This window comes from Cyclopterus lumpus, chromosome 22 (genome assembly GCF_009769545.1).
Source record: "Cyclopterus lumpus isolate fCycLum1 chromosome 22, fCycLum1.pri, whole genome shotgun sequence".
In the NCBI taxonomy this organism is placed as follows: Eukaryota; Metazoa; Chordata; class Actinopteri; order Perciformes; family Cyclopteridae; genus Cyclopterus; species Cyclopterus lumpus.
The window spans coordinates 9,565,225-9,674,657 of record NC_046987.1 but is presented as its reverse complement, the minus strand read 5'-3'; the positions used below and the strand labels follow the sequence as shown (position 1 = coordinate 9,674,657).

General features: G+C 41.8%; 1 protein-coding gene across 1 annotated transcript; it reads right to left on the bottom strand.

Moving 5' to 3' along the window:
* Window positions 1–9,362: 9,362 nt before the first annotated feature.
* Window positions 9,363–104,940, bottom strand: LOC117751452 (ryanodine receptor 3-like). The gene is given in 102 exon segments (XM_034563314.1): window positions 9,363–10,357; window positions 11,352–11,403; window positions 12,622–12,722; window positions 13,579–13,643; window positions 13,828–13,984; window positions 14,075–14,209; window positions 15,428–15,574; window positions 15,682–15,742; window positions 15,850–15,977; window positions 16,080–16,122; window positions 16,219–16,349; window positions 16,670–16,864; window positions 16,976–17,062; window positions 17,192–17,363; window positions 17,687–17,745; window positions 17,859–19,171; window positions 19,395–19,476; window positions 20,661–20,765; window positions 20,889–21,017; window positions 21,112–21,200; window positions 21,309–21,389; window positions 22,016–22,033; window positions 22,857–22,930; window positions 23,409–23,485; window positions 23,688–23,767; window positions 23,856–23,955; window positions 24,048–24,101; window positions 24,182–24,233; window positions 25,389–25,498; window positions 26,519–26,615; window positions 28,004–28,116; window positions 28,597–28,731; window positions 28,818–28,877; window positions 29,006–29,176; window positions 30,664–30,756; window positions 30,856–30,943; window positions 31,041–31,281; window positions 31,600–31,923; window positions 32,226–32,356; window positions 32,457–32,538; window positions 32,749–32,987; window positions 33,826–33,886; window positions 34,589–34,638; window positions 34,844–34,965; window positions 35,048–35,115; window positions 35,209–35,324; window positions 35,441–35,564; window positions 35,844–35,919; window positions 36,069–36,131; window positions 36,953–37,099; window positions 37,202–37,291; window positions 37,744–37,822; window positions 37,972–38,135; window positions 38,718–38,858; window positions 39,636–39,726; window positions 39,975–40,195; window positions 40,887–41,056; window positions 41,542–41,662; window positions 41,737–41,845; window positions 41,974–42,160; window positions 42,425–42,560; window positions 42,693–42,796; window positions 43,631–43,763; window positions 44,278–44,392; window positions 44,496–44,769; window positions 50,140–50,271; window positions 50,851–50,953; window positions 52,542–52,742; window positions 53,103–53,919; window positions 54,239–54,465; window positions 54,791–54,877; window positions 55,479–55,644; window positions 55,763–55,960; window positions 56,363–56,562; window positions 56,651–56,859; window positions 57,209–57,383; window positions 57,669–57,894; window positions 58,121–58,272; window positions 59,619–59,778; window positions 60,035–60,118; window positions 60,779–60,882; window positions 62,985–63,089; window positions 63,184–63,400; window positions 64,965–65,157; window positions 65,474–65,715; window positions 66,816–66,949; window positions 68,326–68,444; window positions 68,720–68,815; window positions 70,105–70,240; window positions 71,172–71,352; window positions 72,230–72,351; window positions 72,727–72,891; window positions 73,501–73,657; window positions 74,283–74,357; window positions 75,196–75,289; window positions 75,794–75,893; window positions 77,123–77,235; window positions 77,726–77,804; window positions 77,979–78,049; window positions 81,922–82,030; window positions 87,321–87,440; window positions 104,845–104,940. Coding segments are annotated over 102 exon segments (14,796 nt in total). The 5' UTR covers window positions 104,893–104,940; the 3' UTR covers window positions 9,363–10,111.
* Between the last annotated feature and the right edge of the window lie 4,493 nt (window positions 104,941–109,433).

Sequence of the window (109,433 nt, the reverse complement as noted above, 5' to 3'; positions counted from 1 at the left end):
AGAACACGCCTTAGTCACCCTGTTTGTTCTTGAAGAAAATTACACTACATTAAAATAGTCTGTTGCCCAAAGCTGTAGGCAAGGTGCCGAATGCTAATTGGATGAGATGTCTGTCAGGAGTCCACAGCGGGCTGATGCCTGCGGGCCGTTTTCCCAGCAACACACCAACTCCAAGGTGTTTATTTTGGGCGTATAGCCAGTGCCCATCATGTGGTCCCTCGATCCTACACACAGACAATTTAGCATCCCACCATCCACCAGCAAATGACTTGCACAGCCTATTCCAGGAATTTGGAATTGGATCACACAAACCCCGCTGAAGTCCCCATTTGGGTAAAGCATGCTGTGTTTTGCCTGTAGTTAGACTTTCTATACAGTTTCCAAGATGCCACAAGCCCTGCTGCTTGACCTTGTTGTGTGTTTGACACGCTAGCAAATTTAAATCAGTAAGTACAGTGTATGTGGTTCCTTGTTGTTCATCAGTGAGATCAGACCATTTCAATATCCTTAAATAATTAATTGATACATATAATGTAAAGTGTATCCTTGATGAGGAGAAGGATGAGAGAGGGGAGATGAGAGCCACTCTTAATGGAAAATAAACACAGATGGCCTCCCCCAACTGCTGAGAACTCCTGGTGCACTGGCTGTCACAAGTGTGGCCTCATACAGCCGTTGAGTAAAAATTAAAAGTGACATCTATTAAAAACTTTGAGGATGAACCCAGGCTAATTCACAAAGTGCTGTTTGATGGTTTGAAGGGTCAAACTTGTCTTTTTAGGAGACTCTCTTAAGCATGAATCTTTCATTTCCATCCTAAATAATGTGGCATGGTTTATTGATGAGATTCACTTTCCTGTGATGCTGTGTGCTAATTGGTCGAAGTTGCACTAAGCTCCCGGGTGGAGCGAGAAGAGAAAAAAGCCAAGGTAGCTACTTTGGATAACTTACGCTGGTTGTGCTTCTGAAGGTCTTGCGTGGTGTATTATTCTTTTTTTTGTCGTTCAAGCAAACTGCCGCTAACTCATTGTGCATAAATGTTAGTGGCACGTGCTACATTTGTGGTCCATAGTGTGGTCCAGCACACTTTAAATAATGAAAGCTTGAGCTCTTATTTGGAAGGCATGATGCTGGTAAAAGCATAGATAAATGGTAAAAGGGTTTCCTAAATAAAATAACATCATTTTGTTTAGCACCTGGCTGATGAAGGCACAATGTTTCAGTATTCTGTTTCATATTGTGTTTAATACAGATATGTTCATAGTTTTATCAAGTTGTTTTAGGCATTGTCATTTTGGAAAATGTAATTGTAACCTTATAGTGAGTGGTTGCAGCTGCAGCAAAGGAGCACTGTAAAACCACTTTTCAACCAGGCTCCCTGAAGTCTAGTAGTACTTTCATTTAGTTCAGTTATTGTTTCTACTGAGTCTGAACTCAGTGTACCTAAGGAGAGCATCGAGGTATCGTAATCATTTGTCCTGTAACAAGACATGGTCCAGCCCTCTTCGCGACATTTCACCTGTGGGACATGTAGCAGCTACATCTGGGCGTGTTAGCAGAAAATGGGCAACCTTACATGAGTAATGGAGGTCCGAAGGGGCCATTGTGGATGGAAGGACACTCGTGGTGGCCTTTGTCTCCCTGTATGCGCGGGTCGAGCAGAGGAGAGGTCAAAATCCAAAGCAGCAGCAGCAGCAGCAGACCCATAATAGTTATTACAAACTAAATAACAGCTGGTCATTTATCCACTGCAGCGATGTAGTGGTTACCCATCACATTTCTAACATGATTGCAGATTGATAGTTGCTGTCGTATTACAATTCAGTGTACAATACAGTTTCATCAGCAGTCAGAAATAACAGAATTAAAAGATTCACAATGTGTAGCCGAGGTTGTACCTTTAATCAATAACTTATTGTTACATTTATCTCTGCGCAACATAACTGTGGCAACATAAAACCCATTTCAGATAACGACAAACTTTATTACTGGATTTGGACTCTGGTGACAACTGCCTGCCTTGTTTTTATGTGCACAATAACCTAAAGCTGTCTAAGCTAACAGCCAAGTCCTGGGGCACAAAATGTAATAAAGCTGAGTGAAAAACAACAGTAAATTGCCTTTATAAGCTGGTGTCATGTGGAAATGATCTGTGGAACGCACCTGATGCCTCCACACAGGATCAAATAACATTACTGTATCTGTTTCCCTTTTTCAGGGCTGTCTAGAGCTAAATTATATAACCACACACCACTTTATTAACCTCAGGGCGGCCAAGAGATATCGAGGTACAACAGCCCCTCTTCAGACATCACTCACCGGGTGGCCTCAGGGGGTCAAGCGAATGCAAAAAGCGAACGCAAAAAGAAAAAGGGGGTTAAAGAGTTGACACTAAGGAGCAAAATTCACACTTTGTGTTTTGAATCGTAGCAATTCAGCTTCCCTCAGATAAGCAGCCTGTCCGTCAACAGCTGCCCTCCCTCACATTGAGATCCGGCGCACACATTCGTGGGCCCTTCAAGATGAATTGAATTACCGGTGAATTGCGGTACTTTGTTTTGACCTAACCTCTGTGAAGCTAATGACATTTCCATCATCCTCATATACTCGTGTTGACTGACAATTGGCACGTGTTACCACGCTAACAGGCTAAACTAAGACGGACACAGTAAACATCACACCTGCTAAACAGCAGCACGGCGCATTGATGTTAGCATTTAGCTCAAGCACAGCCTCACAGCATGACTGTTGCTATGACTGTGCATGGATTACTCATAAGGCTGAGCCTGCAATTTCCAAACTTCCTCTGCTCTCTGCGTGACCTGCACGGCCATTATTAGAACAAGCGACCAAAGGACAGGCCTCCAGCTAATGACAGCAGGTCCCCCGGGATTCCCGTTTCCCTTCTTCACCAAAACCACCGCCCTGACACTCCAAACGACACAAGCTGACTCTGACTAACTTCCAAGGAAGCGGTATTGGACCATGAAGTGTATGGAGCTAAATCCATGCCAATAGTTTTGTTCGTTTGAAAAAAAGATTTGAACCTGAAAATTCAAGTTTTGGTCTTGAACATTGAAAAATTCAACAATGTATTCGAAATAAAAATAAGTGTATGAAAAGTTTTGTTGGTTTAAATATAATTTAGATTCAGTTATGTTTTTTTTTCGAATAAAATATATATTTCATTTTTCAGTAGCATATTTTATATTTTCAACTTTCAATCTTTTTTTCACTTTCAGATCGCTTTTTTTCAGGTTCAGACTTTTGGCCGGGATGTGGCGTGGGGGGCGTGGTTTCAACTACAGGGGCGTGGTATCATGAGTGACAGCTTAACAAAGTAGGCTGACGACCTGCCTCAACTACGTTGCCTTCAAGAAAAGTGGGTACTGCGAAAATGATGACTCATTTATATACAGCATATTCACGTCATTGGCAGTAGACACAATTGACGCCAGTGACACTGGCTCCAGCGGGCAGGTAACTAAGACATTTAACGTTTTTTTGTATAGATACTAGAAACATTAAAATTAACTAGATTTATTGAATGCTACCTAGCACTATACTTAATTTCCGCTTTGGCAAAAAACACATGTCAATAAATCTAGTGCTTTGTAACGTGTCCCTATTTTACAGTCGTCATTTTAATGTTTCTAGTATCTATACAAAAAACGTTAAATGTCTTACCTGCCCGCTGGAGCCAGCAGGCGGACCGGCTGGAGCAGACGTCATCGCAGAATCACGCTGTGTTCAAGGTGGTGTGTGGAAGTGCGAAACGTCAGATATTATAGCGGGATCTTTGAACACCACAACCTGGCAAAGTGTATTGCTCTTTTACAGCGATTAAAGCCAATTGTGTCTACTGCCAATCACGTGAATATGCTGTATATAAATGAGTGAGTCATCATTTTCGCAGTACCCACTTTTCTTGAAGGCAACGTAGTTGAGGCAGGTCGTCAGCCTTCTTTGTTAAGCTGTCACTCATGATACCACGCCCCTGTAGTTGAAACCACGCCCCCCACCCCACATCCCGGCCAAAAGTCTGAACCTGAAAAAAACGATCTGAAAGTGAAAAAAAGATTGAAAGTTGAAAATATAAAATATGCTACTGAAAAATTTATTTGAAAAAAATACATAACTGAATCTAAATTATAGTTAAACCAACAAAACTTTTCATACACTTATTTTTATTTCGAATACATTGTTGAATTTTTCAATGTTCAAGACCAAAACTTGAATTTTCAGTTTCAAATCTTTTTTTCAAACGAACAAAACTATTGGCATGGATTTAGCGCCATAGAAGTGGAAATCCAAAACTGGTCAGAAGAATGGAGGAGGAACTTGAAAAGGTTTTGAGAGACTTACCTTTGCGTCCTTCCTTGATTCTCATTAGTCAGCGTCAGTGTCAGCCCCATTCATACTCTGCGTTGATAATAACATGTATTATTCATCTTTGGAGGAGCAAGTACGATTACATTATACAATCACTGTCTTCATTGTCATCATCAATCATCTGTTGCTGCTCATGCCAAGCGCTAGCGCAAATTATCTTTCACATTTCTTATTGCTATTCATTAAGTATGAATCGCACGGTGAGATTGAACCGTAATTATCTTCATCTGTAATAAGAGCTTGCATCCTGCTTTGAACACTGTATTCAGGAAGCTTGTGGCACACAACCTGGTGATTGAAGACAAAAGCAGGATTACCGTACAGCTTTACACTCGTACGATCACCTTGATTAGAGTCATCCATTTCTTTCTGTGCCAGTTTCTTTAGGCTGTACAATATGGGAACAACTTTGTTTGCATTGTTTCCCAGAAATGGTCTTTGCTGCATCAGATGGCACAAAGTGAGATTAAAGATAAAATGGTGATATCCTTGGTGTATCTTTTTCCTTGCCTTTCTCATATTCTCTCTGATCCTCCCGGAGACGCTCTCATCCTCTCTGTGCTCGTCTGCAGGATTAAGCCCGCATATCTTTGGATCATATCGAAGGGTTTGTTGCCTTCGGAAAAGTTACGCGTGATCAGCATCAGGTACCTGGGGTCTATCTTTTTCATATCAGATTTATCAAAGGAATTCTTGACATTTTGGGAAATATTATTACATTTCTTGCAGAGGGATAAAAGTGAGGCAGGCTCTGGCACATAGATGTAAAAGTAAAATGTAAATATACAACGTAAATGGACTTGTATTGTCACGCACAGCACAGCACACAGTGGCATTTAACTTGTCCTCGTATTCAGAGCATACATAACTTCTCACAGGTCCACATTTCCATGACCATCTGTGTGCATTCTGTGTTTATTTGCTTCTGAGGTTCGCCGTAAGATAGCGAGCAACGTCTCTGTACGACGTTAATGCAGCAGTTGCATGAAGATCCGAGACAAAACTCCACGCTGCCATAAACGTATTCTCTCTGCATTCTGCCTCAGGCAGATGTTGCAGCAGCCGGCTGCGAGCTGTAATTTCATATTAAAAGTTAATGGACACACATAAAAGATTGATTTCCTTCTTTAACTTTCAACAAAAAGCATAGACGCATATTTCCCAAAATGATAACACGTACGATACAGATCTTCAAGTTGATGAACAAATTCTATAATCAAAAGTGTATCCCCCAATCATAATACACAAGCTTGGAAAGTCCCATTTGCACACGGCGCTCTAATTTCTCAATCGTCCTCTCCAGTTTGGCGGCCTGATGTCAGAGCTGGATCTGCACTTGACTCGTCCCTTGCCGTATCAGCGCAATAGAACACCCGGGGAGTACGACGCCGCCTCTTCAGCTCACTTCAACCCTCGCTCAGCACCGTTCACCTCACATCACTGTGCGCCTGCAGCGCGGCCATTACAGCATTCAGTTACTCAGCGGCCACGGGCTAAAGTGCCTCGGTCTGACCTTGGACATGTAATGGATCCCCTGGACAAGAACCTCAGACCTGGTTCTCCGCATGAGTCCAAGGACAAGGCCATTAAGCCAGTGATGATGTTCGGGTATTTGTTAGAGGATGAAAATATAATTGAGTTGTTAAATCTATCAGGATTTCACAACAACACGGTTTGTGGTTTCATTTTTGCGTCAAACATTGTTTTGTCAGCAGCCATTTTGAAAGTGATAAAATATGTCAGTTCTTGGAGGGGTCTGTGTGAATGTGTCATAGGAAGATGAAGTAAATAGGAGCCGAAAGAAGAAGCTCTTTCTCTCAGAGACAATAGCGAGTGAAGGGTTTCCCACTCATGCTTTTGAAACCAAACCACCCTAAAACTTGCCTCAGTGCAGCTTGCATGTCCCAGAAAAACCACAGAAGAAACTACACCGACTGTAGTTAAACAACCCAGATCTATCAATCCCAACCACTTCACAGCGAGAGGAAAAGCTTATGATGAAGATACGGAACGTTGCGGTTGATGTGTCATTCAAACGGGCAATGAAGCAACTGTGCTCCTCTCATAACAGACCTCAAGCCTCCCAATGAGGTGTTACAAGGTATCATTAAAAGATATCAGTTGAAGATAAATTAGGAGGTAATAAAATACACATGCCATTGATTTAAGTAGTAACACCTATCAATCAAATCAAGTGAAGTCTGATTGTATAATGTCTTGTTTGACATCAGCACAGCATGAGGTTTGCCAACTACTTTTTTAGCTTTCGACCACATCACATGGTCTTCCCCAGCGGATGGAGTTGCTCAGTTGTCAAAAGAGCTGAAAGGATTCGTCGATTAATCGGCAACTATTTTGATAATCAAGTTGAGTAATTCTTCATCAAAAAAACATTCTCCTGTTCCAGCCTCTCCATATTAGATATAGATATGTTGATCCTTTTGTGTTACTTGTATTACGAGCTTGACATGTTTGTCAACAGTCCTTGTGATGACAATTTCGGCCAAAACTTGCTTCTTTTATGCTTAAAATGAGACTTTAAAAATGATCAGATCTCTAGATATATTTGGTCGTTTTCAGGATTAGCTCTTGGCTGTTTTTCAAATAGACAATTTTAATGAAGGTAAGCGGAATGAGAGAGGCAAACCAGAACGACCAAGTGAAAAAAAGTTATCCATGAAAGGCCTTCGGAGTAGACTAAGCTTGTTTATTGAAGAGGGGAAATACCCAAACGTCCTCTTCATACCGAGTTGTTGTTTGTTGTGTGGTGTTGACTGAAAGGCTCAAACACTGATGGGATGCATCAACAGCACAATACCTGCCTGACCCTGCACCGCGCTGCGCACCGGGAGCTAACAGGCCGGATACGGCTTTCAGGGGTTTAGCATTAAAACAGGCAAGATTACAAAAGACGATTGCCTCCTGAAAGCCACAGATATAGGGGGTTAATATTTCCTAATTGGCACTGTAAGTTTAATGTCATTTTAAACCACAGATGTCAACCAAAACAAACATTGTATGCACGTTTTAGAGTCATCTAAATGATAGAAAGCTGTCAGTGTCTTCTACCTGAAGAGGACATCGGTGCAATGACGTGTAAAATGTCCCCTGGGTTGTGTCATTCTCTGGCCATGTGTCCTGTTTAATAACAGCTCTGAGTTGGAGATCAAGCCCCTGGTGTGTGTGTGAGGAGCTGTTGGCAACAAGCTGCTCGCTAAATGACCCTCTCTCTGTGCTTTGTCCCAGGTAACATGATGGAGTAACTGTGAAAGGCACTCTGATGCGTCAGTCCTTCTCAGGGGAGCCCGACAGCGACACTTGTGTTGTTGTCACCGTGTGAGTCCGCGTGTCGTCATGGGCCCTGGTGGTCCTGGAGACACCTGATGTAGCAGGAACCACCAGAGAGACGGTTCTGAGTTCGACGCCAAGTGTTTCTAATTCTGCGGACAGATCTTTTAACCAAGATAAAAGATAGAGTGGCAGTTGTGCAAGATGCCGTCAAAAAAAAACATAGTTGAGATCAAAATGAAGGCCAAGTTCGAAGATAGGTAGCTGGAATTAGAGGGCCAGGAAGTGGAGACTTTAGGCCCATTTTGGCGTTGCGGCTCGTGTGATCCCGTTGCAAGATGGTCTCTAGAGGAAGTGTTCTTGTATTTCTAGAGAGCAGAATGCATTTACCTGAATTTAGCAGTGAGTGAGAAAAACAAACCTCATCAGAAACCTCTCTTTATTGTGCCTGTACAGGGTATATTACACAAAACCAGATTATGCGTTCACTAATTGTATATCACATTGGCATATTTCAGGTTTGTTGCAAACAGAATCAGATTTTGACATACTTAAAATCATGAAAAAGTCCAATATTTCTAATATATGCCCGACTAATGTGGAATAAATTCCCTCAACAAGTCATTTGAGAGCAAAATGATAGGCCTTACCTAATGTTGCTGCCACCAGAGATAATAAATTAGAATTGAATAGGTATTATCTGTCTCCAGTTATTTGATGGCGTAATTGTTATCATTTCATGTTGAGAAAGGCTTCCCACAGCTTTCAAATTATTCAGAAAGATCATATCCGTGACTTCACACATTATTGTTTTCTCCTATTCCCACAATGGACACATAGATGCTAAATATTGCAGAAGCTCATTAGAGCACAGAATATGATAACTAACAATTTCAATTGAGCTTATCAATTTTCTACACAGTGCACCCAAAACCACATTAACAGAAATTAACAGCTTTGTCTTTTTTTCTCTCTGAGAAATAGTTATTCACGTGGCTTATCAATCTTGCAGTATTAAGTATTCATTTTGAGAAGAATGATGCCAATAAGTCACTTTTTTTCTCACCATTTCCTCAGCAGTTTGCTTGAACCACAAGATGCGGGAGCTGTTGCAGGTGTAAGTAGAGGAGGCAGAGCTGCACTCAGCAGCAGGCTGCCGCACTGTGTGCAGCCTGAGGTGTGGTGACATGATGCAAGCTGACAGGTGGCACCAAGGGTAATAGGGCTAAAACTTCCATCATGCAGCCCGCTGGGGTCTCGTCCTACCTCTCTGACCATACCAGAAGTGCACATCTACTTACCACACTGTAATTAAAAGCTGCAGGACGGTCACGGCTACTATATAGCTTTGAGGTTTGGAGTGAGTCAAATGATCTTAGACCTAAAGCCGAGGGCTGTTTGCACACAGTAGGTATCTTATTTTGAAAAGATTTGGATTAGCTGCAGAGGCAGCTGTTGCATCTCACCAATGTTGAGACCGATGTGACTCACTGGCTCAGAGCTTCAGGACTTGAAATAACGTGTCCTGTTCTGATGCTCATGTGAACAGCGAGGTGAACAGTTGAAATGTACTAATTGTAGGTGTATTTTAAATATCAAATCCCAATGAATGGCACAAACGGAGATATTTCTTGCATTGATTTCTTTATTTTTTTTCCATCAAAAGAAATGCACAGATCCGCAAAGCTACTACATATAAATGGCCATACAATAGCAATTACATTTTTGTTCTGTTTGAAAGCGATCAGTAAATTCTGATGATTTATTTTTACACTTTGTACCTTGAACACTTGCAGTTAGGCTGCATTCAGCAAAAACAATAATCTGTCAAATCAAATGCTTTTTTGAAAAATGAGAAAGTTCAGCCACAAAACTACGTATCAGGACAGCTACGTGTTACTGCTCCAGAAGAATTACTGTACTTACATACAATAAAGAAGAAACAAAGGTTTTGCATAGCTTCATTGTAATGTAGATACAGTACTGTAAGGCACTTCATGAAAAAATTAGGCATTTTTTTAATCCTACATTATAAACCTTTTGCCACTTCATTCTAAACCGTATCTCAATATGCAAGGTTACAACATCTGAAAAAAAAACTTCTCACGTCACATTTTTTGCGCACAATGTAAATCTACTGAACTCCTCACTTTTCTTTTGGCATTAAGTCTCAAGTTCAACATTCTCAAAATATTGAAGTTGGGTTCTTGTGCATAATATGACTGACACATTGTCCCATAACCCCACACAACCCAGTGTTCCTCAAAAGACAAAAATAAATAATTGTGCAATGACTTGGGGTTATGTGGAGAAAAAGGCAACACGCTGTCAAAGACGAGTCCCAAAACAACAAAAAAACTAAATGTCTGGGAAAGTTACATATCGTATCCTCTTAGACTGGCACTGACACGGGTCGGAGACGTTTCTCTTTTTAGATTAAAAAGTAGTTTGTCTCTCCTCCGGCCAGCCTGAAGCATTGGAGGGATGACTGTGTGGTGTTGTAGTCCAGCAGCTGTGTGTGGAACCACATGTTCCAGCAGCCCGCTGGATAAGAACAGAGGTGAAGAGGAGGCATCGCTCTATCCAAGCAGGTCTTCGTACTGTTTTGCGGAAGCAATCTCCCGCTGGGGAAGAAATCCCAGCAGCGCTCCTGGTACATCTTCCACACATAGGACTCCTGCAGGAGAGGGAAGAGTTTATCTAAATTACACCTAAGCGATAAACCATTTGGACATAACCAACGTTATATGCCATTCATGAATAGACAAGAGCTGAACAATCACATTATTCCATATCAAATTGTGATTTGAAAAAAACTATTTTAATAGGGTGCAGATGTTAAGTTAAAGTTGATAAACTGTTGACTTTTCTCTCAAAGAATGCAACTGTAATTGTAGCATTATGTCATTAGAGACAAATGTATGCCTACATTTACTCAGCAGTAGTCAAATAACATGAATTCTGTGAGCTAACAAAACTACCGAAAATTAATTGTGGCGGTTGTCTGGTTATCATGCTTTCAATGCCTGTGTGTGTACATATTTGTAAAACAAGTTGTTTCTGTATTATTTTATTTATTTATAATGTTGAATATCAACTTCAGACCGGTAGCAAGCAGGTAGCTACGTAGTTGTGTCGTATAAATGACAGAAGTGGTGAACACAAAATGTCACAATTCATCTTTTAAGCACATCGTGGTATTGTTTTACTTTATATATATATATATATATATATATATATATATATATATATATATATATATATATATATATATATATTTATATATTTGAATATGATCAATAAATGACAATTTGTTCAACACAAATGTAATATCCTGATAATTGAGCAAAATTGGTAAATTGTTCTGTGGAACATTGGACTGAAACAACAAGTAACTGCTTCATTTATCTGTAGAAACAAGATATGTTTGTGAAAATGCTTATCCAACTTATTCAATACCAAGTAGACAAAAAATAAAGGTGTGCAGTTAATTAAAAGAAAATAAATCACAATTCAAATAAAAAATATTACACAGAAATACTGCAATTAGGTATTTCCCTTCGATCACAGACACAATATATCTGACAGCGACAGGATAACAATTCTTATAATTGCATTATTTTCGGTTGATTGCAGATGGCTCTGAGGTCATTGGTGGAGTCATACTGTACCTGGCCCGTGTGCTCCGTCTCGTCCTTGTTGATAAGGTACATCAGGAAAAACCTTTAGAGAAATCCAGGCCAATGAGACAAAACAAAAATGTCACACCAAAAAAAAGCCTGACAAGCTCTCACATCCTCCTACCTACATATCTGAGAGTAGAACAACCTTTGACTTGACTTTATTTGATCTGGACATCACGGTGGTATTAGAACAATAACTAGATGCACTGTGTTAAGTGCTTGTAGCAAAACGCTAATTTACAGCACCTGTCCAGAGGAGTTTTTTTTAAAGAGAAAATAAGAAAATACATCCACAAATACATACACAGATACATACACAAAGTACAAGTGTGTTTACAGGGGTGTTCGGTGTGAGAACAATGTTGTTTCTCTTTTAACCATGATGTAATACCTCTATTAAAAACATTAGAATTGTCTTTCATTTTCAATTCTGTTGGTAGACAGTTTCATGCTTTTGCGCAATACGACAGTTCCTGTTTACTGCCCGTGTGTTCACTCTGCTGGTGTCTTGTAACAAATTCATTTAGCAGGGAAGGGGCATGACCATGTAGGCATTTAACAATCAGCTTTAAGCTGGAATAGCTTATAAAGCTTTCAAAGCTGAACATATTATGTTTTTGCAAGATATGACAATGGTGCCACCTCATTGGTTTTCTTTTTCTTTGCTGAGGCACATCTGATTTCTCCAACATCGCATTAACAGCAAATGTCACATCGTGTGTTACTGGAGACAATTTCTGAAGCACGTGTCAAACGAAGAAACATCAGCGGATCACCTGTTGTTTTACCAAATCAAGTGTAAATGTCAATTGGACCGAGCATCTCAGTGGGTATCGTAGCCTGACAAATAACGATGAAGACTGGATAAGAACACGCCATCACAAGCATATTTTCCAATAAAGTGCATCGCATTAAATAGTAATGAAGCAACATAATGAGGTCACGCTCACACCCTCCGGCCAGCTGACTGTGAGAGCAAATGGACTGAGACTTTGTATTGTCACGGGCATTACACTGAAACACTGGGTAAGCAAGGAGTGCGGGGAAACACGGAGACAGATGGAACGAATACCTGAAGGGATCTAGTGTTGTGGATCACTGCGGCTATCAGTGGCTGTGGCCCTGATGCTGTGGTAACGTGCTAGAGCCATCAATCATGTGGCTCCGTTACAGAAAAGATGCAAGGCATGTCGGCGACAGACGATTATCATCATCGTCGTGATGATTTGCATAAAATGCTTGAAAGCGGGATACTTACAGGTAGTTGGCCAAGTTGTGCTCTTGTAAGGTGTGAGTCTCAAAGCCGTGAGGCGTTGTGTCAAAGTAGTCATTACCGATCCCACAGATGAAGCATTTGGTCTGACGACAGAAGGGGAAAAGATAATAAGAGCACCTGCTCTTTTATCGACATTTTGCTGTATTTTTAAAAAGGGGGCACTCCTCTGATTTTACGCCTAAAGGTCAGTTTACTTGTACAACAGTTGTAGAAAGTCTTTCAGAAAAATAACAATTATAATGATGTCATCTGGGCTAACTTCATTTACTCATTTTTTTAACTAGATATCTATTTTCTCCCGTCTACGGCATCATATTCCTAAAGCTTTCCAGTACTTTTATAACAACATTTCTAAGAATATTTCCTTACAGTTTAGACAAGATCCGCCAAAAATGAACTGATGAACGATGAGCCATTATGCCCCGTTGGTATATAGATGAAGTACTTAATTTACCAGCATAGTGATTCAACGTAAGCAAATACATGTGAAGAGGCTACTGCACAAGAGGGGCCAGTGTTTCAAGCTTACAATTAAATCAACAAAGATGTTCATTAACATTCATGAATACACCATGTCTGAATAGAGACTAAATTACATGATGTTATTGATTTGACTCTCCATTCTATTTGCATTACCACTACGAGTGCTTTGTTCTTCTTTTGTTTGATCTACCAATCACACCTCTTTAAAAGAATGTGTCATACCTAGCACTGAGGTCATTTACAACATACAATAGTGTATATATTAATTCATCTAATATGATACAATATTAATATGATTGCATTTACAGTTCATGTTTAAAAAATGCAATCATACAATTATCTGCTTTAATTTAGTACATTTCACTAGCACACAGTAAATACACCCCCCCCCCCCACCCCTCCCCTTCAGCACTCCATAGGTTAACAAGTATGGGTGAGAATTAACTGGACTCTCACCTCCATGTCCTCTTTGACTTGTTCCTGCTGGTCTCTCAGCTCTCCAAAGGCATCAATGATCAAACCTGCAACCACAAAGGATTTCGCTGTGAGCAGATCATATATCGTAACTGTGAAACCGCCATGTTACACTATCACTTCCTAATGATACAGTATGGAGTGCCATGTGGAGCCACGACTGTGATGAGTATTGCAAAGTCTGTATGGAATATCACTGTCTTTGTTTTTCTGGCTACAAAAGGAGCGTACCCTGGATGATGGCCAGGAGGATGACGATGACAAAGAAGAAGAAGGTGATGTCAAATAGGATGCGGTAGAGCTCATAGGGGTCACCAGCTGGGTCCTCGATCTCATCCCCAATGCCCCCTCCTGCTCTCACCCCGACGTACATGTGGAACAGGTAACACTGTGAAAACAAAGAGGGAGGGTGAGTACAGACCTCTTTGAGTCGGAGCGTTGGTGTCTCTAATCAATAATACATGTGATTGATACTTACAGTCATCATGTCATCACACTTCATGTCCGGTTCATCCTCATCCTCGCTCTTGTTGTAGAACTTCCTGAAGAAGTTGAAGGCCACCACAGTGTAGAGATAGACCACGACTGCCAGCAGGCCCACTGTCAACACCAGCTTTAGAGAAACGCAGATGGCAGTCAGTGAAATGTCACCACCAACTTCCTGTCTATGTATGAACTCTGGTGTCGAAACACACGAAACAAAGCTGCCAGCTCTCATTCGTTGTCTGTGTGGAACGCAATGGGATTGCTGGCGGCGACCGAAGAGCAGGCGGTGAGAAGGGAAGAGTTCAAATGAGTGGAAGGGATGAGTAGTAGCCAATCGCACACACATCGGTTTTATATTTAGAGAAATAAATGTGTATGTCTGATTTAAAACTCCATCCAGACGCAGCTTCCACACTGATGACAGCAGCGGAAGCAGCAGCGAACTGCATCGACGGTGCGACTGATCAGCGCACAGATTCCTCGTGGCCTCGCCATTTGGAGGGGTTTCCACCCTTTGAGATTGAGGTGACATTCAATTTTGATTTGTGCCTCTGGGCAGTTGACATGAGAATCCCCTGCAAGAACAGACAGTCAGCATTGGGAGTGAGCCACTTGAACTCAAATGTCAAAGAATACTGGGTCTAAATTCACATTTACAGTACGTATCCTCACTTCCTCCACTTGTATCTCTTCCTTTTGTCTTTAGTTCTCTCAATTATCTCGTGAAGGAGAGGTGCAATTATGGGATGTAAAGATACACGAATGGACACAACAAAATATTGATTAGATGACACATTCTTGAATAATGTTAACATTGATTATCCATTACAACATGTTGAACAGAAGGTGACAGAGGTGTGATACCTGCCAGGACCAACCATGCCCAGGGAAACAAGTCAGGGTTAAACGGTGAGTAGGATTACTCAGGGGACCAGGCACAACATTGAATTGGATGGCCATGTTGCTAATGTCCTAGCATATTAAAGTACTCTGGTGGTCAAAAACGCTAAAAGAAGATGTATGTTATTATTCAAAAATCCTGCAGCTTACACAATTATATTTAACGTTGTTTGTTTCTTTTCTTGTCCAAAATAATCCATTACAAAATAAAATCAAGCAGTCGGTCACAGATCAAGTCTCGGTTAATTAAAATAAGACATTTATTTAGGCTTGTTGCTAATATTACTACAAACGCCATCAAAGGGGCCGGAATGTGGAAACTGTGATAAAAGTGGCTTGTGGTTGCTCTTCAGGGAATAGACAGGAGGTGGTTAGACCTACCCCGAAAACTAACTGCAGTGCCCCCTGCTGCTTGGAAGAAGACCTGCATCCTCCTCATCCTTACCTGTTTGCCATTATGTGTGACAGAGGAGAGGATGGTGCGCAGGGTCTTGAAGCCCATGGCGATGTCCAGCAGATGAGCAGCGAAGAAGAAGTTGTTGTAATGGCCGAGGATGGACATGGTGGTGTACCATACGAGGTACAGGAAGGACTGGCAGAGAAACACAATGACAAGTTGATCAGAATGAACGTGTCATAATAACAATCATCCACTCTGCCATCCTTAAAGAAATTACTCATCCCAGTATTCAAACTTACATTATCTGTAAACACCACCCCCATTTTCCACACGTGGTACTTAGTGTCGATTGAGCTCAACCTGGCCAAAAACATAAAAGGTTGATATGAGGGTCTCATATTTTCTATTCGACCTCTATTCAAGCATCTATTCGAGCCTGACTGCTCTTTATCTGTCTAATCTCTCACCATGACACCAGTGAAGCCTCCTTGGCAACCGTTTCCTCTGTAGGGTTGAAATCCAGGGCGCTCTTATCCATCCCCAGCAGCTCTGCTATCCTCTCAGCTCCATAAAGGTCGCCATACTTTTTAATTACCTACAAATAGCAGCAAAATGGATGCAAAGGCACACGAATAAGTATCACCAGATGGGTCTGTGGTGTGTTTGCATAACAGATTACACAAAAAAATAAGCTTACTTTGCGTTTGACAAATTTATCCCAGTAGTTGTTGGGGAAGGAACTGTTAAAAACAGCACACAAAAAAACAAATCAGCAACTATCCGTTGTTTATAAAAGATAATGACTCAGTAGAATAGCTATACTGCAGGTGACTCACGGAGTATTGATAACCAGTCTGTCCCATTGTCCTTTGATGTCGTCATCTGACGGCTGCTCTGTGATGTAAAGGCCGGCAAACTCCAACTTTCTCGCTATCTCCTTCTCACGTTTAAACACTACCAGGGGCACCTTGGACAGAAAGGCAATGTGGCAGCATCATTAATGCAGTAAAGGAAATAACATACATTTACATACATTGTAGTGTTTAATATCAGCATGCAGTGTATATATACAGTCTGTCTAAAAGCGACAGGAAGTGCATGACTGTGTGTGTATGTCAGTGATCACAACACACAAGTGCTAATACCGAAAAAGAAAACCTCATCAAATTGTTTTAAAATCTTGAAAAACATGTTTATTGTTCCTGTTTTTACTCATGTGCAGAAATGCTAAATTAATATAGGAAAATAAAATAAGTGTATTTTTTTTGTCAGTTTGTGTTGGTGTACCTTCAGGTAGTAGTACCCCACTACACACAGGAAGGATATGATAGTGTGTAGTACAGCCAGACAGCGAAGCGTTGGCGCCATGTAACCTGTGCTCTCCTGCAAGACAAAATACTCAAGTGCACCATCATCTTCCTCCTCCCCAGCTCTGCCTTGACCATTCCAGGGGTCTTCATCGTCCGAGTAATCACCGGTCACCTGAAAGACATGACAAGAATGAAACATTAAAAAGATATTTACTAAAGCATATTCAACCCTGATGCTGTATACATTGCTGGACACATAATTAGACCTTGATATCAGGCTTACTTTGTAGAAGAGCAGAATGAAGTTGATAGCAAAGGCGACAAAAAGCGCCAGGAAGCGGAGGTTGTAGAAGTTTCTGGCCAGGTAATTCTGTGAAAACAATACATTTTGAATAAGTTGTATATATGCTACAAGTTGATTTTTATTCTCTCATATTTAATCTTATAGTACTCATCGAATTTTTTCGATGAGTACTCAGCTGTGAGGGAAATATCTCACTAGCATCTTGGTTTGGTAGACCTCCAAGCCAGCGAAGAAGCTGGCCATGAAGACCTCCGGTAGTTCTTTCTTCTGGCCGATCCTCTTCTTCGAGGCTTTTTTCACCACTAAAGGCTCAGGAGGGCCTTCGTCTTTAGCCTTGTCGTGGTCTTTCTTCTCGCCATCATCTGAACTGCAACAGGAATGTTGCTATTAATGACAGACAAATACATGCTGCTGCAAGGTAATGAATGAGAACGTGACCTATGAGAATAATAAAACCACAGGACAGCCAGAGTCTACTCTTGGAACTCATCCATACATCACATTCCTTAAGGACTTACACGCAGTTAAATATCTGACATTTGCGAGAACTTGAAAATGTTTGAATGTAAAAAAGAAACTGTGGCAAACAGCAACACGTCATTAGAAAATGTTTAAAGATTGTATAATCGCACAGAAGATGTATCAATTGATCCACTGAGGAAGGACAATTAACCAATTAAAAACACTCACTCTCCTTTCTCTGAATCCGATTTGTGGTCTCCATTTACAGTAGTCTTCTTTGCAGCCAACTATAAGAAATACATCAATCACTGAAACAGTGTGTTCTGATATATATATAGATATATATAGATCTATAGATATATATGGAAATGATGATTAGGAATAGAATATTCAACTGGACCTGCGCCTTCTTCTGCCTGACGGCGCTAGCAATGGACGGAGCATCCCCCACCACCACCTCAGACACATCCCCCAAACCTGGCTCTGCCCCGTGCTTTCCCTCCTTCTTGGGCTGTATGTTCAGCAGCTCAGCCATCAGGTCTGCCTCTCCTGCATCTCCCTGCGCCATCTGACCCATCTCCGCCAACGCAGACGCTTCACTCGCCTCCATCTTTTCCATCTCCAACACGTCTCCGTGGATCCCGAACTGGGTGGGGTCTGGCATGTTTCCCAAAATGTCCGTAACCTTCATGTTCTTGGCCCCTTCGACGAGGCCACCCCCAAACATAGTGGTCCACAAGATATGGAAGAAACCCCAAACCAGGCTGTAGACAAAGTGGAAGAGGCCCGTGATGATCATCCAGAAGAAAAAGAAGAAGCCTCGCACCATCTCCTTAAGGCTCATCTTCCTGAATTTTCTGTACTGCCGCCTCATGCTCTTGAGAGTGAGCAGCTGGCGGAAGTGACAGAGGCTTTTTTTCAAGGAGATGCAGGCAACTGTAAAAGCAGAGGAGGACTCCAACATCACAATCTCCTCCTCTTCCTCTTCTTGGTTTTCCACCACAATCTGCTTGTCTTCCTCGTCTTCCTCTGGACGCTCCACTGGGTCCGGCTCTGAAATTTGAGAAGCTAACTGCATCTCAAAGATTGTGTCCTCGCAGAAGTTGACAAACAGTTCCATCTTCTCACTCTCACCCCCTTCGTTGACGACATCGAAGATGAACTGCCGCTTTGACTCTTTCACCTGAGGCTTTTCCCACTGGGTGCGACTCGACTCACTGATCTCAAAGTAGACTCTCTCGATGCGCTTGGCTCCGCCCATGATTTCAATACGACCCAGGTAAGGCTCAAAGTAGCTGAGAACACTCTCAGCCAGGTCGAGGAATGTTGAGAGGCGAGCATCATGAGGCATGTGCTCAGAGAGATTAGTCAGCAGCACAGCTACATTAAAGCCGATGTCCTTGGCGGGCACATGAAATCTCTCCACAAACTGCTCGTAGTTGAACATGTCGTTCTCGTCAGCCTCAGCGCAGGAGAGAAGAAACTCAATCTCAGACTGAGAATACTGTTTCTGGTTCTCCATGGACTTTTGGAAATCTTTCTTAGAGATGACCCCTTTCCTCTCAGGGTCGTACTCCTTGAAGCTGTCCGAGGTGGTCAAGTCCTTTAACTTGAGGAACATGTCAAAAAACTTAAGGATCATCTCCACGTTACTGGAAGATTCCACCAAGGTGTCCACCATTTGTTTGCCAATGGTACCATTGACAACATTACCTGTGAAGTAATGGAGAAAGAGACACACACAAGGTCAGTACACACAATGACAATGACAAGCCGCAATAATCCATGCAGATTAAGCTAAACTACTTTGCAAAATATTTAATTACATTCCACACAAACAAAACTGTTTGATGAAAGTCATATAAGAGACAATATCCTTGAAAACTAGTGTTGCTGGGGTCATATGCTCATATGGTCAGTCATCAAAAAAGTAAACCTTCGAGAAGGGAGAGCATCATGACGATCATGTCCTTCTGCAGGTCCAGCAGCTCCTTCAATAATTCAATCTGGCTGGAGTCCTGTGAGGAGAAGACAAAAAAAAAAGGGAAACCTTGTGACACACTACAGTATATCATACAGACTACTGATGGCCTTCCTGTAAGAGATCTTCCACCCTGTTTAATATCCCTGAGAGATCAAGGTTGACCCACAATGGCCGTGCTGGGGCCCAAAAGGACTTTCTAGGCAACGTCCATACATCATCACCAGAGTTAATGATATTTTACTGTCTAAGAGCAGATGGCTAAGTCAGTCTGACTCATTTAGGGTCTCAATGGAGTCTGTATTCAGCATGCCATAAATCTGAGGCGTACTTTGATCCACTCAATTCGAACCCCTCCACCTGTGCTCTCCCTCATACTGGCTACTATTGTCCTTTCTGATGACCATGAGATAGGGTTAGGCTGCCGGATTTCATCCCCTTCATGGATTATTGGGCATGGAGAAAATATAGATGATGGCATTATACATTATATAGCTGAGTGGAATGGCATATGCGATTGTAATGAAGTAGCCCTGAGGCTATCCCTGAGTCTAGAGAGACCTCTAGTGGCTGCAGATATTGTAACCGAGCCTCTGGCTGACATTGGTGGATGAAATATTCAGATTTTAACTTAAGTATCAATACTACCATTCAAAAGCACTCCATTACAAGTTAAATTTTGTTTACATTTTTTTATCTTATTTGAGTATTATCAAGTATAAATGTAATCTTGGGAACATCTGTGAGCCAAATGGTTAATACACATACCATACAGTTAAAGCACTTGAATGTCTTATGGCTTAAACACAAGATGAAATATCTGCTCAAACATTAATGCAAACCCTTTCGATTCGATTCCAACAGGTTTCCCACCTCCCTCTCTCCTCGCTGTAATTTATTTCTATATCTATACAATAAAACTGTCCAATAGAGACAAAAAGATCATCTTTTCATAAATTCAATCTAGCAGTTGATGTAGTGGAATTAATGTCACCACTTAATAAACTCACGCATACTTTAATCTCTAAAACAGTATCACATTTTACAAAATGATCATGGTTTGAATGTAATATCTTAAACTGCAACTATACTAGTAGGTGCCAAATAAATGAAGTGGATTGAAAATAGACTTACACAAGTACAAGTACCTCAAAACTGTACTTCAGTGCAGTACAAAAACATCGCAGCACCACCACTTTATTGCATATATAAAACACAAACCTGGGATAACTTCATCTGCATGTTGGCAAAAACATGCAAGAAGCCCACCACTGCATCCCACAGCCTGCTGTGAGCCAGACTCTGCTGGTTCCCAATACATGGACCCTGGAGCACACGGCATACAGCACAGTAGGTACAAAGAGAGGAGAGACAACCACAGAGCGTCAAAATCAGACTATTAAGCTCCGGGTTAATGCTTGTTTGTGTGCAGGGTGCTGTGTATGGTACCTGTATGTACTCCGTTAAAGAGTTGAAGACTTGCTTGGCCACTGCCAGTGCTTTGGAGAAATTCCTCTGACCTGCCTCATCTATAATATCCTTACCAGAGTAGTACCAGTAGAAATCACTAATGGATTCCTAAAAAGAGCAAGAACACAATGATTTTGCACATGAAATAATTAATTAATATAATATATATGTTTTATAGATCTGTAATAATATAATAATATACCTGAAGTCTTAGTAGGTAGTCTACAGTACTGATGATGATATTAACTGTTGTTGTGTTCCCTGTCTGAGTCCTCAGGAAGTTCTGAAAATCTAAAACATTTGACAAAATGAGATGAAACAATTGTAGTTGAGTACATTAACTCAGCTTGTAAAATGTTGTTGTTTAGTGACATGCAGCTCGTCTAAGTGTCGACCTACCATTGTTGTGGCCCTCACAGAGAAGTTGCAGAAACCTAAAGAGATCCTTTGTGAACTCATCATTCTGCAGTACCTTGGAACCTGAGGACAGGAAATGAGATTAACTGCCTCTTTCAGTGATAAGAAGGTCAGAGACCCATTATTTTAATGTCAGTACAGGCATAAGGGCTTGCATAGCTTTCACTTCCTTATGAAGCTGCTATCTACCGGCATTAAATTATGTGCACTATATCTGAGGTTCAGACGACGTATAGTGCATCATTTCACAAAATAAAACAACGTTAGAATATGAATAAAACTGGGCTTTGTTGTTAAACACCAGCAAAGTGTTGTTGTTTCTTACAAACAAAGCTTTGGGAGATGTATTTCTTATTACACACTGGTTAGTACCATCAAAAAAAATTAAAAATAAAAGGTCCCACACAGATGACAAGCACTGTCTTCTTACGAAAGAAGAAGTGGAGAGATTTTAATCAGTTTTGGGCGCCTGACCATAGATTGAACAATCTATCCGAATGTCATAGAAGCATGCATGCGTTCCTTCGGTCCAAGGTACAAAGGAAGTAGCTGTAATGCATTCAGGACAAGGGAGAAGGAGGAATGGGGGTAGAGAAGGATTGGAGGGGAATGAGGAAAGGGAGTTGAACGGAGAGCAATCAAGATGTCAGCATTGCATAGGATGAGTAGAATCTAAACCATGTATTTACCCCGCTCACTCACGTTGACTGCGACCGATGAGATAAAAAACATGATCAGAAGAAAACAAACAAACAAAACAAAAGCAGACATAAGCAAAGGAGCAGACATTGATATTCAATCAGAAGAAGTAGGAACAGGAGAGAGTGATAGCGCTATAGATATATTTTTTCATACTCACATTGATTTGAGACATTGACATGCGGTTACAATTAAACAAAGACATCAAGTACAGGTTGCCGCTAGGCAGGTGTTTGGACTACAGGTTAGACAGACTTAATAGTCACCATCACTTATGCCTGACCTCATGATGTGAAAATGAGCTGGAATATGCATGCATATCTTTAATACTGTATGCAACCCATCAGATCGAATAGACCTCTGATTAAATGTGGATTTTCATGTGGATGTACTTGTGACTGAGTGCTTTTGAGGCCCAGACAGGACTTCGACATACAGGAGGACAGGTTTGCCTGCATGAGGATGACGTACAACGAGGCACACGAGTGACACACGTGACATGGAGATGGGCTCGCACAAACGGCGAACTAACGAGCAGCTGTTTCGTCAAGCTAATGCTCTGTCATTCGTCTTGCAGCTGATTACAAGCCTGACTAAAAGGACAATAACTCCATGAGCCAGAATGAGCCACAAGAAGATTTCTACATTTGTCCTCAGCGACATCTCTGATCGCTGGCGCCGTGGTCTCGACCACATATGTTACACCGAGTGGCAGAAAAAGGTCAGTCTGCTGCAGAAATAAATCTAGACATTCCATAACCTCTGTTTCATTGTCAGTTTACAAATATCTCAGTCTCAGAGACGTTTATCACGTTTAGTATCCTCACTTACTTGATCCTTCTTCAGTAACCATCCCCAGACCTTCAGCTTTATTTTGCCTTTCAAATGCATTTAAGTCCAGGACACTGTAAGAGATTAAATACCAAACATATGACACATTTCATTTCTAAATTCTGTATTTCTGCAATATGCATTTTAAAGGGGGTACTCCATGAAGTTATTATCCTGACTTGTAATCCTTAAAATAGGTAAAAACACTGGATTCTACATGTACCATGATTCAACCTATAGCATCTTTTCATCATCTAAAGGTAAACACCCACCCGATTGGTAAACACCCACATCGTTCAACAGCCCCAGTCTGTAAATAAGGCCTTCTGTTATACAATCCTAGGATCCAAGCTCAAGCTCAGATAACCCAGATGACATCATCAGGGTTGACTCAGACTTGACAAAGCTCCACCGGAGCCACAGACGACATTACACAACTGTGACAAGTAAACCGACCCTCAGCGTATACTTGGTGGAGTTGGCCTTTAAATTGCAGCTGCGAAACACAACAAAAAGTAAATCAGGTGTGTTGTGTGTGATAATCGGTTGTACCTGCAAGACATCATCAGTCCAGACAAACTTTTGAAAAAGCCAACGTCTCTTTTTTCCTTCAGGTAGTCCAGCATTTTCTGCATCAAAATAAAAGCACAAAAAAGTGTGACGCTAAAGATGCTACTAACGAGAGAGCTTTTCATTGCCAATCGGTTGCTAAAGAAAAATGTTTGGTCCAAGTTTACAGCCTGTCAGCTAAAAAATGAACAAACATTACAACAAGAAATACAAAGGGGCACATTTAGAAGGTTAATGTTGTGCATGCCGATAGACGTGTACCTGCTGCACCAGTATGTTTCCGCCGTTGAGGACGGAGATACCTAGTTTGAGGGTGAAAGTCACCATAGCACCAAGTCGACCTGATGACCACAAATCATACATCATACAGTGGCGATACCAAAGGTGGAAGTTATGAGAAGACAGAAAGGTAAACGTGTCTCTTCCCACCTTTGCTGGCACTGATCATCTGAAGCACCATCTCTGCAGCTCCTCGATCATGTAGTCTGGCTTGCTGGTACAGCATCTTCTGCTTCTCCATTTCCTTTTCCTGTAGGAAGTAAATCAGTAAGCGCCACTTCTGAATATGCTTCAAAAAAAGAGATGAAAGACAGAACAGTGTTCCTGAGCATTCAAGAGCACCTCAAATGTTTTCTCTTTTTCTTCCTCTTCTTCTTCTTCACCTTCATCGCAACTCTGAAAGAGAAAGCAGAATGTCACACCTGTGGAATTTAGCTGCATGCATTTCAGGAAAATAAATTTAGAGAATGAAGTACCTTTGCCATCATATCTGCATATGCAATATACAAGGGATCCTCCTCCAAAGAACTAACAAAAACAGGAAGATAAATATCTGGTGGTTAAACCTTTTGTAACACACAATCACATATTGTCTAACTATAAAGTAAGGAATCTCTTCCTGTTGATATGATCTTCTGAAATCTGGAGAACTGCTCAACGAGACACAAGACACATATTAATAAACTATGAAACAAGCAAACAGCGCTTCCAGACTCGGCATGCTGTCTCAATGACTACACTTCTCTTTGACTATGATCAAACTCTTCTTCACTTCCCTCTAGGCCACACGATTGGATAGCCAACTGCAATCAGCATCAAACCAGACTGTATGTCCCTCAATGTGACCGTGAGCAGGTTGTGTTCTTCCCTTGCGAGTAAGACTATTTCCCCAATGTCTGACTTGGAGTGACCTCCGACCTGTGTGTGTTTCTCAGGGATAGAGAGTGAATTGGGGGCGCCAGGGAAACGCTCACTTGCTTTTCGACCTTACTGTAAATGTGGAGATGGGATTGACAGTGGAAGAAGTAGTAAGATGTTTTCTCAAGTTAATAAGAAAACTATTAATGCCACACAGTTAAAGTCCTACATTCAAAGAATGTCGAATGTAGAATGAACGTGAGGCATTATCAGCACAATTTACTTATTTATAGCTTAATGAATAATAATGCATTATAATTTAATCGTCATATCTTTAGAAACAAATCTTAATCTGCAACATAACTAGTAACCAGGCGGTATCCTCCAGGATTTGAAAAGAAAAAACGAGGCAGCTTTCAAATGACCAGCAGGAGGCGACTCCTCTTGTTGCAGAACATTATTTGATTGATGAAGTACTGTTTATAAGAAAATGACCCATCTTCCCACTTGATTTGTTACCACAGTAAGCATCGTAAATATGAGTCTGCCTTTTGATTGACAGGTAGGAGTGATCAGCGTGTTTGTCTTTGAACTTTAAACTTCAAACTGTTCTGGAAACACATAACAGTTTGAGGCGTTCTGTTGTACTAAGCTTCATCTTCTCGTGTTACTCGTGGTTACAAAGAAAGCCAAGATCCCAGGACAAATGAACAGCGATGATTAGACTCGATGCAGCTCTTTAATAGCTACGAGGCAGGCCCAAACTATTATGTAGCACAGCTTGAGCAGAGTGTGTTGGTGCCAGGTGTGTGAGTGTGTACTCACCTGCACTCAGTGAGAGCGTTGTGGCTGAAATGCAGAATGAGCTGGTGAAGAGGGTCTGGCTGCTTTCTGACCTCCTCCTCTTCCTCTTCTTCCACTTTGGGCTGCGTTTTCTGGACAAACCCAGGCAAGTAAATACTGGAGCACAGGCACGGAGTCTCAATATCAACTATATGAGCTCTAAATACTTTGTACGAAGAGGAGTTACAGTAACATTTAACCGCTACTATACATCACTTACATTTAGAGAATCAGGTGATAAGATAGACTTAAAGCATGCAGACAATAAACCACAAGCGTGCACATAATGGCAGACACACGGATGATGTGCAGCATTAACAGTGTTAATAAGGTGAAAAATGGAGTTAAGCATGACTCCATGAGCCCAGTTTGGACTTAAACTTCTTACCATTTTACATCAGAGCAGAGATCATGATCGCAGACACATCAGAACTATTTCTCTCTTAAGTTGCTGCTAATGTGTATGCTTTGCTGGCTGGATCATAAAGTTATTCATCTGTCACACCCCTAAATTGTTATGTGGTGCCCTGTGGCTTTCATTTCATATAATTCTTCTTTTTCAATAATGAAATGACAATAAAGATTACAATTATAACTTTTGAAAGTCTATACACCCATTGGCACAGTAGGGTGTGTTGAGTACCAGCGTGCCTTCATGAGTGTTTCTTATATCTGCATATTACACTGTAGGGTATCATGGGCCACAAAGTGTAGACATATTTGAGGCACTTTTATGAAGTTGTAAAGAAAACAGCTACGTGGTGTTTTTCTTCTGCTTTCTCTACAAATTCAATGCATGGCTGTGATGTTTTATGATAGTTCAAATTTAAGAAAGAAACCACAACTTTCAGAAATTTCATTGGTAAGTTGCAGCACCGAGGCATGATGCCATTTTACCGACAATGGGTGAGACAAGGTGGTCAAAATACATCAGCTGGCTCTGACATCAGCGGTGATGTCATGCTTGCCAAAAATAAGGGGGTCTATCTGAAAAACACATATGGATGACTGAGTGCGACCCAGTGATTCGTGGTGGAATTGGGGCACTTTAAGGATGTTCACTTTAAGGATGTTTCAACAAGACGCCACTCGGGGATAACACACGTACTTACAGCAAGATCCTGCACTAGCTTCTCCTCAAAAGAGTACTCCTCTGTTTCTATCCATATTCTCTGATAGGCCAGGAGGAAGAGGTTAATAGAGCGATGCCTGAGGAAAGGTGAGAGGAGATTAGCCTGAGTTATATAACAGCAGAGCAGAGGAGGGGACAAAACCCTTGAGGAGAGGTTAATACTGGTTAGTTTAGGGTACTGGTACATCCAACTGGTCACCTTGGAGGGAAGTGTCATGTTGCTTATAAATACATAAATATGACATGCATGCTCTCTGCCAGACTGTTGATCTAGTCACACTTGTCTTGTCATCAGCAGGCAGAAATTGCAAATCTAGCCTAAATGAAGGAATTTATCTGAATTATTATTATATTATGCACATCTGCAGATAGGAATAGTTTGACATTTAAGGGATGGGTCCAGGTTCACATTTAGCGCAGACATGAGATTGGTATTAATCTACTCATCTAACTCTTGGCACGTAAGCATTCCAAATAACTCCCAACATGTCAAACTAGTCCTTGCAATACTGTACAGATATGGACCAGTGGAAAAAACAGCGGGAATATTTGAATAGGAGTTACATCTGTAGCATAGAAAGTGCCTAAAGGAAAGCAAGGGACAGTTAGTAAAGGTATGCAAGGTAGAACTGTAGCAACAAAGGAACAGTGCTATGTTACCGTCAGCACGGAGAGCAGACTGTCATAGTCTGTGTTCTCATGCATTATCTCCTGCCAAATATGTTGGTAGGCTTTCAGGAAGTAATTATTTTTTTTGTGCCTGAGAGGATGAGGTACAATAGAGTGTGACATTGTGGAGAGAACAAAGGCTGAATAGAGAGACAAGAGAGGAAAGATGACATCTGAATGTGTGAAACTCGGGTAGAGTCGTCATTATCTCACAAATCTATTAACCAAAACCAAAACAATAAATTGTTCCTGCATTGTAAATACCGTCTTATAATTATTTGCCATGCCGTGTCACATTTCACTGTCAACAACTCTGAATAAATGAGTCATGCTGTCAGGCAGCATCGTCTCAGCACATATTGAAGATGGCCACCCCCAGGTTGTGCCTCATAATTGTTTTCCTCCCTAGTGTAGCTCTCTGTCTGACTTGCTGTGATTGAGTTACAGAGCAGCAGGGCATGAAATTGCTAGTGTTCCTTTTTTCTATTCCTTGATAACAGCTGCGGGCTAGACATTTGTCCTACCAACGGAGGGAGGGAGAGAGGTTGTGAATTAATGCAGGGTCAGAACCCAAGAACAGAGACAAATTAGGGCTGCGAGCCACACCGAAGATGAACAAAGTGCGGTGGTATTCGGCCAGCAAAGATAGAGGTGGTGATACAACAATTGCTACACAATTTCCTATCTACTAGTGTCTACTACCTTTGTGTTGGATTCAAGGCTGTTTTAAATGGTTTTCGGCTAAACAAATCCAGCAGAGACGTAGAGACTGGAGGTGTAATGGAGGCAGTCATACCGTGGCAGATTATAAAGTGGAGCCATGCGGAAGCAGGCGACCACCGCTCGCTTCCTCTGCTTGGACAGCAACTTCTGCCAGACACATTTCTTGGATCTCAATGGCTGCTCCACCTAATGGGAGTACAAGAAGTCAGTGTCACAATTACATGATTAATATACACTGGAAGGGCATTCTCCACCAGAACTGTCATTTTGCTCAGCACAAGTATTTATTTGGTAGCTCATTGTGAGCCTGGCTGTGCCTGAGTAGTAGAGGGAGAGTCAAAAGTAATTTTCTTTCAAGTATTACTGAAATTTGTGTTTTGTTTTCAAGTAAATCGCACAGGAAGCAACACCCAGTTGATTCTATGCTTTGTTGAGGCTGTCCCAACATGAGATGAAATGTTTTTTGATTTGACAATCTACTGCATACACAACAATGTGAATAACCAGAGCTTTCATTATTTGCAATGATGAATGGAGAGGTAAGTGTGGAGGTGACTGTATCTGACTAAGATGTCCAGGACTGACTTGTGGATTCCCTTCCCACAATGTCATTTGCAGCTCTATATGCTCAATATGTTTGATTATGCACAAATGTTTCAGTCCGACCTGCTCCAGGTTGAAGACAGCAGCAGAGATCCTTTGGATACGGTCCACCACCCTCTCAGGGTCTGGAGGCCCCTCACTTATCATCGCTATGTCCTTGTACAGGTTTAGCTGCCACCTCACTGCAGGGTCCTCTGACTGAAAGCAGGATGTGAAAAACAATACAAACAGTAATTAGAACTTAATAACCACTTACATTCGTGATATTGAGACCGCGTGCTCACCTTTTCTCGAAGGTGCAGATTCTGCCGAATATGATCTTTGACTTCTTCGTCTGTGTCTCTCTATCAAACAACAGCAGGAACAGGAATGTAAAGCTTCATTATTGTAAAATGTAGTCGTTTCAAAGTGTTCTTGGTTGAATGCGAGGATGAACTAAATGTGTGTGCATGTCACATGAAAGTTGTCTCACCAGGAGGTAGCGAGTCTTGGCTAAAGAGATGAGCTCCTGGTCTCCTGGGGTACACATGTTGAGGCCGATCGGCAGCATCTTCTTCAGAGCGGCAACGATGAGCGATGTCTGGATAGAGTAAAACTCACCACGCCTTTTCTTGTGTTTCCTCTCCTGGTCTTGTCCTCCAGACTGAAAAAAAATGTGTTAAGCCGCCAAGTTATGGCGGCTAATGAGCTGGTCTTTCTTAGGTTAAAAATACCATTTTGCACTAAAGCACTTTAACATTTAAAATGATAGATTTACACTATTTTATTGGAGCTTATTTCACACAGGATGTACTGTACTCCCACGACATTTGATTTTGAAGAGGCAACTGAGACAATTATTTTTTCAGGCCTAGCTAAATCTGTGACCAGACTGAATCTGTGCCACTGAAGCATTAAGAAGTTTCACACCTCAGCTGAAAAGCAGATCTAGCAGACTGATGCTGTTAGAACAGCAAGATGCTACCATTGAGGGAAAATTGCACTGTTGAGCCAAATTAAAGCAGCTGGCTCTGTGAAAACACTAATTTCCATATTCATATATTCATATATATATATATATATATATATATATATATATATATATATATACACACACACACACACACACACACACACACTGACAGACACACACAAAACCTTATCACACATCGACTACAACATCATATAAATAGCATGAGGTAACTGTTGGCCAAACACACCAGGGTACCACAACCAACTGCAAACACACTGGTGGCATGTGATCACATGATTAGCTACAGAAGGGCCGGGCTTCATTATTCCTGATGAGACGTGTTCTGCCCATAAAGCAATGAGGAATGAGCAAAGTTACCATGTAACACATGGTGATGAATGGTGGTCACAAATAATCAGGATACTATGTAACTACTCTATAGACTATGTAGCACAGCGGCACAAGCTATTGGCTTTTCTGCTTAACGACGGGAGCATATAAGCCAATAAGCTGGCAGGTAAACAGCACATGCACTGCATCACTCTACCTTCTCCTTAAAGGACTGTTTGAGAGGGAGAAAGAGAAAGGCAGATGAGAGGGCAATTAACGGAGGCACATAGTCCTCACATGGACGTGCACTGCAATGAAAACCATTTGTTTGCCCTTAGACAGCGAAACCAGGCAGACAGAAAATGAAATGTTCCAACCTCTGTAACGCTGACAAGGGCTGAAGGCATGAATGTTAGTTTCTGTCGTCTGCTGTAACAAGCAAGCGTGCAGAAATTCACACACACACACACACACAAGTCAAAGTTAATTTAATTATTGTCATTTTACTTGCAAAGAGATTATCTACTCTCATTCACAAGTTTGATGCAGGTTTTGTTTGTCACGTGTGTGTGTGTGTTTGTGTGTGTGTTCACTTGTCGTTCCGCAGAGATTGTTTCGGGCATTTTACATGTTAACGTCAACACAAAAGTGCCGACGTTATCATGGCTGAGAAAACGTTAACATGTAACTTGCTCATTCTATTAATTCTGCTTATTTATGGAACTTTTTCAGCTTTCACACACACGCTCAATGGGTCATCGTGCAATTACACACAACTAAAAGGGTCGTAATCTGCTGCCAGAGCAAGGAAATAAAGTTGACAATGTTTAAAGGCATATAAAGCCTACCTTAGACATCTTGGTTTTATTGTCTCCAGTCAAGAAGGAAAGGTTGTTAATTTCATTCTGGACCACAAAGTTCTGCTCTTCTCTTTTGAAATTCTGAAGAAAGACAAACATCAAAGAAAGATCAGGGTTCGAATGCAAAAAGGATGCCTGTTGTTTTTGTAGCTGAACATATATGGAGATGAGAAAACATACGTGTGACTTGCACCAGAGGATAAATATCTCAGCGACCATTCTAAAGAGATCATTGGAGTCAGCGTCTGGTTCTTTTAGCCATCTTGACCTGCAGTAAAGAGGCAAGATTAATACATTCTTTGTATTTCTTCTGCAAAAACAAACATCTTTGAACAACTACAACTACCAGTGCTCAGTGAGCTAACCTGTTGTTGTCCACATAGCGGATAAGCATGGGGTAGAAGGCGTACAGGTCCCTGCAGAGTACGGCAAACTCGTCCAGGATGAGCAGCTCCGCTTCCTGGGTGTCTCCTTTACTGTCTGCCTTCAACAGCTCTTCCTCAGACACCACCTTCACTGTTTTCTTCTTTAGCTTCTCAAGTGTAGGAAGGAAGTGGCTCTTCAGCAGGTCTGCACGGGCCTTGCTGATGATGGGTTGCACATAAACTAAACAGTGCAAGAGAGAGAAAATATCACTTTAATACGGTTTGGTTTTATATTAAATGTTTATGTATATCAAAATGTTGCCAACATTTTCATACAAAAAATGCCCCATGTTCATAATAGTATAAAAAATTAACAATTCAACCATGAAAGCTTTTACACATGATACACTTCCTGTTCTAAACTCAGTGATGTATTTTGCTGCTTTTGGGAAAAAAAAACAAGAAAACAGGGTAGTTAACATGAGCTAACTAACTAAGAGATGATGCAACTGTCATTTTTTAAAGTGACATGTATAAAAGAAAAGCAAACCATGCCCACCTGCAATCCTCTTCATCCAGGAGGCCTCATCGATGCCCAAGTTGTTGTTGAGGATCTTGAGGATGTTGCCAAGAATTAGGCTGAGGTTTTCTGACGTGACGGTGGTGCAGCAGATGCTGCCCCCGCTGGCTGGCTGGTTCTCAGGCCCCCTCTCCCACCAGTAGGACAGATAGTTACATAGCATAGGCAGCACCACCTCGATAACGTGAGGCATCTCTGTGTACCGAGCTCCCGACTCGGCCATGTCATTGATGTCCTTCATCAGTCCGTCCAGCCGCGGCATCCCAGGACACATCTCCTCTACCGAGTCTGGTATGCCGAGGTCTAAAAACAATTACATCAACGTTTATATTATAGACGTTAAGAAGGGGAGGGATATTTTCTAACTGACTATTATTTAAGCACAGCTAGAGTGCCACAGATATACACATAATGTACAAAATGTATGATTACATTTAGGACAAAATATACATCAGGCATTTCTCATACTGTAATATATGGACAACACCTAAACATGATAAGATGGTTGTAAAAGACATACATTTTTATTAACCATAATAATATCTGTTTAATTGGTCCACTGCTGGTAATGAACTTTCATTTTAGAATTATGACAAATGACTCACTGGCTCGTTCTCTGGCACTCTTGGTATTAAAGACAGAGCAGGGGTTGTACGTGTTAAGGAGCGGCTCCAGGAAGGCCACAGGCATGGCTCCAGCCAGGGTGGCCAGACACTGACCGAGAGCTGGTAGCTGTCTGAGGGGCACAGAGGATCAGAGTTGGTTGAAAGCTGCACTAAAAGTCTGTTTCTTCACTCAGGTTTTAATTACTTTACAGCATGTTGAAGAGGAGATACCTTTCTACATAGATGTTTTTCCCAGTACCCAGTGCGTAGAGACTGGTCAGGATTCGATAGCAAGACACTTGGACATCATCCACTGGAATAAAGAAAATTAAAAGTCCCTTGTTATTGTGATAATTCGTATTCATAGGGTAAACTTTACAGTACATTTGTGTGAGTAAGTGACAGATATGTTCCAATGGTGTCAGGTACAAGCAGCATGCAACCACTGTATTACAATAAACCTTTGAATCAAATCTCTAAGCAGCACAATATGTTTGATCATTCCTCTGCTGTCGGGGCTTACAAAGCAGGTCGACTCCAAAGTGGTGTTGAGTGATGTGTTCAAACAAAGCGGTTAAAATGGGGAGCAGAGCTACTGTGGTGTAGTTGATATTCTGCGACACCCCTTTCATCTGGGAGCGGGAGTGAGTGAACTTCCCCAGCTTCAGGTTCTCAAACGTCTTCTCCAGGTCTTCTGCAGCATTCTCAAAGAACGTCCTCAGCCCCACCCTCACCAGCTCTGAGCCCGACTTCATCACTGTCCTGTTGGAGTGAAAGGTAGAGTGATAAACCAAATGAGGAGATATGCAAGGGCAGGTCTGTAATTAACCACTGGATACCCCTTGGTATGCAAAGGACAACGCTGTTTGCCCAGTCGGACACGGTCATATGTGCAATTTCTGTGCACACTGTAAAGGTTTTAGTCATGAAATATGAGACATGAGAAACAACACGGCCGCCCTGGCACTGAAACATCAATTATTTATTTAATGAATTAGGTGAATATTTTAATCCAAGGTGAGTTTGCCAATGTTGTAGGCATACTGGATGAAAAAAGCACAACATATTAATATGATTGGTCTTGCCATTTCCAGGTATTTCACAGTTCATAATATTGCCAAATGAATTACCCTTTGATAAGCCTTGACGTATCTCACTAGGAATGAGAAATAAAAGACAGTCTGTGTGCATCAGCTTTAGCTCTTCAGCACAAACAAGACTATAATACATGTCCCTTGTTATGTGTGAGCTGCATTAACAAACAGGACAATGTCTCTAAAGAACACTATAAGCCTTGGGCAACATGTGCCGTATGAAATTGGTCTTGCTTATTTAAATACCAGAAGACGCTCTTTGTTAATACCAGTGCCTCCCACAAGACACCGCAGTAATAACTGTTCATTGCAAATATGCTCCTCATGCGTAAGGGTCCTACAGGAGTTAGATTTTACATCATTGCATTACACTGGAAACATTCGATTTGTTTCTCAAACAATTATTGTTTAAACACAGTAATTATTGAACAAAGCTTTTAGCTAACATTTAAGACTTAAGATTTAGGAGGAAACTCAAATGTTCCCACACAGTCTTGAGAGCTCACCTGGTGTCCAGGGTGTGTGCCAGGATATGCAGACAGCTGACGATGGTCATGGAGTCGCTCCCTACAAGACAACACATCAGACTTTAATATGAGGTGAACACACACACTGTCATCCATGTTTAAGGGACTTTCTTGACCTGAACTGAGCCTTTCATTGCAGCAATGATTTCATGTCTGTGTATGTAGCACACCTCAACAACCTCCAATCATATGTTGGGTTAAGAATTCAGTTAAATTATAGATGTAAGGCGAGTGGATCAATATTTAGATCACCACCTCTGTTAAGGGCGAGATGGGTTAAAGTATTGAATTTCGTTTTTTGTCCTTTTAGTTGCAGTTACTTAAAGGAATAGTTGAACATTTTCGGAAATATGCACATTTGCTTTCTTGTCAAGAGTTAAAGGAGAAGACTGATGCCACTCTTGTGTTTCTGGCCACAGCTAGCCTGGCTCTGCCGAAAGGTAAGAAAATCCCCTGACCAGCATATTTAAAGATATTTAATTAACATGCCTTGTTTGTTTAAAATAGTTTTTACGGACAAATGCTCCAGTATTTGGTAGCTAATACGTTGATCACAAAGCTTTCAGTTTGTAGTGCAGTCAAAGCTATATTTTTAGACACAACCAAAAACATGTTTTTCAAACCAACCTAAGACATGATAAAACCTACTGATACCCAACTTAAGACTTGATAAAACGACAAGCAATCACTTTTACGAAACACACGCACACACACACACTGCTGTCAGTAGTAATCAGCTTACCAAAGAGAGAAATCCTATGTCTGACAAGAGCTGCCAGTTTACAAAACAGGCTGGAGGTGTGATGGATAGACAAGAAAGGAAATCAGACAGTTACATTGAGTAGATTCTTAGAGAGTAGATTAGTAAATAGGCAAGGCAAGGCAAGATTAGTAAATAAGATTACAAGAGTTTAGGATTTTGAGTAAAGAACGGCAAAGAGTTATTGGCATGCTATATTGCTATAGGTGAATGAAAGTAAGTGTTGTCATTATTTACCTGGTGACCATCTCCTTCTCCTTGTTGGAGGCGTAACCGCTGCTGCTCAGGTTCTTACTGGGGGAGGAGAGGAAGTAGAGAGAGTGGTTCTTGAAGTACTGGTCGATGAGAGGAAGGAGAACCTGAAGGAGGACATTGATAATGACAAGATCAGGTTGATAGAAATGTTATTATACAGCAGCTGTATTTATATCACATCCTTACTTTGGCAAAAAACTTGATTTCTTGTTCATGAGGGGACCTGTCTGTTTTGCCGCTGGCAGCCATGGCCTCTGGATTTAGAGCATAAATACATATTTAATAGTAAGTAACAAGGCTACTTTAAGTCTCTTGCAGTCAGGTCCATGTAATATTACCATACATACCCAAGTGAGCGATGAACTCCTGAGCCGAGTCGACGTACTTGAGCAGCTTCTTGAGGAACTTGTAAGCGAACCTCTTCTCCATGGAAGAGGAATCCTGCTCCAAGTCCTTCAAACCTCTACAACACATATGGGATATTAGCTATGAATCCACACCTAAACATGTAAAAGTTATAAAGTAGTGTAACCCTACATCAACAGAATAATAATAAACAGACATCCTAAAAATGTTGACCTTGTGATGCTGTAGCCATTGATCTGCAGGAAGCGGAACAGGTCCTGGGCTTTCTCGCGGTCCCGGGCCTTCTCTTTGGCTGTCAGCGTGTCATAGGGCACCAACAGAGGGTGTGTTCCCCCTCCTGAAACCACAGACAACCCAGTGTTATGCAAGACTTGATCCGCCACGGCTCTCTACTGTGCATTTGCGTGAAGGAAGATGGTGACATGAAGTAGATGTATCACTCAGCTGAACCTTTTTAGTTACGACCAGCTAGGTATACATATGCCCACAGGCACATATTAAAACAACAATGAGCAAGTGGCACATTACATCCACCCACACAGACATATGGTCTCTTCCTTGCTGTTTTGCAGGTATCTCTATGTCTTGTCTATGATTTAATTCATAAGCAAATCACCTCTGCTTCCAAGGTCACTCTTTTTCTTCTTGGCCCAGATGTTATGATAATTTTCAGCCACCACCTCCACCATCCCCTTGGACCAAAGACAAAAGAGACAATCAGTAGATCTCACAGAGGAGCATGTCCCAACCATGCAACTCATTCGCATTCAAGAATTATTGCTTTTCATCTTGTATTCAGACAGAGAGATCGTTTGATGAAAAATAAAGTGAGGTCACTGACCTGCAATTCTCTGGATAAAACCACGTTGCTTGTGTCTATGGGGCTCGGATTGAAGCCATTTGCCTAGAAATTTTCAAAAAGATGAAGATTTACAATGAGACACTGTGTTCTTTGTTAAAATCCTCAAGATTTTGCATTTGTTAAAATAACTATTCTGCTTTCAGTCTATTATGCAAGCAACACAATCAGCTTTTTGTCTGTGGTAAATAATGTGAATTGTAATAATTGCATACATGCTGACAAATGGTACTGTTCTGAAAGTATGGAAATATGCACTGAAAGCACCAGTAGGGCTAGACAAGCGACCAACTTAACTAAAATGTGAAATTATAATCAGCCAAATAGAACAAACAATTGGTCATCAACCTGAGTCAGTTGCAACACATAACATCACGTGTTACAATTGAGTGTGTGAAAACGTGTAAGCAGCAGGAATAGTTAGCTAAAAGAAGCAAAGGGTGAAAACAGCCGATATAGCTAGGTAAAAGTAACAAACAAACAGTTGAAATAGTTAGATACAAGTAATGGATAAACAGTTTAAACAGTTAGATAAAATAAACAGTTTCACAGCAATGGATTAACAATACAAATATTAAGCTAAAGGTAATGGATAAATAATTGACCTAGTTAACGTTAGCTAAAAATACAAGACATTAAATAAACCGTTGAAATTGTTTGTCGTAACAAGTAAGGAAAACTGTTTTAAATGTTGGCCAGAAGTAATAGCTCAAATAAAACTTAAAATAGTCAGCAACAAGTAAGGAAAATTGGTTGAAAGTTAGCTAATGGTTTTGGATAAATGTTTGAAACTAATGAAAAGTTAAAAACGTTCTTGGAGGACAAACACATTGTTCGCGTTTGTCTCGTCATTCTTTGCCCCGTACCTGTGAAGCCTGAGAGATCTTTCTCATTTTCTCATTCTCCCTCTGTAGAGACATGCTTTCTCCATCTTTGGTCCTGTCGATGCTCCAGCTCATTGCCAGCAAATTCTTCAGGGACTCTCTAATTGGCCATCTGTAAATATCTTTCTCCTGAAGCACAAAGATAGAAATGAGGAACAAGGACTAAGCCCAGAAGCCCTTAGGTTCTCTCGTTAATGCTACTATCCTTCACAAATCTCACATTCTTCATACCTTCTCTGTCAGGGCTTTGTAGATTCTGAGCTGAGGGTGAATCTTGGCCTTCTCATCTACACAGTCTCCATATTTCCATCCCAACAGCACCTGAGGCACACGCGCAGAGGGTTGCCATTTTTGTATTTATTATTTGAAAGGCTGGGTGAGATTAAGTATGCACAACACATTAAGGAGTCATAGTACATTCAGTTTTTCCCCTACTCATTTCTTGTTTTTTTGATAGATCTAACAATGCAGGCTAAGCAGTTGGCACAAAAGAGAGCAAATGCCCTCGACACAGACTAGCACAATTATTGTCAGCATTTGTAAAAGATCTCTTTCAATACTGAAACCAAAGGAGACAATGCTGCGATATTGGAAAAGAAAAGAGCAATCAAAATATTGAGCTGAAGTATTTCACATGCATATGGCTGCTTTTCTACTGATTTTGAATGTGGTATTTCCAAAAGGACAGACATATTAAGCGTCCTCTGGTTTTCTTAAGTCGAACGTGTGCAATTTGATACCCATTTTCCCAGATTTCTTATCTTTGACCTTACCTTCTCTGCAGACCATTTCTCATGGGAATGTTCGGCATATTTGTTGGCAAATTGCTCGAGCTTCTCTGGAAGAGCAATGCTGGGGAAAAAAAGTGTGTGACAATTAGTCCGCTTGTGTATGCAAATGCATGTACAGTCATATACTGTGCATGTCATCACATAGTAATGATATGATAAGTCAGGCTTATATTATAATTCTTATTGATGTCTGGCTCCAAGGCGCCTTACTTAGCAGTACTGATGGGTTTGGGGTCAAAGTTGCCCTGAGCATCTACAGAAACGGGTTTCTCCACAGTGGTACTAATTGAGGCGTCTACGTAGTCCGGTGGCAAAGCTCCAGCTATGGCACTGAGGCAAGGCATGGCCATCTTGAAAAGCTCTGCGTCATATTTCTACATGGTGAGGAAAAGAAAGATTCAGAGTAAATGCAAAACACAGCTCTTAAGATTTAAGTACAGTTAAGAACATTTTATTATTATTTCACAAATACAAGTAATGTGTTAAAGTGTTCAATTAAGGTGGGGCTTAAATAAAGCTACACAGCCTCTCTAGTGAAAGTGTAACAGTGCAGTGGGACCAGGAGAAGAGACGTTAATAAAGAATTATTCTAAAAGGCTTTTAGATCAATGATCACTGTGCAGATATTGATGTTTTCAGGCCGGCCCTTTGCACAGCCTCCTTTCTTGAGTGGGCATTTAGAGAGAGGTGCTGAGTCCAGCCACCTGCATCACGAACAGACCTCAAGATATTTGTGCCCATGACTCCTTCGCATACATGGATGTCATTTAGGATTGTGGTAAATTCAGTAACTTTTATTTAAGTGTTTATCACTTTTGTGGAGCATTTCTGGTATTACCATCTCTTACAAAATGTTTAACAAGAAGTAGATGTTGCCAAACAGATGTTAATGTAGCATAATTAAGTCACAATGAAATTGCAAAGGACACAAAAAAAAGACTTGAGTGACGTCTCACCCTCTGGGACAGAGAATCAAATACTCCCCAGAAGATTTTCTTGGTGAGCAGCAGTTCATCCTCGGATGCTGTGCCGTAGCTGCCCCAACCCGATGGGAGGCAGTAGTACTTCCAGTTCTGCTCATAGTGGTTGGTTAGCAGCTGGAGGACACAAACAGAGCAAAGTTCAAGACAAGCAGAGAAAAAATAAACATAATTTAGTAAACAGAGGGACTTAACTGTGTTTTCAATGGCATGACACAAGTAAGCAGCCGAAACATATGCTCGCCACACACTGGCCATGTATGTGTAGGGCATAGCACATCAAAGAAAATCAGTTCTCCCACAAATCAGCATAGATGAAATCCAAATGTGTACATGGAGATACAACAAGTGTGTAAACTCGTTCACAGCCCAGTCACAACCAATCACATCTTCAGTATTTCTCTTCTGTGTTCCAGACTGATTGAGGGGAGCAGTGGAGTCAACAAGCCTGTAATCACACAGTCCAATACTTCAGCCCCTTGATTTCCCTCCTGCAGCTGCCCACTTCTTCCACAGCAGATGATTAATGCCGTGGGTGTGTTAGAAATGTTCACCTTTGAGTATGCTTGTGTGTCTGAGAGACAGAGGTGTACGCCAATAATATTACATTAAAGGTACAGCTGCAATAGAGTTGGTGGAAATTAGCTGTTGGTACTTCACCACCAAGCTGACAATCTAATAAACTGAAGGAGTAGTGCCACCAGCCTACAGACAGAACACAGGTTAAATGATGGAGAAAAGGAAAGAAAAGGAAAGACAGAGACGATTATCCAAACAGAAAACAGAAACTGAAAACAACTAAAAGAGTCATGCAAGCAGACCAACAAGCAGAAAGGGATGAGGCAAGATTTGAGATAGCAAAGGGATTAAAAAAGTGAAGAAATCATTGCCCACTCTGAGAGGCATCTTGCAGTAATCGGTCAGCAAGGGCACATCAAAGACAAGGCGGTGAAGGAGCTGCTGCAACATGGAGGGACGAAGGTGCCTGCAGACAAAGGTTAGAGATAAGAGTGCTCCTGCCCTGAACTGCCTTTAACAAGAATCACATCTTCAGACTCTAACCACTTTAATCACACCGATTTAGAGGGATTATATGGGAACAAGGCCCTTAGCTATCATGGAATTTTGCTAGAAAGCAGATTAAATGTGCTGTTGATTTTTGCTATTCTGGCCGGCTGAATGTTTGGTGTATCATTAGTCAAAGAATAAAAAAGCTCTTCTAATGCTCCTCACTTGCAGACAGCCAGCAGGCACTCCTCTATGGCGTCTCTCTGGGCCTTGGTGAGGGAACGGCCTTTAGAAAGGCGGTAGATGGTGTGCAGAGTGGAGTCGATGAGGGTGGCGTAGTGCTCGGTGCCGGCAAAGAGAGGAGCGCAGCGGGTGAGGAGCGGGAGCATGGCTGAGCCGATGAACCGGTTCATGGCCAGGGCCGTCTCTGTGGTACATAGACCCTCCTGTGGAAGGAATGGCTCACAGGCCATACATGAGATTACTTCATTTATTAAAGTAAGAATATGTAATTTCAGAGAGGAAATAACACGTTCTCCTTCTGAGGTGTTGCTAGAGGCTTTGCTGCTACAGCCTTACTTAGTCTGGTGTGACTGCTGGCTCATGTTGGCATGTTGCTGTTTAACTGCTATTACAGAGTCATGCACCTAACTTCATAACTATTCTCTACTTGTACTCCTACAGTATGTGTTAGCATCCTGTAATTGTTACTTTACAATTGTTGTTATATTGTCTTGCTTGAAAATGAATGTGTGTATTTGTTGACCATTTTTCAAAAGAGTACCATTTAGCACTATAAAACTGTCTTGTAAATAACCTTGCTAAATATATTAGAAAGCTCCACTAACTAAATCAATAATAATATGTATTTAAAATTTGACATATTACGTGATGGATTAATTTTAGCCAAAAGTCTGCACACTATGGATTTGAGAGTTTAGAGAGAAACATCGTGAAGGTATTCTTGATAATTGGAGTAAAGAACAATTACATTAATCAACCAAAAATAAACATGATCCCAGGCTTAATATGGAGTTCCTTATTAGTATAAAAGGTTGCCCAATAATATTGATCTATATATTGAAATTCATGTTACATTCATTACTTCTCCCCCGTGTCGTTGTCAGCTTTACCCACCGTATCCAGAGAGGTAGCAGCCCTCAGGTCCGGAAGGAAGCCCACTTCGAGCAGGTGAAGAAGAAAGCTCTGGTCCTCGATACCATACACCCTGTCTAAAAACAGCACCATGGGGGCCTTGTGATCTGGACAGAAGCAGGCCGACATGTCCGGCTCAGTCACCGACCCATCTGAGAGAGATTGAGAGGAGAGGAAGGCACAACATATAGAGTAAACCACTCAGGTGTGAAGCCGTGAAATACTCGGAGAACAGCCCACCATTTTGGAGTTTTTTTTTCGGAGCTGGAGCTACGGCACGCTGTCTTCGGTCTTGGCCTGTTGACAGAACTTATGTGGCTGTGCTCTGGGCAGAAACTTTAAGAGGCAAGTCCTGAAATGCTTATGCAGATCAATCAATAGAGCAAGACAACTTGCTATAGAAATGATCTGGCTTACTCTGAGCTATGAGAGAGTGCAGTAAAGTGTTGTGCTGATTAAAAAGGCATGAGCAGTGAAATGTAATCAATAACCTTCTGCCTTGCACTGAATGTGCAGACTTTATTAGGCTATTATGCCTTTACATGAGACATAGTGTAGTAGCATGCAAAAGAATAGGGTGTGTCCTCCAATGGAAGTATAAAGGTGTGCTGTCCTGCATCTTTAGAGTGACCAGTACCTTTGTTGGTGATGGGCATTTTGAGCGGTATGCTGATAATTCCCACGAGGTCTTCAGTAGGCACCAGAGAGCGCAAGATGGCCCGGATACGCAGAGCTTCACCTTTCCCCTTGTTGATGAGCTGAAGAAGGGAAAAGGAAGTGAAAAAAGGGAAAATCTGTCTGAGGAAAACAACACAATTCCTATCAAACATACATGCATCTCTGGAGCGCAACGTCCCAACAGGTCAATGAGTGCAGAGTAGAAGGACATTATGGCATTGCCCATGTGTACAACCTCCTCCTCATCATCCCCATCAGCAGACCTAACAGTGGGAAAGGGGAAAAGTTAAGGAAGAATAGACACAAAGGATAAACATTTCTCAGGAGCATCACAGCAAAGATGCAAGCAAAGGGGGATAAGCAGCTAATTTATTAGATACGTTTTGCTTACATGTCAGAGCTGATCCCATGCACAGAGCCCGGCAGGTCCAGAGCCGGCGTCTCAGAGATCTTGATGGCTTCCTTCATGGCAGCCAGCAGGCCGTTCCCTCCCTCCCCCCTCAGGGCAGGTCCAAAACACTCTGGACGACGAATGAGCAGCTTGACCACAACACTGGAGTTCTCCTCTACGCTCTCGCCTGGAACACAAACATAACATCATAGGGGTACATACATAAAAGAACATACTATATTAATGTCAGCAAGAAAATACAACACATAAACACATTGTAGCTCGAACATAAACATCCCTGTCCCCAAATACTCAGAGAAAACATCAAGTAGACTTTGCCTAAAGCAGCAGAATGCTTTGTTGCGCCTTTGGTAGCTTTTACTACATGTCTAGACAGAGATACAGTAACAGAGAGAGAGAGAGAGAGAGAGGATGGTGACTGCAGTCTTACCGTTGACAAAGACAGCAAACCGTAGGAAGGAAAGGTAACGCTCCCCCTCAATGGGGTTCCAGCCGATGTCTGGGTAACCTTTAGCCAGGAGAATTGGACAACTCTGGAGACCACAGCCTGCTAAGTAGGTGACCACCTGTGGGTATACCACATAACGTCAATTATAGATGGATAAAATACTCATTTAGCTCCAATCTATTCATCCTAGGTGATTTTAAATTGGGTCTCTCCTTTTACAGACTACAGAGTCACAAAGGTTGAGTCTTACCTTGTCCAGATCGGGCTCCTCCAGTGCCAGGGCCAGGCCGTTGTTGTCCATCACAGAGGAAGCAGCCACGTCTAGAGGAGTGGAGCCCCTCATTGCTGGGGAAGCTACAATATAAAGCACATGTTGTATTTCATTTAAGCCTGTGTCTGTGTTTTTATTTTAACAAACAGCAGGGGGTGATGTTTATCACTCCTTCCAACAGCTGGTTAACATTCATGTGGAAGGAACGTTTCCTCACCAATTTTCTATGAACACCTATAGTCATATTGGATTCCACAGGGTTTATGGGAACCAGTTTGTGTCGCACTGGGCACACAAACACCTCGTCTAGACTGTGGTTGCAGCTTCTATGTTTCAATTGCAAATCTTTATGATTTTATTCTTAGATTAAATTGTTGTTTTGCTGTCACATAACTTGTTGCAGCTTGTTTATTGAGCATGCCTAGCTGCATGTGTGTGTATTCAGAGGAGACACTCTCTGACGCCAGCGGGGAGCTCTCTGAGACTGTGGCACAGACATCTTCTAACAGAATGGGAGATGAGTCGCTCTCCTCGCTGATAGATTCTCAGCGCTCACTCACAATTACACACACGTCTTCTGAGGAGCAAGGGTAATATATATGTGAGCTGACAGGTGCAGAACCGGTCCTATTCTGGCAAAAGGCTGGTGACAATGTATCACCCATATTGATGAGAAAGCTGCCGTCTTTCATCCATCCCAGAGGTGGTTGTACAGTGTTTGACCTGCACCATTAATCTTCTTTAAGAATATCCTCTAGCATGTCCTACAGTCTGTGCATGTTGGTTGATTCCTGATTATGTCATGTGGTCTTCATCCAGTAAAATATTGTTTTAGCTCAGCATCATTTGGCTAATCCTTAAGCAGAATGATGATGGAAAATAGTAAGAGTGTCAGTTAAACAGGGTGATGTACCCACCTAGGCCGACGCTGCTGTTCTCCAGCAGGTAGCTGAGGTGGTCGAACATGGCTTTCTGGTTTTGACGGCTGATACGGCAGAAGTAGCACAGGAAGCGACAGCAGCTGGCCACCATCTTGGGGAAGGCAATTTCCTGTGAAATGGTACATACAGACTAAGTAGGTCAAACATCTTCCCCGGTTGGATTTGGTTGAATATTGTTTTCGGGAACAGTCTCATGTATTTACAGCCTGAACACAAATATAGTAACTTGACTAGACATTGCTGACAACTTGTCACTGTAATTTGATACCAAGTGGGTTGTTGCTTTATTCTGGGGTGCAGACTTTATTGTATTGACTTTCTCCCGGGTTGTTAATAAAGTCTCCGGCATGGGTTGAATCCTAATTAACGTCTAAAAGGCCTGACACCGTCACACATTGCCAACCCAACTCCGCCCTTTCTGCCCTCCTACTGGCACCACTTCTTCATTAATATGCCACTTCTTCATTAATATGCGATTACAAATGATAATGCACAAAATTGGACTCAGACACAATCTTTCTCAGTGAGCCACATCAACTTTTGGCAGGATGGAGCACTGAACTCTGTGGGTGTCTCTTTAACAGCCTGTGGAAGCAGAAATATAGATAAAGAAGTTGTTCAACCTGGGACTTGTGTCCTCCGAGCACATTGACCATGACCTCCATAACAGTCTCATGCATGCCCAGTATTCTCATTAGGTTGGGGTGCTGGTAGAATACTTTGTTGTTCATGATGTCACTTGAGGGGGAAAAAAAGACATAATTGATTTACATTCAATAAAACCAGATAACTCAAATATATTGAACACAAGTAGAGCTCCTTTGAGGCAACTACAACCTACCCAAGTCCATCAATCATGAGCTTCTCCTCCTCCTTCCCCATACGAACCGACAGCAAAGATCTGATCTGACCGAGGGCAGCCAGGAGGTTGATGGTGTCCTGGACTGAGGCAGCACTGATGGTGTAAGTCTTCCTCATGGCCCGGAGAAGCTCCCCAATGCTGTCGTACTGCCTCCTCAGGAGGCTGAACATCTTGCGAACAAGCTCTGAGTCCAGGATGTGACACTCCTGGGCCCAGCTGACCATTGTCTGAGAAATCAGCTCCTTCAGATTAGCTGGAAAGAAAGTTGGGTAAAGATAACTTGTTTGTGTATTTTCTAATAACAAACAACATATTTCTCTACGTTGGTGGACTTCCAAAGTAGAGAAACCTTTAAAAGTAAAGCATGGCCAGTGGAATGGCACTTTAACATTATATTCAGTAACAGCAGTTAACTCCAAGATGAGATGACTCCTGTTCAGGGACCAGTCATACTTCACTCAGAGAAGGAAAATGCACCATGTGACACAATTAAAGCAGCGACATTTGTCTTGGTAGCAGCGTAACTAGCTGTAACACACGTGACATATTAATAAGGCCTGATAAAGTTGTTGTGGGGAATGTGTTAGCAAACAGTTACAACATATTTAAACATTCAGCAGACATGGAGCAACACAACTATTAATTAATTTAAGAGTCCCGTATCAGGTCACTCAGCAAAGGTCCAATATTGACTCTCTCTTTAGCTCTATTTGGGTTATGAGAGCAGTGACAGTGAATAAAAAAGCAAAAATGTGGGGCAATTAGCAAAAAGATGCTAAAATGCTCAGTAAAGATGAGGAACTGAAGGTCTAACAATGTCATTTTAATGACATGAAAATATTGACTGGAGCAGCTTTAATGATGCATAGTTAATTAACATAATTACCGATTCAGCTGTGAATGGGAATGTTGGTTAAAACAAAACAAGCTTTTACTGATTTTCTAGAATGAGATTCACCTTTAGAATAGCAGAGAAAGACTTGTTTTAACAGTGAAGTGCCACCAGCACACACACACACACACACGCACACACACACACACACACACACACACACACACACTTAACATAAAGCTGTATTAGAATGATGTTTAAAAGTTGCTCCTTTTTGTATAAGCCATGCTTGAGCAGTACATTCAAAAGATACATCCCCAAACTGGCTCTGTGATGCAAATAGGACCTTGAACATAGAACAACAAAAAACAGGCAGCTCTTTAAAAGTCTTTTGTGTGGCTTGAGTCAAGCTAATATAACTTCACACATGTATCTGCCACTTCTACAAGCCCAAGCCTCTAAAGGGGAGGTAATCAGCTGTGTTTCAACAATGTCGGCTGGTTATTTTCTTCAATTCTATCAGAAAGAAAACACTCATTCATGAAAAGGCACATTTTTAGTAGAGCCGAGGTCCTGTTGGCTCACGAATAAGGGAGGGGAAGTGGAAGTATTAATAGTCCTGTACAGTACAGCATTCTGCTTCTGTGGTTAAACTGAGACTTTTGTTTGGACTGCTCGTATGTGGGTTACCCTTAAGGCTTCATTAAAACTGGATCAATAGTTTGGTAAGGGTGTTCTCGGTGTATGAATACACAAAGGACAGAAATACATCAATTAAACAACTCAGAACCATAAAACATGGAGCTATTTATACACAATTGATTCCTTAAAAGTATTGCAATTAGGTGATTGTATTTTTAAGACCCCAGAGTCTGTTTGGGTGATTGGATCTGTTGGTTTTCCAAAGACTATTTTACACAAGGCTGTCAATCACTGCAAGTGTGTATGTGTGTTTTGTGTGATGGGTGGGGAGCCAGCAGAATGCCACTGTCAGCGGTAAACAATCCTGCCGCAGAGACTTGTGTGGGTGTCGGAGAAAGGGCAGAAGCACCAGCTTGCTCCAAAATGAGAAGCGACATTTCTTCCTCTCAGCCAAGATGCTTCCCAACACTCATTCTGTCACACTATCAAACACACTCGTTCCATCGGTTTTGCTCTCGAATACACCCCTCCAGTATTTTTCCTTCACTATACCACAATAAATAAATCGGACCGGTCTACTGGACCTGGAAGCCAGAGGTTTTTATGGTGTGAGAGACCACACACCATCCCGATGCTCTCACACACAATTCTTCAAGGCAAGTCATCATATCTGAGCATTAAATGCTTCTGGTGGATAAGCCATTCATCAGAGGAGGAAAACGACTTCTGCGCCCCTCTCTTCATTCCTATGAAATAATGGCACAGACAACAGTGCCTTTTGTGTCTTCAGGCTCTCACTGTGCAAGGAGGACAAGTTATAGCTGGCGTAACAGTACAGAATGTATCATGTCATCTTAACTCTGGTCCATCCTCCTGCATCATCTTATAAAACGTCTTATTCTCAAAATATACCACCTGTCCCAGTCGTTTTTCACATACTATACGTGATAGCTAGGTAATGGTAATGCCACCATGTCAGCATTCCTCTCTCTGGAAGCTCTGACCTTTGCCTCTCTGACTGGAAGGCACGCACTATTATTGTCTCATTAAGAACTGATATATACAGGAAGCGCTCAGAATCTGTAGGAGCCTAGCGTAGGGACTACCTGAGTGCTACCAGGATGCCCTAACACCCCCCCCCCCCCCCCCCCCCCCACACACACACACACACGTATATGCTGTCAACTAAACATAACATAACCACACAATAGTGACCAATATAAAAGTACACAGTTACCATATCACACCATCACACCACCGTATTTGTCTGGTAGGAACTCAAGAAAAATAAGGGTTAGAGGGCTGAGGTCAGTTCATGCAAAAGGAAAAACACAAAAATATTAGCAAACCCTTGCAGTTGGCTCCGACCTTTCTATAGCTCATCCACCTATTATATCAGCTGGGTCTAAGCGGAGACTCCACAGATGTCACAATAGTCTTATCACTCCCACTACCAAAACTCACTGAACTAGCAGCCGAAGAAGAGAAAAAATACGCTTTACAAAGCAAGACCCTGAAATGATGTCTTACTTTTGCTTTTTCATTTTTAAAATCTGTATTAGAGGGCATATCAATATGGCTACTGGCTCTTTGAATCTCTCTGGATCATTACTGAGCCGATTCCAGCGGTCTGTATTCATTTGCATGGCAAAGAGGAGCATTTTCACTCTGCTTTTCTCCTCCAGCATCGCTCATCATCAGCCTTCCATGAGAAAACACAGTCTACGTCTCAATCTGCATGAATTATGGCACTGCACTCATCCTAAAGACATTGGTCAGCAGATTGGTCCTAATAGAGTCTCAGCTGATCAAATAGATCAATGGGTTATAGTTTTCTTTGAACGTTTAGTCTGATTAATTTACTTTTCAAAACAAAGCCAAACACAATTGTATTTATATGGAACTAATACATATAGTGATATGTACATTACATTAAATGAGTTATACAGTTACCTGGGAAAAAATCCAATTGCACAAATGGTGCCCAAATGGCCAATTTGATTCTGCCTGAACATGTTTCTACTAAAACCTCTCTAGCGATGCGCTTTTCACTTTATTAGCATCAGCCTGTGCACCGGTAATGTTTGGATGTTGTGATGTGGTTTGCTAAAGGTTTTGGGCTGCAACTGCATCATTCCAAAGGGATAGTCACTCTAAATGTGTACAGTTTTGTTCAACATAAATTAAATCTTTTATTTATGCGGTGTTTTATCTTCATTTACATATACATATAATATATAACATATATACTGATGCTTACCCCTCTATTACATCTATTATGATACCAAGATTATTCAAATATAACTTGTAGTTGCATAGATACACTCTATTCATGTTGGGCATGTCATCTTCGAGAAGGGGCCTTAAACTAAGAATCAACATGTTAGCATTGCCAATCTGAGCTTGTTAGCATTCCAACGTTAGCATTTAGCTCTGAGCGCAGCTTCACAGAGTAGTTGCTTTCGCTGAAGACTCCTCGGCCTGTTATCGAATAGTAAAATGACATCTTATGTTTTTACCCTGACCTCAATGGAAAACCAAATGAGCTCAAGGAAAGATATGAAGGATAATTCATAGGGACTTAGGAAACATCAGCTCTTATCAAGGCTTCCACAAACTACTTCTAGCTCAGTCAGTTAGGAATCTCCCTTAGCAAAAGAAAAAGACTTGCAGCCTTAGTCTAGTTGTAACATCTGTTTTTTAGTAAGCTCTGGTTGAATATCACTCAGGAAATGAATCACTTCAAGCTTTACCACTTACTATCAACATGCAGTATGTATACTATAATGATTCAAAGAAAAATCATTTTTAGCGGATAAGAATTTGCCTGCATAAATTATTCCACTGCCTTCCCTTGGCTTGACGCCTACAGCTGTTACAGAAGTAGATGTGATGCTCCTGAACTGCAGCTGCCACCACAAACCAGCCTTCTCATCAATCATCCCGCACACAAGAGCCTGCAGAGACCATCACCATCCAAAGCACTCTTTTCAGGAGGATTACACACTCCTCTATTTTGATGCAGCCTTACTCCTTGCGTCTGTGTGGTGGTCTGAAATGCTCCACATGCAGGGTCACACCAAATCCCAATGGAGAGATAGCCTTTCAGCATCACATACTTTATCCCAAATTAAACCATTTGCATCTCGGCCACTTCCTGTTACTGGCATCACTCATGAATAGACAGGGATGGTATGTTGATGGACAGATTCACTTTAGTGCGTCCCTATCTACAGAAACGTTGTATAGTGTATAAGAGAACAATTGCTGCCATAAATTAAGATATATGCTGATTAATACAACTCAAAAACCGTGATAAGTAGTTTTGAATAACACACTGCTGTCTATATTGAAGACCAACAAAACTAATTAGAATGTATTTTGTTACCAGTTAACTAATAATCTGCCACCAGCTGCATGATTGGTGGCAGAGTGGTACTTGAGATAGGAAATTCGATACAATTTGTTCCGCATTTATACGGCTGTGGCACCCTGGTTATTGAGTGCTGTGACTGAAATCTCTGTGCGTGTGCTCTTGATTGTGTATTTGTACACATGTGTCTATGGGTTTCATCAGGTGAAGGATTTAGTTTTTCTCTCGTCTCTTCTTTCTCATCTTCCAGAGCGGCTGACAGATGAAGCTCTTCACTCTGGAGCTTCTCCTCCACCCGGCTCCATATTACCATAAAGAAATTGAAAAGAAATTTAAATGAAAATGACTGCCACCCGGTGACTCAGACCACATGACACCGGCAGACAAATAAAGGCAAAACTGAGGGTGCTCGAGGTGCAATATAGGCACTGATGCTTTTTTTCTTACTACTCTCCAAGCGAAGAACACAGACAGAGAGCTCGTGAGAAAAGGAGGGAACGAGACCATAAACAAGCAGAATGTAGTGGAGAGGAAAGGGATGACGTGTGAGATGTTTCTGTTGTTGACAGTTGGACTCCCATCAGTATGTTGCTACGGTTACAAGGCAATTATTGGATCAAAGATTTCTTGAAAATGAATTTAGATGAAAAATGAAATGTGTGCATGAAAAAGCTTTCGTCCACATCCATCCAATCAGACATGTGTGTATAATCCAGAGCCACAGGTACTCTGGAACAGCAGGTATTATGAAGTAATAAAAACATTGATTTCCTCACATGGTGCGGCTTGCTCCTTCTCTGTGGGCTCCTCCGCTTTGTGAGACTGGCCTTTGATCTTGTTGACCAGCATCAGCAGGCGACCTTTGATAGACGTATCTTGCTCGTATTCGTCTTCCTCCATAGGGATTCCTGCACAACACAAACAGACATGCTATGTACTGTACAAGCAAAGCCTATTACAGCAATATATCTACTCTTCCTCTGGGGTTAGCAGGAAGAGTAGAGATATGATGTGTCGCAGTATCTAATATTTTATGGCAATTTCAACTTGGTTTTCATTGCTGTCTATGTGAAGGGCGCCAAGGCAGGTTGGTGCCATTAGATTGTGTGTATGACGAGGGTTGGGCATTCCAATGATTTATCACAACATCAAGATGTCAGAGGAATGTGAGAGGCACTGGACTATAACTCTGCTGGGAGACAGTGAGAGATGCAGATTGGGGGAAAAAAGCATTTCTGAGAGCAAGTACTGGAACAATTCAGCTGATGTTGACATAATAGCAACTAAAGCAATATATGGAAAAGGTTCTATTTTACATTTGATTTTTGATGCTGCCAGTTCATGCTGCCTTTGTAAAATAATCTGTATTAAATTATACAATCAATCCAATCAATATAAGATAATTGTATCAGGTTCAATTCAATGATGCATGGTAAAAATAACCAATGAAGCTGCACATACAAGTGTTTGCAAGATCTGTATCTCACCACAGTGGAGCTGCAGCTGGTTGTGAAAATCATACAGTTCCTCCTGGATGTCTGTTGGGCACGGACAGTCCTCGCCCACATTGAAAGTCAGCAGCATGTTGATCTGAAGTATGGAAACATAAAGGCAGACCTTTACTACATTTGGTAATGGCAATCTGAACATGATGTGATTTCATTGTAAGATTCACAGAAGAAAAAGAAAGTGACCAATTCTCCCTCGGCACTCACATACCGAAGGACACTATGACAAGTCAAGTAGCTGTAGAGTGCTGAACACCATCTCCGGCTGTGACCCTAAAGGGCTACTGTGTGTGTGCGTGCGTGTGTGTGTGTCTGTGTGTGTGTGTGTGCGCGCTCACGCGGACTGGTGCAATGACACCACAGAGAAGAAGGATGAATTTGCCTTGAGCCGTTGTTCATAGCACACAAAGAGCTTCCATTCCAAAGAATTCTGGCTAAAAACTAAAAGGGGACTCTAAGGGTGGGGAGAGGAATTAGCCATGCATGTAGAACATTACAGAAGTTATGTAACAGCTCCCTCTGAATTATCCAGTTGTATGCATCATTTGAAGCAATGAGCCTGTGGGCTTTCTTTGTGGTCAGTTATTGTAGATTCATGTGTGCTTAACCGTTAGATTCATCAGGGTTAGTTATGCAGTTTCTTGCATTTGCCCTCTGTGGGTTAGTTGGACCTTTTAGGTCACATAAGAATCAATAAGATCATGTAGCGGACATGTGAGAGTTGTCAGAATCACATGAACAAAGGTGCAAATTTATGTGAAACTGTGTCCGTAAAGACGTCACAACAGCACTTTGAGTAGGTGGAAAGAGTGATTACGATACATTTCCCGGAGTGGCAGTCTTACTGAAATAAGCAGAACATTTCTCCGGTTGAAAATGTACATCTTGTTACACACAAGAGTGAATCATGTGGTTTTCAAGAGGGTACGCCATGTTGATGCTGTTGTACTTTTGACATGTCTTTCTCACATATTTTATAACTAGGGATGATGATTAGAGCTCTGGTTAGGAGTGTGCAGGCTGTGTTTGATTGACATCTTCCTCACTCTTCAGTCAGCTATGTTGCAGCTGCCAGATTTACAAATTACACTAAGATCATCTCATTAGTGCATGAGAGTCTAATCTGCACAGGCTCACCCTGAGCAGTGGTCTATTAAGCCAGGATACATAGAAACACCTGTGTGGGGCCTTCAAGTATGCAGATAAAATACATGTATTAATTAATTATGTTCAAAAAGTAAAACCATCTTCATTTTTTTATATTCAAGGGCAAAAGAAACACACATTATACATGGCATATTAGTGCTTTGTGTTACTAATATGGAGATGTCAATGTTTATTGCTTATTTCTTTCTATTTGATATGTCTGAATATAACAACATAATATAATCTCTCAATCATAATAATCATAATCGGATAGGATACAACTTTAAAATGTAAATGTCCCCTCGTCTTTTATGTGTTAAATGTACAGTGAAATACATTTAAAAATCTCTGCCTCCTTGGCATAAACATAAGGAAACCACTGGTTTAGATACTAGAAACTGATGAACACATTTAGATAGAAAACCTACAATGCGGTGACCTGAAACTGCTTGCAGAGCTAGTTTGAACATACTATTTAGTTTTGCAGATGTAACTAATAAGCAGCAACAATGGCCTCATCTCACCTGTTCTTGAGGGGGCGATCTAAACTCTTTGGTCTTCTTTGCGGTAACAGCAGCTGACATATTGAGGGCCAGCATCAGCTCGTTGTAGCGGAACTTCTGGTTGTACTGCAGCTTGGAGACAAAGCTGTCAGAGAATGACACGATTGCCTCGATGCGGTGCTTCAGCTCGCAGTCGCAAAAATAGTGAAGCAGCTCACACATCTGGGGTACAGACAAGGGGAGGAGACAGACAACACACACCGTTGCATCACTGTTTAGCACCTGGATGCAGCTATTAGGAGCAAGTCTGCTACATACAAGCAGCCTTATGGCGCCACATCATCCCACTTATTAAAGAGACATTTAAGAGATCATTTGTTCAATACGACTAATTGTATACTTGACTGATTTCTGAATGAGTCTATTACAGTGGCACATTTATGGAGCACAGCTGTAGATGAAGGTAATTGTAGATGAAGATGTTCATTGATTTTACATCTTTTGGTGATTTACCGGTTTATTTTAAAGGTTTACCAAATATATGATGATGCCAGATCTGTTGATGTGTGTGTTTGTTATCACCTGACGTTTGACAGGCTCAGGCAGCCTCTTCTCCAGCAATCCTTTCATTGGCTGTTTAGCCTCTTTGGCAGCCTCCTCTTCTCCAGCTTCCACTGCCTTCTCCTCCGTCCCTGTAAGTCCTTCTTTGTCTGTGGCCCCTGTGGCCCCCATGGCCCCCTCTTCACGTGTCTCTCTGAAAACATTTGGGTCAATGAGCAGTAAGATCTTATGAACGTCCTCGCTACCGAGTACACCCATAGTCAACAAGGTGCTGATGAGTTTCAAGATTGGAACAAACTGGTACTCCACTCCTCCTCCGACGGGATCTCTGATGTGGTGGCCGCCACCCTGAACGGCCTCTGTCAACATTAAAATGGATTTCTCCTTCAATGCATCCAGTGGGATTTGGGGACTATAGAGATGTTGGTCCCGTTTGGTGCTGATGAAACAGGGCGGGGCAAAATTGAGGCGGGGTTTGAGCGAGGTACTAAGCCCCACCCCTGGCGGGAGGTGCTTTTTGGAGGCATCGGAGAAGAGGCGAATGGAGCGAGTCTCGGCCGTGACGGGGATGATGAACTCGTCTTTCATCGTGAGTCGAGCCTCTTTCGCTGTCTCCAGGTGGGTGCTGATCAAGACATTGTAGAAGCCCTCACGTAACATGCCTGACAGGTACTGATTGTCGATGGTGTATAAGAGCTGTGATTGGTCCAGGTGGCTGCAGAGGGCGTGGGCCACACGAGTGTTTCCCAGAGCGCAGAGGGCACAGTAGAGCTTCAGGGTGTGGTAGTGGAACCTCCTCATGTCCTCCTGCTCAGACAGCTCCATGATGTCCACACACCTTCGAAAGGAGTGAGAGAGGATTATCAAAATACATGCTGATGTTCTGATTGAGTCTACTTAGAGGACAGACAGATGTTATGTACCACACAGGATAATATAATAAGGATGGTGTTGTCCTCTAGTAGAACTACAGAGCTGATTAATTTTACAGAGCTGATTGATTTTTTTTATAATACTTGAGAGATTCTGTGTGTGCAAATGTTTTATGAGGGGCAAAATAGGAAATAAACACACATTTTAGATACAATGTCCTTTGAGATCAACTAAAACGCACTGCATAGATTAATCACTTAAGCACACTAAGCCATGCACTGCACCTGTTCTCCTCAGGTATATGAACGGCCAACATCTGCAGGGGCTCCACACACTGGACCACCCAGCCGTGTCTCTCATTGACCCTGGCTGTTTCCACCTTGAGGAAGGTGTTGGGCATGCGGCTCCACAGCACGGCGCTGATGGTCTGGACATCTAGACGGGGTGGGCACTGAGGCACTGGGTTCTTGTGTTCACTCTTAAAGATGGCGGATGACAGAGGCATGGCATTCTGGAGAGATGATTAAAGGAATATTCCTATTGTTCAATGCCAAACAAGCAGTTAAACACAATCTGTTCTTATTTCTCATCCAAAGCATTGACGTAAGCACCCATCGTGTTTGTGATGCTCTCTGTATCTTTGGTGTAGCTATAAGCATGCTAATACATTCAAACCTCCATCTAGCTTGAAGCGGCATAATCCTGGATGGAGGCTGCATTTCTGAACTCAGTGTGAGGTAAAATAATGTACTGTCGGAAAAGTTAAAATGAAGATTTTGTACAATCTTATGATATTGTGGACATCATACAGTCAACCGTGAACAATTAGATGCTACCTTTATTTTAGCCAGCTCAAACTGGAAGAGGTTGGGGCTTGTGGGTTGCACAAACACTGCAGGAAAAAGCTTGGTGTTGGGTTCCACCTGGAGCAGAAACAAAGAGCAGCATGTTTATAATAATAGGTCCAAACAGGAAGTACACATCAAAAGCTTGAAAAGCAGCAAGAAAGCATGACTTGTAGAAAGCAGCTGATGATGCATCACGACATTGCTCACTACTGAGTATGTGTATGCACGATCATTCAAGAGTGTCGGCTGGCAGGGCGAGTCAGCGCTGAGTGAAGTCTCACAGAGTTTCAGTGAGGGAGAACATAAGAAGATTATACCCTTCTTTAAGATTTAGTTCTCAGAGTGTGTCTAAATGAACAAATTCTAAGTCTGAAATTGCACAAGACGCCAAAAAGGAACATATGGAAATACAGAAGATGAGTTAATCTCAAGGTCAACAGGATAAACTGCTAACTGTTAGAAAGAAAAGTGGAAAGAGAGTTAGACATGCAGTGATTGTGACTTACAGGTGGAAGGAAACATTAATGGCAGAAGGTACAAATGAATGAGTGAACAAGCGAAAAATCACAAGCAAATGTAAAAGATCTTAAAAAGTATAACATTCAGATTATTCCTTCATCATACACTGCATCTTCTTTAAAAACACACACACACACACATCATATGTATTCAGTACCTGGTAGGATGTGGCTATCTCCTTGCCATTGACAGTGAAGGTCACCAGGCCGGTGGCTAGGTCTATGAAACAGCCAATCTCAAGGTCCACGTTGCTGCGACTGGATGCGTGAGCCGCGTTGGTGACATCACCCCCCCACACGATGTAGCAGTTACTCCTCCGAACACTATTAGTGTGCAAATATCAGTCGACTGTTATACAATGACATACAGTACATTTTGATGGAAAAAAGGTTGCTGTTTAAAGTAACGCACTTTAAACTGTTTCCCTAAAGAAGGTCTCACCTCTCATGGACTCGTCCTCGCTCGTCACCCAGGGTTACAGTGACCGATCGGTTTTTGCTGAGGTTGAAATTGTTGCTAAAGTAATGGTAGTCGGGGGTAACCCATCCAACCCACACACCGGCAGGGTCCTGACCAGCGAAGACCCTTACAGAGTGGTAGTACTGTAATGACACATGCAAGAGTTAGACAATGTTGTAGCTGTTGCTACCAAATGGTCATAAATAAAAAGGTTATTCAATACCGTGGTGATGCTGCTGTAGTCCACTCTTCGACTTTCATCACTGTGCCTCACAGATCGCAATGGATACCTATTGGAAACCGCATTCAACAGGTGATTATCAAGGACAAACCAGTTGACAGATATAGTCTTCAGCTCTGATTGGCTGAGTATTGTTCAAGGACATTTTAAGATCAATCTAAATCATCTCTAACTGCATCACAATAACTTAAAAAATGTGCATACTAACTAACACTGAATTTAAATGGTCCGAGTGATAATATGCTTGTCAACAATCTAGTAGATGTGGATCACCAAATAAATATGGTAGCTATGATGCTTTGGAAGGAGTTGCATGCAATGTGGAGTCAATTCCTGCTTACCTGTGTTTGACTTTCAGGGTGTCATCCTCGTGGACTCCGTTCATGTCTACAACAGGACTGGATTTGAAGATGGAATGGAACTCTACCGGCATGCTGAGACGACAAAACACCATATCAGCGTTGCTGTTCTGGGATCCAAATGTCTTGTGGGTGACTTTAAGACACGGGGGGCTGTCAACGGTGCCGTCGATCCTGGTCACCTGCAAACAGGAAGAAAGTCTTTGCATTTATCCAGTGACCGATTTGGTGGTATATTACCACCAAATATCACACAGCTTGCGTTCTCACCGTGATGTGGTTATGGTCCTTTGGCACATTGACAAAAGTAGGCAGACGCTTGCTGAACCACATGGTGACCTCTCGGTTCATGTTGACAGCAAAAGGTTCGAATCCCTCCTGAAGGCCACACATGGTGTAGTATTTGAAGGTGCTGGCATCTTTCCCCAGATTCATGCGGCCCACCTGAGCCAGACCGAGGCTACACACTGGAATAAACCCTGAAGGATGGCCGGAGGAAATAAAAGGAGAAGATAATAAATAACCTCTAAAAACACACACAACAGACGGGGAGGGAAAATCAATCCAGCTTTTGTACAAAGGCAATTTACAAGTGTCACATTAAATAAGGGTGATTTTGTTACAGGGAGCCACTTATTTTTCAGTTATATCCCGAGCATGGTCATTCTAGTGTACTGCTCCTTGCTCTGAATGTGACGGCTTTATTAAAAGATGAGTGAGCAACAGCTCTTTCCAGGATCCCTTCATCAGCCTGACACTCCCTGACCTTTAGAATCTATAACTGGCCCGGTTACCGCACACATCATATTCACATGTAAACTTTCTCACCGTCCTCAGTTTCAAAGTCTGTGAAGCAGAGCTCAGAGCCTTTGGTGGTGATAAGGATCTCTCCGTTAAGGGTGAAGATCATGGACTTGTCCTCCATGTTGATCATACAGCCCACCACGTCCCCAGCATGCCAGCACCGGCCGAACAAACGGCTGCCCATGTTCAGACAGTGACCCTATATACAGTACATGTACAAGCATAACATTTAAACACCCAGGAGCAAGTTATGGCATTTATAGTACAAGAAATGTCCATTGGAAGTACTTCCTTTTCAAGTAAGTCTATTATTTTGTCAAGTAAGTCTATTATTTTGTCTGAAATAAGTTTTTTTTTAGTAAAGAACAATACACTTGAGTCAACAATATTAAAACCACGTAGAGTTAAAAAAAAAGATTGGACTGAATCCCTCCCTATGATCTTGATTATTGAGCGACTGTTTGAGGTTTGGTTGACAGCTTACCCTGTATCCATCAAAGACGAAGGCAAGCTCATCCGTGCCAAGCTCCACATCTGGCTTACACCCTGGTCTCGCCCAGCCCACTCTCATGTCTCCTCCAGTCACAGCCTCAAATTCAAAGTACCACTTCCCGCTCTTCACTGCGTACGTCCTCTCCACTCTGAAGAAGCGGATCTTGTCGATGCTGAGCCGCTCGACTACTTGTCCTACAGGGGAGGAAAAAATGGAACTCTTAATTGTTACAGTTTAACATTGGGTGAGGTTAAAGGCAATCATTTCCAACCCCTATTCTTTTTCAATGGCAACTGAAAGAGAGTGGGAGGCACAATCCTTTATCTGGGCTGGAAAGTTAAGTCACACACAATCTTCCCATTTCTCTGTAACACGCATTTTATCATGTACTGTATCATTTGAACGTCTGTGCATTTAGATTGGCATACATCCATGAGTCAGACTCACCGCCTTCCTGGTCCGAGGGCTCGATGTTGTATCCATAGCCAATCAGAGTGCGGATGGCCTCCCGCAGGCTGTCCCTGTTCGACTTCTTGGTGCGCTCATCCAGCAGAACGTAGGGAACTAGGCGAGGGTTACGCTTACTCTTCAGATCCTGCAGAGATGAGAGGCAGTCAAAGAAGAACATTTCCAACTATCCCTGGTTATCTCATTGAAAATACTTTAGGCCAGCTCAAACACACAGCTGTTAGGTTTGCTACAAATGTGTGGTCAATTCCTGTAATTGAGTAGTTACTTGTCCATTTATTGCCACTGTGTTCCTGCTGCTCATCACTTCCTTTATCTTTCCTGTGTCACTCATTTACCATAGCCGTTCTCCAACTGGGCCTTGAGGCGCAACCAGGGAAGTATCGTATTAATACTACTTAAGCAGATTTGTGGAGCTTAATTTGAAATATTGTGCTGGTTATACAGATCACAAGCTGTTTGTTTGGTCTGGCAGAGCAGCTTTCCCGGGTATCGCTGAAGGGCTTAATTGAATTTTACATTATCCCAACCCAGTCTCATGTTATCAACGACAACCCTAAACAATATGACCAAACATCTGCCCTCACGACAGATAAGGTATGGAGGTAAAATGGCCAGTTTACACGAACATCAAGTGTCTTCTAAGTTGTACATTAGCTGCTTACTTTGAATAAATAAGTGATTTCAGAACTATATCTATCCAGACCCTTACTTGCGTTCAGGGACCAGCGTTCATAGAGAAAGCCTCTTTTCCCACACGGTTAGCAAAATAGGACAAAATGAAAGCGCCTTCATTCACTTAATGTGAGCAGAATTGTTACACTTGATAATATTCTGCAAAATGCATCAAATTATTTCTCAATAGATGTTCAACATTAAGTGAAAAGCAGCCATCACCAAAAACAACCATCCAACAGTATGGCCACAGTATTTCATTGAAATATATTTAGTTTCCACCTGATGAAACATTCTGCATCACATCATGGGAGAAAAGAATGAGCGCACGTTGTATCAAATTGCATGGCAACGGTATCGAAATTACACTTAAAAACCTGATAAACAAAAGCTAGCAGTCGTGTACAGCATTCAGTTTTAGACCGATCAACGGATGAGAATAGATTGTGTGTATTCTGTACAATGCGTTAGGTTTCTTGTTTCTTTTTACTAGAGAACATCTTTCTGTGTATTAAATAATGACATATAGCTCGGAAATGTCAGACTAAACAAACTGTCTGACATATGCTCCGGTAAGGTAGCGACTGAATGGGAGGGGAATTAATGCACCATGAAGGAGAAACATAAAATGCAGTAACAAAGCTGGACACAGAAGGAGGAGGAGAAAGCTGCCTCTTTTCTTTAAAAAAATAAGAAAATAGAGGTGTGAATTGAATTGAATCTAAAAGTAAAATTAAAACCTTAATAGTCTGTGTCGGTCCCAGCATATTGTTCATGAATACATACAACATACAGTACCTGCTGAATGCCGTAAGTCCATCCCTGTTTGATGCGGTCCTTGGCCCACACATTATGTGCATTCTCTGCCAGTTTGTCCACTAGCAGCTCCTGACCTGGAGTCAGTTTTATATCAGACAGGTCCAGAGGAGACGGCTTGTAACCATTGGACATCATGTAGCTAAAAGGAAAAAAGATTATGAAAAAATTATGGAAGTAATAAAGGTCAAATCCACCAGCACTAATTCACGTAGTTAACATTTATAATTTCTGATATTGCTGGACATGAGGCCCAACATGTCAACTGATGGTTAAAATATAAATCCCCTTTCTCAAATAAAGTCTCTCTATAACTTTTGGTTTATTCTGAGCACATTTAAATACTAAATATGTGTTCTGATGGACTTTATACAGTTAATAAAAACATGCACACTTACTTCTTAGGGAGTTTTATCTTTTTGAGGGAGCTCTCAGCATTTGGATTGACCTGAACTACCCGACAGCCCAATGACAGCAGGGTCCTGAGGGGAACCGCAGCAGCAAGTGAGTGAGCGAATGCAGCTGCAGATTGTGTTGAATCAGCACCTTGACATTACTTCTGATTTCACAATGCATGCAGATCCAACAGCAGCGATTTAGGTGCTGGGAGTGTTCAAATGGGGCAGCGATGGGTTAAATTGTGCGTGTCCTAATCTGTCAGGAGAAAAAGGCTAAAGAATACCCGGAGGAATGCAGTGGGTGCGAAGTGCTTTTTAACAAAGTTTCTTCACACCATGTGTGAGGAAAAAGTGACAGTAAAAAATAAGTTTAATGTCCCTCAGAAACCCATCAGTGTCACCCAGATGTGCCCGTCTGTTGTAACAAGTCTCACTGGGACCTTTGTGAGCATATCTGACCAAAGGCACATGTGCACTGAGTATGGTCTTATACTTTATGTTTATAATTTTAGCAAGAAACTTAACCCCAAATTTTGTCAACGGTGTATGAATGTAAGTCGCTTTGGATAAAAGTGACAGCTAAATGTAATGTAATAAGCCACTGTTTAAAACAAACCAAAAAATGTCTTTGTTTGTAATGAACCTGTCTGTTTCTATCTTTGACTCAGTCCCACACTCTCTTTCTTCATCTCTTCAAAAACAAAACAACCGTTTGAGAAAATCAATCCATAATGCTCAACATACTTCAGTGTTTCTGTTGACATCTGCAGATTGTAGTTCTTTTCAGTTTCTGGCAGCTTGGAGAAATCCACCAGGCACGGATGCTGCCGCTTATTATCATCCCTTATCTATAAGAAAAAGAAGAAATCAAATTTCAACTTCCCTTTGTTGTCTGAAACTTTGGCCCACGGTCCATCTATTTGTATGTGAATTATGTGGGAAAGTTTACTACATATTTGCATATGAAATGCGCAGCCTTGTAAGTCAGTGTCATTGTGTACCAACAAGGATGGTTGAATGCGGTTTAAATACAGGGTGCTACTGGTTGCAGTGATAAGACTATCCTAGTGAGCATGTTATGAAAGAGGAACAAGGGAGCATGTTTTCTTGGGGGATACAGAAAGGTGTAAGACTAGAATACCAAGTGAGAGGTGTAATAACTCTCTGGAGGCTGCACCGTATGCCAAATAGTCCTTTTGGCAATGCTGCTCAGAGGAGGCGGCATGGCGATGGCGGATGTTTACCAAGAAAACATGCAGGGCTGCGTACAGCTATGTAGCTGTATGTGTGTGTGTATGTGTGTGTGTGTGTGAGTCTGTGTGGGTCCAATGAAAACCAGCCAGCTCTTTTGTGAATAGTACAAGAACTCTGTGGGAAAATCACTTCTGGCAGTTCTTTCTTTTACAGAATTACATTTGTGAAATAAACCATTTTTAAAAAGAGAACGTATTTTTTTGACACCAGGGCAAAATAACAAATAACGAGTCACTCTGTAGGACGTCTACTGTGAATGCTGCTATAATGAATCATAATGAATGACAACTCCAGAGCACATAATGAGCTGCAGGGTAACCACATCCAGAATGACTGTACACTTACTGTAATAATATGTGCAACAGAACACATCTCACTATCTGACCCCTTATGTAAGAAAAACATACATGTTCATGCTACACTAAAGATGCTGTTGAGGTGCCGCACTAGATGATGGCCACACTAAAATCTGGCGGATTAATAATAAAGGGAGTATTCTGATATATGTTTGTATTATCAACATAAGAGCTGTGTTCCATATTGTTGTTTGTGTTGTCATTTGTTCCTTGCAGGGCAAAACAGGTCACTTTGGCGTTATCCTTCAGCTAATGTACAATAAACCAAGAGTCATCAATCAAAACCAACAAATGTTTTTGACTGTATAGACTGCAGGTATTATAATTATAATAGCCTAAATAATTATAGAATTTGGTGTAATAATGCAGAATATAATAGCCATTGTTTTTCAACTGATCGCATTAAAAGCTTACAGTGGATGTTCTACTTCTGTGTGTACTTATGATCAAACTTTGAAGGAATAATTAGATATTTTGGGAAATTCCCTTTCTAGTCAAGAGAACCAGGAGAGTGTTAGTTTACCATAAAAAGACAATAAAAACAGGGGAAACAGCTCATCTGACTCCATCCAAAAGAAAGCACCTCTTCAAAAAAAGGTCTCTGAAGATCACTAATTTAAATATATCTTTTGTTTATTCTGTTCTCAAAGTCTAGAGTCTTATTGAACTTTGAACAGAGCCAATCTGTTTCCCGTTGCTTCAAGTCTCATGGTAAGATAATAGTATTGATCTGCTCATACAAGTCAGCAAGAAAACAAACAATCCTTTTTCCCAAAATGTCAAACTATAGATGCATCATAAAACCCCTGGGATCACATTTGGATGACAGATTATGTCTTTAAAGAATCAGTTAAACTTCTTTTAAAAGAGGAAGTACTAACAGCAGACTATTAAAATACAGACCTTCCTCTCTGTGCATTGCTTCACAGAAATTGCCAAAACACCCTGTTCTGCCCTTTGGTGAAACAAGACTTTATTATTTATGACTTCTACTAAAACACGGACACAATGAAGCATCTAAATGAATAGTATGAAAGGCATCGGATATGGAAAATTAGAGTTTTCTTTCCACTTACCCTCTTTTTGGTGTGAACAGCAAATTATAAAAGAGAAAGCAAGATGACGTACAGGCTTTTGATGATTCAGTTCTAATACTACCAACATCTTATGCTTTTCAAGCAGCTCCGTATCTCAAATTTCTATAGAACATGTGCAATTGTAATGTTTATTTGTCCCCAAACATGGCAAAAAATATGGGTTATGCTTTTTATCTTTAGATCCAGAGTGATGATTTTGTTGTAAGAGTGTTATATGAGTAAAAGAGTCTGCACATTTCTCACCTTGCCATACATCCAGCCCAGCTCGATTTTATTCATCCCCCACAGTTCATGGATGTTCTCTGCTAGCTTGTCTCGAACCTTCTCTAAATGAGGCAGCATCACGATCTGAGGAAACAGGCAAAGTACTAATCGGAATGAACAAGTTAAAACCGAGAGAAGGTTATCAACGTGTTGGTCTGTCTGTCTCCTGTTGGTTTACCTGGCTCGTTTCAACAGGTGTGGGGATGAAGGAGGCCTGCGACATGAACTGTGTGGTGCCCAGCAGATCTCGGACTGCATTCACATCCCTCTTGTACTCTTTCACCGGCTCCACCTTCATCTTCTCTTTTGGTAGCAGAGCTTCATAACACGGAGCATAACTTGACGGAGGCAGGAACTTAAAGTCGCCATGTCGGCCACCCAACAGGAAACGCACCCTAACGTGATCAAATGTTATCAAATCTATTATTCTGCACAATTTACATATGTTGACTAATAAGGGGAAAAAAATTTTGGAAATATAAATTATACATCTAATCAAAAGTGATAATTAGACAGCTATTAATGAAAGAAGCAGTCAGGGAAAAGAAAACCTACCATGTAGCTAAATATAACAGTTTTTCTCCTCTATATCCGTTTCAATCAGTTCCAGCCTCTGCTCTAAAAGGGACAAGTTTAGCTCCGAGACGCAGGCCATCACTGTGAAGAGGTTCTCCCGAGGATGCCCAAAATAGCTACTGAAGTCGTAGTGGTGACGCAACCAAGCCCACTGTGACTGCAGCCCTCAATTATTGTAAATCTGAGGAGATGTTCAACACCCGTTCAGTGGGTCAGTTTCAAGTATGAGGAGGCTTCACAACCCACATAAAAGTGGTTGTAAGGTGACACTTTCCTTTTGAAAGGCTGTAAATCAACTGTAATTGAAAAGTCTCAACTGTTGGATGGATAGGCATTACATTTGGGACAGACCATCATGTCCCCTATGGAGGAACAGTCAGGGAATCAAAGATTATTGTGATTCCTCCAGTGCCCTCATCAATCAAAACTTTATATTGTCCAACTGTTTGGTTTATAACCAAATACCTGCAAAACTAATAACATTCCCATCAACCTCGACTGTACTTTGTGTTAGTGCTAATTTGCGAATGTTAGCATGCTAACTTGCTAAACTGGGATGGTGAACAATGACACATTATATCTGCTAGCTGGCATGTTAGCATTGTCATGTTAGCATGATGTGCCTGTATACAGCACAGAGCTGCTAGCATGAACACAAAACTGTTGAGAGTCAAGACAGGCACAGAAAATGTATTAACTCAGGACATTCCAGCATATTTGAAAGGCAATGGCATGTTGCGTTTAAAACTTTGAGGAAGATTGTCGAGTCCACCCTGTTACTTTCCTGAATCACATTTATTTTGTACTGCTCACAAGAAGCCTTGAGGTTTGAGAATCCATTTTCATCATGCAATAAAGATTTCAAATCGCTTACATGACCAGATGAAATCAGACCAGTCTCTGGGCTTCAAAGACTGAAAACTGTTAATGCAAAATGCAGCTTTGCTCTACAAAGTCAAAGGTCAATCATGGAATCACTTTAAAATTCCATTTTAAAGTCAATCAGACTTGGTCACCATGGCAACAGAGCAGAATATGAAGTACCTATACACACAGACACACACATTTATTTATTTATATATATACTGTATGTGTGTGTTCTGTGTGTATACTGTATGTACTTAATATTCTGATCGGTTGCCATGGTGACCAAGTCTGATTGACAACACTTTAAAATGTATATATACAGTATATACACACACACACACACATACACATATATATACAGTATATACATGTATATGTTGTATGTTTGTGTGTGTATTTCTTGGGCTTGTCTGTCTCATCTGCCTGTGCTTCTCTGTGTCGCCCATTCATCATCGAGAGCCTTCAGGGAGGCTGTTTATCTCAGACAAGACACAGGAAAAACAAATACACACTCACTTGACTCCAGCAGAGAAGCTGACGACAGGGAAGAAGAGCCCGTCTGTGTTGAAATTTTCAAACATGCCCTGAACGGGCTGTCCGTTGATCCTAAAAGAGATGCTAGGAGCTCCCAGGTCCAGACAACAGCTCACTACATCCTCAGAGGTCAATATGTGCTGGTTTATGGACGCGACAGCCCGCGGGATACGACCTGTTCCACACACACACACAGACACATACACGCACACACACACACACACACACACATATGTGAAAATATGAAAGATGACCAAGTGAGTGATGCTGGCACAGATCCCGTCTCTTTCACAAACACACAGAATTGAACATGCAAACTTGTACACAAAGTAACACACACTCTGGGCAAGGAGATCATGTCTGCAGGAAACTGATCATGTCTAGACACAACCTGGCTGTAGCCCAGGGTAACCACTTATCTTTAATACAATAGCTCATCAGGATATGAGCTGAGTTACACACAAACGCAGAATCTTATTCCTCCCACTGACCTGACCAGAGGTGGAGTCCATCAAAACCATACGAGTAGAGGTCGTCTCCCACCCCATTGCCTCCCCATCCCTCTCCTCCTCCAGGGTAGGGAGCGTAGCCTTTAGCGTTGGCCCAGCCCACCCTCAGGTGGGAGGGCTCGCTGGTCACAAAATGGTCCACTTGGTCAATCATCAGCTCGTAATACCACTTCTTATACTGAGCCGAGCCATCGCTCACCCCCAGGAAGATGTTCGGTCTCATGCTGGCAATGACATTAAACATGAAATAATTAGTTATCCCTCAGAGGCAGTGACATATTCTCAGATATGCTCATAATTTGCGGTATCTTATTCTTTTCTGAAAACTAATGAAAAGGTCTGCCCATAGGACAAGATAATACAATTTGCCTCAAATGTATTTGGTTCAGGAAGTTCTTTAAAAGTGTTCACTTCACAAGTTTCAAGAACATTATCCAAAGGGATTTGTTAGATTAAATCTCAGTTCAAATGATCTCACCCTGCACAATGCTTCTGTTCATTGTACAACGACAACACGTCAAAGGAGATCGTAGGATATTTAAAGGCAAACTCTGGGCGCCTCGGTGCCCAAACCATCACGTCATGGTTTAGCATATATGGTGCACAGAAAAGATCATGTTTTTAAGTCTCCATGGTGTAAACTCAATAACACGGTCCAGAGACTTAAAGGCTGAATGTACACACATACACAATAAGATGGTCGGGGCTCTGGAAGCGGATACACCAGCTGTTAGTGTAATCAAACTTAACCAACTGAACCAACTAACTACACTAACGTTGGCTTGCTATTAAAGAGTAGAAGAGTAGAACAAGAAATATGAATAATCTGACCTAAAACTTTGTTTAATAATTATTTAAACTGTGACAATGTCATAAAAATAACACGTTGTGATCTAAAGTACAAAACATTATGCCAACAAATTTCTAAATAAATGTAGCTAGTTTAGTTAATTGGATATTCATCGACTCTGAAATGCTTTTTCATGCTTGCATATTCAAATAAAACAAGGTTGTGCCCACATTTTAAAAAGATATATTAGGAACAGGAATATATATTACAGGACAATTAACCAAAAACTAAATTATTTTGACATTGACAGTGACTTCCTGTTTATATATCGCTTATTGTTTTAATTGGATGTCTTAATTGACTAAGATGTTCTTTAGGTTTTAATGATTTAATAATTTTTTACATATTTTGTACACCAAGTACACCAATCACAGACGACTTTAGTTCCTTGTTTCAAATCATTGGATTTAAATGACTTTTTAACAGATAAGCATGATGTTGAAAGGAGACATGGTGAGTTGACGGCTTTCTAACCTCTGGACATCATTGACCAGCTGGGTTTGCAGCAGCAGATCTCTCTTGGGCAGCAAGTGATCACATATTAGGTTCTGATTGGTCCGCACAGCTACACCATTACACACACACAGCGAGCAGAGCACATCCAGAATCTAAAAAAGAAAGGAAAATAAGTACTAAGACCGAGAGGAACAGCAGAACCAGGTCCCCGATAACTGTCCCTATTAAACCCTGGATATGAATCTTTCTAGAAATGACTTATTATTTTTGTCACTTATCACTGTCCAGGTTGCTGCTCTAGGGAAAGACTCTTTGCGTGCAACCGCTGCATAATTTGGGGGCAAAAACATGTCCAATAATATCCCTTTGATGTTAGGTCAACAAAGCCGTAGAATTAAATGGGCCGTGAAGTTAAGCCAAGGGCGTCAGGCCAGAGCACCTTTATCATTGGCCCCTTTCTCCTGATTCCAGAGCTAAATTATACACTTTGGTTGATTTACGACCCAAGCCAGCTGACGGCCTGCTCCTGATCTCGTTTCATTGTTAAACTGATTGAATCATGACGGGGACACACTCCAACCAAACCTCCTTGAGCCTTCTGTCAACGATGGAAACTTGAATACTGGTATAACAAAAGCCCAATGGATATATAGCTAAAGACAAGAAGAGGTGACAAAGAGGCACAATGGGAACTGTTATGGAAATTAATGTGCATCCAGTGAAGCATGTTGGTGTGCCTAATGAAGAGAAAACTGGAGATATGCTGGATGCGCAATAATTAGGCATTTTAAGTTGTTGTTGTGTGCTTTCTTGCTTGACGAAAGGAGTTACTGAACATATTTCAGTGTATCTTACAGAAAAAGGTTAGACATTTTGGAAAATGCACATATTTGCTTTCTGGCCGAGATATAGATGAGAAGATCAATAAAACTCTCACATTTTTAGCAAAAATTCAGCTGATGCCAGCATCCAGTTAGCTTAGCATTCTTAGCTTCACAGAAACAGGGGGAACCGCAGGCCAGCAGCACTTCTTAAACTCACTCATTAACACAATATACCTCATTTGTTTAATCTGTACAAAAAATAATGTGTATAAACAACAATTTAATGGGGGGGTGTATGTCGGACTATATTATATCTTGGTCAGTAGCAGTTGCCAAGCAACCAGCGGAGCCTCCAGGAAATTACTGGTCTTGCAAGCTCTTGGGGCTAAAATAGCTGTTTTCTTATCTTTCCAGTTGTTATGCTCAGCTAATTGGCTGTGAGCTGTGAACTATTATATATATATATATATATATATATATATATATATATACATGTCATTGTTATATTACCATATTACAATTTACAATTTTTGTTTCTTTTCACCAAGACCTTTATTTTCCACTTGAGTTTATTCAACATTCTTCTTGTACCTCAAACCACATTATCCACAATAATGGAGCCCAGATGTGTCATTGTCTTATATCACAGCAGAGACGGTACCTCAGATGAACACTTGACCGAAGAAGCTTTATTAGCTGCTCACCTTGTGGTTGCGTCCGTGCTTGTAAAGTAATGATATGATGGACTTGATGTGTCCTCGCTGGATGATGTTGAGGGCCTCGGGGCTCTCAATTAGAATGCAGTGCAGAACCTCCAGAATTCCTGCACAGCCACAAATTCATCAATTAGTTAACACTAGCAGAAAAGGGAGACACACCAAAGGGCACTCGTCAGAGAGATTAACAGGAAACACTGTTCACACAGTGCCGCTTGTCACTGTATAATTTTTAAGCAAGCAGTGTCATTGTTTAACAATTTGTAAGACTGATGTCCACGTCGAGTTGTGCTGCATTGCCATAGCTTTGCGATGTCTCTCTGACAGAGACAATGCTGTTTCACTGAAGGCTCAGTATGGGTGAGGAAGACAACGAGCATACCTGAAGAAGACTCCAGTCTCTCCAGTTTGCTCACCAGCCAGTCCAAGTTGTTGGAGAACTGGGTGCAGTTGTTTCTGTTCCCTCTAATTAACGCAGCTGTAGGGTACAAGGAAAGTGTGCATGAGTCAAATGTTATTGGACAGAAAACTGTGTTTTTGTTGAAAGGAATTTGATGGATGATACCAAGAGGTGGACGCCTTAAATGCATGTTGAAAGCCTAGCAAGGTTCTACATTGACACCTTTATACAAATTAATCTGGAAGATGCCTACATTAGAGGGTGGGAATGACACAGGAGAGAAAAGAAATAAACACAAGCTGACAAGCACACCCACATTATGTCCTATCAAAAGACAGGGTCAACCAACAGATAGAGAAGAAAGGAGGGAGGCATCCCAAATCCACTTAGCGCTGTGCCGGAGCAGGTGTGTGAAGGTGGGAGAGAGAGACGTGGCTGGAACACTAATATAAGCCAGGAGGGGAAATCAGTGTACATGGGAGTGTGAAGAACACTCTTAGAGGGCAGAGGGGCTTCAGTGTGGCGGGATAAACAATCTCTTCATAGGAATGTGACATATGCAAACAATGACAGGAAGGAAAAACATGCCTGCTCGCAAATGCATCTTTCATGCCACAACTGGTGAAAGAACTACTGCAACCAAACGTTGTGCTCATCAGATACAGAAGGATTTTCAGACAGAGGGGAAGAGCTCAAAATATGTACATATTTCCCCTGCCAGATCATTTTAGTGAGATATGTCTCTATCTGACACAGCATATGCTCGCAGTGCAGGAGGTTAAAGGGATTTTTTGTAAAGGCACGGCTGATGACGGCTTTGTGCTAGAGAAGCACAAAGAGCACAGCAAGAGCAGGTAAACAAAACAGAGAGAGTGACGCAAATTAACTTTTAATGGCTAAAAAAAAACATTTGGCTGATAGGGGTGTGTGTGGGGGGGCGGAGGCAGACGGGGGCAGACGGGGGGGGTGTTATAATGACTGATTTGTGCTGATGCTCTGGAAGCACATCACATAAACTGGAAATCTCTTTTGTACGCAGTGGGCCACGAGCCACCAAAATCCACAGAAATCAGAGTATACAGTATGTGTGAGTGTTGGAGATGAGTGCAAGTGCATGTGTGTTGCGTGTCTGTGTGTAAATATTCAGCTGAATTATAGCAACCTCAGAATTCAATCTTGCACTGTGACTGGTTAAATGCCAGATCAGCACACTTCTTTATCACCATTGCAGCTACTTTATCTTCAAACGACGACTCTCGCCCATGTGATTGATTACAGTAGGGGAATGGTTTAAGTGTGTGTGTTTGTACGTGTGTGTGTGTGTGTGTGTGTGTGTGTGTGTGTGTGTGTGTAGACAGGCTTCTTACCCAGCAGCTCATACAGCAGGTTGAGAATGTCTTTCCAAGCTGCTCCGGCCTCTGACCCCGCACACTCCCCGAAGTGGGCGGCACTATTGTAGAGGTTGAGGCGATCGATACAGTTGGACACCAGAGTCAGCATGCCCTAAGAAATGCACAGTGATCCAACATATGAATATTACATTAGCATCAGGAAAATAATGAAATACACACATTTTACAAACATTTCCATTAAAATACAAATGGTAGCACTTTTTGTAGTGTTCAATTAGTTGGCTGTCCTGAATGCAGCTCTGTGGCTCCCTCTCTGTCATGGTGATTTATACCACAGAGAACTATCTATAGTGATCAGATATGCCAAAAGTGCGCTGTAAAAAGACAAAATGGCAATTGCAGATGATTTATAACGCCAAGAAAAATCACGAGTCAGCGGTCTACTGTGACAAATTGACCTTCTAAATGTAATATATTAGGACAGAGAAAGAGATGTGCCGTTTTGTTTTATTATAGAAAGACAGGTAAATAAGATGAATTGCTGAAATATGCATAATTTGCCAATAATGAAACCACCATAAATGCACGTATATTTTGTGTTAACTCATTCACTTTCATGTGTGCTGGCTTGAGGATATGATGACACAGTGTTATAGCCTGTGAAGGTGAAGGGGAGTTTGGATAGTTGACATCATAGGCACCCTCAGTAAGGCAGCTGACATTTTGTAATTGATGAAAGCAATTTAGATCCTACAGCTTCTGTGCGCTGGTGCCAGAAAACTTATAACACCAAAACTGCTGACACCTTCAAATGTAATGCCTCCAAAAACAAGATGGCATTGAAACACATAAAAAAAAATCAATTGCTTGAGCCTTTCACATATTTTGTCTTTTGATAATTTGCTGCTGCTCTCTGCACACTCATGTGCGGTCACTTACCAAAATTGCATCAATCACAAGTCACACTCTTTACTCCAGGGGGCTTTTCATTTTTTGCTGCACTGCGGAACAGCCCACTGTGTTATTAATGGATATTTCATGGACTGTTGGTTTGCTGCGCCTTCCTTTATTGTGAAACTCACTTCCTGTTTGAATAGGTTCTGCCGGTTCTTGAGCGAGCGCAGCTTGATCTGCCTCTCTTCATGCTCCAGCTCAGCGTCAGGGAGCTGGAAATAGGTGATGAGGTCATTGAGGGTTTGGAGCACCTCCTCAACAGGCAGCGCAACCAGTGCCCAATTCTTAACACCCAGACAATCCAGGTCTCTGGGAGGGAGAGAGACGGGGCACAGAAACGTCACCATATCACAAATGACCCGTCATTCAGACACGACAGCCGTCCCAACTTACATGTGTGATCATGTATAGTTTTCAATACACTCTTATTCCTCACAAACGCAATATCTTCCTGGGAAAAACAGTCTGATTGGGAGGCTGAGCCAACTTGTGGCGAGGCTGATGACTAATACAATGTTTAGCCCACAGGTTCATCCATGCTGAAATGTTGATTTCCGCTGGCCTGCTAAAAATAGCTCCTGTCGTACGCGTGGGAGGGGTGTGCAGAGATGTATGTGTCTCAGCCCCAGGGGAGGCTGACAGACTCTCACATGTTCCCGACATGAGAGCCCCATGAGCCCGACCCAGGGGACAATGGGCCGTTTGATAACAAATAAGGGCAGTGGAAGCATCCACTTACGTGCTCCACGGACCCCTTTTTCATAGCTGGCAGAGCGTAGCTGTGATGACGCTGCAATGTTTGCCACTGGAAACGCATGACTGCACCATTGAGTGAGCTGTCTGGGGCTTTAGCACCCCACTCAGTCAAAACTCACATGTCCAGAGCTTAACTCTCCGAAGGAATGCATTTACATTACAGGTACATTACATCACTTTTGTGTTGATTGCGTGGTCGTCTGTGGGGCTTTGATATGTCTGGTCTTTACATTTCATCTGTAATACGAGGTTGCTGTAATACGGGGATGTGGTGTAGTCGGGAACTCTTTGTTTTATCAGCTCTATTAATCATGCTCTACCATAATCAGTCTGGCGCTTACACAAGTTGTACCAATATCAGGACATTTTGCAGATTACATTTCTGTTGCATTTATGAGGAACAGCGGTGTTAATGCAATGTTGAGCATACCTGATGAATCGGTTAAAGAGTAATGTGGTGTTGCGGATGATTCGTGCGGCGCGGGACTCCTCGTGTTGACAGCGCTGCAGGGTCAACCCGTCATCCATGTGACCTTCAGAATGTAGGCACGCCTTGAGAGGGCATGACAGGAAGAGTAAGACTGTGAGACATTGTCATGAGACAATATCGGAAAAGAGGGGAAGCCAGCACTGAGGCACTATGTCTGGAACACAGGTGCTGACACTACAGGCAATCTGGCTGTGTTTACATGGAGGACACATTGTCACACACACCTCTAGAACGTCTGCAACAATAGCCAAGAGACAAGGTTTATATTTAGTTGAGGCAAGGGTACGGACTAATAGACAATAATGTTTACTCAATCAAGTCATTACCCTCAAAATAATGATACGCTCCGAGGAATCTCATTTATTCATTAATTTGCTTTGTTTTTGTATGTGCTTTACATATGAAGACAGAGTGCGCTTGTGTTTGTCTCCGCTCACTCGTCTCTTGAGGGGACCTAGACGGGCAGATTTGACATCAGGTGCCTGGTAGGAGAGCCAGAGTCCCGTGGCCACGTGCATGATGAAGCAGAGCGAGTCCCCGTATTTAATCTCTGCCACCCCCATGCCCTCGATGTCCCGCTTGGGGCTCTGCTCCAGCTTCTCCTGCACAGGGGACGAGAAAATGAACACGTCAAAGTGATCAGTGTGGAACTCATGAACGCACTGGCACAGTAGAAAACATTCACACATTTAGACACGCTGTACGCAGATCTGCTCTTTATCAACCACCAACTAAATGTATGGCTCAATCCATCACAGTGGGATGATCGTAATTGCTTTGCTAGGATCAGATATAACTGCAACCCATAGTCGACTTGAGGTGTCAAGTAATAAATAATAATACATTATTTAAATCCACATTGGAAGGGTGACTAATTTGCTCCCAATCCCCGGCCATATCTAGAAACTCCATTACACAGAGTAAAGCTAAATGGACGGTTCAGTCCGAGTCGGCGAGTTCAACTACATTAACCTCTACGGTGTAGCTTTCACTGGTCCAATCATTTTCATTGTCCTAGGAAAAACTGGTGATTTTCCCATCCAAGGGGAGTGGGTGGGTCATGTGTAAAGGTTTAGTAACTTCTTTCTAGTGATGTTTAATGAGGAAGTGTGTTGTTGATCTCCTGTGACACAAGTCACCTTGAGTAACAGCGGGGTGTCAAGGGAATACATGTTGTGCCCTTGTATCTGTCTGCATACGTGTGTCCTAACCTTAGAGGCTCTGAAGCAGTAGGCGGTGGCGATTGTGTCGGACCTCTCCCGATCCTGCAGCACCAACCCCCTATCATCAGTCAGGGCCAAGTAGTGGCCGGTGGTCAGGTGCCGCAGTCTGAAGGGCTGGCCCCAGCGGATGTGGCTCCCACTCCAGCTGTCATTGTCACACCCACACATTAAAATGAAGCACACATGCAAAGATACAAGGAGAAAAAAGGTGCATTTCATGAGCCCATGAAGCCTAATATCCGCTAATTAGTTGATCTAAACAGCTGTTGATTATCTAGCGTGCCAGGCGGTAGAATAATTTGGAAATAGCTGAACACATTTCTCTAATTATGCACTGTGTTTCTCGTCAGTGAATTTAAAACAAACCAGGTACAAGGTGACAAATATCATATTTTGACATATTTGACAGGATTTGAAATGGAAAAAGGAAAGGGTGCATCCTTGTGAGGATGTGAAGTAGCCAGGCTCAAAGAGTTGACAGAGAAAGAGATAGCAAGAGAAGGAAAGACACATGAGGGAGGGAGATATAGGAGTAAAAAGACCGAGGGGTCAAAGAGCAGCAGTAAATCCTAGGTAGGGAGAGGGAGGAAAGGGCAAATGGATGTAGAGAGAGAAAAAAAAGAACGAGAAAACAGCAGATACAGAGAAACTATAAAAATACTAGTAAAAATACAAGAATGATCTAAAAAGAAAAAAGAAAAAAAAAGACTAAAATAGGTAGAGAGAAACAGGAAGGAAATAAATAACAGATCGTGAGAAACACAACCCACCTGATTCGGAGCGGCTCCAGTCTCCACAAGGACCTGGCCTTGGCGCCGGCTTTACCCGTCTCATAGTTGACTATCCTGGGGATGCCAGAGAAGCATGAGTGGGTTGTCTGTCTCGATGCTTTAAATGTCTAGCCACCACTGATACTGTCAAGGTCATTCATCCTGGCTTAGAAGAACATTTGTCACACAGATATTCACCAGGAAGATGTATTGATGTATACACATACACACTGGCTGTATTTACTATGCCGACTACAGGTTCACATCCTTCAAACAGAGACAGGTGTGCCCTGATAACCCACAGCTTCACTGTCTCTCAGTGATATGTGTGACTGGGTCCAAAGATTAAATAAATCGCTCATCACCCGCCGCTGACAGCTTGGAGTGTTTGATCTTCCCCATAAAAATGTAAAACCTCCAAACAGCTTGCTCCTTCTGTTGAATTTCAAGGACAACAGTAGGGGAAAAGCCAAAGCGGGGAAATCATATCTAATCCTGCCTTCATATTCACTGTGCTTCGTTCTAAAAATAGACACCATGTGTGTATGCGCATTTGTGCCCAGGAGGAACACACATCTCCTGGCACCTGGCTGAGTGTGAATGGGTCTTGCCCGCTGTCTTGACCCACTTTGAGCTCGGTGTGCCATTTTTTCTGCGGCATACCTTATCTGTGTTGGCAACAAGCGGCTGCCGCTACACCATAGATAAAAATAGCACAGCAGCCATTTTGGCTCCCCGGAGGGCAGAACGTAAACTGGTCAGCATTTTTATGAGGTGAGGTGGCAGCTGAGGAACCGTAGGTAAATCGCAGGTCAGTTAGCTTCTCGTGTGCTACATAACTGCTTTGCCATCGTTAAAGAGTGACCCCCAATGCTGCAGTGCAATCTAGTTCAGCATTAGCAGTGTTTCGCACCTCTGCTGCTCTTCAGTCTGGTCTGATCCTGGGATGGCCACGACCTCGTCATGTCCATGGAACAGCCGCATCACATGACCACCCAACAGGTAGCCTATTGGAGGAGGAAGGACGGAAGAGAGCAATTTAGATGGAGATATGGAGACTCTAGACATTTTGTTTCCTGTTTTGTTTCCGTTTTGCTAGCACTGTGAATGCTAGTTATCTTGTTGCTGTAATCTGGAAAGACAAACTATCTAAATCATAAACATGTTTACATTTAGGGGGCACTTTTGAATTGAGGTATTTTAATTAAATTCTCAAAAAAGATCATATATGTTTTCCAATAATGCTCGGTCACAGCCTAAAAATTACATTACATTCGTAAACACAGAAAAGTATTTTTTTATGTTTGGGGGTCTATCTTTAACCAATAACTGAAAACATTAGATTTATTTACTAATTGACATTTATCTTATAGCCTATATTCACTCCTTTTTGTGTATGTATGTTTTCTTTCCTTAATCATAATTGCATGTATGTGTGTGCGTGTGTGTGTATATACACACACACGTATATATACAATTTGAAAATACTATCAATCCTGTATAGTTTCTACCTTCTTCTATGTTGCTACCGGAGCAGATGGGATGGACGTTCCACAGGGTTTGCATGAAGGAAGCATCCACCTGGATATTGCCACTGGAGATGGATAAGTGCTGCAGGAAAGAGGAGGAAAGATGTAACGCTTCAACACCAGTGACAGGACATGGCCTCAACATTTTTATTATTTAACCTGCATGGTGCTCCTTATCCGGTCCACAGAATAAAATAATTTAATACAATGAAACTGTGAGAATAAGATTACAAAAAAAAAGTGTAAAAAAAAAAAAAAGGATAAACCCAATAGCAAACAAATGTGGGTTCCCCAGGAAGATCAACACTGGATTTTTGATATATACATTAAACTATTCATTCAACATCAAATGTGATTTTTCAGGCAAAGTTCGGCTTAAGTTTGAAACTCTCTGTAATCATCCACAAGAAAAGTATGGTTTATCATTGAGTGATGAGGGAACCATGAACATGACAGACAGATGCCTTGAGTGTTCTGGGATTCATGCCATCTGGGGGGCTGCCGAGCTGTGTGTGTGTGTGTGTGTGTGTGTGTGTGTGTGTGTGTGTGTGTGTGCGTGTGTGTGTGTGTGTGTGTGTGTGTGTGTGTGTGTGCAAACAGCAACTTTTGTAGCAGCTGTATCCTGATCATCCTCCCTCTTCAGAGTTTCCCTGCAGCCCTTAGGTGCTGTCCCCACATACAGGGACAGCAGGGACAAACCCCCAGACTGACAGTGGTGACTGTAAAGTGATAGTGGTCATCTGGCCCCTGCCGCCATGTAAACACAGCCTGGCTTTAGTCACCACGTTCGTGGATCAAAGAACCGCTTTTGCACAGTGCTATGAGGCAGAGACACGTAATAGAAGAAGAAGAAGCCGATTGCTGAAAAGGTCAGTTCAGAAGTGCAATGGGATCATAATCATTATTGATGGCGGTGGGATGTGACCAGGATGAAAACGAGCAAGGCTCTTTTGAAATGGCACTGGCAGCCAAAATCATGATCCACCAATCAAGACATTTCCAGTTCAGATCAAATTATGCTAAATGTTATTGTTGGCAGCCTCGCAGTCATTTAGAAGGAGAAAGTCGTTGCTTTAAACGTTAAATCCTGAGAGGTCATCAGGAGAGTGTGGTATGTGGTAGCAGGATTGAGATAATCTGAGATTTTGTTACATATGGGGAAGAAGAGTGAATGCTCTCCTACTAAGACCTCTACATTAGGCACACACACACACACTCACACACACACACACACACACACACACACACACACACACACACACACACACAGTAGCTACAGCTTCAAGGATAAAAAGGAAACAACAAATTTACAAGGTATCGCTCTGAGGACACGCTGACGAGGATGAGGTCATCACCAATCCGCACTTTCTCTCCTTCAGATCGCTGTTTGGAGGCAGGGTGGATTGTCCACCAACAAGCCTCACCTACAAAGATACACACACACACACATGCACATACAGTATGTATACACTGTCTCCACTCTCTAATTTAAATTCTGTTATTAATAATAATGAAACGATGCGAGAGCAGATAGAAATGAGAACGTGGGACGCATGTGGATGCACCATGGCAACAATCATATCGAGGTGACTGCTCATCTGCTGCATGGTATGAAATAAATAATAATGCAAGTGTGCAGCAGAGAGGTAATCAGCACAGCCGAAAGAACCACGCTGTATGTCTACAGTGCTCCACAGGGAATATTAACTGAGAAAACATAAGCTTATGAGCAATGAAGGTGTAGAGAGAGAGATAAAGAGAGTAAGGCTGGCAGACAGCAGAGAGAGAGAGAAAGAATCAAAGAGAGGGACACAGGAACGAAGACAGGGACCGACAAAGAGGGGCAGAGCCAGCGAGAATGAAAGAGGGAAAAGAGGTGGATGAAAGCAGAGCTGGACAGAGCTTTTATTTTACCTGTTGAATCCTCCTGCAGTCCGACATCAAAGGACAGCTTATCTGTCTGTGACCTTGATGTCTTCAAACAGGCCAGGTACTGTGGTACACATCAAACCCCCCAGGACAGAGCTGTCACACACAACCCTCTGCAGAAGACCTTGCTCACGTGCTGCTGTTCATGTGACATACTTAAATTGCTCGTGGCACTTTAATCTTGATATTGTGTTATTTCTTCCGCGATTGTTGACCTTGATTGTGTGCGGTCTCTTACCATGGAGCTGAAGGAATGTCGAAGTAGGATGGCGTGTCCATACAGGAGAGTCTTGTGTCCGCCACTCTGCGCTGCCTAAAGAGATCATTTACACACACACACACACACACAAACACGTAGTTACACGTCAGCTCACGCTCCAGACAGAACAGCCCCAGTGGTCTCCCTCCAACCGCTTCAATCAACACCCGACCTCTGGCACTGAATGTTGACCTCAGCGAGGACCTTCTCGTGCAGCGATGATGACATGCAATCTGACTTGCCGGGGGAGATGGAGTTTCTGGCTCCTGTATCCATGAGTGAAGAGGATACGGGGTCATCTTTCCAGCACTCCGACTACAGGAATGTGGGAAGGATGCACGACTACTGTGAGTCTCCGATGCAATGTCAACATTAGGAGGGAATGACTCCGCCGCTTATGGGGTTGTGTTAAGATGCAGGCAGGGAACAAATGGTATCTCTACTGGTAGAGAAGGGGACAAAGAAGAGTTGTTGTTGTTTTTCTTTGGCAAGCAACTCCCATTTTACTCACCTTCCTTATGAGCCTCTAGGAAGCATTGAGGTAAGAAAGAGCGTCATTATTCAGAAAGAACCATTGTTCTCCTGAACCTTTCTGCCTGCCTCTGCCTTATTTTAGTCTTTGGTACAAATCCAGTGGGCACACATGATTGTCAATAAATACATTTTTAGAGAGGGATTAATGAAAATAAGTTGACTTCCATTCTTTGATATTTTACAAAGTAATGCCATTGGTACCGGATCAAGAAATAATTTCTGGAACAATGCCAAACAGCCAAGTTGATGTCACATTGAACTGAAACTACGACCATTGCAGAAAAAACTAATGTTATGTAATCAAAACTTAAAATCCACCAAAGCAAAGTCAATATTTCTTCAAAACTAGAGACTTATGTGAGAGATACATGCATCACGGCAGTGTTTTGTGAAAACAACCGACCATGCACAGCCTCTCTCTCCTTCTGTTTCCTTTTCTCTCTTTTCTTCTCCCTATATCCCCCCTCGATTGGCTAGCCGGCCTGTGATTTGATGCATTTGTGTCGTGCAGCACTGGCTTCTTCTGTGCTTCTGGCTACTGCTATATGCTGGCTGAGGTACTGAGCTTAATGTGGCGAGGCACATCCAGCTGCAATCACCACAACCAATAAACCCAAGCCTTCCACTCACTTCCTTCTTCTGCGGCTGGGGACTGCGTTATACAGATCGAGTGTACAGGAAAACTGAGGGAAATTGTGTCTCATATCAATAAGAAAAAAACGTTTTTTGCATGTGGAGACACAATGCAGCAAGAATTGAATACACTTTGAATAACTGAAAAGAGTAAAACTGTATTATCCTCAGCTTATTGAACCACTATTCAATCAAAGACATATAAGAGAAGCAACAAGTACTGTTTCTCCTGTCCAGCTGTTGACCACAAGTGACCCAAATCAAACTGTCCATGGCTTTTTGAATAAGCAACAACAAATTCACACAGTTTAGTCACTGGTGTTTACTGTGCGGGAGAGGGGTTGGTTGGCATTTGCACCAGTTATAAGTGAGTTATCTTTGCAGGTCTTCCTCAGTCCCAGCACCTTCCGGCTAAAACACCCTGAACTAATAATTTTCTCCAGCCACTGTCTATTGATAAGCCCATCTGTTCAAAGACATATTGATTTTAGAGCCTCAGCCGAGACGTATTGAACCTCCATTTCCCCTCTAATGGCGCTTCCTCTAGTGACATTTCAGTGCAGGTGAAGAATGATGAATAAAAAGACAACATTGAAAACAGATAAATGTGAGTAGAGAGAAAACAGTGAAGTAACACAATAAAAATGATCAATCCAAGTTATCTAAGCCTCTGGGGTCTTTGCTACCAAGGCACAAAAGGAGTGAAATATTAAGGAATGGATTTTGGCGATGAGTAAATCTTCCAAGTAGTCTAATAAGAAAGTATGAAAAGCTTCAATATTAAAGACCAACTGAAATCATATTTAGTCGTCTATTTAGTTGTTCAAACAGTGGGAAAATCTGTCTATAATCTTTCTGTAAATGCGGTTCAAAATAAAGTGATTTATTTGCCTGTGTGGTGGTCTCGCATAGCCAAACCTATCTGACGGTCATGGTTGAGGAAAATGTCTGGCTGCTCCCATTACCAGTGTGGGAAAAAACACAACAGTAATGCAGCAACAGTTCCCTTGCAAAATAGATAGCGCAGATAGCGTAAGGGGAGAAGAATGCCACGTAAAGCATGTGCCCAAAGGCCTTGAGTCTTGCGAATGGAAATTCTACAAATTACTGCAAAGATAATGGGCCAATCATTATACCAAAAAGGATAGAAGATAGATTTCTCCCTTTTGATTTCACATTTTTGTTCTCAATTGACAGCATCGGACATCTGATTTACAGAGCAGATAAGTATGCTGTTAATTTCAGTTGGACTTTAAGTGTCTTAAGGCCTTAAAACGGTACTGATGCATGAGGAATGAGGCTGGACTCACAGTTAAATATGTCGGCAGTGAAACCAATGGTCTTGATTTCTGTCATTCTGCTGCACTGACAAAGCTCTAGCCCTGAAAAATACATTTATCTCAGAAGTCGAGTCGATAAATATGAGCCTCAACAACTGAAGATTTATGGACATTCTTACCATCATTAGCTATGTGGCATTAAAGGATGAAGTGGCTAAAGCTGACTCAAAGTCAGCAGGGAATTTATTTTTGACTAAATCACTCATGATCATTTTCTGTCTTGTTGCAGAAATCTTGGTGTCAGCTGTTTGCATCCTCTCATAGCATCTCAAAGCATACATCAAGAGTGAGTGATTAAAATAAGATACTTTGACAAATTTAAACGTATCCTACATGGTGGAGTTTGCATAAAACAGATGACACCGCAATGAACATCTATCTGAATGCCCCCGAGGGCATGACTAATGTTAATCTGACGCTAATCCAGCATCGGTGACGCTGTCGTTCTCCAGTAAGTAAAGTAAGTTGTGTGAGAGCTTGTGTTTGTGAGGAACCTTATTGGAAGTCTATACAAACCTCTATTTGTCTCTGTCAGCTCGGCAGGAGCTCAGACACACATCTTCTTACCCAGTGTACACAAACAAATCCATAAAATCACGAGTTATTTCATAGCATGGGCTCTGGCGTTAGCATAACCCACAATTCTGACGTAAAGACAATGTTCAGTGATGTGTTTTATTAGGCAGTTGTGCTATGTGGCAAATCTACAGCGTCATGCATTGGGGATGAGATGGGAATGGTAAGAGTTGTGGACATACCCATCGGTCAGGGCCACGCGTCTATCATGCAGGAGATGGAGATTAAACACAGAAAGTAGAAGATAAAGAGGGGAGAATTACACATCTGTCACAGCAATGGGAAAGAGAAGCAAACACACTTAAACATCAGGTGCAGAGATTACAGTGATGAATGAGTGTGGATTACAGATTCTCATAGTATTGATTGAAAAAAAAAACAAATCTACAGTCGGCTGCTCTCTTTACTTGTAGAAGGTTTCTTTAAAAATATATATGTGCGCTAAATGATGCTGTTTTCCTTCATGCCTTGATGTAAATTAAAATGGGCTAAAAGGCAAACAACACTGTGAAAAGCTGCAGTAATGCCAGAGCATCTCCTTCATCCTCATAAATATTCATATATTCATAGGGGCCCAGACCTCTATGCAGTAGGGGTCCCAAGGCCACTGTAATGGGCATATTCCGCCCAGTAATCTCTTTATAGTGACTGAACAAGTTAAGAGTACTTAACTTAGCTGACAGCATTCATTACAATGAACGTGTTTTAAAACCTCCTCTTTTGAACGTCTAAACAGGGTGGGATGTACAGTACGTGACGGATGGCTCGTGAAGAGTTGGAAGCATGGAGTGTTACCTATCCGTGAATGTGTGTCAGCATGTGTGCGTGTTCACCATCACTCACCCCTTCAGTGTTCTGTCCGCTCTTAGCCAGCATCTCCTGGAGGGCCCGTACTGACAGGGACTGCTCCAGCACAAAGGTACAGATGCACAGGTCTGGAGGAACATACTGCAACAACAGGCAAGTGGGTCTCCGGTTAAAAATGTACCACTTTTTTGGGGGGTCGTATTTCATTTACCGGTACTTTACTTTTACTCATTTTTGATTGACATTTGACACACCTCTGCATTGGTGGGAGTCTTGTGGAGAGGCGCTGACAGATAGTTAAAAGTAGCCCTTGACATTCGAACATTTTGGATTACATTTTTTCACTGAACCAATTCATGTCATGATCTCGCCACTCCTGGCTCCAGATCTATGTAGCAGCCGTTGCTCCACAAAAGGCCATACATCAAAATGCGTGTCTGTTTCTCCTCATCCTCGGCGTCATCATCTGTTCATGAATTCGCTGGCTTCCACTGCACATCTGCACATCAACTAAATGAAACCGTAAACACTGACCTCAGTGACCTCCATGTTTACTTCTATGCCACAGCGAGCTGCATGTGTCTTTGCTCATTTACGCATGAGGTCATGTCACACTGGAATCTGATATTGGCCATATTTAAAGAATAATGTGAACAGCCAAACAAAATAATTGCATATGAGTAATCACAATTGAGCACTTGCAGTGTGAACATAGCTTATGAGGCCACTAAAATTAACTAAATTAAGGGTCACTGTCTTAACTGCTTTTGCTTCTTTGGGGGAGCAGTGAAAACATGCTGCAAAGACAACACTGACGTAATATCACATTTTAAGTTGATAAAGATATGAACCCAGGAGATACAGAACAGCATTGCAAGTCCCGTGCATGTCAACCTGACAAAGTAGACCTGGCATCTACAGTATAAACTGTAAAGCATGTCCTCAACTAAAGTGCGAGCCTAAGAAAGTTAAGAATATAATGATGGCAGCAGTTTCCTCAGAAAAAAACTCACTTATATTGGCCCAACATCCTCCCTCGATAACCAAAGCAGCATTAATGAGATAATAACCAGAGCCACCTGTCTTACCTCCCATCAATACTGATTTAGTATGTAAAGAACTTTTTGCTGCATAAGTAAAACATCCACATAGAGCCAGAAAAAATGAAGAGTGCTTCCTGATTCCACAGGGATATTTTGATTAGATGCCCACTCAGAAAACCTGTGCTGACTGCTGCACTTTTACCGCACTTGAACCAAGTTAGTCTTAATCAAGTGGGTGATAATCATTAAAAGGTACTTTAAAAACAGATTAGGAGTTCTCAGGTCAGTCTGCGCTCAGATAAGCGTGGTGTAAGAAGATGCCAAACTGGGACGGGGGTGGGGGATAGAGGCGACTCACTGGCAGAATGAGGGAATTCTGCCAGTGAGTCGCCCCTATCCCCCACCCCCGTCCCAGTTAGCAGGGATGAAGATATTTTGGGGAGTGGCTACAAGATAAATGATATCAACCTAAACACCCACTACGGCCTCCTTATGGAGTACCTCAACTCCTCCCAAACTGGTTCAGGTAAATCTAACCTCATTTGCAAACTTCACACAACCCTTTGCAAACTCTCTTCCCAAACTCATCCGAGACTGCACTGACCTTTCCATTTTCAAATCACAAATCAAAACCCACCTGTTCAGAACTGATTTTAATGTGTGATTATGTGCTATATGTGCTTATTGTTTTTATTTCAGTTTTTTTATTGTAACTGTAGTTATTTTTATTGTATAGCTTTTAGGATGTTTTAAATATGTTATATAAAGTGTCTTTGAGTACCTTGAAAAATTAAATGCATTATTATTATTATTATTATTATTATTATTATTATTATTATTATTATTATTAACTCTGTTTCAGGGTGAAGGATCAATACATTTAAAGTCAGGACAAGACTAAAATAACCACAAACGTGCACGGCCATAACAATCTAAGTTGAAGTGTAAATGCTGCAGGCAGGACCGTGAACATGACTGTGGAAGGCTTGATTCATGGCGACACACGCCAGTGTGTTGGAATCCAGTAATCGAGCTCCCAGATTGTCTCATTGGCCGACCGGAGATGACTCATTCCCTCCAAAATCAGTTATTTAGACATCAACTTGAGTGATTTGAGTTATTCTGAGAGATGGAATGAATATATTTTGCATCCAGTCTCATCCGTGCTGTTGTTGTTCAGACATGCAGAGGAACACTCAGCACGCCCATGAATGCACTTAGAAGAATAGTTTGACATTTTTAGCAATACATTTTTTTCTTGCAGAGAGTTTGATGAGCAGATACTTGATTACACTGTCATATCTTCATTAAAGCTGCTATTATTAATATATTTCATGTTAACAATGGATCACATGAGTACTTTTAACAAGAAAAATATTGCTCACAGTGATGAACCCACGGAGTAGTATCACTAGACTGTGCAGTTTCCCTCAGCTCTACTGCTTGACAGCAACCCTCAGCCCATTGACACTCTAAAAACAGACTGTACGGTACCTGCACAGCACCAAGCGGCAGACAGACACAACTAGCGAGGAAAATCTAGTGGCTGAAGTGTCAGATATTTCCCTTTTCAGTTAGTGGAGACCAAAACAGCTGAAAAGAGTGAACAATGGATTTAAATGTCCAAATAGAGGTAATCCGTCTCTGTATCTGCTATGTGTGTAAATAGTTAGTATCTGTTTGTGTTTTGTCCACGGCTTGCTTATTGCTCACTGTCACTAAGTGGTAAAGTGGCTTTAAATATAAAGCTACACCCAGTAATTGGTTAGCTTAGCTTAGCATAAAGACTGGAAGCAGGCGAAACAGCTAGCCTGCTGTCACAGGGTAACAACAGAAATTGCCCACTAGCGTCTCTAAAGCTAACTAACACATCAGTGTGAATGTTATATCTCTGTCATTATGTCAAAAAGAATGTGCTAGACCCAAAAAATATAGTCCGCTCATAAAACCACAACTTACACTTGTATTATATTACTTACAATTATTTCTCATATATATATATATATATATATATATATATATATATATATATATATAACTTGTTCATTTGTGAGCTTAGGCAGATATTCTTTTGTTTTGCACAGAGCCAGGCTAGCTGTTTTTTTTCCGTTTGTACTCTTTACGCTAACTTGCTCCTTCATATTCATCTCATCAAACTTTCAACAGGAAACCGAGAGTGTATTTCCCAAAATGTCAAACTATTCACACCTAAATGTACAACACCTGCACATCCTCCCCCTACAATCTGTGTACAACACATGTTCAGCGTGCTCTTTGGGTTGGGGATGCCTCTACACTGACTAGCCTTCCCTTTACCACTGTCACTGTCGAGAAATCATAATAAAGGGCCTGGTGAGAAGCGATCTGACCCCGCCCTCATCTCTCTGGATGACTAACAGCTGACCTTTGCTCTCCCCAGGCGCAGGTCTGTAACAGTTGGTGGTGAGGGGACTGCCTGGAGAGAGCAAGGCAGTTAAATGAAGGTCCAGAAGAGCTGGTGGGAATGATGAGTGTCCAGCCCTGTCCTCTTCCAAGGCAGAGCAGGGAGAGCGCTTTACAGCAGCTTGGCCATGTTTTATGAACCAAAAGAGCATAGCTAGATGGCGGGCAGGGATAGATATGAGTCTTTACTTGTCTCCACAGACAGGGTCAAAAAGGGGTAAAGCTGATTGCCCTGAAGAACTGACCTCGTTCTCTGCCACTTTTCAGCTTAATTGCAGTAGCTTCTAAAACTGTTATCTGAAGCGACAAAGACAGAAGCCAAAAACAGATGTTTTGAAAATAACTGATCAGTTGGCGTATTTTGAGGAACTCTGTTTTGATTCACATACTGTACAGACAACAAAGTCACAGCATCACTGCCATTATGCTATGGGGGCATCTACCCTCCAGTGGTCATAATATTGAGTCGCTGACAGACGAGAGCCGCTGGTCGTATATTACAATCAACCAGCTTCTCACAGGTTGATTGATGTTGCCATTTAAACTGTGCACACTCTAAATCAACCTCATCCTGTGGTCCTGGTTATGTGCCCCACTACTAGAGTAGTTCCCCAAGGAAAGAGGCTTCCTATTCAGGGGTCGAGGCCCACTTCTAAATTGCCATCTTGGGTTTTTATACCACTCTCCATTGTAGATCCCAAAGGTGGGTGATGCCTTTTCAAAAAAAACTAAATGCTGGCAATGAAGATAAAGTGCCAGATAGGGAGAACATCCATCACACCTGTCAGGTGTAATTACCATCCAATATGGGGGGAAAACATCACCTGCCTCTGCACACAATACCCCGCCACCCCAGCATACACACACACTAGTTGTGAGAGCTTTTTGAGGGCAGGACGGGGTGGTTGAAAGGTGACCACCCCGTCATATACATATATATATTATGACGGGATATAAATGCCAGGAGGACATGGATCTTTCATTTCTTCTTCTTTCAGTCTCTTTTCCCTGCATCCTTGTATCTCTCACATGTTCATGCCTCTTGTCATTGCTTGAGCGAAATGAATCAGAGACACTATTAATGGATTATAATTAAAAGACAATCAATGTGGAAAAAGCCCATTAGGCCTGCTGTCAACAGGCTTTGCTGAGGGGAAACATACGCTTGTAGTGTTGCTCTGCATCTTGCCAGATAAGACGCAGAGCAACAAGGGCCGAAAGGTGAGAGGGACCTTGGATTGTTACAATTCTCTCCAACAGCCCATCATGATTCAGATATGTCTGCCTACTATCACTGACATGTTGAATGAAAAAGGCAAAAGGCTGAGAATGTGCTTCATCAATTTTGTTCATTTCTTCTGCAATACTGCAATTAGGTGGCAACAAAGCAAACAAAGGCAAACAATTAAATTAAAAAAAACTGTTGTAGTTACAACGTTGCACTTGTGCCTCAGCAAATGCTTAAGCAGCTACAGCTGCAATAAAGCTGAAGGTAATTAGAGCCAACAAAAGCACTGTTTATGAAATGCTCCATCAAACACATCCAGGGGCGTCATTTTTGGGAATTATCATCTGACCCACAGAGATGCCACGTCGTCCCTGCACCCTTGGCAGAAAAGCTCCTCATCAGACTGTGGCGTGTGTGTGAGCTTTGATGGCATGCGTCGCTGCCTTTCTGTGCGTCGCTGCTTGCATTCACTGCATCTTTGCTGGACCTTAACAAGGATGAACTACATGGATGTTTGGTTTCCATGGAGCTCTCATCCCGGGTGAATGCATCCTCTGATGCGGTTCACTTTTCTGCAAACTTCTTCATGTGTGTGTGTGTGTGAACAGGTCGTTAATTATATGACTGCAGGGGAAACAAGTCTAACATGTAAAGAGGATTCTTTACATCAACGTTTCACAGATCAGAGAGAAACAAACAGTGAAGTCTGTGTGCCTACCTTCGCCTCAGATGTGGGCTCCAGGTAACACAGCCGGTTGCCCAGCCCCTCAGCAGCCAGGCAGAACTTGCGATTCTCCTTCTGAATGCAGGCCACGCACTGGAGCACCACTTCATCATCCTGTCGAGACAAAACAAACTTCAGTCTGAGGGTCTGTGCATGTAGACTCTGCGAGTGTGTGCGTCATGTCCCGAGAGAACCCCACTTCACCCACGCACACACGCCCGCCCTCGTTCATTGATCAGGGGAGACTTTTGTGCCTTATAAGTGTTTTGTCTGTGGTCTTTTCCCACCACAGGTGTGGAGGAACAACAGGTGACTAACCATACAACAAGAACCGATGTCTGGGTCTTACAGTGTTGTCACTATTACTTGTTGTGTTTCTTTTATGAGGGACTTCATTTGTACAGTTTTAAAAATCGTGAAATCATGGCAATTAGCTATAGCCATACACTAATGATCAGCTTCAAACAAATATAGCATTTGGAGTAATCTGACTTTGAGTTTGACAATTGAGTCGTTTCTGAATGTTTATGAGGATCAATAAAGTGCCCAGCTAATTGGATGAATTTCCTGTTTAAATGTGGTGATCAAACAGACACAACCCGTGGTTGATCCCTTTGAGTCGACAGAATCTCCTTCAGGCTGTTTACTCTGTTTATATGGTACACATAAGGCAATTGATTGGAGCTTTACACGTTTAAAAAGAATGTAATGGTCTAAGTGAATTCATTAATTTATGTATGTTATAGAGAGACATTGTCTGGCTTTGATGTTGCATTAGTAATTATGCATGAAATAACGTCTGCATATATTCGAGCATGTATGTCTATATTTGTTATAATTCTGTATATATTTATCTAAGAAATGTACACAGCAAACCAAAATACAGTGTCACGCGTGTCTAAATACAACAGCAAAAATCTATATGTTCTCTTTATTTTGTCTGTCACAAGCTTATACAATAGAGAATGACAGGAAGTGACTATTGGACAAGCCTTTTACAGACATTGGGCCAGATTCACTAGATTTTTCATATATAATTACACATTGTCCTGTTTGACTCTGCAATTTGAATAATAGGCTAATATAATTGTAAATGTATTCATATAGCCTAACGATATCACTATTAACTTAAATTGGCTATTGAGGTTGCGTATTTCATATTCAACCATTTCTTCTTTATTTTGGTGACACTGTTACTTAATTCTGCTGCAGACTCTGTTAAAATGTATAGACCTTTCTTCCTGGACGTCTGAAAAGCAGGACTTCAATAGAGATGATTGTATTATGGGGGACATAATTATTCAAATTCAAATTCTCATGAATGCATGCTCATTTATGCACAACCCTACAGTACCACAACCAGAGTACGCTAGGATAAGAATATGAAAATGCTATTGCATGAGATCCAATATTAGCCGTTGACATAAAGGACTCTGTAAATGTGAAAATATAAATAAACAATGTAACTCTTCAATGAAGATAAACCATGTGGGTATTTCTGTCTTTGTAAAGGTCTAGCAATTGATGTTGCAATTGTAGCAATTATATACGTCAGCAAAGGCCGGTGTAGATATCCCCCCCCCCCTCCTCCCCTCAATATGCATTATTTTGAGAGAACAGCTGAAAACAAACATCTGATGCTGCTGTTGTGTAAACGGCTTGATTATGTTTATAGTATTGGCCCTGTAAACGCCGAATTGGAAACAGTTTACTCTTTACGATAACAGAGCAAGCGGAAATCTGCTGATACGGGCTGCTAGGGGATGGGGAGTGTGGGAGGACTTCTGCACAATGGCCAACTGCATTATTTAATGTAAGGGGGATTGTGCTGAGAGCAGAGTGCAGCAGCAGTAGTAGTAACAGCAAAGCACTCCATTATAATGGAGATGATTCGCTTCTATGTGTCTCTGGATGCGTCTCTGGATGCGTCTCTGGATGCGTCTCTGGATGCGTCTCTGGATGCGTCTCTGCATGCATCTTTAGATGCGTCTCTGGATGCGTCTCTGGATGCGTCTCTAGAAGCGTCTCTGGAAGCGTCTCTAGATGCGTCTTTAGATGTGTCTCTAGATGCGTCTCTAGAAGCGTCTCTAGAAGCGTCTCTGGATGCGTCTCTAGATGCGTCTCTGGATGTGTCTCTGGATGCGTCTCTAGATGCGTCTCTAGAAGCGTCTCTAGATGCGTCTCTGGATGCGTCTCTAGAAGCGTCTCTAGATGCGTCTCTGGATGCGTCTCTAGAAGCGTCTCTAGATGCGTCTCTGGATGCGTCTCTAGATGCGTCTCTAGAAGCGTCTCTGGATGCGTCTCTGGATGCGTCTCTAGATGCGTCTCTAGAAGCGTCTCTGGATGCGTCTCTAGATGCGTCTCTAGATGCGTCTCTGGATGCGTCTTTAGATGCTTCTTTAGATGCGTCTCTGGATGCGTCTATAGATGCGTCTCTGGATGCGTCTTTAGATGCGTCTCTGGATGCGTCTATAGATGCGTCTCTGGATGCGTCTTTAGATGCGTCTCTGGATGTGTCTCTGGATGCGTCTCTGGATGCGTCTCTGGATGCGTCTCTGGATGCGTCTCTGGATGCGTGTATAGTTCTGTTTTGAACATTTGTTTAGAAGCACGTCATGAAAATCAATATGATGAGCCTCAGGGCCCTCAAAATGCAAGCATGATGTGGTTCAGGGAGAAGTTCTAATGCAAAGCACATTGTGAGCCTTTGTCTATACAGTTAAAGTATTGTGTGCAGCGATAACAGGTTGAGGTTATGCCGTGTTCAAGGCATAGCTGAGTTATCGTAATAATCAGTTTCCCACATGTACATAGCATTTGGGCTATTTCACATAACTTCCAAGTTAAGACTGAAACTGAAATATGGCGTCATATTCTCAAAAAACAGAATGTTCATGCCCACACAGCCAACTCTGTAATCATACAACAGTCTTGATGCCTTGAACACTCACAACTCATTCACATCATTCCATATGACATGAACGCAGCATTAGCTTGGACTCAGATAAGGTTTGATTGTGCCATTCATGTGTCTGTATGGGAAAGACTTTGGAGAGTGCTAACAGTCTTGCATCAATATGAAAACGTTATTCAACACAGATGCAGACTGAAATGAAAAGCCCTCTACGGTAAATCAACACTTGGCTGAGCTGGAACATGCAATCAGTCTCCCTGTTGAGAGAGCGAGCACAGGGTTGATTTGGCCAATGTAAGGACAGTATTGATCCCTGCATTGCAATCCTGCCACATGCGCGCACACACACAAACACACACACACACACACACACACACACACACACACACACGCACGCACACAAGCATCTCTTTAATCAGAGAGGCTACCACTCCGGTCTCTGTCTAGCCGACGACTAGCCCTTTTCCAGCGTCTCACCCCCGCACTGAAGTACAACTATCTATCTGATATTGTCTCTCTCTGTCTCTTCCTCCCTCCGTCACCAACCCTTTTTACTCACCCAGCCCCTGTTGCACCTGGCTGCTACTGAGGAGGAGGGGGCACTCACTGCTATCAATCATTCATAAAGTGAGGCACTAAGTGATGTCAGTCAGACTGCAAGGAAAGAAGACACTCTCCTCAATTTGGAGATGGGTCACTTTACAAAATCTGAAGAAAATATCAGACTTTAGGGGATTCTGCTACTTTTGGCTGACTGAATGCAAAGATTTCAGCAGCAACAATGAGAAAGGTTGAAATGTGAGTGCTGTATCTAGAGCCAAAGAGAAACTGGAACTTTATGGACATGTCAGAGGTAAGGAAACCCCAATTCTCACTTTTGTAATAATGCAAATTACCTAAAATATGTCCCTTCAACATTATGTTGTGTGGTTCACTTTTTTTTGTTTAGGCTGAAACACGACGAGTACAACCGTGTTAGCAACTCTGTGAGGTTGTATTTCGGCACATTGGTGCTTTGAGCTAACGTTACCATGATAACAAGCATCATGCTGATGTTTAGCATGCATAACATTTACCTTGTTCACCATCTTAGTGGTGTATTCATGTATATATGTATTCATGTAATATATAAAAAAGGCTGGCAATAAGATTGTATTGAAGTGCAGAAGCTAGCGGAACAACGGGCCAGCCCAGATGGAACGTCAGGGCATTGGTCTCTATGGATTAAAGAAAACAATAACTCTTTCAGCTGTCCTTAAATAATGTGAGGAGTGAGCAGAGCCTCCAAGGGCACCTTAAGATTGCATGTCATCACACAATATCATCATAATACTCACTCTCTCATACAGTGCTCTCTCACTATTGTGCCTTTAACAATGTGTGTGTGTGTGTGTGTGTGTGTGTGTGTGTCGTGCGTGTGCATGTGCAAAGCAACAATAGCGTGAGACTTGTGTGCGTAACGCTGGAGCATATGGATGAGCAGGCCGTGATGACGACCCCCGTTACTTTCTCGATTTCAACCAATCACGCTCTCCTTGTGGGGAAGAATGACATTGGTGCAGATTTCTGCATAGTGACAGCTCGGCACACCAAAGGTCTCCATAACAAGGCTGCAGTGAGCCAATCAACCAATGAATTCAGGCGGAGATTGAAGACACTTTCTGCTGTAAACCAGCAAAGTCCTGCCAGTGCCGCCCAACAGGCCTGACCTTGTAATGCTGCTGGCATGGACTTATACACTGACTGCTTCTAAATAAATTATCATCATTGCCAATAGTGAGGAGTGATTACAGCGTTTATAGGCATGTAATGGGTTGTTATGTAATGGATAGTGAAAAAAGAAAATACTGGCATTAGGCCTCTTATACGTGTGCAATTATTTAAAGAGCATTCCCTTGTCTCTCCAGTTCTGTTCTTCAATGAATGTATGCATACATAGTTTTTGATTCCGGCCCTCCAGACAAAAAAAGATGAAAAGTCCAGGTTTTGTGGAGAGTAACTTATTCTTACATACTGGAGTAAGTAGAAGCAGTCTGAACCAAAGCGCTCTCAGGAGGAGTATCTAAGCAGGTAGTGCAGTGCATGCCATCAGCTTATGGAGAGAGACTCTTACCACCTTATTGTGCACTGCGCAGGGCTGCATCGCTTTGGAAAGGTACATCCTGGAGGCGCTACAAAAAGTACTGTAAAGCTGGAAGCACAAAATATCATAGAGACACCAACAAGCTGGAAAGAATGAGAGGAAAACAGGATTTTATTCCTGTATTTGAGAACTGCACGTCTGGGTGTGATGGCAACTGAATTGCTCCGGTATTTCATGTGTTGCTTTAATGCCTCCCATAAGGCTTGTATCACAACTGCTTGCACTATGTTACACCTAGCACTCATGACATTGCCATTGCTCATTTTCTTTCATGCGAGATATTCTACCTCAGGTTTAAAGCATCCTCGCTGCAGAGAAAATAAACACTGCATAATAAGGACTCTGGGAGTTACAGTAATACAACTCCCATAGCACAGGAACAACATGACATGTCTTCATTAATGTGCCGCCAGTTTAAATCCCTGAAATGCCAGCTTCTGAGATGCCTTGACACCCATCAGTCATGCATCCATGTCAACAACGTGTCTCTTAAAATGTGGTAAATAAAGCTTAAACATGAAATTACATTGCTAAAATTGCATTAACCAAAACTACAAATTGTCTTACAAAATTGGATTGGGACAAAAGGGTTTGTAAATATAAAGGAGTTTATAAAGAAAAGGCAATTACGCCTCCTGTTCCGAATAAATTGCCCAATCAAAGTGAAAGCTTCTAGTAATAAAATCCAGACTCCCATCCTGCAGCTGCAGTAGCTTTCTGCTCCCTGACTCGCTCTTTGAGGTCAGATTTGTTTTGTCTTCTTCAGCTCGAGCCTGCACCAAAGACTCAACAGCAAACTGATCTGAGGGTGGCACCAAACGGCCCTTTGGGAGGAGGTTGAAGGGAATATGGCAGCACGGGCGAGAGGAGAAGACGGGAAAAAGGAATAGAAAAAAGCAAGTAGAGTGATAGAAAAGATCCTGCAAGCAAAGTCGATGCAGCACACACACACACACACACACACACACAGCAGTCCACAGCACTTGCCTTTGTCCTTGTGTGACACCGCTCTACAGTGTACTGGCTAATGAGTCTCCATCATCACCAGGGGCCTGCTGCCAGTCAACACCTTACTGAGGCTGGCTCACGCACCGAGACTTTGTTCTGGACAGATTGATACAGCTGGTCGCACACTGCAGAACAAAATACAGCTGGCCAGTTGTTTCAACTCCTACATGCTTTCACTACCACCTTGTCGTTCTCCTCTCACACCCACTCACACAGAGTTGGGACAGAAAAAGACCAGGTGTTTCCCAGGCCTATTGGACGGCTATTCACAGAAGTAGCAGGGGAGGAGAAGAGAGGACTGCAGACTGTCACTTAGGTACCATATTCCTTTCTACAGTTTAATGTTCAGTCTTGGATGATGAACTGTTAGACTGTTCTCCTATGCGGTATGAATTATCAGAATCCAAAAGGATTTAGACTCTGGAACCGGTTGCTCCAGCATCAGTCCCCGAACCCCGTTACAATGTAAGTGTTTACTAAGTGGACATTTACGCATCTTGTTGTTGCTAACTCAACCGACTCAAAAAATGCTGATTACCTTTCATACACCTAACAAAAGATACCTGCAATTACAAACTGTCGATAATAACGGTTTGCTAAATTCCAAAATAACATTGTGTGATTGGATATTTCCTTCTCTTACAATACTGCATTAATGTTGTTAATTAACTCTGAAGAACATATTTCCTCATGCATGCGTATATAAATATAACCCAGTAATAAAACTATATAAATAATATAAGCAGTTAAGTTAAAAACAACACGTCACCCTCTAAATGTATTTTTGGCAGATACAAATTGTGACGCTCCAGTGACTTCCTGTTTTCAAAGTTTATAGCTTTAATCAGACGGGGATACAAATGTTTCCTAGTAAGTAATTTACACAGAACTTGAGTCTTTACTAATACTAATATTAATGGTGCAACCCAATTTTAGAAAACCTTGTTTGAAAGAACTTACTGATGGATTTATGAATAGCTGGTTCTTCATACTCTAATTGCTAATGATAGATTAGCACCAACACTTGGACTGAAACTATCTGCATGACAATAATTGTAGATGGTGTATTTCCTTCCTTCCATCTTCATCTAAAATGGTCCTCCAGTTTTAGAGGAAGCACTGGAAGACAAGTAATGTTTGTTCCAGAACATTTGAGTGGAGATTACACATGTTTTCTGTTGGCTCCCTGTTAAAGTGATTCATAGACTTGTATAATAATCCTCTCTCGTGCTGTGGTGTGACACCAGCAGAAATGGAAAGAGCTAGAGAAAGAAAAAGTTGGACTAAAGAGAAGCAAAGCTGTGTTCTTGAGGCACACTGTAGAGCAATAGAGAGAAAGAAAAACAAACAGAGCAATGGAGAGCATAAGGAACTCTCTCTCTCTCTCTCTCTCTCTCTCGCACACACACACACACACTTTTTAAATTACACTATAAATTAATCTCGACATCCTCTAAAATTCCAGCCTCCTTTAAAGGCGTTGGTACGGGTACTGAGGATGACAGCTTTACAGCTTGTTATTGAACAGTGTGGCCAGTCCCTGGCACAAAATGCATGCAGCTGCAGTGTGGACTGACTGCTCTGGCATGGACACAGAAGGTAGGCTTGTTTGAAAATCATTAAACACATTTCCCTTTTGTATTCAGTGTGGCCTACCTGTAGATCTAAACTTAAGTTATGCAAGTAAGTCAACTTTATTTATATATATAAAATGTGCAATGTCTCAATGGAGGTTAATGGCAACAGTACCTTTACCAGTCCAATCTCTCGACACCAATATCTATAGCAACTCTTAGTATCCAATGTACACTGAAAAATAGATTAACTGCTATTGTATTTCTCTGTTGCAGCTTGTTTTGAGGTAGGCAAGAAAACACTACCAAGGCACTGCAAAGTAATCTAATCCGTGGTGGTTCAATAGCCCTATCCACATGTAATCCTCTCAATTGTTTGTGTGTGTGTAACAATCAGCTGGTTCATATTGCCTAATCACTGTAATCTAATTACATAATTACCATACACCCTCACTATACAGCTGTGAACAGCAGCAACCATATGGCCAGAGGCAATCCATCGCCGAGATTGGACAGGTATGGCGATCACTGTGAGCCAAATAACTCAGGGTGAAAAATGTCTACATCTTAATTTTTAGAGCTGCTGTTAGCTTTGTAAAGTAGGTGTATATTAGTGCATACACATAAAAAGAAAACGTACAGTCTTAGTCCATTCAAAAATGAGGCCCGCTACAAGTCATCTGAGGAGAAAGTTTATAAAAACAAGTGTTACTCGAAGGCAGATTAAACCCCTCCCAGGTCTAGAGGTGTTAAAGCTGTCTGCATGCTTCAGTAGCAAAGGAGCAGAGGAGGGAAGCTGTAAAGTGTCTCATTGCACCTTGCAGCATTACTTCTCCTCCCCGGCGGTGGCTTTAATGTGAAAGGCTAAGTAAGCATTTTCATCACTTCCTCGCTTTTGGCTTCCCCTGTCTATCCAAGCTGTTGAACAAAGACGGAAAAGCATGGTAATAGGACATCTCTGTAATGTTTGAAGTGTTTTCGCATGAGGCAATGAAGATTTGTCTAGTATTGTATTTTTTCCCTGCCTACATGATGGCATTGGGGAGGCTCCGGGGCAATATGTGACCGTGTGCTATTGAGGCTTGCACCGGTGGAACGAATTGAACAAACTACTTCTCACTAGTCTGCATCCTGTCCACAAAGTAGCCTCAGTTACCAAGGGAATTGAGACTTTCTGTGGCAGAACACAGAGAAGGGGAAACAAGCTATTTCTACTTTCTGACAAGCATTGTATTGCATTTTTAGGGGAATAGCCTTGGGGGTCCAAAGGGAGAGCAGCACTAACAGGTGATATTTGTACCCATCCGGCATCCGTGAAGCAAAGCCTGACTCACACTTTAACTGTGTCATGCTAAAAAGTGGTGTGGAGATGAAACCTTGCTTCCAGGTCAAGAAAATGGAAGTAGGACTAGCCGACTGTATATGTAACCTAAACTAACAAAGGGAGCAGAGATTGCTGTGTTTCAGCAATGCAAACAACCTGCGCTCAATGCACAAGAAAAGATGTCATGGCATTTGCTGTATATCAAATGTTTTGAAGATATAGACATTTTTGGGAAATTGATTATTGCTTTTAACTAGACCCTCCAAACCAAAGTGCAGTGTTTTTTTCGGCTGAAACCCCAAAGTATATTGCATGGCTCTATTTTTTAACTATATTAAGTGTTTACAAACTGAAGAAATAATTGTTATAATTGGTGTTTTACCCTATTCTGCTGAGACGTGTAACACTATCACATTAATTCCCTATATATGCAATAACAGTAATCGCAGTGTCAGCTTCTCTGGGATAAAAATACCCATTGTCCTTTAAGGCCTGACCTGACTAAAATTCTTCAGAGCACTCATCCACATGCTTGCACAGAGGAGAGCTGAGATTGAACTACAGCTGAGACGCCGCTGCGTCAAACTCTATTTGTTCAGGGACTGGTGATGATGCCCAGGTGAAGAGTTCTGGTGTCAAAGCTAAAGCACAGACTCTGAGAAAAAGGGAAGGAGGATAGAAAGAGAAAGTGCTGTAATAGTTGTACTTGATGACAATTGCCAAATTTAGGGGCATATCACCCATGTCAGGAAAAAGCAGGTGGAAAAACAGACATCTTGTCTCCTCAAGACAATTTTTTTTTCTGCATCAAATATCAACCTGCAGCACCCTCATTTGTCATACATTTCAGGAAGAGGCCATTAGGAACTTGGTGAGGTAGTTTTGAAGTGTCAGCTCCTCAGCTATATGGCCACAAATACACTTTTATAAGTTGGGAGGGGGCCGAGAAAAGAACTGAGTACTCAGTAGGGGGAATTAAAAAAACAAGCTTAACTATCTATCTCCATGCATGCTTTCACCTGCAGGGCTAGACAAAGAGCAAAGCTTCAGAAACAGCTTCACTGATGAAGGTAGCGTGGGTTGACTTTGTGCTGGCATGCATGTGTGTTCATGCAACCACCATGAATCTTCAACCGTGCTTGCTGGCGGCATAGTGCCTTTTTTTATAATACACATAGTTGACTCTTCACCAACAAGACCCAATGAATATAATAATAAATAAGAGAGTGATATTGTCTTGTCGTTTCTAGCGTGGTGCAACACAGAGGTTGTTAAAGACGTACGAATATTTTTCTGTTAGTGAACATGATGACTTATGTTTGTGGCAGAGCGTAGGCGGAAGTAGAATAGTTTGTAACTTAACACTGGCTAGCTAGTTTTGGTGGCTTGTTTTTTTTAAATAGTGGCTAAATAAAGAAAATATGAGTTTTTCTCAATGTGTACAGTCAGTCCCCCTCTGGGACCGCTAGTGTTACTTGAGAAAGTTAACATGAACCAACACGACCATATTAGCTGTCCCATACGCCGCTGGTACACCAGGAGGAGAGCAGACGGGAGATCCAGAAAGTACGACTAGCGAGCTAACTTGTCCATCTTTAGAGCTGGCTAGTTGGCTCGCTATAGTTTTGGAGCTCCTGACGACTCTCGTCCTGGCAAAGTAGTCTGCTAGTGGTGAGGGGTGAGCAGAGGGACCGTTAGACCCAGGGCAGCCGCTGGCCACCAGCCCACTGTTGGGCTAATTTTTTGTAACCAGTGTAACGTTAGCATGAAAGCATGGGGGTTAGCCAACTAGCCAGCTCTCTAAATACATAAAATGTTAACAACTTGATCATTGGCCCACACACTCAATGTAGAAATACACATTGTAATTGTCAGATAAGTGACAACTTTGTTTGTATAATGTTCTGTAACCAGTGTTACAGTTTGGCGGAATTAGCAAAAGTGGCCAGCCGTTCGTAGCGTTATAATTTTGGTATCGTGACAACCCTAACAGCAAGATGATATTTTCAATGTGTAACTTTAACCCACTTCTGATTTGTAAATCTAACACCATGACGTAATGATGATGATGGCTGAGAACAGGTCTATTAAACATTTCAGAAGACTGTCAAGGTTTGTCTCAAGACTCAGCAAACTAAACTTAACACTTAACTTTCTGCTACAAAAAGTGGGCCTCAACGGCAGCAGATTGCAACAGTAAACACTCCTTTAAATGGTCTATTAAGGGCACAGTGGGGACACAGAACATTGGACATAATTACGGCAGATACCAGAGCTGCTTTATGTGGGAGGAGGATGATTCACAAGCACGGCCAAATGTAGTGAGCGTTTTAATGATTTTTATCCATGGTAAAAAACTGACACTGTTTCCGTGGAAACAAGTCTGTCGGTTCCACACATGGGGAAATCCTAAAATGTTCCAGTTGCACATCATTCACGGTCACGTAAGAAAGGTACGTTCTCAGGAATTGAACTAATAGATAGTTCCTTTTGGTTTGGTGAAAACTATGTAAGGCCCTAATAATTCTTACATGTACATAAACATTTAATTATGTTCATTTGAGTTCCATCTCCAGATCTCCATCACATTTGAGTCTGTCCACATTAGAATACATATTCCCAGAAAGCTGTACAATATTCTCTCTACAGATTTTAACCTTTTAAATGAACCAAACTTTTCTGGCCATCCTTTCTCAAATTAGAATCGAGGAGGCAATTCTTTGAATTGTTTTGGGTAAAATGGCAGTGACAACTTGGAAGAGGACATAGTTGATGTGGAGCAGCATATATCACTGTGTAGATACTATAATGATTGAGAAATATCCATATATAAACTGAGAGTCTGACAACACCGGTAAACTCACCTACAGATGCAAGCCCACCATATTTCTTCTTGTCTTGATTCGGAAGAATCACTAGAAGCAAAGCCTTCCTCCGAGTAGCATCTGTGTTTTCTTCTTATTGTAGCCTACTTCTGCCACACAATATTTTTTTTTTTTTTAAACTGAAAGGAGTTGTCCCGACATTTTGGGTAAATATTAGTACTTGCATTTTTGCTGAGAGTTGGATGTGAAGAGGGAAAGGTGAGAAAAAACACACCAGTAAAAATAGGTTTAGGACACATATGTTCTACAACCAGTGACTAATGGACAACTTTTTGGAGTACAACGTATTCAGAAATAAAGCCTGGTATGTGTGAGCCAAAATTAACTGCCAAGAAGAAATGGCAAAGTGAAGCGGAGATGCAGAGATGGCCCTGCTAGCTATGGAGGAGGCAACAGCTACCAACAGACTAACAGCGGCTGGTGGTGGTGGTGTGACACATGCACACACATGAAAAGCTTTGAACCACACAGCCGTAGTGCTAATGCACTGCAGGATACATATAGCTAATTGGCTAACACAGAAAGTGTATGGTGCTCAACATGTCTTTCAAACATTAATTAGGGTAATGTGACATTACACAGACCAAAACAACTGGATTTCCTGCGGCCACGGGACCCGAGGTCTAGATACTCTTTCAATATCCTCCATTGAAGAGCAGCCCTCTTTGAAAGTAACAGGAGTGGTGTGCAACAATGTTATGTTTGCATATTTTCTCTATGCTGTCAGTCGACCTTGCAGGATTAATTACACGTCATTGTTGTTGGTCCAAAGCAGCCAACCGCGGATATCAGGAGGTGGCCGGAGCACAAAAGAAGTTACAGACAACCAAAAGGGCTGTGACTCATCGACATCAGCGCTCTTTGTAAACATAAGTAAAAAAATCATTATACCTCTGATTAAAGTGAACGGTGCAAGGGAGGGATTGGTCTGTGTACAATAGCTATTGTGTCCCTGGTGTGAATAACAATTAAACGTGTTACACACAAAGGGAAATCAATCGGCGGGTGTTATTTATTTCAATGAAATAGGGAACATATTTGTCAACACATTTCACTTGTCAGGAAGCCTTTCTTAATGCAATTTTATGACTTACATGACTGTTGATGAGGCGTGATAGTTTGTTCGACATAGATTTGCACATAATTTTGAAACATAGTAAAATGACATGTAGTACAAATCAAATGTATCAAGGCTTGCCACCTACTGATTCTATAGTTGCAAACATGTTGGAGGTCTACAACCAAAGAGAAAAGAACAACAGGGTCTTCTTTGGGAAGAAGCTTCTTATACCGCCTATTAAATATTCATCCTCTGAAACACCAGATCAATCAGGCCTGCTTACTGCATGCCACTGACATTACTGAGGAAATTTCTTCATTTGGTGGCACGATCAATATCTCATTACAGCAGCTTTACACTGTGTCTCTGGGCATGTCTGCTGGCTTAATTCCCTCTACATCACAGGCCTATCTTATCTGTCCATCTTCATCACGCAACACAGAGACTCAGCCTGCTGCTAAACAACACTTCCACACTGAACCTTACACACACTTTACTTTTCTGCAAGTTGAGCTGTTGAATGAGTCTCAGGTTTTGTTACTGGGCGATATGAAGGAAATCCATTCTGCAGTAGAGATATAGAAGTATATGTGCAGTGCAGAAAAGGAGTATGTACTTGATCAATACCATGCATGACTTATACATTATATAACTTTTCATTCCGAGTAGTTTTAAATGAAAATAAACACTTTAGATGAATTATATTTCACCCTTGCACAAGACGATATGTCAACAATAAATACATTGTATACAAGTAACAGCTTGTAAAAACATGTGGAAAAAACAACAGACAAGACAATATTCTCTTTCACAATTTGCATGAAAATAAATTATTTCTGAGTGAATCTCTGCGCTCAAATCTGCACCATTCTGCTCAGAAAGCATTTTGGTTACTAACGAAACTGAGCTATTACTTTTTTAATTCAACCATGAAATAACAGCAGACCTCATCATAATAACATTAAAGCTCTTCTCCTTAGTGTCAAGTACAATGTGATGATGTGCTGAACTGAATTCCCATCAGTGGGAATCATTTCATGGTGATCTCTAATAATTATACAAAGGGCAAGTGATAGAGGAGCCAAATATGAAGCAAGTTAGGCGTACTTGTAGCGCTAAAATATGCACAAACAAGTATCAATTTATTATATTTATATATATCATTTTTTAGGTAATATTATGTGTGTTTTTTTTAGAATTGTGATGAAAACACAGTAATAATCTGGAAACCTGTTCTTTACAGTCTCTGCTTAAGTGATGTGATCCAACTAAAGACAGTGTACAGTTTTATAAGAAAGAAAGTATATATTTTACTGCACACATACACATATTCAAATAGTACACATAACATGCAAAGACACAAATGATCACTGTGGATATGAGAAGCATAAGAGCCACAAGGAGACGAGAGATAAAAGATAAAAGCAGGAAAAAGTGAAATGCAAGATATGTTCAATGGCAAAAAAATAGCAAAAAAGAGCAACAGCAACAAAATAACAAGAAAGAGTTTCCCAGCAGGGTGTTCACAGAGCCATAAGTGGGTGAGGAGGCAGCCAGCTCTGGCACTGGTGTCACAGACATGGTACAAAACCAAAATGAACACTTTACCGCTTTGCGGTCTTATGTATTTACTCTGATGTCATCGCCTGGATGCAAACTGAGACCAGTGCCTTCACATAAACAAGCCAAACGCTGCCACAGTGCATTAGTCACAGCCCTAGTCTGGCCTTTTCAAAGTATACTCCCACTCGAACTGCTAATAGATCACCAGAATCTGATATTCGCCTTGCAGGGATACTCACAACAGAGAAACTGCACGAGTGTGCCCGTGCAGCTTCTCACTGCATGCTGTACCATGTTTTTACTAATGAGTGGCCTTCATTCAGGATGGTTATACAGATTAAAACAAACAACAACAAAAACCTGCTCTCTACTCTCCACCTGCTCAAATGACAATGCACAGTAGGCAAGCAATTTATTTAGAAAACTACTAATGAGCAGCCTAATATTTTATTCACTAAATTGCTTGTTACAAAGTCAGTGCTGCTCGAGCTTGTGCATCTGAGGACGTATCCAATTTCCAAACAGAACGAATAAAGATCCTGTAGAATATGCAGCCTTATTAAAGTGTTGCCGCGGCCCCCTTGCCCCCTCTGACATTAAACAGCAGTTTGGGGCAAGCATTTCTCTGACACTCCTGGCTCATAATCAGCACAGTTCCTCTTCCTGTAACATCAAATTACCCATGGCTGACATACCCTCACTCTTTCTCTCTCTTCCCTTCCTTTCCTCCCACTGAGTTGGCAGTATAGGCAGCGGTCCGGCAGGGGTACTTTGTGTTACCACTCGAGGGAAATTACTTTGTGCTGTTGGAAGAAAAGGGCAGTTTGTGAACTGCTTTATCAAGCTCCTTGACTCCAATAACAAGCAACATTTGGATGCCAGCAAGAAATATATAGCTTTCACACATCCTCACAGCCACTTAGTGACACCTATGTAAAAGCAAGTATAGACTGTGTATGCAGTATGCTTTTGAATATAGGCATATGTGCATCCAATCAAGCATTTGTTTCTGCAGGACTGATTTTATTCATGTACTATGGATAAATGTATGTCTCTGTTTATACAGTCTGTGTCTGTGTCTGCTCCTCTACACTCAGTAGTTCAGCTGTGCCTTGCTGGGACTGATGAATAATTTCTGCTCTGTGCTCTGCTGTGGCACGTCTGGTGCAGCCTGACTGCACCACACAGCTACAGCTCCGCATTTGCATTCAACACACACACACACACACACACATACATACACACACACACACACACACACACACACACACACACACATACTGTCACACTCGTGAACACCAAGCTGGCTCACTGCACCCCCATCACAACACCATCCAGCCTGTCAGCTGCTTCCCTGTGTGGACGAATGCAACAAGCTGCCGCTAAGCCCTTTTTAAAGCAACAGCAGTTTCCTTTAGTCAATGTCATCTGAATTGTTCTCCCCGGGTTACATCTGGGGGGAAATGCTCCCTGTGAATCCAACAAATTGGACCAGAACAGCCAAGCAATGAGAAACAATTAAATCCACAACTCTCATGAAGCTTGTTCATGAAAACTCCTAATTGTGAATTGTTGGCATTTACATATAAGCCCAGAAATGAGGAGTAGTGGTGCTGAAATGTCAGCTCTATATAGGAGTGGCAGGCAAGCTGATGTGGTGACCTCTATGTGCTGTGGTTAAAAGGTTGGGGTACAAATAAGGAGGAGGTATCACCTTTTTCTGAGTGAAAGAAAGGTACATTTAAAAGATCAATGTCAGGCCTGGGGATAGGTAAGCCTTTCTGTGGCAAAACACTGCCTTAGTCAAGCATCCATCACTTACTGTATGCTTTGTTTCCATAACCTAAAGGTAGTGGTATGGATCTGCATTGTGTCTGCTTACATGACACTGGTATTTAAGAGATTATTGGAACACATTGTGTTTGGAAATGTCAACAAACAATACCCAGGTTACAATAATTTGCATTAAAAACCAGAACACCGGTCTCCGTTTACCTCAAAGTACAGCAGGTTGCGCATCTGTGAGCAGCTTAATAAAAGGGAAACCACAAACAGCAGTGCCAGCAATATGTGCAACCAAACACCTCCTACTGTCTCGGGGTCTTTCTGGAAGACCTCCAGCGTTCTGCTCCTTCATCCGTCCGAGACGAGTGGGTATTTTCAGACATGATATGCCTGTCAATGCATTTCACCATAGATGAGCAGATTATTATGTCCTGGTCTATCTTTGTCAACAGTGGAAAGTGTCCCTCTTTGTACAACTAATATATTTTCACTGTAGTATAATACTTATTGTAAGTCGCTTTGGATAAAAGCGTCAGCTAAATGACATGTAATGTAATGTAATAATACGAAAGCAAATAAGAGCAAATAGTCTACAGCCTGTTTATTCCTGACTTGCAGCTTCTTTTTATGACCATACGGTCTGTCTACACTGGCTTTATTTCAATAAATAAGACAGCATTAGAAACCTGGCTCTGATGCAGCGATACCATATTTATTACAAAATGTTGTCCTGGGTTCATTTACGTATAGACTGCTGCACAGGAACCCTGGGGTGAATCTGTACAGGAGGCTACATTTGAAAGTATTACAATAGAGCTTGCTACAGCATACGAGATGTAAGTGAGTCTTGAAGAACAACCCATTTGATTCAGTGTTGATTAATGACTTATTAAGTGTCTGTGCTACTGTCAACCTGTCACATTGTAGAGCACTGAGGCTACAACGGCGCAGCCAGGTGCATATGCAAGTTTCACATGGGGCGTACAGCGCTGTCAACTTCTTGAGACGGAGACTGCAGGAAAAGACAATAGGTGTCAGTGAGCGATGCGCAAAACAACAGCGCACTATCACCGCCTCAAACATCTGCAAGAAGACAGAGGGTTACCGGAGGCTATAGGATGCAATAACGTGCGGGAGGAAAGCCGGGTGTCAATGCACGCGACAGTAATAATCAAACACGCGGAGGTTCCGTGAAGAAAAGAGCAACACGCATATATATCCACAGCTGCGCCTCGAGTACGAGGGAAAGGAAATGTACTTACAGTTCGGAGGAACTGGATTTCATCCTCTCCTTCTCCACCTTCAGCCATGGCCGCAAAGGAGCCTGTTCAGACTCGGGAAGCCTCCGCTGGCTCCTCTCTCCTATCGATACTAGCATATAGCTAATCCACGGTGCATACAGCGGGGGACACTACCGCAGCATCTGTCACTCAAGCCCCTGTGCTCAAGCCCCGCTCACAGCCCGGAGGAGGAGGAGGAGGAGGAGGAGGAGGAGTGCGTGTCGGGGCGACTCGGGGACGGCGTCGCGGGGCGACGGGGAGAAGCCACGTCGTGTAGCCGAGAGACGGCAGCGGGGTCTTTTATCTTCGACGTCACCGGCGGGCCGTGTTAGGTTAATACAACCTGCGAGAGCGCGAGTATTCAAACAAAGAGCATTAAACGCGTTGAAATGGTCCACTGCCTCACAGGTATCTCGTCAGTAGTTCGTCCCCCTGCCGCCTCATCACCAAGCTCCGGATTCACAGGAAACATGCTAAGGAGTGGAGAGGAAACCGACAGCGGGATTTCGAGGATGCAGGAAATTCATGGGAGCTGTGATTTCCCAGTGCCGGTCCATATCAGCACCATGGTCAGCGCCCGTTACTGTTAAGGGTCTTCTGTACGTGCACGTGTAGCTTAGCATTAGTGTCTATTTCTACATAGACAGTGTGTTATAAGCACTGTTGAAGTGGAAAAAGGCAGAGGGGCAAACATCCTCCAATATCAACACCAACCTACAATAGCTACAATTACAAATCACATTTGTTTGACCTTAAAACATAATATATAATATAAGGTGTTTGCTGTGATGTAGCTGATATTTACCATTATTATTTATACAAGATTCTACATTATGCGGGAAATATATATATATATATATATATATATATATATATATATATATATATATATATATACATATACACACACACGATGTCTGAGAGAACTGAGATTCAGTGGGTTTCTCTTAATTTCATGAAAAGAGCCTGATAAGCCGTAGAGCACATCCCAGGCTGCAAAACTGACTTTTAAACTATTTAAAACGTTAGGTTTGGACCAATAGCCATTCAATTATTTAACATAAAATTACATTAAACTCAATTAAAAAAATATGAATGCAATGTAAATTCTTTTAACTGTTTTCTGTGGACTAAATATAAGGGGTAACAGTGATCGGTCTGGCCTCACCGTTAAATACAAAATGACCCTCAGCCTTGCCATAATGAAGCCTACATGCTCATCTCTACAACTACGTTAAATATACACCAGTTATTATGCGATGCCGCCCCCTAGTGTCGACACTTTGGCAGGACACCTGCTCGTTCCCTTCTCTCCTGCCTTGCCGATATCAGGCAGACGTCAATTTAAATACGGTCGACTCTAACTCAGTGGAGTGGGCGGATTAAAAGCTCTGGACCCAGACAAACTCTCACCCACAGTTAAATCGTTTGCTCCTCCTCCTCCATTTATTTTTTTGTGATAAAATGTGTATTCATTTTCTAGATATGCATTAAGAGTGACAGTGAAGAACAGGATATACATGGATATGTAGTGTGCATGTGCACACATATACATACATACATAATAATTACAAAGATAAAGGTATATATGTATACACATACCCACACCATACCATTTTCCAAAAAAGAGTTACATCTTTCCAAAACCAAAACATCTGCATGAAAGAGCCAAAGAGTTCTTCTGTACAAATGATACATATTGATGATTATTTTTTAATGAAAAAGCTTTTCCTAGGTGTATAATAGGTTTGATGTAAAAAAAAAGAAAAAAAAAAAGTAGATGCATCTGGTGATGCTGTTTTTTTGTAGATTCCAGTTATACCTTTCCAAATATAATTTCAGTCCAATAGCACATTCTCCGTCATGAGTTCGACATCTTTGGCCCAGACCTGTTCAATATGTAAAGGTCCATTTATGATTACACATGCTCTTCCTCCTCTCCTGTCTTTATTACTTTATTTACAAATGACCTCCTAATTGCATCAGATAAAGGACTCATCTCCGTACTGGTATTATTAGACCTTAGTGCTGCGTTCGACACCATTGATCATGACATCCTACAGAGACTGTATCAGTCGATTGGCATTTCAGGTACCGCACTAAGTTGGTTTAAATCGTATTTATCAGATCGATCTCAATTTGTATTTGTAAATGATGAAGCCTCAATAACCACCAACGTTAATTACGGAGTTCCACAAGGTTGTGTGCTTGGACGAATTCTATTTGCCTTATATATGCTTCCTTTGGGAAATATTATCAGGAAACACTCCATAAACTTTTATTGTTATGCAGATGATACTCAATTATATCTATCGATCAAACCAGAGGAGACCAACCAGCTCGTTAAAATTCAAGCATGTCTTAAAGACATAAAAACATGGCTGACCTGCAACTTCCTGATGTTAAACTAAGACAAAACTGAAGTTATTTTACTCGGCCCTGAACACCTCATAGATCAATTATCTGGTGATGTGGTTTCTGTAGATGGCATTTCCCTGGCATCCAACACCACTGTAAAGAATCTCGGTGTTATCTTTGATAGGGACTTGTCCTTTAACTCCCATCCATCCATCCATCCATTTTCAATACCGCTTATCCTCATTAGGGTCGCGGGGGCGCTGGAGCCTATCCCAGCTGACATAGGGCAAAGGCAGGGGACACCCTGGACAGGCCGCCAGTCCATCGAGGGCACATGTAGGGACATACAACCATTCACTCTCACATTCACACCTATGGGCAATTTAGAGATCAATTAACCTGCAGCATGTCTTTGGACTGTGGGAGGAAGCCGGAGAGCCCGGAGAGAACCCACACTGCCACGGGGAGAACATGCAAACTCCACACAGAAGGACCGCTCCGACCTTTAACTCCCACGTTAAGCAAATCTCAAGGACTGCATTTTTTTGTAACATTTAAAAAATCAGCCACATCTAGTCTCAAAAAGATGCAGAAAATCTGGTTCATGCATTTGTTACTTCTAGACTGGATTACTGCAACTCCTTATTATCAGGCTCCTCTAATAAGTCTCTTAAATCCCTCCAGTTGATCCAGAATGCTGCAGCTTGTGTACTCACACAAACTAAGAAAAGAGACCACATTACTCCTGTATTAGCTGCTCTGCATTGGCTCCCTGTAAAATCAAGAATCGCATTTAAAATTCTTCTCCTCACCTACAAAGCCTTGATTGGTGATGCACCATCATATCTTAAGGAGCTTGTAGTACCATATTGCCCCACTAGAGAGCTGCGCTCACTAAATGCGGGGCTACTCTTTAACTTCATCTTGATCATCTATGTCCTCATCATCATCAGCTGTACTTGCTTTGCTTATTTCTTGTTCACTCAAAGCACACATCCATTGTTCAGCTTCTTCTGAAAAATGTCTCAGAGTCATCATCTTTGGCTCCAACCAGTTATTAACATCTGCCTCTACTTCTTCTTCAGGCAGAATATCTGCTATTTGTCCACTGATCTTTTTAAGCTCACTGACAAGAGTGTTGGAATCCTGATCCATTAACTTTTGCACTTTTTGCAGATTGCCAGCATCACTCATTAAACTTTCAATTGTTTTTCTTTTTCCAGTTATCCGACCTAATACTCCTCTCCTGGTTCCAATGAGCCTGTGCAGCTTCTCCTCCAGTGCTTTCTCAGTTAACTTTCTGGTTCTCTTAGATTCCATTTGTTCAGCATTATTTATCTCCTTATTTTCAGCCATCATATTAATAAATCAATTCGCAAATTGCGTGCAAATGTTCAAAAAAGTAGTTCCACCTTTCTCATCAGACATGTGCATCACAACTTCTGAAACACGCAGGGACTTCAGTGGCTCTTAATGAGGTGCGCTGTCTGGTTTCATGAGAGTCCTTAACAAAGCAACACCCTGGATCATGTTAACATCAATCGTCATTAACGTCAGAGAAACGGACGGCCCATCTTCATAAGTCCGACCCCGTAAACGGTTCTCCGGTCCTTTCTTTACCTTGTCCGGCGTTTTCGTTCAGTCCAAAGATCCGTTCGTTAGGTTAAATCCACTTGTTAACTCAAGGGCGTAGGTTTGCATATGGTCCATGACCACGACCAAAGTGTTGGGAAAGACACAATTGTCCCCACCAATATTGTGGTATATTGGATCGAGCACTCGGTGCTCGATGGTGTTGGTCTGTGACGACGGACATGTAGCGTGTTTAGTCCGCTAGTAAAAGAGTGACTTGTACCGCATCCTCGTCTCCTCATTTGTGACTAACGGTGAGTTAGTTAACCCACGATTAGTACAGCTATAACAGTGTACTATACTAGTAGCATAAAGATACAACATGGTGTCAGAAGACGGAGTTACGGAATAATTCGAGGACGGTATTTTAGAAGTTAGCTTTAAAAATCAAAAAAAGTGCTACCACGTGCGAACATGGAGCAGTTCAAGCCGCCACCACCGCTGATACTTACCGGGAATATAGCTGAAAACTGGAGAAGATGGGAACAACGTTTCCATCTGTATATGACCGCTTCCGGTGCGTTGGATAAGGAAGAGACGGTTAAAATAGCCATTCTGCGCCACACTGTCGGCGAGGAGGC